General features: G+C 44.7%; 2 protein-coding genes across 7 annotated transcripts; one reads left to right on the forward strand and one right to left on the reverse strand.

Moving 5' to 3' along the window:
• The first annotated feature begins 1,262 nt into the window (after positions 1–1,262).
• LOC118363688 (B-cell CLL/lymphoma 9 protein-like) lies at positions 1,263–111,359 on the forward strand. 5 transcript variants are annotated; one of them, XM_035744816.2, is made up of 11 exons: positions 1,263–1,732; positions 79,290–79,480; positions 88,058–88,133; positions 93,346–93,728; positions 95,810–96,123; positions 99,175–99,285; positions 100,026–100,188; positions 104,292–104,385; positions 104,676–106,962; positions 107,241–107,489; positions 108,850–111,359. In XM_035744816.2, the coding sequence occupies exons 4-11, from the start codon at positions 93,418–93,420 to the stop codon at positions 109,977–109,979; spliced, it is 4,659 nt and encodes a 1,552-aa protein (XP_035600709.1). In that variant the 5' UTR covers positions 1,263–1,732; positions 79,290–79,480; positions 88,058–88,133; positions 93,346–93,417; the 3' UTR covers positions 109,980–111,359. The 5 variants fall into 5 exon arrangements, with proteins under 5 accessions (XP_035600709.1, XP_035600711.1, XP_035600712.1 ...); XM_035744814.2 differs by lacking the exon at positions 1,263–1,732 and adding an exon at positions 76,065–76,462; XM_035744815.2 differs by lacking the exon at positions 1,263–1,732 and adding an exon at positions 76,065–76,462 and having other exon boundaries at positions 88,061–88,133.
• Positions 111,360–114,088: 2,729 nt separating this feature from the next.
• Positions 114,089–122,576, reverse strand: LOC118363690 (gap junction alpha-5 protein-like). 2 transcript variants are annotated; one of them, XM_035744823.2, is made up of 4 exons: positions 122,231–122,576; positions 121,800–121,836; positions 119,489–119,630; positions 114,089–116,810 (listed from the first exon to the last, which is right to left on the reverse strand). In XM_035744823.2, the coding sequence occupies exon 4, from the start codon at positions 116,777–116,779 to the stop codon at positions 115,568–115,570; it is 1,212 nt and encodes a 403-aa protein (XP_035600716.1). In that variant the 5' UTR covers positions 116,780–116,810; positions 119,489–119,630; positions 121,800–121,836; positions 122,231–122,576; the 3' UTR covers positions 114,089–115,567. The 2 variants fall into 2 exon arrangements, with proteins under 2 accessions (XP_035600716.1, XP_035600714.1); XM_035744821.2 differs by lacking the exon at positions 119,489–119,630.
• Between the last annotated feature and the right edge of the window lie 12,675 nt (positions 122,577–135,251).

Below are 135,251 nucleotides of genomic sequence, written 5' to 3' on the forward strand. Positions count from 1 at the left end.
CACCCCAGTATCTCTACTTGCACATCGTCATCTGCTCATCTATCACTCCAGTGTTAATGCCTATTTATTGCCTTACCTGCCTACTCGTCTACATTTGCACACACTGTACATAGATTTTTCTGTTGTGTTATTGTACGTCTGTTTATGTGTAACTCTGTGTTGTTGTTTTTGTCGCACTGCTTTGCTTTATCTTGGCCAGGTCGCAGTCGTAAATGAGAACTTGTTCTCAATTGACCTACCTGGTTAAATAAAGGTGAAATAAAATTGCTATGAGTGCTATGAGGCAAAAGTCATTTAGACAGGTTACCTTGGAATTGTTGGGCACAGAGACTATGCTGGCTGCATGTGCTATGACTATGAGGCTGCATGTGCTATGACTATGAGGCTGCATGTGCAACATAGTCAAGGCCGGTGAGGTGATTTGAAAGCTGAGGGTTAACAGACTACATACCTGTATGATAAAGATACCATTGTGCAGGTTGTCAAAATCACTAAACATATAACCACAAAATAATGGGGTTTTAGTGATAAACACAAAGTGCCTCGGGATTGATTTGTTAACCTGTCTGACTGCCATCTATGTCTGTCAAGCATCAAAATCAAAACACCAAAATCCCACAGACCCACAAACTCACTTTATGGGTCAGTTTATATGGGTTGAAGCTGACTTTTACTTTTACCTCCTACATTTGGTGCTCATGGTTCATTGTTCCAAAACCAACACCTTCCTCCTGCTATCGTCTCCACTATGGCCCCCTGCCCCCCTCTTTCACACTGTGATCTCCAACCTCTGAGGCCAGGCATGAGGACAGATCCTGTCCTACCCAACCCCCCACCTTTCTCTCTTTCCCTCACTCTCCCTTGCCCTCTTTCTATGTAGGTGCCTCTCCTATTCTCCCTCAGTCTGAATCGTCAATGTTTTATCCTACCCGCCCCTCTCGATGTGATTTTTCACCTGTGAAAGCGGGAGCAGTATGGTGCCTGTGCAGTCCTCTGCTGTGTGTGTGTGTGTGTGTGTGTGTGTGTGTGTGTGTGTGTGTGTGTGTGTGTGTGTGTGTGTGTGTGTGTGTGTGTGTGTGTGTGTGTGTGTGTGTGTGTGTGTGTGTGTGTGTGTGTGTGTGTGTGTGTGAGCAGGTCAGAGACTGGAAGGCTTACACGCCGAACGAGAGAGAGGGAGAGGAGGGGCGACCTGAATAGTGGGGGATAAAGAGCGAGTGGCAGAGAGGACGGAGACAGAGGGAGAAAGGGGTGTTTGTAAGGGTAGATGTCTGTGAGTGTGTGTGTGTGTGGGGGGGGCTGTCTTGTTTGCAGCTTGTCAGCAATTGCTTGAGACAAGCTTCCCCTCCACCATGTGTGAAAGCTACTTGGCGTGAATACCCGGACTGTACCAAGTGGCGGCGAGTCATGAGGGGGGAGCTGCAAGAAAAACAGACCCACGCAGAGACAATAGGCCCCTGAAGTGTTCCCCCCGAGTTGCTTTGATGTTGTCCTAGTGTCTAGATGCTAGAGGGGACCAGGGCTTGTGAGGAAGAAGAAGTCTTTGTGTGCACTTTTTTTCACCGGCCAGGACAAAAGAGTGGGGAGTAAGAAGCCCAAAGAGAAGAAAAAACACAAAAACAAATGAAAACCAAAGCGCTCCTCTAGATGTTTTGTGTCCGCGGTAGTGGGGAAGCGAGGGAAGGAGAGAGCGAGTGAGGAGGAGAAGAGAGCTGCAGTAGCACAGGTTGATTGGGTGAGTAGTTTATGTGTGTGTTTCTTCAGCTTTGGTTGTTTTCTATTTCCATGGGGTTAGTTGTATTTTGGGGTTAGTGGGGGTGGAGGCTGGAGTTGGAAAGCCACTGGGTGAATTGCATGGTGTTGGTGTACCTCCCATTAAAAGTGTAAATCTGGATTTTTATTTACACCAGTGTTAATGTCGAGATTGTTTATATGCGGATAAATGCAATGCATTGAGCTGTGTGGTAAAAGCCTGCTTAAAAGGCAGTGTGTGTGTGAGATTGTCAGTGTGGTTTGGAATGTGGGATTGATTAGTCTGTAAATGGGATAACCCCCCTATGATAGTCTGACCCTCTGTGTGTGAGACAGAGAGAGTAACGGCGGTGAGGGAGGGTGTTAGGTGGGAGGGAGAACCGTCTGAGATCTCCCCAGTCCCATGTGTGAGACAGAGGTGAGACAATGAGACCGCCCTCTCCGTGTCAGCTTTGTCACTTGTGGTTGTGGCTGAACACAGTGTTGGGGGAGTGTGTGGGGGGCAGGGTGGACCTATCTGCCCCTGAGGGGTTTTGGGGGTGGGGGGCTATGTCTGTCGAACCAAGTGAGCATGTGGGTAGCGGGCAGATTTCACACAACCAGCGGTTAGAGAAGAAAAAAAAGCCTGCTGTGATTTGTGGTTCTCCATTCCTTCCTTTCTGTCTCTCTTCCCTTTCCATGTTATGATGCTTGTCCACAGCTGCAGTGTATCTTGAGAATTAGAACTCTCCAGCTTATATACAGAGTCTTTGTTAGGGCCTGGCAGTGAATGGCAGTTTGGGGAGTTAATCATTCTGAGATTGTCTGTCATATTCACTTGGTTAACACTCAACACACGATGCAAAGAGTGAACTGTGCACAACGCGTGGGATTCAGCTGGTATTAAAACGGATACGAAAGCATTAGAATTGTATACACAATTTCTTTGTGGAGTAAATATTGTTTGTTTGTTTGTTGCTATATTCCTTGACTATTCAACTCTAATTAATCTCAAAGAATGGTTCACTGTGACTTAAGTTCACCTAACTTTAGTTCACCCTAACTTTAGTTCACCAATGTGATTATATTATTTGATCATTTCCATGTCCCAATTCAGCGGTATATTTAACCTGAGAGATATTTGCTGTCGGTCTTTGATATGATCGTTTTGTCTTCATTACATTTACATTTAAGTCATTTAGCAGACGCTCTTATCCAGAGCGACTTACAGTCTGGTCCTGAGTTAAAGGAAGTCCTCTCTGTCACGTGGATATGATAGAATGAAGTGTGTTTGTTCCTTTATTTGGACCCCCCCTGTTAGCTTTTGCAGCAGCAGCATCTACTCTTCCTGGGGTCCACAATAAACACAAAACATGACAAGTAACAAAACTGATACACTGCTAGACAAGGAAATGCACACACATTTAAAATTCAACAATAATACAAACAATACAACAACAAAACATTTGACAAACAATACAACAACAAAATAATGTGTGCGTTAGAGTACGTCTGTATGTCTGTGTGTTTGTATCCCCTCACAGTCCCGCCATTCCATGAGGTGTTTTTAATCTGTGTTTTTATGGTAATTTTGCTGTTAGCTTGAGTTATTAGAGATGGAAGGGAGTTCCATGTGATCATGTCTCTGTATAAAACTGTGCGTTGTTGTTAATTTGTTTTGGAATTGGGGACTGTGAAGAGACCCCTGGGGATTTGAATGGATGTCTTAGCTGAATGTTATTTAATTATGCAGACAATCTGTCATTTTCTTCACAGTAATATTTCTCATACAAACTAGGAGAAACAGTTCATCTCTGGTCAACCCTACACATCGATGCGGCTGCAGTGGAGTGGGTAGAGAACTTCAAGTTCCTCGGTGTCCATATCACTAGGGACTTAAAATGGTCCACACACGCGTGCACAGTCGTGAAGAAGGCGCGACAGCACCTCTTCCCCCTCAGGAGGTTGAAAAGGTTTGACATGGGCCTTCAAATGCTCGAAAAGCTGCACCATTGAGAATATCTGGACTGGCTGCATCACTGCTTAGTATGGCAACAGCACCACCCTGGATCGCATGCCGCAACAGAGGAAGGTGCGGACAGTCCAGTAAATCACCGAGCTCCCTGCCATCCAGGACCTCTATATCAGGTGGTGTGAAAGGTAGGCCCTGAAAATCATTAAAGACTCCAGTCACCCAAGCCATAGACTGTTCTCTCCGTTTCCGCATGGCAAGCGGTACCGGCGCAACAACTCTGACACCAACAGGCACCTGAACAGCTTCTATCTCCAAGCCATAAGACTGCAAAATAGCTAACAAAATGGCCATACAGACTATCTGAGTTGACCCCGTTATTTTATTTTTGTACTGTCTCTATGCACACTCACAGGATTCTACACACTCATACACACTGACACTCCAACACACACACACACACACACACACACACACACACACACACACACACACACACACACACACACACACACACACACACACACACACACACACACACACACACACACACACACACACACACACACACACACTTGATTTTCTCACAAGCACAACATGCACACACATTCATACTGACTCTACACACATGCACACACACTCACATACAGTCATCATATACACTGCTGCTACTCTGTTTATCATATATCCTGATATGCCTAGTCACCTTACCCTATAAATATCTACCTCTATCACTCCAGTATCCCTGCACATTGTAAATATAGTATTGGAACTGATGCTGTATATTGCTTACTTACTTCTCGTGTTCTTCTTATTTTATTTTTTATTTTTTCTACCTTATGTTATTTTTAGTATATTGATTACTACATTAGTGGGTTTAGAGCTAGCAAGAAAGGCATTTCACTGTACTTGTGAACATTAAAACATAAAACTCGAGAGGGGAGGAGAGGAGACATTCACTCTGTTCTACATTAGTCCCGTCTTGGTCCTCAGACATCAGCTTCAAAGATGTGGTAGTTCAGGGATTTACATTCACACTGTGGAGTCAGTGTTACAAGAGGCAGAGTTCACTTCCAGTTGATTCAAGCAATGCATCAAAAAATGAGAAGAAATGTATCTTCCTGAGTTAACTGCCGTTTATACTGCACCTAACGCACCTAAATATAAGTAAATGAGCATTGAATGAATGAGCGTGGGCAATCATGAGTGTTTTATTTGTGTAAGCTTTACCTAATAATGCATCAAAGGGTACTTGGATTTGCTGATAGAGTATATTTGCACTTCTGTGACACAGACACATTTTATCTGTTCAAAATAAAATTATTTTATAAGCGTATTTCTCCTGACGTTTTTCAGACTCGGAAAAGCGAATAGGTTGTGAGCATTTTTGTTGTGCGAAAAAGGCAGACTACGTGAATGCAACGTAAGTCTGTTATGCAACAGGAAATAGCATTCAACTTAATTCTACTGCTGTATAATCGGTAAAACATCACATTGAGTAATTATGTAAAAGAAGAAAAGGCATCATGATTAAATGAGTTCTAGGGTTTTAAACGAGTAAATTCTATCATTGAAAGGGATAGTTCATTGGGGAGCGTGCAACAGAATAAATGGGTTTATTCTTCACAGTTGTCAAATATCTAATGCATAAATTATGCCTACATTACAGCAACAGTTAATAATCCACTGCAAACATAAAAAAGCATTTAGTTAGATGACAGTTTAGTTAATGCCAGGATGTGAGAAGGGACGCTCGTAATAGTTTCATTATGTCCTCGGGTCCTGTAGCAAATTTTTGGTCAGCAGAAATAACTTTAGAAAGAGAATGTGGACTGGGGACTTGCCTTGTGAGACACGGTGATTCTAGGAGGTTCATTTGGAGGTGTCCATCAGGCTGTGTATTCGGGGGGGGGGGTGACAGCACTCCAAAGACAGTTGAATTTTGAGACCAGAGCGAATCACATCAAAGTTATAATTGAGCATACTACACACCCTCTTTGGCATAATCACCCCACCTTTTTGTGTCCTGATTCTGGTTCATGTATTAAGCTATGGCTGGCTATTGGAGAAGACGGTAGTAAGAAAGAGTATGTGTAAGTCCTGCAGCACATCCTGACCTCAGGGACCCATCCCCCATCAACAGGCCCTGTAATCAACATGGATTTCTGCCCAAAGTGGTGACAAATTTACCGGTGCTATTGCTAAGCAATTTCAAGGAAAAACGAGCAGAGGATCCAATAATTGAAGGATCAATGGTCGTGGTTCAGGAGAGAGAGGAGCTCTGCTGGCTGGGCAGACAGCAACCAGACATTTGGCCTCAGCTCCCTACTCTGACAGGACCGGACTGAGGGGGGTGAGTGAGTGAGTGAGTGAGTGAGTGAGTGAGTGAGTGAGTGAGTGAGTGAGTGAGTGAGTGAGAGAGAGAGGGGGTTAGAAGTGTTTGATCCCCTGCTGATTTTGTACATTTGCCCACTGACAAAGAAATTATCAGTCTATAATTTTAATGGTGGGTTTATTTGAACAGGGAGAGACAGAATAACAGTGGAGTTGCAATGATCATGAGAAAGGTGAGGAATCAGCCCAGAACTACATGGGAGGATCTTGTCAATGATCTCAAGGAAGCTGAGACCATAGTCGCCAAGAAAACAATTGGTAACATACTACGCCGTGAAGGATTGAAATCCTTCAGCGCCCACAAGGTCCCCCTGCTCATGAAAGCACATATACATGCCCGTCTGAAGTTTGCAGATGAACTTCTGAATGATTCAGAGGACAACTGGGTGAAAGTGTTGTGGTCAGATAAGATGGAAATGGAGCTCTTTGGCATCAACTCAACTCCCGTGTTTGGAGGAGGAGGAATGCTGCCTATGACCCCAAGATCACCATCCCCACCGTCAAACATGGAGGTGGAAACTTCTTTGGGGTTTTTTTCTGCTAAGGGGACAGGACAACTTCACTGCATCAAAGGGACAATGGACGGGGCCATGTACCGTCAAATCTTGGGTGAGAACCTCCTTCCCTCAGCCAGGGCATTGAAAATGGGTCGTGGATGGGTATTCCAGCATGACAATGACCCAAAACATATGGCCAAGGCAACAAAGGAGTGGCTCAAGAAGAAGCACATTAAGGTCCTGGAGTGGCCTAGCTAGTCTCCAGACCTTAATCCCATAGAAAATCTGTGGAGGGAGCTGAAGGTTTGAGTTGCCAAACGTCAGCCTCGAAACCTTAATGACTTGGAGAAGATCTGCAAAGAGGAGTGGGACAAAATCCCTCCTGAGATGTGTGCAAACCTGGTGGCCAACTACAAGAAAAGTCTGACCTCTGTGATTGCCAACAATGGTTTTGCCACCAAGTACTAAGTCATGTTTTGCAGAGGGGTCAAATACTTATTTCGCTCATTTAAATGCAAATCAATTTGTAACATTTTTGACATGTGTTTTTCTGTTTTTTTTTTGTTATTCTGTCTCTCACTGTTCTTATAAACCTACCATTAAAGTTATAGACTGATCATTTCTTTGTCAGTGTGCAAACGTACAAAATCAGCAGGGGATCAAATACTTTCCCCCCTCACTGTATAGGTGGTAGATGAGTGTCTAGATCATTTTGCTCAGTTCACGCTGATGGTCAGATTGTTTCCCAGTCTCTCTCTGCTTGATGACTTCCCCATGTGTTCCAGCCAGTCAGTCTGAGATGGCTGCTGAGCTCATTTATATATTTTTATATATATATATATATATATATATATATATATATATATAAATATAAATGTCAGTTCGGGGGTTTGAACTTGCAACTTTCCGGTTACTAGTCCAATGGGCTACCTAACCACTCTAACCACTAGGCTACCCTGCCGCCCCAAGCTCCACAGAGTGCAGAGTCAGGGGCTGTCCAGACAGCCTAAGTCCTCTCTACAAAGACCAGAAGTCCCTGAAATTTACCTAAGCCCCTGTCACGGGGGGAAAACTTCCCTCAAGTACTGATACTGAGAAATGTCTAAGGAGGCTTGAACCAGAATTAAAACAATTGTAAAAGAAGGCTAAACCACGCTGCATGTTGACTGAGAATGTTTATGCTGGATTTTAAGGAAAGCTGAGGCTTTGTATCAATATCCAATGGCAATATCCACGAAATAATCAGCTTGCGCTGCTGTGTCTTCAGGGCGTTTTTCTTTATAAGCTATCTGGGTCTGTGTTGAGGACTGTGTCTACGCTATAGAGTCGCTACCTTCCTCAAGTGTCAAATCGACATTAAGTTGAGTAGGCCTATTTTCAGAGCTCTTCAGCGTGATATCACCGATGCTAGCTAAACAATAGCACACAACACTTGATTGAACTCCCCAGCTTCACTTCGTCTCTATCAAGCACGTTACAGCATACAAAGCATGTGCATGTTCAAGAGGCCCTTCACACCTGGGTGGGCTCTACAAAAGTACTCAGAGCAGATGGGCGAATATGCAGAGGAACACACGTTAGCGATTGCATTAGCATTAGCGCATAGCATTAGCAATACTGTTGTCTCAGTTAGGGATGTGGCGGTCACAAAATTTTGTCAGTCAGTAATTGTCAAGCAAATAACTGTTGCTCTCACGGTAGTTGACCGTTAATTAACATAAACACATTTAGCATATCCTGGCTTCTACACCTACAAGCCACTGATGCAGACCTCTAATAAATCCATGTAATATAGCCTACACCTTCACAATAAATCCGTTATTTATTTTAGACAGGTCTAAAGAAACATGATATGAAGAGATTTTAGACTATTTCAGAAGAACAGAAGAGCATACTCTGAGTTGTCCTTATGTTAGGCCCTGATCTGGCTATGCCATGTGGTTGTGGGCTACAGTAGTTCATTAAGCAGACAAGATTTGCTTAAAATTGTGCGGCTATTCTGCGTTGAGAGGTTAACAATGAAATAGGTATTCCTGTATGCTTAATTTAGAGTTATTAATGTAACTTTAGCTGTTCTACAAATGTTGGGCTATATATATATATATATAATAAATATATATATATATATGCTATATGTTTTGATTTGTAATACATTGTAAGACTGCATGATGTGACTCCAATGATGATTTGAGAAAAATCACTTGAAAGGCATGAACTCTGCTTTGTTTTTAGCGCAGGCTGTACACACCACATCAGTCACTCATTCACAAGTTGAGAAGCAGTTGATAATGCCTGGAATTTCACTGTGGCATCCCCTTTGTGTCGTCGTTTTGCACCTAAAAAAATCCATGTATTTTGCGGGCAGTGGCCTTCGGGTCTTTCTCACAGTCTACAAGTGAAGACAGACACATCCAGACGCAACTGTGAGCGTCCTCATCCAATTCAGAGGAGCATATTGAAAATATTGGAAGAACTGTCCACATTTACTTTTCGTCAGCCAACAATATGAGTAGGCCTAACGAACTTCAAAAGCACTAGGCTATGTCAATCTACTATCCCCCATAGGACAAAGGTAAACCTATTCTATTCTGTGCGAGAAATAAATATTCCATACATAGTCTGGGAAAGTTGTGGGATGCGATAGATCCCAAATGAATACAACCACTAGCATTAAAAACACTTTTTGTGGCTGACACAACAATGTGGCTGACACAACAGATCAGAACGTTTCGCAAATGTCATACTTGAGTAAAATGAAAGATACCTTAATAGAAAAGGACTCGAATAAAAGTGAAAGTCACCCAGTAAAATACTACTTGAGTAAGCCTAAAAGTATTTGGTTTTGAGTATACTTAAGTATCAAACGTAAATGTAAATGCTAAAATATACTTAAGTATGAAAAGTAAAAGTATAAGTATAAATTCCTCAAAATCCTTATATTAAGCAAGTCAGACGGACACATTTTCTAGTTTTTTATTTCTCCAACACTCAGACATCCGTTACAAACGAAGCATGTGTTTAGTGAGTCCGCCACATCAGATGCAGTAGGGATGACCAGGGATGCTCTCTTGAGATGTTGCACAAAATGAGCTCATGGACTCTCATGAAGTGTTTGATTCGATTTTCGAATACATTTGCATTGATGCCAGAGTGATTAGAGGGACAACAGAGTGCTGAGTACCAGGCAGTTAGCAAGTTTGGCAGGCTACTAACGACCACCAGCAGCATCAGAGCTTGGAGAAGCCTAATTACTGGCAACGGTCACATGGAATTCGACTGCCTTCATGACTCGTGGCGGGAATATGGTTATTACCTAGTCTCAGTTCTTGTTAGAGAGTCATTGATCTTGTGTTGCTTCTCCCTGTAGCTTGTTTGTTATTGTCAATGGTCTCTCATGGTTCTGCTCAATGCCAAGATGCCAGCAGATGAGGGAAATCTAATTTGGGAGAGAGTTCTCTCCGTGATGGAACACAGCTGTAGAAATCCTTGCTGAAGTCTCCTGCTTCGTACACATCAGGGTCGTGTTCATTGGGCACCAAACAGAAGAAACTAAAACAAAGAGGGACGACCTGGACTTGGTCCAGGAAGAAACAAGCATTTGCATTTTCTGTTACGTGGCCTAATGAACTCACCCCAGATGGGCGATGATCAAGGAAAGAGACATTGACCACCTCTGTGAGTATGTGCAGCACATTAGATCACAACTCTGGCTATGTATTGACCTTGGCTTTCCCATGTAACACTACAATAGGATAGCATACTAGATCTCTGCAGCTAACTGCTAGCTGCTAACTGCTATTCATTCCTTTACACTTGTGTGTATAAGGTAGTTGTTGTGAAATTGTTAGGTTAGATTACTTGTTAGATATTACTGCATGGTTGGAACTAGAAGCACAAGCAATTTCGCTACACTCTGCTAACAATGTGTATGTGACAAATAACATTTGATATGATTTGAATTTGAGCCGTGACAAGGAAGGACAGTAACAGGGTCGTCGTCTCTTAGACACATTTGTGCACTTCTAGGAATGGTGCCGTTGTTCAGTGGCTGGAATGTTTCACGGCTTTTCCAAGGCTGACCTGATATAGCTGGAACAAATGATGGCGCTACTCTGGCGGTTGGTCTGTAATGCTGATATATTTGCGTTGGCTGTTAGCACTCCATGATATCAGCACAGACCTGCACTTTAGCTTCAATTAATGGACTCAGCATGGGTGAGGAATCAGCATCCCCAGCGTATTAGAAAAACACACACACACACACACACACACACACACACACACACACACACACACACACACACACACACACACACACACACACACACACACACACACACACACACACACACACACACACACACACACACACACACACACACACACACACACACACTCTCTCTCTCTCATGGGCACACACATGCCTATACAAAGACTTATACAGTGAAAGGTGGTGCTGTTTCTTCCATTTCAGTGCCACTTCATTCCTAGAACCCCTCTGGTTCGCCACAGTCACATGGAAATAATACCTGCCCCTTTGCTTTGGGATCATTACTACTCTATTTTCATAATTTACTGTGTCTGTATGTTGGATCTGGTTCCCATTTCCCCAGGATTTATGCTGCTCTATTACATTCCTCTCTCTTTAATGCACTTGCACAGAGCCACGGGAGAATTTGATACGCTTCGCATTTGGGAAATCTGAGACAGAGAGAGTGAGACAGAGAGAGACAGAGAATGAGAGATATTGAAAGAGAGAGGGGGGAGATAGGAAAAAAGAGGGTCTGAAAATAAAAAAATAAAAAATAAATGTTTTATAATTTATTTCACCTTTATTTAACCAGGTAGGCAATTTGAGAACAAGTTCTCATTTACAAAAATAATGACAAAGGATAAAAATATTGAATTCCTGTGTGTAGGTCAGGTTCCTGGTTTAGTGCTTTTGTGGTGCCCTAGCCTCTTGATTGGGCAGAGGTTAAACCAGATCATTGGCTGCTGGTCTTCGGGCCATGGTGGTGGCAGTAGTGGTGGTGTGGGATAGCAGGCATCAGGGAGGAGGGTGAGTCATCAGGGAGCCCAGCGCTCACAATATACAAGCACCAAAAAGGACTGGAGAAAGGGAGGGAGGGAAGGAGGGGGAGAGAAGGGAGGGGGCTGTGATGAATTCAAAGCAGTCTTGCTTGACTTGTGGTGTTTATTGGTCCATGGAAGCTTCTGGAAGTATGCTAATGACTCTTATCCTGTGTGTGTGTGTGTGTGTGTGTGTGTGTGTGTGTGTGTGTGTGTGTGTGTGTGTGTGTGTGTGTGTGTGTGTGTGTGTGTGTGTGTGTGTGTGTGTGTGTGAGAGAGAGAGAGAGAGAGAGAGAGAGAGAGAGAGAGAGAGGCAATGAGCGACTTTCCCCAACATCTCACACTGTCTGTCTGTCTGTCTGTCACACACACACACACACACACACACACACACACACACACACACACACACACACACACACACACACACACACACACACACACACACACACACACACACACACACACACACACACACACACACACACACACACACACACACACAGAGAGGCATGTGGAAAAGGGGCCACTTTAATAATGGGAATTTATGGGAAATGATGTAAAATATATCACTAGCCACTTTAAACAATGCTACCTAATATAATGTTTACATACCCTACATTATTCATCTCATATGTATATGTATATACTGTACTCTATATCATCTACTGCATCTTTATGTAATACATGTATCACTAGCCACTTTAACTATGCCACTTTGTTTACATACTCATCTCATATGTATATACTGCACTCAATACCATCTACTGTATCTTGCCTATGCCGCTCTGTACCATCACTCACTCATATACAGTGCCTTGCGAAAGTATTCGGCCCCCTTGAACTTTGCAACCTTTTGCCACATTTCAAGCTTCAAACATAAAGATATAAAACTGTATTTTTTTGTGAAGAATCAACAACAAGTGGGACACAATCATGAAGTGGAACGACATTTATTGGATATTTCAAACTTTTTTAACAAATCAAAAACTGAAAAATTGGGCGTGCAAAATTATTCAGCCCCTTTACTTTCAGTGCAGCAAACTCTCTCCAGAAGTTCAGTGAGGATCTCTGAATGATCCAATGTTGACCTAAATGACTAATGATGATAAATACAATCCACCTGTGTGTAATCAAGTCTCCGTATAAATGCACCTGCACTGTGATAGTCTCAGAGGTCCGTTAAAAGCGCAGAGAGCATCATGAAGAACAAGGAACACACCAGGCAGGTCCGAGATACTGTTGTGAAGAAGTTTAAAGCCGGATTTGGATACAAAAAGATTTCCCAAGCTTTAAACATCCCAAGGAGCACTGTGCAAGCGATAATATTGAAATGGAAGGAGTATCAGACCACTGCAAATCTACCAAGACCTGGCCGTCCCTCTAAACTTTCAGCTCATACAAGGAGAAGACTGATCAGAGACGCAGCCAAGAGGCCCATGATCACTCTGGATGAACTGCAGAGATCTACAGCTGAGGTGGGAGACTCTGTCCATAGGACAACAATCAGTCATATATTGCACAAATCTGGCCTTTATGGAAGAGTGGCAAGAAGAAAGCCATTTCTTAAAGATATCCATAAAAAGTGTTGTTTAAAGTTTGCCACAAGCCACCTGGGAGACACACCAAACATGTGGAAGAAGGTGCTCTGGTCAGATGAAACCAAAATGGAACTTTTTGGCAACAATGCAAAACGTTATGTTTGGCGTAAAAGCAACACAGCTCATCACCCTGAACACACCATCCCCACTGTCAAACATGGTGGTGGCAGCATCATGGTTTGGGCCTGCTTTTCTTCAGCAGGGACAGGGAAGATGGTTAAAATTGATGGGAAGATGGATGGAGCCTAATACAGGACCATTCTGGAAGAAAACCTGATGGAGTCTGCAAAAGACCTGAGACTGGGACAGAGATTTGTCTTCCAACAAGACAATGATCCAAAACATAAAGCAAAATCTACAATGAAATGGTTCAAAAATAAACATATCCAGGTGTTAGAATGGCCAAGTCAAAGTCCAGACCTGAATCCAATTGAGAATCTGTGGAAAGAACTGAAAACTGCTGTTCACAAATGCTCTCCATCCAACCTCACTGAGCTCGAGCTGTTTTGCAAGGAGGAATGGGAAAAAATGTCAGTCTCTCGATGTGCAAAACTGATAGAGACATACCCCAAGCGACTTACAGCTGTAATCGCAGCAAAAGGTGGCGCTACAAAGTATTAACTTAAGGGGGCTGAATAATTTTGCACGCCCAATTTTTCCGTTTTTGATTTGTTAAAAAAGTTTAAATATCCAATAAATGTCATTCCACTTCATGATTGTGTCCCACTTGTTGTTGATTCATCACATCGCTTCTGTAGGTGCAACGCAACCTCAAAATAAATGGAGACATTTGCCATAACGGTAAAAAGAGTATAACGCAGAGAGAGGATCGGGATAATCAAACTGCTGAGATCCTTTCCAATCTGATATGATAACCAATGTTAGAGCCGATTCAGCTGATTAATGGTCCCGTTCATGTACAGAGCCCACTACATTGATTATTTTGGCAAGTGTGAACGACTGGGTTCGAAACCAGGGTCTCCTACGTGCCTCAAAACTGTGAGCCTGCTGAGCTAAACGCTATCAGAACCCTATAGCTGGGCCCTTTAAAACCCCTGACAATTGTCCATCTTTTCTCACAGATCTGCTAGGACACAGCTTAGTCACGGATAATAATGTAATAGTCTTTCGATTCACTAGATCGCCACGCCTTCCTCAAGGACAAAGGCTTTTCATTCAGACATAGAGAAGTTATATACACTCCTAAACCACACATCATCTACCATGGCAACAGGTGCATTTCTCAGTGTCACGGGTAGTGTGTGTGTCAACATCACAGGTAGAGTTCTTTTGTGCTGCTCAGGCACAGCAAAGGTCACATCGTAGTCTCTGTGAGGAGCCACTGGGGCCACACATTCTTACTTTGTACCTGTCGGATCAGTTAGCATTATTTTTTTACACCTCTCTCACACATTGTAGCCCCTTCACCCTGCTCTCAGCACTTATCTCAACCTCAAATACCAATACAATATAACCTTATACTGTACAGAGTGTACTACTATCAAGGCAGGACAATTAAAATCATAGAGATCTTGAATGACCTACCTTTTTATCCACACAGCCATTTTTCTCTGCTGCTGTGAATGATAAGCAATGTGGTATGTTTCATCCTATTCCTCTCTCAAGGCTCATACACTCATGCAAACCATACAGGCATGCACAACTCTCCAATATGGATTTACTGTAGAAGGGGGTGTATTGTGTGTCGTGACTATAGCTGTAAGGTTGAATGGAGCAGGTTGGCATTTATTGTCTTGAATCTTGACCTGGAGGCAGAACATTTTTTGTTTTCATGAATCTTTACGATATAGCCAAGTTTGACTCTGCAGCTGGCCTATCTAGCGGAAATCGCTCAGTTTTGCCTCCAGGGCAAGAATCATACAACAAATATCAACCTGCTTGGGTGGATGACAAGCTGATCTTGTGTCAGCGAGTGTCCCCATGTGCATGAGCATCGTGTGCACGATCATTTATTGTATTTGCAGTGGGAACGTCTTGTTGAAATGTGGTGTTTGTGTGTGTATATTGAGCATGTGCCGGGTGTCTGTCTGTTTGTGTATGCGTGCTGTGGTGCAGAGCAGTAATGCTTCTGCTCAGCGTAGCAGATCACACTAGCATCTGCGCAGCTGTGCCGGTGACGGCTCCTCCGAGAGCATGGGGAACGGGCGCAGCTGTGCATCTCTTTCTCTCGTTCTCTCTCCTGCTGTCTTTCTCTTTCTAAACTCTCTCTTTCTCTTCCAATCTCTCTATTTCTTTTTTTATTGTCTTCTCACTCTCTCCATCCCTCTATCTCTTTGCTATCATCCTTCCTCCCCTTTTCTCTTCCGTCTATCCTCTGTGTCTCTATTTTTCTCCCTCCCCTCTCTCGCTGTCTGCTATCTTTTCTTCTGTCTCTCTCTCTCTCCCTTCCTCTGCCCCTCCTCCCTTCGTTCTGGTAAATACAGCCTGTCTTTCGGTAACTCAATCATGGTTCCACCAAGGGCTTGTTGGACTGTATCCCCATGGTAGCCCTCATCAAAAAGCAGAGAGTGATATGTCAGATGTTCACCCATCAAACCCACATATTACTAGACCCATAGGTCAGCACAGGCTAGCTCTCACCACACCTCCATACAAGGGATTTTGGCTCTCGATTCAACTTCCTGTGTTTTACTTGGCCCATGGCCTCGTGGAACCCTGGCCTTTGGAGCTGCTCCTTAGTTAATATGTGAAATAAACTTGAACTATTCACTCGTTGGATAAGCTCCGTATTCCACCACTTTGTTGTACTTTGAGGAGGAGGTAGACTATGAAATGAGAAAGTTCAGATTCAGAACAAAGCAAATGGAGAATAACTACACTGATAATTCAATCTAGTCTAAAGAACAGGGCCAGTTTCCCCTACACAGATGATCTAATCTAATCAAATCAAATCAAATTTTATTTGTCACATACACATAGTTAGCAGATGTTAATGCGAGCGTAGCGAAATGCTTGTGCTTCTAGTTCCGACAATGCAGTGATAACCAACAAGTAATCTAACTAACAATTCCAAAACTACTGTCTTATACACAGTGTAAGGGGATAAAGAATATGTACATAAGGATATATGAATGAGTGATGGTACAGAGCAGCATACAGTAGATGGTATCGAGTACAGTATATACATATGAGATGAGTATGTAGACAAAGTAAACAAAGTGGCATAGTTAAAGTGGCTAGTGATACATGTATTACATAAGGATGCAGTCGATGATGTAGAGTACAGTATATACGTATGCATATGAGATGAATAATGTAGGGTAAGTAACATAAGGTAGAATTGTTTAAAGTGGCTAGTGATATATTTACATCATTTCCCATCAATTCCCATTATTAAAGTGGCTGGAGTTGGGTCAGTGTCAATGACAGTGTGTTGGCAGCAGCCACTCAATGTTAGTGGTGGCTGTTTAACAGTCTGATGGCCTTGAGATAGAAGCTGTTTTTCAGTCTCTCGGTCCCAGCTTTGATGCACCTGTACTGACCTCGCCTTCTGGATGATAGCGGGGTGAACAGGCAGTGGTTCGGGTGGTTGATGTCCTTGATGATCTTTATGGCCTTCCTGTAACATCGGGTGGTGTAGGTGTCCTGGAGGGCAGGTAGTTTGCCCCCGGTGATGCGTTGTGCAGACCTCACTACCCTCTGGAGAGCCTTACGGTTGAGGGCGGAGCAGTTGCTGTACCAGGCGGTGATACAGCCCGCCAGGATGCTCTCGATTGTGCATCTGTAGAAGTTTGTGAGTGCTTTTGGTGACAAGCCGAATTTCTTCAGCCTCCTGAGGTTGAAGAGGCGCTGCTGCGCCTTCTTCACGACGCTGTCAGTGTGAGTGGACCAATTCAGTTTGTCTGTGATGTGTATGCCGAGGAACTTAAAACTTGCTACCCTCTCCACTACTATTCCATCGATGTGGATAGGGGGGTGTTCCCTCTGCTGTTTCCTGAAGTCCACAATCATCTCCTTAGTTTTGTTGACGTTGAGTGTGAGGTTATTTTCCTGACACCACACTCCGAGGGCCCTCACCTCCTCCCTGTAGGCCGTCTCGTCGTTGTTGGTAATCAAGCCTACCACTGTTGTGTCGTCCACAAACTTGATGATTGAGTTGGAGCGTGCGTGGCCACGCAGTCGTGGGTGAACAGGGAGTACAGGAGAGGGCTCAGAACGCACCCTTGTGGGGCCCCCGTGTTGAGGATCAGCGGGGAGGAGATGTTGTTGCCTACCCTCACCACCTGGGGGCGGCCCGTCAGGAAGTCCAGTACCCAGTTGCACAGGGCGGGGTCGAGACCCAGGGTCTCGAGCTTGATGACGAGCTTGGAGGGTACTATGGTGTTGAATGCCGAGCTGTAGTCGATGAACAGCATTCTCACATAGGTATTCCTCTTGTCCAGATGGGTTAGGGCAGTGTGCAGTGTGGTTGAGATTGCATCGTCTGTGGACCTATTTGGGCGGTAAGCAAATTGGAGTGGGTCTAGGGTGTCAGGTAGGGTGGAGGTGATATGGTCCTTGACTAGTCTCTCAAAGCACTTCATGATGACGAAAGTGAGTGCTACGGGGCGGTAGTGGTTTAGATCAGTTACCTTAGCTTTCTTGGGAACAGGAACAATGGTGGCCCTCTTGATGATGTAAAACTAGTTCTTGACTAAAAAGCTATTTCAATGGAGATTCTACATGGAACATCATTTTTAATCCAGGACTAGTCTTAATCTAGTTCCAGAGTTAGGAGGCCATTTTACCTGATTTATTTACTATTTAAGAAGGTGATTGGCCCAATGAAAAGATTGTGTCAGTAGTTCAGACCCAGACTCTTCATGGTGGTGAGATGTTTTTTATTTATTTATTACGTTTTTTATTTCACCTTTATTTAACCGGGTAGGCCAGTTGAGAACAAGTTCTCATTTACAACTGTGACCTGGCCAAGATAAAGCAAAGCAGTGTGACAAAAACAACAGAGTTACATAAACAAACGTACAGTCAATAACACAATAGAAAAAAAATAGAAAAATCTATGTACAGTGTGTGCAAATGTAGAAGATTAGGGAGGTAGGCAATAAATAGGCCATGGAGGTGAAGTAATTACAATTCAGCATTAATAGTGGAGTGATAAATGTGCAGATGATGATGTGCAAGTAGAGATACTGGGGTGCAAAGGAGCAAGAGGGTAAGTAATAATATGGGGATGAGGTAGTTGGGTGTGCTATTTACAGATTGGCTGTGTACATGTACTTTGATAACTGATGCTTAAAGTTAGTGAGGGAGATATAAGACTCCAGCTTCAGTGATATTTGCAATTCGTTCCAGTCATTTGCAGCAGAGAACTGGAAGGAAAGGCGGCCAAAGGAAGTGTTGGCTTTGGGGATGAGCAGTGAAATATACTTGCTGGAGCGCGTGCTACAGGTGGGTGTTGCTATGATGACCAGTGAGCTGAGATAAGGCGGGGCTGTACCTAGCAAAGACTTATAGATGACCTGGAGCCAGTGGGTTTGGCGACGAATATGTAGAGTGAGGGCCAGCCAACGAGAGCATACAGGTCGCAGTGGTGGGTGGTATATTGGTCTTTGGTGACAAAACAGATGGCACTGTGATAGACTGCATCCAGTTTGCTGAGTAGAGTGTTGGAGGCTATTTTGTAAATGGCATCGCTGAAGTCAAGGATCTGTAGGATAGTCAGTTTTATGAGGGTATGTTTGACAGCATGAGTGAAGGAGGCTTTGTTGCAAAATATGAAGCCGATTCTAGATTTAATATTGGATTGGCGATGCTTAATGTGAGTCTGGAAGGAGACTTTACAGTCTAACCAGACACCTAGGTATTTGTAGTTGTCCACATATTCTAAGTCAGAACCGTCCAGAGTAGTGATGCTAGTCGGGCGGGAGTTCCATTGAAAAACCAGAGAGCTAATTTCGCTAGAAGCCAATATTGTGTTCAACCTGGTGTGATTACCCCCTCCAAAAAAAACCTCCCTGTAGCCCTTGCCATTGTCTGTAATATTTGCATAATTTCTATCAAGGTTTCATTCCTCTCCCAGCAGGTCACATACTCACAAACACACACACGCCACAAGCTAGCTAGCTAAATAACGTAAGACAAAACGTTTTTTGAAACCTTTTCAGCACCGGATGGCAGTACGATCAATAGTGTTTCCACTCTAGGTAAAAGACGCTCAGCGCTGCAGCAGTATTGGACTGTCAGCACAGGGCATCACAGAGGGCTGCTGGGTATGTGCCTCTCCTTTCCTCTCTCCCTCTGTCTTCCCCTCTTCTTCTCTCTCTCCCTATGTCTCCCTCTGCCCCCCTCTCCTTGTCGCCCTCTGCCCCCCTCTCCTTGTCTCCCTCTGCCCCCCTCTCCTTGTCTCCCTCTGCCCCCCTCTCCTTGTCTCCCTCTGTCCCTCTGCCCCCCTCTCCTTGTCTCCCTCTGCCCCCCTCTCCTTGTCTCCCTCTGCCCCCTCTCCTTGTCTCCCTCTGCCCCCCCTCCTTGTCTCCCTCCTGTCTCCCCTGCCCCCTCTCCTTGTCTCCCTCTGCCCCCCTCTCCTTGTCTCCCTCTGCCCCCCTCCCAGCAGCTCTGTTGGTTTTTTTCCTAGCTCAAACAGTAAGCAGCCACACCAGCCAGAGTAAATTATTTCTGTCTGTGTAGACAACCTTGACAATTTCTCAAAGTATTCAACAACAAAAAATGGTTCCTTGCACTGTAAAGTGTGGTTCCATGCAAATGTATGTGCTCTTGATTAAATGTATTGATGGTGATGATGATCAGCGTTAATTTACATTTTCTGTTGAGAAACATACAACAACCAAAAATCTGTTGTGTGCCCTAATGAATACAACCCTGGTGTGAATGGACACAAGCTCCCCTCAACATTGTTCTATTTGTGCCCCAATCAGTCGATGACGTTTGTGAAATAGATCATTAGTGGAGATAGTACTTGTCTGTAGGCTCTGACTGACACAGGAGTGCATGTATGCGCTAATCACGCTAACCGTGCTATGTTCCCTACAAGCCAAAGCTCCAATGTTGTTTTTAAAATGCAGCCCCATTCTGGCCTGAGGCTTTCCATGGGCTTAAACCTTGATGGTTTACTGGAACATTGAGTAAAGAGGACACTTGGCCCCTTTGTTAGCGGGTTAGCTGTTAGCTACGTTAGCTTTGTGTTTTTTTCTGCATCTAATTCATATCCAGACTCTTTGTCCTTTCTTAACAGCTATGTAAAATGTGTCAAAAGTTGCATCCAAAACACCCAGTAAATAACACTTGCACAGTAACAGATCTACTGCTAGGGTGTTAGCTATATGATGATGAGGCATTTGCAATGCGTCAAGCCTCAATCAATGCTTTCATCTTCGTGGAGATAAATGGCAGTGTGGACAAGGACGCGGACAGAGACAGGGTCTGGTGTCTATCGCCCAGACGGAGACCCTCTGTGTCGGAGGGTCCCCATGGTGATGGCCAGGGCCCATCCCAGATGGGGTCCATGTTACAGACACAAAAACCCCTCCTCCTCGTCCCCCTACTCGTCCCCATGCAGCGAGCAGACGTGCCACTGCTGCTCCACGGCTCTGGGCCTGTTTGTGTGGCCGCTGTGTGGTGGCAGCAGGCAGGCAGAGGGGACTCAACCCAGGACCTGAGTCAGCCTGCCACCCCCTCAGGATATAGGTCAGCTCTGGTGAAGTGGCCCACGGGGAGGGGAGGAGAGGTGAGAGAGTGTGACGTGACTGACTGGGAGTCTGCATGGGACTCAATTCAATTCAATTCAATTCAATTCAATTCAATTCAAGGGCTTTATTGGCATGGGAAACATGTGTTAACATTGCCAAAGCAAGTGAGGTGGACAACATACAAAGTGAATATACAAAGTGGACTCTCTCTCTCTCTCTCAATTCAATTTAAGGAGCTTTATTGGAATGGGAAACATATGTTTACATTGCCAAAGCAAGTGAAATAGATAATAAACAAAAGTGAAATAAACAATAAAAAATTAACAGTAAACATTACACTCACAAAAGTTCCAAAAGAATAAAGACATTTCAAATGTCATATTATGTCTACATACTGTACAGTGTTCTAATGATGTGCAAATAGTTAAAGTACAAAAGGGAAAATAAATCACTATAAATATAGGTTGTATTTACAATGGTGTTTGTTCTTCACTGGTTGCCCTTTTCTTGTACCAACAGGTCACAAATCTTGCTGCTGTGATCGCGCACTGGTATTTCACCCAATAGAGTTTATTAAAATTGGATTTGTTTTCAAATTCTTTGTGGGTCTGTGTAATCTGAGGGAAATGTGTGTCTCTGACATGTTCATACATTTGGCAGGAGGTTAGGAATTGCAGCTCAGTTTTCACCTTGTTTTGTGGGCTGTGTGCACATAGCCTGTCTTCTCTTGAGAGCCAGGTCTGCTTTCGGTGGCCTTTCTCAATAGCAAGGCTGTGCTCACTGAGTCTGTACATGGTCAAAGCTTTCCTTCATTTTGGGTCATTCACAGTGGTCAGGAATTCTCTCTGTTTAGGGCTAAATAGCATTCTAGTTTGCTCTGTTTTTTGTTAATTCTTTCTAACGTGTCAAGTAATTATCTATTTGTTTTCTCATGATTTGGTTGGGCCTAATTGTGCTGCTGTCCTGGGACTCTGTGGGGTTTGTTTGTGTTTGTGAACAGAGCCCCAGGACCAACTTGTTTAGGGGACTCTTCTCCAGGTTCATTTCTCTGTAGGTGAGGGCTTTGTTATGGAAGGTTTGGGAATCACTTCCTTTTAGGTGGTTGTAGAACTTAATGGCTCTTTTCTGGATTACGATAATTAGCGGGTATCGGCCTAATTCTGCTCTGCATGTGTTTTACATTACGTGGTTTACAATATTTTTTCTGAATTTTGCATGCAGTCTTAATTTGGTGTTTGCCCCATTTTGTGAAATTCTTGGTTGTGACCCCAGACCTCGCAACCATAAAGGGCAATGGGTTCTATAACTGTATTTTTAGCCAGATCCTAATTGGTATGTTGAATTTTATGTTCCTTTTGATGGCATAGAAGGCCCTTCTTGACTTGTCTCTCAGATCGTTCACAGATTTGTGGAAGTTACCTATGGCGCTGATGTTTTGGCCGAGGTATGTACAGTTTTTTGTGTGCTCTAGGGCAACGGTGTCAAGATGGAATTTGTATTCGTGGTCCTGGCAACTGGACCTTTTTTGCAACACCATTATTTTCGCTCCAGCAGGTATATTGCACTGGTCATCACCAAAGCCAAAACTTCCTTTGGCCACCTTTCCTTTCAGTTCTCCGCTGCAAATGACTGGAACAAATTGCAAAAATCGTATACCTCTCTAACTTTAAGCATCAGCTGTCTGAGCAGCTTACCCATCACTGTACCTATACACAGCCAATCTCTAAATAGCACACCCAACCACCTCATCCCCATATTATTACTTACCCTCTTGCTCTTTTGCACCCCAGTATCTCTACTTGCACATCAACATCTGCACATCTATCACTCCAGTATTAATGCTAAATTGTAATTATTTTCGCCTATTTATTGCCTACCTCCCTAGTCTTCTACATTTGCACACACTGTACATTTTTCTTGTCTTTTGTGTTATTGACTGTACGTTTGTTTATGTGTAACTCTGTGTTGTTGTTTTTGTCGCACTGCTTTGCATTATCTTGGCCAGGTCGCAGTTGTAAATGAGAACTTGTTCTCAACTGGTCTACCTGGTTAAATAAAGGTGAAATTCTAGAAGGGTGAGGCCAGGTGCTTGCTCTCTCTCTCTCTCTCTCTCTCTCTCTCTCTCTCTCTCTCTCTCTCTCTCTCTCTCTCTCTCTCTCTCTCTCTCTCTCTCAGGCCAAAATGTTCAGCAGCAGTGTGGTGTTGCTGGGTTGGTGGCGTGTGTTAATTTCTGAGTGTGTTTTTTTGTTGTGTGTGCGCTTATGTAAAGGTATGTCCATCAAGAAAAATATCTGCCTGTCAATGCCTGGGTTTAGATTATTATAGCAAACCTGGAGGTATGGATGACTGGAATATGCTTCAGCTTCCTGTCCATTCTCAACCCACTCACCCACCCACCCACCCACCCATCTCTCTCTCTCTCTCTCTCTCTCTCTCTCTCTCTCTCTCTCTCTCTCTCTCTCTCTCTCTCTCTCTCTCTCTCCTCATAAGCCCTGAGAGCCTAGTTAGTATTCTATCAACAGCGAGAGAGCAATGTCATTGTCTACATAGCCACTCTCCTCTTTACCTACTGAAAATGAGCACACAACAAAAAGAACTTTGTCTATCTCGAGATGCTTATCCCTGCAAATGGTTCTGAAATTGCAGGAGAAACAATAGGGGACAGAGAGATGAAGAGAGAGAGCAATAGCGCTAGACACTGTATGGATGGTGGAGTGTCATCGAAGAAATGCACAGAGACGGAGAGAGATCATCACATCAAATTAGTGGAGAGGGTAATTAAACATAATTATCTGAAGGCGAGAGCAATAAGAACCCAGGAAGTAGTGTACCCACCTGCCTATATTTAGAGTTGGCTACAGAGACAGAGAGGGAGGGGGAGACAGTCATTACTTAATCATGTTGCTGTGATTAGGTCGGGGCTGGATAAGTCCGTCCCTCTAGTTGTGTCTGTGCACCAGGAACACGATCGTAACACTAGGAAGAGCCCATGGTTATTTCTGACCATAATCAATGTGTATGTGTGCGCGTGTGTGTGCGCGCATGTGTGTTAGATGTGTGTATATCTGTGAAGATAATTATACATGTTTTTATAAGAACGCCTGTGTGTGAGAGTGTGTATTGTGTGTGTCTCTGTGTTGTATACGGGGCTGCTGCTGTGCATGAATATAAATTCACACCAGAGCCAGGAGGAATCTGAAGGAAGATGACACGTGAACCTGTCTCTTGCCGTTCCCGTGGCAACGCAGGGAGTGGAGGGGGTGGGGGTTTACTCAAAGGCTCTGGAATACGGATGACTCCAGAGAGAGAGAGAGAGAGAGAGAGAGAGAGAGAGAGAGAGAGAGAGAGAGAGAGAGAGAGAGAGAGAGAGAGAGAGAGAGAGAGAGAGAGAGAGGTGGGGAGAGAGAGTGGGAGAGGAGATATATAAAGATGATAGAAAGATGGGGGAGAGAGAGAGAGGATTTGATTGACCAGAGCTTTCTTTAATCTGACCCATAGTCTATCCCAGCCATGGTATGTAGGCATATTATTATACAAAAGTACCTTATGTACATGACATTATTTGTAGCTCATTTGTCATTTAAAAGCAGTATCTTGGGTAACAGTGCTTGGCTTTACCTACTACTCGGGTAACATGCTGTGTGTGATTCGAACAAGAACCTGGTGACTGTAAATAGAAAACTTTTCTTTTAGGTTTTTCTGAGAACCCTGACAAAAGTGGTAAGGACCACTCACAGAGAGAGAGAGAGAAGCTTAGATAGCCTCAATGCTTCCAGGGACATTATATAATCAAATGTGCTGAATAACAGGGAGGGGTTTCCCAGGTCCAGAGGTGGGGTCCAGTCTCACACTGTACGTGCGAGGAGGCCGGGACGGAGACACATGATTGGTGGTCTGGTGGTGGTGGTGTCCTCGAACGGTGATGGTAGATTAACCACTCGACGCTCGACAAGCTCCTTTGTCTCTCTCCCCAGCTGTGGAAGATTTGGGATGTGTTCACTAGGCATCAAATGGAAGAAAACTGACTGAAACAGGGTGGGACTTCTGTTCACCATTGAAAAATGTTTAAAATGTTTTGATTTGCATGCCCTTATGAACACAGAATATGCCTCAGTCGTTCCAAGAAACAGACAGGAAAATAGATTTATTTAGTTTACTTCAATCTCTGTCTGTCTGTCTGTCTGTCTGTCTGTCTGTCTGTCTGTCTGTCTGTCTGTCTGTCTGTCTGTCTGTCTGTTGACAGCGATCTCACACCTAGAATGACAGGGGTACACCCTACGGGAGGACTGTGTGTGACAGAGATGTTCACAGCTACTGAACACAGAGGGGGATGCTCTGTCAGTCAGGGGGGCACAGAGGTGGAACATGTTACAATTCAGATGTTAAAGCACACAACTGGACACTTTATACTGTCGGCCTACACAGTTGCAGACACGTTTGTTTCTAACAAATCAAATTGTATTTGTCACATGCGCAGAATACAACGAGAAATGCTTACTTACAAGCCCTAAACCAACAATGCAGTTTGTATATTTATTTTTACCCATTTATCTCCCCAATTGCGTGATATCCAATAGGTAGTTACAGTCTTGTCCCATCACTGCATCTCCCATACGGACTCGGGAGAGGCGAAGGTCCAGAGCCATGCGTCTTCCAAAAAACGACCCTGCCAAGCCACACTGCTTCTTGACACACCTCATGCTTAACACGGAAGCAAGCCACGCCAATGTGTCAGAGGAAACAACTAGTGACCGAAGTCAGCCTGCAAGCGCCTGGCCCACCAAAGGAGTCGCTGGAGCGCGATGGGACAAGGAAAACCCTCCCATAACCCGGACGATGCTGGACTAATTGTTGGCCACCTTATGGGTCTCCCAGACACGGGAGGGGATCTAGTTTGTTGGTGATGTGGACATCAAGGAACTTGAAGCTCTCGACCTGTTCCACTACAGCCTCGTTGATGTGAATGGGGGCGTGCTCGGCCCTCCTTTTTCTGTAGTCCACGATCATCTCCTTTGTCTTGCTCACATTGAGGGAGAGGTTGTTATCCTGGCACCACACTGCCAGGTATCTGACCTCCTCCCTATAGGCTGTCTCATCGTTGTCGGTGATCAGACCTACCACTGTTGCGTTGTCGGCAAACTCAATGATGGTGTTGGAGTCATTCTTGGCCACGCAGTCGTGGTTGAACAGGGAGTACAGACGGGGACTAAGCACGTACCACTGAGGGGCCCCCGTGTTGAGGATCAGTTTGGCAGATTTGTTGTTGCCTACTCTTACCACCTGGGGGCGGCCCACTAGGAAGTACAGGATCCAGTTGCAGAGGGAGGTGTTAAGTCTCAGGGTCCTTAGCTTAGTGATGAGCTTAAAGGGTACTATGGGGTTGAACGCTGAGCTGTAGTCAATGAACAGCATTATCATGTAGGTGTTAATTTTGTCCAGTTGGAAAAGGGCAGTGTGGAGTGCAATGGGGATTGCGTCATCTGTGGATCTGTTGGGGCAGTATGTGAATTGGAGTGGGTCTAGGGTTTCTGGGATGATGGTGTTGATGTGAACCATGACCAGCCTTTCAAAGCCCTTCATGTCAACAGACGTGAGTGACACGGGTTGGTAGTCATTTAGGCAGGTTACCTTGGAGTTCTTGGGTGGTCTGCTTGAAACATGTAGGTATTACAGACTCGGTCAGGGACAGGTTGAATAATGTCAGTGAAGACACTTGCCAGTTGGTCAGTGCATGCTCTGAGTCCACGTCCTGGTAATCCATCTGGCCCTGTAGCCTTGTGAATGTTGACCTGTCTTACTCACATCTGCTAAGGAGAGTGTGATCACACAGCTGGTGCTATCATGCATGCTTCAGGGTTGCTTGCCTCGAAGTGCACATAGAAGTAATTTTGCTTGTCTGGTAGGCTCGTGTCACTGGGCAGCTCGCGTGTGGGCTTCCTTTTGTAGTCCGTAATAGTTTGAAAGCCCTGCCACATCCGGTGAGCAGCAGAGCCGGTGTAGTATGTTTCAATCTTATTCCTATATTGATGCTTTGCCTGTTAGATGGTTCGTCAGAGGGCATAGCAGGATTTATTTTAAGCGTCTGGGTTAGAGTCCCGCTCCTTGAAAGCGGCAGCTCTACCCTTTAGCTCAGTGTGGATGTTCCCTGTAATCCATGGATTCTGGTTGGAGTATGTACGTATGGGTACGACGTCATCAATGCATTTATTGATGAAGCAGGTGACTGATGTGGTATACTCCTCAATGCCATCGGAAGAATCCCGGAACATATTCCAGTCTGTGCTAGCAAAACAGTCCTGTAGCTTAGCATCTGCGTCATCTGACCACTTCCGTATTGAGCGAGTCACTGGTACTACCTGCTTTAGTTTTTGCTTGTAAGCAGGAATCAGGAGGATAGAATTTTTAATTTTTTAAAATTTTTTATTTCACCTTTATTTAACCAGGTAGGCTAGTTGAGAAAGTTCTCATTTGCAACTGCGACCTGGCCAAGATAAAGCATAGCAGTGTGAACAGACAACACAGAGTTACACATGGTCAGATTTGCCAAATGGAGGGCAAGGGAGAGTTTTGTATGTGTCTCTGTGTGTGGAGTAAAGGCGGTCTAGAGTTGCACTCTGGTTGCACATGTGACATGCTGGTAGAAATGAGGTAAAACAAATGTAAGTTTTCCAGCATTAAAGTCCCCGACCACTAGGAGCAGGCCCCTCTGGATGAGCTTTTTCTTGTTTTTGTTTGTTTATGGCATTATCCATCTTGTTGAGTGCGGTCTTAGTGCCATTGGTTTGTAGTGGTAAATAGACTCCCTTGCCCTCCATTTGGCTATGAAAAATATAGATGAAAACTCTTGGTAAATCGTGTGGTCTACAGCTTACCATGAGGTACTCTACCTCAGGCGAGCAAAACCTTGAGACTTCTTTGATATTAGATTTTGCGCTCCAGATGTTATTGACAAATAGACACAGACCAACACCCCTCGTCTTACCGGAGGCAGCTGATCTGTCTTGCCGATGCACCAAAAACTCAGCCAACTCTATATTATCCATATAATTGTTCAGCCACGACTTGGTGAAACATAAGATATAGAAGCAGGTTGTGGTTGTGGGTATGCATGTGTGTCTGGGAGGAGAGGACAGGCCATATATTTAGGTCCAGGATACATATCTTCCTCTCTTACTCTCTCTCATGACACACACACACACACACTCTCGCTAACACACTAACATGCATCTAAAACACACACACACACGAAAGGTGAGCTGTCAAGGCTGTTTAATTTGAGAGTGGCCAGCACCCATAAACACACAGGGCTAAATCATTCAGACCAGTCAGTCCATGGGCAGGAAACTGGGCCTGTGGCACACAAACACCCAAACATGCAGTGTTGAATATTGCCTCATTTAAAAAAGGTTTAACACATTTTGATTGGTTTTCTGAGCTACACCAGGTGTGCAGAGTGTATCAACATGACAACATGTCTGTCTCTATGTCTGAGAGACTCTTTTTTGTCTGTTTCTGAATTGAATGTGTTATGTGGCTGGGTGTGGCATTGTTCACACTCTTTCCTGCATGCCTCCTAGTGTCTGACTCAGTAAATCTTATAGTGCATGTCCACTGGCCCTCTGTGTAGTCCCGGCAACACGAGGGGCCACCGGTTACTTGATCCCATGTGGCGGTAGTGTCCCCAGATCCTCCACAGAGCAGGAGCTCTGTTATCTGGGAGGCAGGGTGAGGGGGGTGAGAGAGGTGGAGAGAGTAGGAGAGAGAGTCTCCAGGGCCAGGAGCTGAGGGGTGTAGTTGGGGGAAAGAGGCCCCCGGGCAGCAGCTGCAAAGAGAGGCCCAGGGTCATGGGCAGGCTAGGGGGCTAGCTTTCTTGGCCCAGCACTGGTGGAGAAATGTGGGATATGCATACAGTGGGGAGAACAACTATTTGATACACTGCCGATTTTACAGGTTTTCCCACTTACAAAGCATGTAGAGGTCTGTCATTTCTTTCATAGGTACACTTCAACTGTGAGAGACAGAATCTAAAACAAAAATCCAGATAATCACATTGTATGATTTTTAAGTAATTAATTAGCATTTTATTGCATGACATAAATATTTGATACATCAGAAAAGCAGAACTTAATATTTGGTACAGAAACCTTTGTTTGTAATTACAGAGATCATACGTTTCCTGTAGTTCTTGACCAGGGTTGCACACACTGTGGCAGGGATTTTGGCCCACTCCTCCATACAGACCTTCTCCAGATCCTTCAGGTTTCGGGGCTGTCGCTGGGCAATACGGACTTTCAGCTCACTCCAAAGATGTTCTATTGGGTTCAGGTCTAGAGTCTGGCTAGGCCACTCCAGGACCTTGAGATGCTTCTTACGGAGACACTCCTTATTTGCCCTGGCTGTGTGTTTCGAGGCATTGTCATGCTGGAAGACCCAGCCACGACCCATCTTCAATGCTCTTACTGAGGGAAGGAGGTTGTTGGCCAAGATCTCGCGATACATGGCCCCATCCATCCTCCCCTCAATACGGTGCAGTCATCCTGTCCCCTTTGCAGAAAAGCATCCCCAAAGAATGATATTTCCACCTCCATGCTTCACGGGTGGGATGCTGTTCTTGGGGTTGTACTCATCCTACTACTTCCTCCAAACATGGCGAGTGGAGTTTAGACCAAAAAGCTCTATTTTTGTCTCATCAGACCACATGACCTTCTCCCATTCCTCCTCTGGATCATCCAGATGGTCATTGGCAAACTTCAGACGGGCCTGGACATGCGCTGGCTTGAGCAGGGGGACCTTGCGGGCGCTGCAGGATTTTAATCCATGACAGCGTAGTGTGTTACTAATGGTTTTCTTTGACACTGAGGTCCCAGCTCTCTTCAGGTCTTTGAACAGGTCCTGCCGTGTAGTTCTGGGCTGATTCTGTGACTGACCGTCATCTTGAACTTCTTCCATTTTCTAATAATTGCGCCAACAGTTGTTACCTTCTCTCCAAGCTGCTTGCCTATTGTCCTGGAGCCCATCCCAGCCTTGTGCAGGTCTACAATTGTATCCCTGATGTCCTTACACAGCTCTCTGATCTTGGTCATTATGGAGAGGTTGGAGTCTGTTTGATTGAGTGTGTGGACAGGTGTCTTTTATACAGGTAACGAATTCAAACAGGTGCAGTTAATACAGCTAATGAGTGGAGAACAAGAGGGCTTCTTAAAGAAAAACTAACAGGTCTGTGAGAGCCGGAATTCTAACTGGTTGGTAGGTGATCAAATACTTATGTCATGCAATAAAATGCAAATTATTACTTAAAAATCATACAATGTGATTTTCTGAATTTTTGTTTGAGATTCCGTCTCTCACAGTTGAAGTGTACCTATGATAAAAGTTACATCTGCCACGACAACCTCTACATGCTTTGTAAGTAGGAAAACCTGCAAAATCGGCAGTGTATCAAATACTTGTTTTCCCCACTGTATCACCTACACACTCCTCCAACAGAGGCCAGAGTGAAGCCCTAATTGAAGACTATAAACAAGCAGGAAAACGTACATCCGGAGACTGTCTATCTTGTCGTTGCCGATTTGAATTCCATGTTATTAAGACACATCATGCCCAACTTCCATCAACACGTCTCCTTTGCCACTTTGGGCGTTAAAGTCCAAGACCACTGTTACTCTACCCACAAGAAAACATATAAGGCCCTCCCTTGTCTGCCATTCGGCAAATCAGATCATGACTCCGTACTCTTGCTTCCTTTACAAGCAGAAGGTCAAAAAGGAAGTACCCGTGACTCGCTCTGTTGAGAAATGGTCATCAGAATCAGAGATTATGCTACAGGACTGCTTTGCTAGCACTGACTGGAATATGTTCAGAGACTCCGCCGATAACAATGACGAGCTAAACACCTCTGTCACTGGCTTCAAAAGGAAATGCATCGGGGACGTTGTCCCCACGGTGAAGGTTTGCTGCTTCCCCAATCAAAATCCCTGGATTAACACGGAGCTTGGTGCTAAACTGAAGGACAGGGCTACCAGACAGTCCTGAGGCTATGGCTGAGGACAGGAACAAGCACAAGAAGTCCTGCTATAACTTCCGCAGAGTCATTAAACCAGCAAAAGGACAATATATGAATAAGGTGGAATCATACTACACAGGCTCGGCGTCCCCAACATATGGCAGGGGCTACAGTCCATTATGGATGAAAAAGGAATACCCAGCCATGATGTGCTCAACGATGTCTGTTTTCTAGACAAACTCAATGCATTTTATGCATGCTTTAACAATAACGACACCGTACCGTGCATAAGGGTCCCCACTGACCAAGAAGACTGGGTGATCTCGCTCTCCGAGGCCGACGTGAGTAAGGTTTTTAATTAGGTCAACACTTTCAAGGCCCCGGGGCCGGATGGTATTCTGGGGAATTTTCTCAGAGCATGCGCAGATCAGCTGGCAGGTATATTTACTGTAATTTTCAACCTCTCGTTGTCCCAGTCTGTAATCCCCACGTCTTAAGATGACGACCATCATTCATGTTCCCAAGAAGGCTTCATGCCACAATTACTGTAGCACCCACATCTGTAATCATTGAAGCGCTCTGAAAGGCTGGTTATGGCACACATCAACGCCATCAACGCCATCATCCCAGACACCCTAGACCCACTCCAGTTTGCATACCGCCCCAACAGATCGATAGTCAATGCAATCTCAATTGCACTCCACACTGCCCTCACCAACTAAGATAAAATGAATAACTATGTGAAAATATGGTTAATTGACTACAACTCAGCGTTATACACCATTGTCTCCTCCAAGTTCGTCACCAAGCTTAGGACCTTGGGACTGAACATTTCCCTCTGCAAGCAATTGGATTCTGGACTTCCTGACAGGCTGAGCCCAGGTGGTGAGGATAGGCAACATCATCTCTGCCACACTGACCCTCAACACAGAGCCCCACAGGGGTGTGTGCTTAGTCCCCTCCTGTAGTCCCTGTTCACCCACGACTGCCCTCCATGCATGACTACAACACAATCATTGAATTTGCTTACGACATGACGTTGTTAGGCCTGATCACTGGCGATGAGGTCAGTGACTTGGCAGTGTGGTGCCGGGACAACAACCTCTCCCTCAACGTCAGTAGGACCAAGGAGCTGATCGTGGACTACAGGAAACGTAGGGGTGAGCACTCACCCATCCACATCGACGGGGCTGCAGTGGAGCGGGTCGAGATAAAGGCTGTGGCGGTCATTAAAATTTGTCAGCCGGTGATTGTAAAGCAAATACCTGCCGGTCTCACAGTAATTCATTGTTAATGAACATAAACACACATGTAACCCTTTCACCACAGGCTCAGATAAATCAATACAGTAAATATGGTGAAAAGGACACTCTCAGTATATAATAAACCTGGTACGACTTAACTCGCTAGGGAAAAACCAGAGAGACCAGGGCTCTTCCCGAAAGATAGAATGTTTGTGTAGAAAAATAATGATGAATGACACACTTACATACATACAATCTGCAATACACATGACACAATACAATTTTAAGACAGTTTAACCTAAACCCGGGTGCTAAGCTGAAAATGTTTGTTGGCGCCGTTGGAGCTCAAAAACACATTAGACTAACCACACAGTTATTCACGGTTTCGTAGAAGAAAAACATTAAACCAACAGTTCCAAGGCCGTTGCCTATTTCTAATCCAATTGGCAGAAGTGCCCTGCATGAATCCAAAAAACGATGTCCAGCGTCAACAAAGCTATCAAATTCCCTCAGACCAAGCCGTTCTCTTCAGCCCCCGACCCAACAAACCCAAGCTAGCTCCCGAAGTGTCTGGAACCCTCCAGCCAAGCAGCAAGCAAATCGAGACGACTCTCTCTCTAAAGTACTAAACTATAAATCTTATTTTGCTAAGGTGAGTAGAGTGCAGTTAAACATAATTCGGGGAATAAACTATTTCTAGTACTCAAAATGTTTTACCGTTTCACATCTCTCCTTTCTTTTCTCTTTCTCTCCTCAGCAATAATGGAAAAACCCGCGAAGCCCTCTTACTCTCTCTCTTCCCAGTAATAACAGAAAAAACCCACGAAGCCCTCTTACTCTCTCTCTTCCCAGTAATAACGGAAAAAACCTGCAAAGCCCTTTGCACACTACCCATAATCCATCTTGATTGGCCCAAACAAATACACACCTTTCACGTGAACAGAAACTGTCCCAAAATATTTAAGGTAACAGTACATAATAATTTAACCAGCATAGGCCCAACAGCAAAGGCTGTAGTAAACAGAGTTTATGAAAATAAAACAAATCTGATTAAATGTATACATGGTATACAAAATATACATCCACATATTAGTATTACTATTAAACCATAGTTCTAAATACATGTTTTAACAGGGTATTACACACATTTAGCATCTCCTGGCGTCCATAAATAACCTACACGTCACTGATACATTTGACAAAGTCTATTAAATCCATGTAATATAGATAAATCCATAACAGAATAGCATACTCTGAGTTGTCCTTATGTAAGGTTCTGATCTGACTATGATTGTGTCCCTTCATGATTGTGTCCCATAAAAAAATACATATTTAAGCAATGAGGCTGATGCAACAGATCAGAACGTGAGGCTATTTCTTCAAATTACAAGCGCAACAATGCGCACTTGGCAGTAGGCTATAAGCGTGAATGTTACATTAGCAGGAAAACACCATGATCAAAGTTGACCGCAAATGCGATCATGCATATAATGCTTTTATTAGAAAGGTGTATTTTTATAGTGAAAATGATCTTCCCCAAACTTGAAACTCACGCACTGCGCATATATGCCAGTTAGGCTCTATGCATGTGGTAAAGCAGATTAATGTGCTTCATTTTAAGAAGTTCTTTGGCCACTAAATACATATAGGCCTTTCGGCTAGGCTGCATGAGGTGTATGACTATGGTTTGAAAAAGTCGCAAAAAAAGACATGCGCTGTTTCTTGCCTTATGCTGGGCATCATTCACAAGTGATAATAAATCATTCGTAAGTGATAGTCAAATATTGTCACCCATCAGACTATGCTTGATTTAAACTTGTATGTACATATACTAAATAATATACAGTGCCTTGCGAAAGTATTCGGCCCCCTTGAACTTTGCGACCTTTTACCACATTTCAGGCTTCAAACATAAAGATATAAAACTGTATTTTTTTTGTGAAGAATCAACAACAAGTGGGACACAATCATGAAGTGGAACGACATTTATTGGATATTTCAAACTTTTTTAACAAATCAAAAACTGAAAAGTTGGGCGTGCAAAATTATTCAGCCCCCTTAAGTTAAAATACTTTGTAGCGCCACCTTTTGCTGCGATTACAGCTGTAAGTCGCTTGGGGTATGTCTCTATCAGTTTTGCACATCGAAAGACTGAAATGTTTTCCCATTCCTCCTTGCAAAACAGCTCGAGCTCAGTGAGGTTGGATGGAGAGCATTTGTGAACAGCAGTTTTCAGTTCTTTCCACAGATTCTCGATTGGATTCAGGTCTGGACTTTGACTTGGCCATTCTAACAACTGGATATGTTTATTTTCTAACCATTCCATTGTAGATTTTGCTTTATGTTTTGGATCATTGTCTTGTTGGAAGACAAATCTCCGTCCCAGTCTCAGGTCTTTTGCAGACTCCATCAGGTTTTCTTCCAGAATGGTCCTGTATTTGGCTCCATCCATCTTCCCATCAATTTTAACCATCTTCCCTGTCCCTGCTGAAGAAAAGCAGGCCCAAACCATGATGCTGCCACCACCATGTTTGACAGTGGGGATGGTGTGTTCAGGGTGATGAGCTGTGTTGCTTTTACGCCAAACATAACGTTTTGCATTGTTGCCAAAAAGTTCCATTTTGGTTTCATCTGACCAGAGCACCTTCTTCCACATGTTTGGTGTGTCTCCCAGGTGGCTTGTGGCAAACTTTAAACAACACTTTTTATGGATATCTTTAAGAAATGGCTTTCTTCTTGCCACTCTTCCATAAAGGCCAGATTTGTGCAATATATGACTGATTGTTGTCCTATGGACAGAGTCTCCCACCTCAGCTGTAGATCTCTGCAGTTCATCCAGAGTGATCATGGGCCTCTTGGCTGCATCTCTGATCAGTCTTCTCCTTGTATGAGCTGAAAGTTTAGAGGGACGGCCAGGTCTTGGTAGATTTGCAGTGGTCTGATACTCCTTCCATTTCAATATTATCGCTTGCACAGTGCTCCTTGGGATGTTTGAAGCTTGGGAAATCTTTTTGTATCCAAATCCGGCTTTAAAATTCTTCACAACAGTATCTCGGACCTGCCTGGTGTGTTCCTTGTTCTTTATGATGCTCTCTGCGCTTTTAACGGACCTCTGAGACTATCACAGTGCAGGTGCATTTATACGGAGACTTGATTACACACAGGTGGATTGTATTTATCATCATTAGTAATTTAGGTCAACATTGGATCATTCAGAGATCCTCACTGAACTTCTGGAGAGAGTTTGCTGCACTGAAAGTAAAAGGGGCTGAATAATTTTGCACGCCCAATTTTTCAGTTTTTGATTTGTTAAAAAAGTTTGAAATATCAACAAAAAATTTTTTTTAAATACAGTTTTATATCTTTATGTTTGAAGCCTGAAATGTGGCAAAAGGTCGCAAAGTTCAAGGGGGCCGAATACTTTCGCAAGGCACTGTATGTGTGATATTTGTTTTAATTTAGAATGAACCATTATCATGCACCTGTCTCGAAAATTGTGATTGGAGAACGCTTTTTCAATGGTTAATTTTAATGCCTGCTAGGTAGGCTATATATACAGTGCCTTGCGAAATAAAAAAAATGCAAAAAAATAAAAAAATGGAAAAGTGGTGCGTACATATGTATTCACCCCCTTTACTATGAAGCCCCGAAGTAAGATCTGGTGCAACCATTTACCTTCTGAAGTCACATAATTAGTTAAATAAAGTCCACCTATGTGCAGCAGCACACAAGCATAAGTGTCTCATGATCTGTCACATGATCTCAGTATATGTTCTGAAAGGCCCCAGTGTCTGAAACACCACTAAGCAAGCGGCACCGTGAAGACCAAGGAGCTCGCCAAACAGGTCAGGAACAAAGTTGTGAAGAAGCACAGAAAAAAAATATCAGAAACTTTGGACATCCCACAGAGCACCATTAAATCCATAACTAAAAAATGGAAAGAATATGACACCACAACAAACCTGCCAAGAGAGGGCCGCCCACCAAAACTCATGGACCAGGCAAGGAGGGCATTAATCAGAGAGGCAACAAAGAGACCAAAGATTACCCTGAAGGAGCTGCAAAGCTCCACAGCAGAGATTGGAGTATCTGTCCATAGGATTACTTTAAGCTGTACACTCCACAGAGCTGGGCTTCACGGAAGAGTGACCAGAAAAAAACATTGCTTAAAGAAAAAATAAGCAAACATGTTTGGTGTTTGCCAAAAGGCATATGGGAGACTCCTCAATCATATGGAAGAAGGTACTCTGGTCAGATGAGACTCAAATTTAGCTTTTTGGCCATCAAGGAAAACGCTATGTCTGGCGCAACACATCTCATCACCCCAAGAACACCATCCCCACAGTGAAGCATGGTGGTGGTAGCATCATGCTGTTGGGATGTTTTTCATCGGCAGGGACTGGGAAATTTGTCAGAATTTAAGGAATGATGGAAGACGCTAAATACAGGGAAATTCTTGAGGGAAACCTGTTTCAGTTTTCCAGAGATTTGAGACTGGGATGGAGGTTCACCTTCCAGCAGAACAATGACCCTAAGCATACTGCTAAAGCAACACTTGAGTGGTTTAAGGCGGAAAATGTACATGTCTTGGAATGGCCTAGTCAAAGCCCAGACCTCAATCCAATTGAGAATCTGTGGTATGACTTAAAGATGGCTGTACACCAGCGGAACACATCCAACTTGAAGGAGCTGAAGCAGTTTTGCCTTGAAGAATGGGCATAAATCCCAGTGGCTGGATATGCCAAGCTTATAGAGACATACCCCAAGAGATTTGCAGCTCTAATTGCTGCAAAAGGTGGCTCTATAAAGTATTGACTTTGGAGGGGGGCTGAGTAGTTATGCACGCTCAAGTTCAGTTTTTTTGTCTTATTTCTTGTTTGTTTCCCAATACAAAATATTTTGCATCTTCAGTGGTAGGCGTGTTGTGAAAATCAAATGATACAAACCCCACAAAAATCTATTTTAATTCTAGGATGTAAGGCAACAAAATAGGAAAAATGCCAAGGGGGGTGAATACTTTCGACAGCCACTGTACGTACTCCTGTTGGAAAGAGAAGAAATGTGATTAATATTAGGAAAGTTGCTAAATAAATATAGTAGGCCAAGAAAGCTGATGGGATCCACTTTTTAATAGAAGCCATCACTCTGTTCTCTCACGCAATTGCATACCCTATCGAAATGTTGCACAACATGAGCTCATGGGCACTCATGAAGTGTTTGATTCGATTTTTGATTCAAGTTATTAGAGGGACAATAGAGTACTGAGTACCAGGCAGTTAGCAAGTTTCGTAGGCTATTTCTATTTTTGAAAAAAGAAAAAAGAAAATGTAACCCATATTTAACTTGGAAAGTCAGTTAAGAACAAATTCTTATTTACAATGACAGCCTAACCCGGCCAAACCCGGACGACGCTGGGCCAATTGTGTGCCGCCCTATGGGACTCCCAATCACAGCCGAATGTGATACATCTGCTACTAATAACCATCAACAGCATCAGAGCTTGGAGAAGCCTAATTACCGTGACTAAACGGTCACGTGGAATTTGACCGCCGTCATGACTCGTGACCGCTGGTGTGGCGGTAATACATTCACCATAACAGCCCTAGTCGAGAGCTTCACGTTCCTCAGTGTCCAAATCCCTAATGACAGCGCCTCTTCCCCCTCAGGAAGTTAAAAAAGGTTTGGTATGGGCCCTACAAAAAGTTATATATCTACACCATTGAGAGCATCTTGACTGACTGCTTCACTGCTTAGCAACAGCACCGCCCTCGATAGCATGGCGCTGCAGAGGGTGGTGTGGACAGCCCAGTACATCACTAGGGCTGAGCTCCCTGCCACCCAGGACCTCTATATCAGGCGGTGTGAAAGGAAATCACAGAAAATCGTTAAAGACTCCAGCCACCCAAGCCATAGACTTTTCTCTCTGCTTTAGCACGGCAAGCGGTACTGATGCATCAAGTCTAAAGTCTGACACCAACAGGCTCCTGAACAGTTTGTATCCCAAAAACCATAAGACTGCTAAATAGCTAACAGAATAGCTGCACAGACTATCTGAGTTGACCCTTGTATTTATTATTTTATTTTCACACTCACAGGACTCTACACACTCACGCACACTGACACTCCAAAACACGCATAACATGCAGACACATTTATACTGACTCTATACACATGCACACACACTTTATCATACACTACAAAGTATATACAAAGGTATGTGGACACTACTTCAAATTAGTTGATTCAGCTATTTCAGCCACACCCGTTGCTGACAGGTGCATGAAATCGAGCACAAAGCCATGCAATCTCCATAGGAAAACAGTGAAAGAAGAATGGCCCGTACTGGAGAGCTCAGTGACTTTCAACGTGGCACCGTCATAGGATGCCACCTTTCCAACAAGTTTGTTCGTCACATTTCTTCCCTGCTAGACCTGCCCCGGTCAACTGTAAGTGTTGTTATTGTGAAGTGGAAACATCTAGGAGCAACAACGGCTCGGCCGTGAAGTTGTAGGTCCCACAAGCATCACAGAACGGGGCCAGTGAGTGTTGAAGCGTGTAGCGCGTAAAAATCATCTGTTCTCGGTTCCAACACTCACTACCAGTTCCAGACTGCCTCTGGAAGCAACGTCAGCACACAAACTGTTTGTCAGGATACGGTTTCCATGGTCGAGCAGCCGCACACAAGCCTAAGATCATCATGCGCAATGCCAAGTGTCGGTTGGAGTGGTGTACAGCTCACCGCCATTGGACTCTGTAGCAGTGGAAATGCGTTCTCTGGAGTGATGAGTCACGGTTCACCATCTGGCAGTCCAATGGACAAATCTGGGTTTGGCAGATGCCAAGAGAACGCTACCTGCCCCAATGCATAGTGCCAACTGTAAAGTTTGTTGGGGGACAAATGGTCTGGGCTGTTTTTCCTGGTTCGGGCTAAGCCCCTTAGTTCCAGTAAAGGAATATCCTAAAACTACAGCATACAATGACATTCTAGATGATTTTGTGCTTCCATCTTTGTGGCAACAGTTTGGGGAAGGCCCTTTCCTGTTTCAGCATGACAATGCCCCAGTGAACAGAGGTCCATACAGAAATGGTTGTCGAGATTGGTGTGGAAGAACTTAACTGGACTGCACAGAGCCCTGATCTCTACCCCATCGAATATCTTTGGAATGAAGTTGAAGACCGACTGCGAGCCAGGCCTAATCGCCCCAAAATCAGTGCCTGACCTGACTAACGCTCTTGTGGATGAATGGAAGAAAGTCCCCTCAGCAATGTTCCAACATAGTATTGGAAAGCCTTTCAAGAAAAGTGCAGGCTGTTATAACAGCAAAGGTGGAATGAGATGATTTTGGAATGAGATGTTCGACGAGCAGGTGTCCAAATACTTTTCGCCATTATTTGTGTATATCCTGATGCCTAGTCAGTCACCTTACCCCTATATATATATATATATACCTCTATCCCTCCAGTATCTTTGCACATTGTACATTTGGTATTGGAACTGACCCTGTTTATATCTTCTTACCATTCCTGTGTTCTTCTTATTTCTTTTTTTGTAATTTGATGTTGCGTTTTTGTTCTACCTTATGCTATTTTTTTGTGCTAAATTGATATTGAGTACTGTATTGGTTGGTTTTGGAGCTTTCAAGAAAGGCATTTCACTGTACTTGTGCACGTGACATTAAAACTTGAAACCATGCCAAACAGTAATGGCTGTGTATAATGTATACTATACTCACCCATGGTGTGATATAGATAGACCTACTCACCCCAATGTCTTAGAGCTCATAACAGAATGTCCATTGTGGCCATATGCCATTCTTTAAAAGTGCAATCTAGGATTTAAACAACCAAGCCTTACCCCACCACTTTTTTTGGCCAACAGCTGAGGGATGGGGCTGGAGAAATACAACCATTCTCAAATTCCTAGACGGGGCTATGGATGCAAGGACTGTCCATCCAGCCCCATCCCTCAGCTGTTTACCAAAAAAGGTGGGGTTGCCGCTTTGTTGTACTTTGAATCGCAGATGAACCCTTTAAGGAGCAGGGGAGGGCAGTTTTTTTTGTGTCCTCCTGCCTCGTTGTTGGTCTTTTCAGCGTTCACAGTCCCACAAATGGGATGCACCCAGGCCAGACAGCGAGGAATCCCAGGAATTTTATCTGGAGCCGAAAGTGTTTTAAAGGAACACTCAATAGATTTTGTTTTATGCTTTTGCAATTTATGCTTTTGCAATTTGCTTTCAATTGAGACTCATGACTGCAGTTTCTTTGCTTGCTGTCCCAAATGACGGCGTTTTGAGATTTGTTGTTGTGGTTTGCTGGTAGCTTACCATTGATGTTTTGTTGACAGTATGTATCCTAGTAGTCATGGATGACATCCTCATGTCAATTGTCATTTCATTGGCAAAGTATTGACTGTTGTATAAAGATTTGATTGACTGTGAATTCATATTTTACATGCTGCTTTGATGCACAGGGTCTTGGAGTCTCATAAGTTGTGCGAGTGGTTAAAGTGGTGTTAATTTGGTTGCTTTTGAGTATGGTACTGTGTAATGAATGAAGAGCTCTGTGTGTGTGTGTGTGTGTGTGTGTGTGTGTGTGTGTGTGTGTGTGTGTGTGGTTCTAAATCAGGTGGCTGTACAGGGCAGACATTCTTTATAAAAAACAAACAAATGGTCCACTGTATGTCTGTTCCAGGAAGAGCTTAATTTGTTTTCGACCAATGACTGTTTTTGATCCGCCACTTGGGCTGAGCTTCAATGCGAGGCGTTGCAGTGCAGCACACTAAACAACCGACAATGCACCTTTTAAAGGCATTTTCCCTAATGTTCGCGGAGATCACATTCATGGTAAACACTGCGCAGGTCGGCTGAAGCGTAAATGATCTATAATGATCCTTGAATTGAATCCTGGCTTTAGTTTGTCCAAAGGCAGTACCTGTGGAATCCGTTATTATATGGATGAAATAGCCACATGGTCTCAAAAACATAACATAACCGTTTGATTATTAATGCTCTTTCTAAAGAGGATTGTTTCTAAAACAGGAACAACTCAATGAGGCACGTCTTTGTGTTACTGTGGGAGTGTGTTGAGCTCTTATTGGTGTAAAATAAGGGTCTGGGAGCAGCTTGCCTGGAGCATGAAATCACAGCAGGCTGCTAGGCTTTCGATTACAGCTGGGAAACTGAGTAGGATGACAGAAATAGTGCACTGTCTGGAGAGACCTCTCAGTCAGAGTACAGAATCAGAACACACACCCACTCAGACACAGCTATCTCCCTTCCCATCTATCTCTCCCCTGTCTCTTTCTGTATTTCTGTTTCTGTATTATTATTATTATTATTATTATTATTATTATTATTATTATTATTATTATTATATATCTTAATATCAAATCTTTATATCTATTTTTTTAGGGGGTAGATCAGCTTTAATATTGCAGATAGACTGTTTCTTCCATCAATGTAATTGTCTGTATCATTTCCAGTCCCCCATATTTTCTGGGTAAATATATCAATTATATAAAATACAGTGGGGCAAAAAAGTATTTAGTCAGCCACCAATTGTGCAAGTTCTCCCACTTAAAAAGATGAGAGAGGCCTGTAATTTTCATCATAGGTACACTTCAACTGTGACCGACAAAATGAGAAAAGAAATCCAGAAAATCACATTGTAGGAATTTTAATGAATTTATTTGCAAATTATGGTGGAAAATAAGTATTTGGTCACCTACAAACAAGCAAGATGTCTGGCTCTCACAGACCTGTAACTTCTTCTTTAAGAGGCTCCTCTGTCCTCCACTCGTTACCTGTATTAATGGCACCTGTTTGAACTTGTTATCAGTATAAAAGACACCTGTCCACAACCTCAAACAGTCACACTCCAAACCCCACTATGGTCAAGACCAAAGAGCTGTCAAAGGACACCAGAAACAAAATTGTAGACCTGTACCAGGCTGGGAAGACTGAATCTGCAATAGGTAAGCAGCTTGGTTTGAAGAAATCAACTGTGGGAGCAATTATTAGGAAATGGAAGACATACAAGACCACTGATAATCTCCCTCGATCTGGGGCTCCACGCAAGATCTCACCCCGTGGGGTCAAACTGATCACAAGAACGGTGAGCAAAAATCCCAGAACCACACGGGGGGACCTAGTGAATGACCTACAGAGAGCTGGGACCAAAGTAACAAAGTCTACCATCAGTAACACACTACGCCGCCAGGGACTCAAATCCTGCAGTGCCAGACGTGTCGCCCTGCTTAAGCCAGTACATGTACAGGCCCGTCTGAGGTTTGCTAGAGAGCATTTGGATGATCCAGAAGAAGATTGGGAGAATGTCATATGGTCAGATGAAACCAAAATATAACTTTTTGGTAAAAACTCAACTCGTCGTGTTTGGAGGACAAAGAATGCTGAGTTGCATCCAAAGAACACCATACCTACTGTGAAGCATGGGGGTGGAAACATCATGCTTTGGGGCTGTTTTTATGCAAATGGACCAGGATGACTGATCCATGTAAAGGAAAGAATGAATGGGGCCATGTATCGTGAGATTTTGAGTGAAAACCTCCTTCCATCAGCAAGGGCATTGAAGATGAAACATGGCTGGGTCTTTCAGCATGACAATGATGCCAAACACACCGCCCGGGCAACGAAGGAGTGGCTTCGTAAGAAGCATTTCAAGGTCCTGGAGTGGCCTAGCCAGTCTCCAGATCTCAACCCCATAGAACATCTTTGGAGGGAGTTGAAAGTCCGTGTTTCCCAGCAACAGCCCCAAAACATCACTGCTCTAGAGGAGATCTGCATGGACGAATGGGCCAAAATACCAGCAACAGTGTGTGAAAACCTCGTGAAGGCTTACAGAAAACGTTTGACCTCTGTCATTGCCAACAAAGGGTATATAACAAAGTATTGAGATAAACTTTTGTTATTGACCAAATAGTTATTTTCCACCATAATTTGCAAATAAATTAATTAAAAATCCTACAATGTGATTTTCTGGATTTCTTTTCTCATTTTGTCTGTCATCGTTGAAGTGTACATATGATGAAAATTACAGGCCTCTCTCATCTTTTTAAGTGGGAGAATTTGCACAATTGGTGGCTGACTAAATACTTTTTTGCCCCACTGTATATAATTTTAAAAATATATAGTCCTTTATTATTTTCCCCTAACCCTACCATCCCTCCCCTAATTGGAGTAAACTAATGGACAACAACACTTAGGCTTCTACTTCCAGCTTATGCATACTGTAAACACTACCGGTCAAAAGTTTTAGAACACCTACTCAATCAAGGGTTTTTATTTATTTTGGCTATTTTCAACATCAAAACTATGAAATAACACATATGAAACCATGTAGTAAAAAATGTAGTAAACACACATGACATTATTTTTTGCGTATTTGACCTCTTCTTGCCACAATAGGGCTATCTTCTGTATAGCCCCTACCTTGTCACAACACAACTGATTGGCTCAAATGCATCAAGAAGGAAAGAAATTCCACAAATTAACTTTTAAGAAGGTAAACCTGTTAATTGAAATGCATTTCAGGCGACTACCTCATGAAGCTGGTTGAGAGAATGCCAGGAGTGTGCAAAGCTGTCATCAAGGCAAATGGTGGCTATTTGAAGAATCTCAAATATAAAATACAGAGGTGGGACCAAGTCATTGTTTTACAAGTCACATGTAAGTCTCAAGTCTTAGCAATCAAGTCCCAAGTCAAGTCTCAAGTCAAGACCGACAAGTGACAAGTCAAGTCTCAAGTCCTAAACTTTGAGTTTCGAGTCCTAAACAAGTCATAATGTGATCTTCACCAAATGTAACACAATTTCATATTTTTAACAAGAGGAAGAGTTAGTATATTAAATTCAAGCAAATCATGAATGCTTTTAAAAAATATATATATTTATTGCTTTCCAAATAAACTTTATATCTCCATGGAAATACATGGGTAGCCACGAGAAAGACACATCAATATGACAGCAAAAACAAAATATTGTAGTGCTCTCTGTCTCTCTCTCCATATATACTCTAGACACCTGAAACAATCCTGACATAAAGTTACGATCATTTTTTAAAGGTGCTTCAAAACAACTGTTACTGAACCTCAAGTAGGCCTGCAATTTGAACACTGGCCTGAATGTCTGAGAAAAAAATACAGATGGGAGATAAGACCTGAACATGGAGACTACGTGTGTGTGTGTGTGTGTGTGTGTGTGTGTGTGTGTGTGTGTGTGTGTGTGTGTGTGTGTGTGTGTGTGTGTGTGTGTGTGTGTGTGTGTGTGTGTGTGTGTGTGTGTGTGTGTGTGTGTGTGTGTGTGTGTGTGTGTGTAATGCCTAAACAGTTTCATTTTTTCTCTCTTATCTCAGGGCCCTATGATGCATTGCATTTGCAAAATACCAAATTCAAAGTCTGTCAGTCATTTGTGCACGATGAGGACGCAGTATGGATGAAGACACGCTCCACCGGAGCACTGGAGGCAGGCACTGCCAAGACCCTGATGGCCACTCGGGACAGTGAAGGAAGAGCCTTCCTGTTCATTGCCCAGAACAAGAGGGAATTCTGTCCTTCACAAATGTCATGGTAGTCACTTAGCTGTAGTGCTGGAGTGGTCACAACAGCTTTCTTCTGCCTCCTTACAGTATGCTGCAAACAGCCCTTCTTCTTGTCCAAGACTATGATCCTCTTGCTCTTCCTCATTAACAAGAGGCACAGCTTGCTCAGTCCCTGTAGCATCTTGCAGAATCGGTTCTGGCAAAACATGTAAAAGCATAGCAAAAAGGCCGGTATTAGAGTATTGGTGATGTAGTGGGTTACACTGAAAAAGTATTATTGTTGCAGTCAATTGGATTCAATTATGAGAAAAAGTTACATTAAACTCAATAATATTGACCTTTCAGTCCTCCTTGACCTCCTCCTTGACCAGCACATGGTGCTCCACCCACATCAGATAAAAAGACGGATCCAAGGCAGCTGCTTTGAGGTAGACTGGATCTGAAAAGGGGGCAGTGATTCCATCTTGTGTCCTGGCCATTGTCACATTGATGAAGATTCCAATAAAGGGTTTGTTCAGGGATGCCTGGAGACTTCTGACCAGGCCGCTCAGGAAATGGACTTGAGGCTGCCCCTGCTCCAGGTGGTGATTCAGGGACAGGACCGAGGGAACAACAGAACTGATTGTGACCATCTTCTCCCCCTGTGTCATATCTGTTGCTTCTCCAAATGGCTTCCGGATGTCCACCAACTCCTTCATCTTATTCAACTCCCGTACTGTGAACAACAACTCCTTTTGCACAGCCTTTTCTGGAACATGATTGAGCTTTAGATGGTCACATTGGATAACTGCCTTCATTTGTCTCAGTGTTGAGTTCCATCTTGTGTTGACAGTGGCAGGGATGCCTCTTTCCCCAAATTCAGCCTCAAACACCTCTTTGAATGTTGTGCTTGTATGCAGCAGTGAGCTGATTTTTGATAACTTTGAATGAGAAGGAGTTATCACTTTTGTTTCTTTCTAGCCATCTCCCACCACCAGCTGGAGAGTGTGGGCAAAACATTGCAAGCACTGTTTTTTTGCAATAGCAGCATCCACTGTTTGCTGGTCTCCCAGGGTTAGGTCATTCCAGAGCCCTGGGCCATCAAGGTGATCTTCGTCATGTACTTCATCTTCTTGTTCAATGGGGAAGCACACCGTGAATGCTTTTCTCATGTTGGCAGCATTGTCACTAATGATATAGTCCAATTTATCTTCAATGCTGTACTCATCACATATGGGCTCAAATTGCTCACAGATTCTTTCGGCCACGTGTGGGCTTTTGAAGCGGACACAGGCCAAGAGATTGGACTTGAGCTGTATCCTCTCTCCATCTTTCTCCGTACAGTGCACAGTGACACCAAGGAACCCCCTCATCTTTCGGCCGGACCAAATGTCCACTGTGACTGAAACATGGTCTGTGTTGCTCAACTGAGTTTTCAGTTTTGAACGTCTCTCTGTAGCGAGATTCTCTACTTTTGATGTCAATGGTCTGCGACACACTGGGCTGTACTTACTGGCAACCACTGACAGAAAGTGATGGAAACGCTTGTTTCCCACAAAAGACAGAGGCCAGTTGCAATCGATAACCAGGTTGGACAGTATTGCTTTGTAGAGAGCTTTCTGCTGTGGATGATTAATGCTGTACTGCCCTACACGGGTCTCCATGAACTGTGAGATTGGAGACTGTTGTGGTGCACTTCTGACACTTTTTGAACAAATCCAGATGAACAATCTGTAAGAGATAAGCATTTAAAAAATAATTGAGCGGCGGCAGTAGCCCCAATAGCGATCGACTATCGCAATCGGGTGAAGTAGGCTTGTACACAATCGCTCAACCTTACCACACACACACACACACACACACACACACACACACACACACACACACACACACACACACACACACACACACACACACACACACACACACACACACACACACACACACACACACACACACACACACACACACTCTCTCTCTCCGTGTGTGGTTAAGGAAGGCTAACATATCAATAGTTTTAGGAACAGCAGTAAAATCAGGCAGGATTTTGGCTACCCACTGCCTAGCCAGTTGTAGCTCAATCTTGGGTGCAATGATCACATTCCCGCACTGACTGACTGTGTGGAGGCTCATTGATTTAATGTTACGTTAGCCTACATGCTACACTAGCAAAGTTATATATATATATATAGCTGTTGGCTATATTAGCCACGACTTACCCTTCTTTGTGCAGCTTCAAATGTCAAACAAAGTTGGAAGTTGTTGCGTCTCCGTCTGTAATTTTCTTCCCACATGTTTTGCAAGTTGCAATCCGTTTTTTTGTTGACTAAAGCATAGTCTTTATATCTGAAAATAATCATTTGGGGTATCTTTCCAAGGGCTCCAACTGAATGCACCTGCTGACGTTCCTCTGCCCTGCCACACACAACTTTTTCTCCAATGGCACAATTTGATTGGGTTCTGTCCGATTCAAACTGTAATCCGTTAAATGAAGAGTTGATGCACTGCACATTTTTTATAATAGCATAATCTTTCATATTTGGGTTTGGGGAGGGTATCAAGTCAGTTCGAGTCAAATGGCCAAGTTAAGTCACGAGTCATTGGTGTTAAAGTCAAAGTCAAGTTGCAAGTCATATTTGCAAGTCATATTTGTGACTCAGAGGTGTGGACTCGAGTATATATATATGTAGATTTATTTAACACTTGTTTTGGTTATTACATGATTCCATATGTGTTAAACAGTTTTGATGTCTTCACTATTATTCTACAATGTAGAAAATAGTAAAAATAAAGAAAAACCCTTGAATGTATAGGTGTTCTAAAACTTTTGACCGGTAGTGTACATTTTACAGCATATTTTACAATGGTTGTCTTTTGTTTGTTTTTAGTCCCATCCTTCAGCTCCACTGTGTCTCTGTATTTGTGATGTGGTGAGGTTGCACCCAGGTGCAGAGAATGAACTACACAAGGAATCAATGATTTGGGATAAATGTAAATACTTTACTTGAAAAATTAAAACATAACGATAACAGTAATACTGGAAAAACAACCAACACTAGGGCTAGACCACTCACTCTCGGGAAGAACACACAGGGAACCGAAATCCAGCTACTGCAAAGGGAAACAGAAAACACACCTCTCTTAAAGGGAAATCATAATTAGTAATAGGACACACCTGAGTGTCATTAATGTATCTAGAAAGGTCTCTGCTGCCCTCTGGTGACAGGTGGAACCATGACAGTATTAACGGTCTCAAAAAAGACAGAGAGGGGAAGGCATAGAATCATAAATAAAATGGATTTTAAACATTTATGTACATATAAGTGTCATATCGGCTGAAATCTTAAATTCTTGTTAATCTAACTGCAGTGTCTGATTTAGAGTAGCTATTACAGCGAAAACATGCCAACATGCGATTGTTTGAGGACGGCGCTCTACATTAAAACATATCCACCGGCACAGGTTTCATACATTCACATATAACGATTAAATATTCACTTACTTTTTGAAAATCTTCCTCTGATTTGTCATCCAAAGGGTCCCAGCTATAACATGTAGTGTCAGTTTGTTCGATAAAATCCTTCTTTATATCCCAAAAAGTCTGTTTAATTGGTGCCATTGATTTGGGTAATCCACTCATTCAACTTGCAGAGAATGGAAAATCTACCCCTAAACATTGTTTCAACAAGTCAAAAATGTTTCTATTTACTCCTCAGATACATTAAATTGTAATCAAAGTATAATATTTATTTCGGAAAGAAGTATGTTCAATAGCAGGTGCGTAATGTCTTCATGGTGCGCAAACACGAATTTCCAAGACTATCCTCTACTACAACTGATATTTCTTATTAGTTTTTGAAGTTACAAGCCTGAAACCTTGAACATAGACTGCTGACACCCCGTGGAAGCCATAGGAATTGCATCCAGGGAGCTCATTTTCAATATGACCTTTCTCTTACATTTCTAAGAGGATGGTCTCTCAAAAAGAATAATTATGGTTGGTTTTTCTTTGAATTTTCTCCTACCATATCTATTGTGTTATATTCTCCTACATTATTTTAACATTTCTTATATGCATATCCTGGCTTCAGGGTTTGAGCTACAGGCAGTTTACTTTGGGCACGTCATTCAGACAGGAAGTGGAGAAAAAAGTGACCTAACCCTAAGAAGTTAACAGTCTCAAAAAAGACAGAGAGGGGAAGGCATAGAAATGGTGGGAGAGAAGGAGAAAGCGTGATGAAGACATACAAAAATAAAGAGGGATTGGAGGGAGGGACAAAAAGAAGAGAAAGATACTGTACACGTGGAGGGAAAGACAGGGAGAGAGAGACAGAGAGTGACACGTGATGGAAGAGTCAGAAAGAGAGAGGGAGAGTCTGTGTGTGTTTCAAATCAAATTGTATCAGTCACAAAGTGCCAAATACAACTGGTGTAGACCTTACAGTTAAATGCTTACTTACGAGCCCCTAACCAACAATGCAGTTTAAAAAAAATACAAATAAGATAGTATGTACATGTAGGTAGAGTTATTAAAGTGACTATGCATAGATGACAACAGAGAGTAGCAAGGAGTTTGTTTAGAAGCCTCTTGGACCTAGACTTGGCGCTCCGGTAGAGCTTGCAGTGGGGTAGCAGAGACAACAGTCTATGACTATGGTGGCTGGAGTCTTTGACAATATTTAGGGCCTTCCTCTGACACCGCCTGCTATAGAGGTCCTGGATGGCAGGAAGCTTGACCCCAGTGATGTACTGGGCCATTTGCACTACCCTCTGTTGTGCGTTGCGGTCGGAGGCTGAGCAGTTGCTATACCAGGCAGTGATGCTCTAGATTGTGCAGCTGTATAACCTTTTGAGGATCTGAGGACCCATGCCAAATCTTTTCAGTCTCCTGAGGGGGAATAGGTTTTGTCGTGCCCTCTTCACGACTGTCTTGGTGTTCTTGGACCATGTTAGTTTGTTGGTGATGTGGATACCAAGGAACTTGAAACTCCTAACCTGCTCCACTGCAGCCCCGTCATTGAGAATGGGGGCATGTTTGATCCTTTTCTTCCTGTAGTCCACAATCATCTCCTTTGTCTTGATCACGTTGAGGGAGAGGTTGTTATCCTGGCAACACACGGCCAGGTCTCTGACCTCCTCCCTATAGGCTGTCTCGTCATTGTCAAATTTAATGATGGTTTTGGAGTCGTGCCTGGCTGTGCAGTCATGAGTGAACAGGGAATACAGGAGGGGACTGAGAACGCACCCCTGAGGGGCCCCTGTGTTGAGGATCAGCGTGGGGGATGTGTTGTTACCTACCTTTACCACCTGGGGGTGGCCCGTCAGGAAGTCCAGGATCCAGTCCCAGGGTCCGTAGCTTATTGATGAGCTTTGAGGGCACTATGGTGTTGAACGCTGAGCTGTTGTCAATGAATAGCATTCTCACATAGGTCTACCTTTGTCCAGGTGGGAAAGAGAGAGATTGAGATTGCATCATCTGTGAATCTGTTGGGGCGGTATGCAAATTGGAGTGGGTCTAGGGTTTCTGGGATGATGGGATGATGGTGTTGATCTGAGCTATGACCAGCCTTTAAAAGCACTTCATGGCTACAGACGTGAGTGCTACGGGTCGGTAGTCATTTAGGCAGGCTACCTTGGTGTTCTTGGGCACAGGCACTATGGTGGTCTGCTTAAAACATGTTGGCATTACAGACTCGGACAGGGAGAGGTTGAAAATGTCAGTGAAGACACTTGCCAATTGGTCAGCACATGCTCGCAGTACACATTCTGGTAATCTGTCTGGCCCTGCGGCCTTGTGAATGTTGACTTATTTAAAGGTCTTACTCACATCGGCTGTGGAGAGCATGATCACAGTCTTCCGGATTAGCTGATGCTCTTATGCATGTTTCAGTGTTATTTGCCTCGAAGCGAGCATATAAGTAGTTTAGCTAGTCTGGTAGGCTTGTGTCACTGGGCAGCTCTCGGCTGTGCTTCCCTTTGTAGTCTGTAATTGTTTGCAAGCCCTGCTACACGGCAACGAATGTCAGAGCTGGTGTAGTACGATTTGATTTTAGTCATGTATTGAAGCTTTGCCTGTTTGATGGTTCGTCGGAGGGCATAATGGGATTTCTGATAATCTTCCGGGTTAGAGTCCCGCTCCTTGTAAGTGGCAGCTCAAGCTGCTAGCTCAATGTTGCCTGTAATCCATGGCTTCTGGTTGGGGTATGTATGTACGGTCACTGTGGGGACGACATCATCGATGCACTTGTTGATGAAATGAATGACTGATGTGGTGTACCCCTCAATGCCATTGAAGGAATCCCTGTGCTAGCAAAACAGTCCTGTAGCTAGGCATCTGCTTCATCTGACCACTTTTTTATTGATCTAGTCACTGGTGCTTCCTGCTTTAATTTTTGCTTGTAAGCAGGAATCAGGAGGATAGAATTATGGTCAGATTTGCCAAATGGAGGGCAAGGGAGAGCTTTGTATGCGTCTCTGTGTGTGGAGTATAGGTAGCCCAGAGTTATTCTACCTCTGGTTGCACATTTAACATGCTGATAGAAATTTGGTAAAACGGATAGGTTTCCCTTAGGTTTCCCTGCATTAAAGTTCCCGACTACTAGGAGTGCCGCCTCTGGGTGAGTGTTTTCTTGTTTGCTTAGGGTGGAATACAGCTCATTCAATGCTGTCTTAGTGCCAGCCTCTGACTGTGGTGGTATGTAAACAGCTACAAAGAATACAGATGAAAACTCTCTCGGGCAGTAGTGTGGTCTACAGGTTATCATGAGATTCTCTACCTCTGGCGAGCAATAGCTTGAGACTTCCTTAGATATCGTTCAACAGCTGTTATTTACAAAAATACATAGTCAGCCGCCCCTTGTCTTACCAGACGCCGCTGTTCTATCCTGCCGGTACATCGTATAACCAGCCAGATGTATGTTGATATTGTCGTCATTTCGCCACGACTCCGTGAAGCATAAGATGTTTCAGTTTTTAATGTCCCGTTGTCAGCTTAATCTTCCACGTAACTCGTCGATTTTATTCTCCAAAGATTAGATTGCACGTTTGCTAGCAGAATGGAGGGAAGTGAAGGTTTATTCTCAGAAGGCAGCCCGCTCTTCGGCCCCTCTTTCTCCACCTGCTCTTCACGCAGATCACAGGGATCTGTTCCCGAGGAAGCAGCATATCCTTCGCATCGGGCTCGTTGGAGTAGTGAAAGGAAAAAAAAATATGATGCCAAGTTTTTGAACTACCGGTAGTTTCTTTGAGAAGATATATAAAGCGATCTGTGCATTTGAACAACAGCATAAATACACCTATTTCACTTTTGCATGTCAGAAACCGAATGACCACTGTTGCACATGCTGACACTGTTTTGAACAGATCAGACTATTTAGAACGAGCAGCCAGCTCAGGAACAGACAAGTGCACCAGGGAGAACGCAACAAGCATAAAGATGCAATAAGTGAAAACACATTATACAACTGGGGATAGCTAGCTAACATAATGTCAGAAAGCATGATGAGCTAGCCAGTTAATCTTCATTTTGAAATAACGTATTTTTTCAGAATTAGTCAGATAGTAGCTTACAGCTAGTTAGCTGTTTATCAAAGGTATTTCACTGGTTAATATGACCCAAAAGATCTACCAAAATATGAATCAATGTTTCTCATAATTACCGTAGCTGGTTAATGAATTTGATCATGCTTTGTGATACACCCAGATTTATGCTGTTTTAGTCCACAAAACATGTTTCCCTGTCACCTAAAGTAGAGTGTGATGAACGACAGGGGGTGAAACAAGCCACAGTCATGCTTTTTCCCCCCTACCAGATCTGCCATGTGAAGGTTCTAGCTCGTGTATCCCTCTGTCCTTCGACTCTTGCTGGATGTAGATGTCCAGTTTATCAGGTCCCAGGCTCCCATGACTGTTATGACTATTTATTTACAATTATAATTTGCTATTTGCTTCTTCCTTTAGCGCCATCTGTACCTGATAGAGCAGATCTAGTTTCACGTGCGGAAGTAAGCCGCCTGGCGCGAGAGACATATTGGCAGCGAGTCTAGAGCAGACCCAGAAGTTCTGACTGAACACACATTTGAGCACCCCAGCACAGTCCATTTATTTTGTGCTGTTATAATTTATGCTAGCAGTTCCCCCTCATCGCAAATACCTGGTAAAAGGGATGTGAATCTGATGCTACTGCAGGCAGTCACTGAGGGGCAGAGTAGTAAGTAACTGAACAGCTTGTTTTGAACAACATATTTTTGAAAACGTACACATTTACTACACTTTTATGAGCATTTAAAACATAATCCATGAATTATCTAAAATATATTATTGTTTAAATACAACAGTTTTTTTGAAAATCACAAGTGTTTTTTTTACAAATTTACAAGTGGGGTGCCGCCCCTAACGGCCAAATGAGCGAGCCGCCGCTGTGTGTGTGTGTGTGTGTGCATGCGAGCAAGCATGCATCCCACTGTGCAAAAACTGGTTGAATCAACATTGTTTCCATGTATTTTTAACACAAAAATGTAATGTGATGACGTTGAATACATTTTTTTTCACACTTTTTGGTTTCACCCCTTTTGGTTGATTTCACGTTGAATTCATGTTAATTGACAGCTCAACCAAATGTATATCAATACTAGACGTTGTACTGTCGTCTGTGCCCAGTGGGATGTGTATGTTTTTGCGCGTGCGTGTGTGTGTGTGTGAGAGAGAGAGAGAGAGAGAGAGAGAGAGAGAGAGAGAGAGAGAGAGAGAGAGAGAGAGAGAGAGAGAGAGAGAGAGAGAGAGAAGAGAGAGAGAGAGAGAGAGAGAGAGAGAGAGAGAGAGAGAGAGAGATGTCACCGTGCTCTGGCTCTCTGAGTCTTCAGAGGAAGTGAGGTGGAAGCAGGTAATTAAGGGTAGACCAGGAACAGCGATGCATAGGGGCCTTCGGTCACTGCCATTTATTCATCTGATTACCACTCTCCCTCTTCAACCTCTCTCCTCTCACTCCTCTCCTCCTCATTTCCTCCACCCACACAATAACACTCCTGTCCTATTGCCATTTCCATACCAACATTGATTTAACTGAACTGGATCTTGATACCAACATAGTCGTTAGATGCAGAGAGACGATAGCTAGCTAACAGACATATGACCATGTGGACTATCAGCCTTGTTATTTTGTCATCACGCTGAATAATGTATCAACCTCAATGATTAGACAGGTGATAGTGCTGCTGGGAGTGTACATGCATGCATCATATGGTGATGTTTTTGTGTTGGGAGAAAATGGGGCACAATACATGGTATAGTGATGATGTAAAGGAAAGGCAGATTTGAAGTGTAGTATTTAGGCGACCTGTCTCTTGTTGTGGATGAGCTGACTGAAGAGACGCACACACATTAATGGGGTGACTGATGAGATGTGGCCACTCTTATCAAGCAAGTGTCAATCTGAGTGACAGAATCACAACACAGCAGAACACAGCAAAACACAGCACAGTACAACGCAGAATGGCACAGCACAGCGCTGCACAACACAACACAGGGGACAGCAGTGCAATGTATAAGTACATTTAGAAGGAGAGGCACTATTTACAGTTCTCTTGAGAATGGCATTTCACTTCAATTAACCACTGTTGGAATTTACTGGCTAGACTGATGGTATGTAAAAGAGGAGGCTCTTGGCAAGGCAGACGTATTTGGTGTGCTTCTTCTGGCCTGTTTACCATTTCACTTGGCTGGTAATTTCCAGGGGACTGTCTGGCTCAGTGTTCTCTCTCGGCACGGAGGGGAAAATCACATTTAGACTCGAAATCGGAGGGCCACAGATGCTACTACGCCATATAATAGCTTCCCCACCCGTTGTTTTCTTCTCTGTTTTCTCTCTTATTTCCTCTCTCTCTCTTCCTCTCTCACTACCTCTCTCTCCTCTGTGTATCTGTGTTCCTCTCTTTCTCTCTCTCTCTCTCTCTCTCTCTCTCTCTCTCTCTCTCTCTCTCTCTCTCTCTCTCTCTCTCTCTCTCTCTCTCTCTCTCTCTCTCTTTCTCTCTCTCTCTCTCTCTCTCTCTCTCTCTCTCTCTCTCTCTCTCTCTCTCTCTCTCTCTCTCTCTCTCTCTCTCTCTCTCTCTCTCTCTCTCTCTCTCTCTCTCTCTCTCTCTCCCTCTTTCTCTCTCTCAATTCACAGGGGTTATTGTCTCCCCTTATTGGCATGGGAATCATAGGTTTACATTGCCAAAGCAATTAAAATAGATAATTAACACGAAATGAAATAAATAATAAAAAATGAACCATAAACATTACACTCCAAAAGAATAAAGACATTTCAAATGTCATATTATGTCTATATACTGTACGATGTGAAAATAGTTAAAGTACAAAAAGGAAAATAAATCAACATAAATATGGGTTATATTTACAATGGTGTTTGTTCTTCACTGGATGCCCTTTTCATGGGGCAACAGGTTACAAATCTTGCTGCTGTGACTGCGCACTGTGATATTTCACCCAATAGATATGAGAGTTTATCAAAATTTGTCGATCTGTGTAATCTGAGGGAAATATATGCCTCTAATATGGTCATACGTTTGGCAGGAGGTTAGGAAGTGCAGCTCAGTTTCCACCTCATTTTGTGGGCTGTGTGCACATAGCCTGTCTTCTCTTGAGAGCCAGGTCTGCCTAAGGTGGTCTTTCTCAATAGCAAGGCTATGCTCACTGAGTCTGTACATAGTCAAAGCTTTCCTTAATTTTGGGTCAGTCACAGTGGTCAGGTATTCTGCCACTGTGTACTCTATGTTTCGGGAGAAATAGCATTTTAGTTTGCCCAGTTTTTTTGTACATTTTTTCCAATATGTAAAGTAATTATCTTTTTGTTTTCTCATGATTTGGTTGGGTTGGGTTTGTTTGTGAACAGAGCCCCAGGACCAGCTTGCTTAGGGGACTCTTCTCCAGTTTCATCTTTCTGTAGGTGATGGCTTTGTTATGGAAGGTTTGGGAATCGCTTCCTTTTTGGTGGTTGAAGGATTTCTGCTCCGCATGAATTATTTGGTGTTATACATTGTACACTGAAGATATTTTTGTAGAATTCTGCATCCAGGGTCTCAATTTGGTGTTTGTCCCATTTTGTGAATTCTTGGTTGGTGAGCAGACTCCAGACCTCACAACTCACACAATTATTATTATTATTATTATTACAACCATAAAGGGCAATGGGTTCTAAAACGGATTCAAGTATTTTTAGCCAGATCCTAATTAGTATGTCGAATTTTATGATCCTTTTGATGGCATAGAAGGCCCTTCTTTCACAGCTTTGTTACCTATGGCGCTGATGTTTAGGCCGAGGTATGTATCTTTCTTTGTGTGCTCTAGGACAACGGTGTATAGATGGAATTTGTATTTGTGGTCATGGCAACTGGACCTTTTTTGGAAGACCATTATTTTTGTCTGATATTTACTGTCAGGTTCCCAGGTCAGGCAGAATCTGTGCAGAAGATCTAGGTGCTGCTGTAGGCCCTCCTTGGTTTGGGACAGAAGCACAAGATCATCAGCAAACAGTAGACATTTGATTTCAGATTGTAGTAGGGTGAGGCCTGGTGCTGCAGACTGTTCTAGTACCTTCGCCAATTCATCTTTCTCTGTCTCTCTCGATCTCTCTCTTACTCCCACCACTGGGTTTGTAATAAATTGGGCTCCTGGATTTAGATAGAGACACTGCCTGCAGACTGCCTCTCGCTCCCATGTGGTCCGGCTCCCCCTTCTTTTCTCTGGTAGGAGGGAGAAAGAGGAGGGAGGATGGGGGGTTAGGTATAAAGCCTTGTGGCAGGACAATGACCTGGTCTGGGGCTCCTTTAAACTGGACTAAAGGGCAGCGCTGAAAGAGGGGCGCAGACCGGCGACTGATGTAAATATATGATCCTCTCTCGCTCCTCTTACCCCCCCTGGCCACTCAGCTCAGCTCTCCTCAGCTCTCATTACTCCCAAATTACCGCCACTGAGAGAGATGGAGAGTGGAAGGGAGGGAGATGGGGAGGGGACTAGGAGAAAAAGAGAAATGGATGAGGAGTGTGTGTGTGTGTGTGTGTGTGTGTGTGTGTGTGTGTGTGTGTGTGTGTGTGTGTGTGTGTGTGTGTGTGTGTGTGTGTGTGTGTGTGTGTGTGTGTGTGTGTGTGTGTGTGTGTGTGTGTGTGTGTGTGTGTGTGAGAGAGAGAGACTTGGTGAGTGAAGGAGAAATGTAAAAAAAAGTATAGAGAAAGAGAGAATGGGGTGACCAAGAAATGACTGCCATAAACAGTGAAAGAGAATGGGAAGGAAAATTAGTGTTGAATGAGAGAGTGAGAGATAGAGAGTGAAAAAAGACAGAAAGAGAGTGCAGGGAACAGAGAGAAAGAGAGAGATGGAGGAAAGAAAGACCGGTTAGTCCCCCTCCTCACCACGCAAAGAATGCAGGGAGGCTGGTGGAGGAATGTGAAATGGGTCTCAGGGGAGGGGGGGGCAGGGTCTGGATGTAAACAGTGCTGCACCCTGGATGTGTGTGTTTTCCCTCTGTGTATGTTTATCTGTGTGTGTGTGTGTGTGTGTGTGTGTGTGTGTGTGTGTGTGTGTGTGTGTGTGTGTGTGTGTGTGTGTGTGTGTGTGTGTGTGTGTGTGTGTGTGTGTGTGTGTGTGTATGTGTGTGTGTGTGTGTGCGTACATGTAAGTGTGCAAGCATGGGTGTGTCTCTGCATTCATGCATGCATGCGTATGCTAGAGTGTGTGAGTGTTTGTGTGTGTAGGTGGGGCGTTGTCAGCCACAGCGATCCCTCTCTAATGATAGCTTTAACTAGCTAACGGTCTATGCTCTCTACTACAGCTCTCTCCTGCATGCTTAGATTCAGATAGGTGTTTCAGTACACTGTAATGTCGGTCCTGTCAGGATGCCTCATGAAATTCAAGCCCCTCCCCAAGTTGACTCTTGTGTGTCATCAACACCATCTCATTCATTCATTATAGAGAAAGCATTTTGATTGAGGATTTGCCTCAGAATTAGATGTGAATGCAAGAATTTGGTGGGAATAATGAATTTAGTAGTATTTTTAAAGGATAATATATTTTGGGGGCAAAATGGGAATACTTGTCCATGAAAGTGCCATTTGATCCTTCAGCTCAGTCCAAGTTTGTACTTAAACAATCTTAAGAAATAAAGCAGACCTCGTATAATTATTTCAGCTCAGAGAGTGCCAAACCAAATATGACCAGCCTCATACCAGAATCAGTGTGAACAGGTAAAGATACTAATGCTGCCTTTCTGAAACAGCTCTCTCTTGAAAAATACATTGCACATCTCAATGAATACATGCACACATACAACACAACACACACACACACACACACACACACACACACACACACACACACACACACACACACACACACACACACACACACACACACACACACACACACACACACACACACACACACACACACACACACACACACACAGCGTAGATAACCCAATAGCCTTGACTGTGAGCCTGGAGTCAATGGCGATATGTGTAATTTGAGGCGAGGGAGAGAGAGCAGCCATACCTTTGGTTTCTCTCTCTGCCTCCTTGGCCTTCCTACCGATGGCAGTGGTTTATTTTTAGCCTGCTCTCACAGGGCTGCCATGTTATTTTGGGGGAAAGAGCAAAACAGTTACTGCAACAGTGTTGGCTCTCCTCCACATGGAGAAGTGCTGCTTTCCTAAAAAGATCTGGAATCAGATCGAGGGAAGGCTGTCGCTGTGGAACCGGAGGTGGCAATGGCCCAACACCAAGATAGAGGGTGACCTGGAAACAGTCAATCAGTTTGGGTCAATGAGGTTGGCTGGATTGGCTGACTTGCATGCAATTGGCCACTCTTGAAAGGGGAGGATGGGCCTATACCATTCCTGGTAGCTATTTTGTTCATTGAGGACCTGGAGTCATATTAAGGTATCTAGAGACTTAATGTCTGTCTGTGTCTGATGGGGTGTGATGGAAGCCTGTGCATCATCAGTTTGTGGCCACAGGAAGCTTGCAAGACTTGACCGCTGACGCCATCACCACACACACACACACACACACACACACACACACACACACACACACACACACACACACACACACACACACTCACATATGCACACATGCCTATGTTAGCCAGGTACACTGCACTGATAAAGCTCTCCCCGCAAAGGAAGGACAAATTAAACAACTTTGCCTGCTCACACCACCCTGCCGGCTGGTTGGCCCCATAAACAGGGTCAACACAGGACACTCTCACACCAATATACATTTACAAAGGTCAAATGACCTTTGACCTGCAGGAGCCTGGGTCCATTTCCTGTCTCCCCCGCCTTGACTCTGTTTTTAGGACATTCGCAGAGAAAGACATATCCAACCGCCTTCCCTCATTGTCACAACAGACACGGTGGGCACAAGATGAGGTGCCACCCTGCCAGCATGGCTGTAGTTGACAACGGCGCTGTGTTTGTTGTTGACATAACCGGGATGTTATAGGAGGACTCAGCTATTGGTGCCAGGGTAGATCAATAGCATTACAATTCAGGAAGTATATTGAAATTTAAGCAATTAATTTAAATATGATCTTTTAAAAGGATATCTTGCTGAATTGCTACAATTAAAACATGGAGTTGTTGCTTCCCCCGATTGCAGTGTCTACTCTCTGCCTGTCTCTGTGGTCAAGTGCGTGGTTGCTGCTGTTTGTTTTCGGGGTTTGAATGAGGAAGATGAAAGGGTCAAATCCTCCCGAGTCAATAGCTTGCCACATGGCCAAGGTTTTGGAGTAAGATAGTGATTTTTCAATCATGTTTCAAGAAGACAAAGGGGTCCACCCAGTGAAATCTCATTGATATTCACAGCCTCCTCATGGGAAGAGTTCTGGGCTGGATGTGGTTCAGAAAAAATGGTGTGAGTGATTCTCTGAGCCCCTGGTTCTCTGTTATAGGATACCCTTTTCATACTATTGAGCTGAGCTTAGCTTTAAGGTAGATTTACATTGGAGGGATGCAGGATGACTTTTGAGCAGTCTGACCACGCATCAGAGGGACATTATTTCCAATTCTCCAGGAGAATCTTGTAGCCCTACCTGCTATCACCTCAACCTTCGTGTATGCCGCAAATATAAGGCCATTAATCACACTGTTATAGATTGATTGATTTAATTTATTGGATAAGTAGAGGGACCTAGGCTGGTCCTAGGCTGGTTCTCCAGCTGAAGACAATAATATATACATAAAAAATGATGAAGGATAAAACACAATAATGCCTGAAGGCTTTTTTCCATTGTGGTCCTCTCAGATATGACAAGTGGGAAAGACTGACAGAAATACACTCGATGCAATTAAAAACAGAATCACCAGTTAAAAATCAACAGCGACGTGTATAAATCACCTGTCGGTCATGTTACGCCTCCACCATAGTTTCCCCTTGACAAAAGAGAATCTCAGAGCCAGCACTGTACGGTTCAGGGCGGCTCCCGTCCAAATCGCAGCAGGCTGATCTATACTGAGCCATACTCACTGCATAGCCATACCTCTGGCTATAGAACTGGGCTACAAACTAACACAGAGGATCATGTTGGACCCCTCTGGATATTTTAGTCCTTTATTTTTGTGTGTGTAGTCTTGCAAATAACAGAATGCCGTTTAAAAAAGCTAACATTCAGGCTCATCTGATGTGAAAGACCTCATTCCTTAACGTTACATGGTAAAGCTCCCCGATCGTATTGACATATTATTAAAGATAAACGTGTTACAGATCCATGGAGCAGAGCATTGGTCTGCTGGGCAGTTGGTCTGTTGGGTAGTTGGTCTGCTGGGCAGTTGGTCTGCTGGGTAGTTGGTCTGCTGGGCAGTTGGTCTGTTGGGTAGTTGGTCTGCTGGGCAGTTGGTCTGTTGGGTAGTTGGTCTGCTGGGCAGTTGGTCTGTTGGGTAGTTGGTCTGCTGGGCAGTTGGTCTGCTGGGTAGTTGGTCTGCTGGGCAGTTGGTCTGTTGGGTAGTTGGTCTGCTGGGCAGTTGGTCTGTTGGGTAGTTGGTCTGCTGGGCAGTTGGTCTGTTGGGTAGTTGGTCTGCTGGGCAGTTGGTCTGTTGGGTAGTTGGTCTGCTGGGCAGTTGGTCTGCTGGGCAGTTGCTCTGCTGGGCAGTTGGTCTGTTGGGCAGTTGGTCTGCTGGGCAGTTGGTCTGCTGGGCAGTTGCTCTGCTGGGCAGTTGGTCTGTTGGGCAGTTGGTCTGCTGGGCAGTTGGTCTGTTGGGTAGTTGGTCTGCTGGGCAGTTGGTCTGCTGGGCAGTTGCTCTGCTGGGCAGTTGGTCTGTTGGGCAGTTGGTCTGCTGGGCAGTTGGTCTGCTGGGTAGTTGGTCTGCTGGGCAGTTGGTCTGTTGGGTAGTTGGTCTGCTGGGCAGTTGGTCTGTTGGGTAGTTGGTCTGCTGGGCAGTTGGTCTGTTGGGTAGTTGGTCTGCTGGGCAGTTGGTCTGTTGGGTAGTTGGTCTGCTGGGCAGTTGGTCTGCTGGGCAGTTGCTCTGCTGGGCAGTTGGTCTGTTGGGCAGTTGGTCTGCTGGGCAGTTGGTCTGCTGGGCAGTTGGTCTGCTGGGCAGTTGGTCTGTTGGGCAGTTGGTCTGCTGGGCAGTTGGTCTGTTGGGTAGTTGGTCTGCTGGGCAGTTGGTCTGCTGGGCAGTTGCTCTGCTGGGCAGTTGGTCTGTTGGGCAGTTGCTCTGCTGGGCAGTTGGTCTGTTGGGTAGTTGGTCTGTTGGGTAGTTGGTCTGCTGGGCAGTTGCTCTGCTGGGCAGTTGGTCTTTTGGGTAGTTGGTATGTTGGGTAGTTGGTCTGCTGGGCAGTTGGTCTGCTGGGCAGTTGCTCTGCTGGGCAGTTGGTCTGTTGGGTAGTTGGTCTGTTGGGTAGTTGGTCTGCTGGGCAGTTGCTCTGCTGGGCAGTTGGTCTGTTGGGTAGTTGGTCTGTTGGGTAGTTGGTCTGTTGGGCAGTTGCTCTGCTGGGTAGTTGGTCTGTTGGGTAGTTGGTCTGCTGGGCAGTTGCTCTGCTGGGCAGTTGGTCTGTTGGGTAGTTGGTCTGTTGGGCAGTTGGTCTGCTGGGCAGTTGGTCTGTTGGGTAGTTGTTCTGCTGGGCAGTTGAAGCCCCCAGTCACTCTGATTTCCACTCGGCTGTGGATGTATAATACTAGTCAGACCCTAAGCTCTGGGCAAGGTTGGCTCAACTCAGTATGCATGCAGTTAAATAAGAAAAGGATACTAATGAACACATTTAGTATTATAAACAGTATAGAATAGTATATAGTATTGTATAGTATATTATGGCATAGCATAGATTTTCAAATGCAGGTCACAGATTGACATGTGTCCGCGATCTTTTAATACCTGTGTCTGATTGAGACCTGTGAATTTGTCATCTGTAACCCTTTTCATTCCTTCATTATCCTATTTATATACCCTTGTAACTTATAACTTAAAACAGTGTTATAAGAGAGCCTAAGAATAAACCTGGTAATCTTTTGAACCTTTTACTACAGTACATGACAGCTAAATTGAATTTTGACAGATTTCTATATCTGGCAAGTGGTTCAATCTTGTGATGATGAAGAGTAATTCACTCAAACGTCCACAGTGCTTGCTAGCCAACTGATTTACTTGATTTCCATTCAAACGAGTCTTAACCATGCGCATGACTACCAGTATTGTAAGAGAGGCTTGCTCAATGTCAACGATGTAAGTAATGAAAAAGTGGTCTACATGGGCATCCAGTTTATAAAGGAATTCATAAGGAATTTACAGTTGAAACCTTTGGTTACAAAATGGTACCTACGCACAGAGACACAGGTGCAGGCACAGAGAGACAGACACAAGCAAACGTTTGGTTCTTCTATCCTCGTGGGGACCTAAAATTCATTTCCATTCAAAATCTTTTTTTCCCCTAACCCTTACCCTAACCAAATCCCTGAACCTAACTCCTAACCCTAAACCTAATTGTAAGCCTAACCCTAAACCAAACCCCTAAGCTTAAAATAGCCTTTGTCCTCATGGGGATGTGGGAAATGTCCCCAATAGGGATAATTTTCCCTGTTTTACTATCATTGTGGGGATTTTAGGACCCCACAAGGATAGAAGAACCCCCCCTTCCACACACACATACAAAGAGGAGATACTTGTCTGAATTTATGACACCCTGATGCCCCCTATCTGTGTACATAGGTGGTCCTCTCACAGCCACACAGCAACCCTCAGTACCTAGAAGCTGCATGGAACTGCAATGATAGCATCTCTGTTGCATATTTAAGTGATTATGCTCAAGAAGTCGGTGTTTGGAGGATATATTGGCACAGGTGTTGTTAACTGTGCCAATATATCCTCCAAACACCGGCTTCGAGGGCATTATCACTTTTATACTACGGGTTACCAACATATTCAAATAATGATTTACATATTTTCATTAAAAACACTATTTTGATTAATTTATTCATAATAGTTCATCCTTCCACAATATATAGTCCTGACACAAATCTACGGTTGCTACCCAAGCAGGCTGATCATTCGTTCTATTGGTTCGGTTGCCATCGACCCGACCCAGCCGTTCAGTCTTTTTGTTCTGTATCTATGGACGCGATCCAGTCGTTTGTTCTAAATGTCCCATTGCCATACTGGCTGACAACATTCTTATCCCTTGCTTGCTAGTTAGCCAACTACGGCTAACTTACAGTCACGTCTAACAGTGCTGCCAGAAGAACAGCAAAGTAGCTGCATTTGCATTTATTTAAGCTGTTTTCTAGTGACATTTATTTGGATACACCCATAACAATGAGCTAATGAGGCACGATTTTGCCTGGCATAAAAAATGTGCTCTCTCATCAGGACACTTGTTCATAGGAGATAGCCAACAACACAGCTAACACAATCACTTCCAACTGAAGCTGGAAAGACTGCAAACATGCTGCACTTTGTTTCGTTTAACCTTTTTTCAATTGACATTTCTTTGTATATATCCATAAAAATTATGCCAGCTGATTCATGATTTCGACTGGCTGAGAAACGCTGCCTGCCTATCTCTCTGTCTCATCCCGACTCCCAACACCTTCATTACTATGGGACAGCTGGAGAATGAACTTGAATATTGAAACAATGTTGCAAATGTCGGAGACAGACAGCAAGGTTTATACAAATATCTGCTGTTGAAAACTAAATGTTAGTCTAAAATAAATGTGTGATAATGTCGAGATGCTTTTTATAGTGGAGATCAAGTTTATAAAGTGCCTGGCTGGGCTGATGAGACAGTGGATTGCGCAGTCAGATGGAACAGAGTAAATAGGCATTTTTAAATCATAGATTTAGCAGGTGGTAACTTCTGGAATAGACACTGGTTGGAATGCGGTTTTATCATTCCATCTATAGAAGAGGGCGGCAGGTAGCCTAACAGTTAAGAGTGTTGGGCCAGTAACCGAATCCCCAAGACGACTAGGTGAAAAATCTGTTGATGTGCCCTTGAGCAAGACACTTAAACCTAATTGCTCCTGTAAGTCTCTCTGGATAAGAGTGTCTGCTAAATGACTAAAATGTGAATGTAATAGAAAATCCTGAAACTGTTGGTTTCACTAATGGTCTACAGCAGTGAAGACTATGAAAGGCCTTGGAAGTTTCCCAAATGGCACCCTAATCCTTATGTTGTGCACTACTTTTGACCACAGCCCTATGGGTCCTGGTCAAAAGTACTGCACTACATAGGGACTAGAGTGTCATCTGGGACGCACACCTTGACTCACCAGTGTTCCTGCTTACTTTGCATTGTGGTGACAGCAAAGCAGCCAGAGCTAGAGACATTGTAAAACATGCCCATTGGAAAAAAGTGGTGAAAATGAATTAAGGCAAGAGTGCAGGCTCGGCAGAAGTACTTTGTTTTGTTATAAGGTTTGTTCAGAGTCAAAGGATTTATTTTCCTTCACAGGGCCAGATATAAGCATGGACAAAAAACATCACAAACAAACAAGCTGAGAGATAAAAATCGTCTTTAAAGGTTACTTATTGGGTAGGGAAAAAACTGTGCGTTACTCACAAATGAACAGGATTCACTTCAATAGGATATCAATATTTAATTAGTTAATTTGCCAGGTTGTTGTTCAACGTATGCACTCTAAACTGAGTGTATGATTTAATTTCTGTATGACAACAATTACATCCAATTTTTATTGCTGTTTTCAGCTCCCTGATTAGCGGTTATTGAATAAATTATGGGGCACTCAATAGAATGGTTTGCTATCAAATTCCTTGTTGATGACTAGCTCATTGATGTAATTTCACTCGAGAGGCGCATTCATTTAATTGGAGCTTGTTTAGATATCTACCTCCATTGTAGAGAGGAATGAAGAGGAGATGAGAGGGAAGGGGAGCGGGGAGGAGAGGAGAGGAGATGAGAGGGAAGGGGAGCGGGGAGGAGAGATAACTGGAAAGTGGTGATGAGTTGCAAAAGCAATAAAATCTGTACCTGGAAGACTGCTGTTGGATAAGCCTCCATGAATTTGAAATGCCTTTGTTGTCAAGAAATACAAATTATTGTTCACTCTCAAAATGTTGTGAATGGTTGTTTATGACCCACTCAGTGACCACTCACTGACTTTAAAAATCTACCGTTGTGCACCACAAGGTTACCTTCTTGACTTATAGTATAGTAGAACAACAAGTTAACGGTAGGGTCAGTGGTCACCAAATGCAAACATAATATTGTTGCCATAGTGATGGTCAAGTCATCCCTCACCACTATTGTTTTATGATAGGGTTACCATAAGAAACACACCACTTGAATCTTCCTGGTGATGTCCTGGATGGATACACAAGTGGGAGATCTGACATACATGTGCACACTAACAAAGGGTGTTACAGGGACTTTATCCCCTCCTACAGTAACAGTCAAATGTTTGGACACACTTACTCATTCCAGGTTTTTATTTGTACATTTTTCTACATTGTATAATAATAGTGAAGACATTAAAACTCTGAAATAACACATATGGAGTAACCAAAAAAGTGTTAAACAAATCTAAATATATTTTAGGTTCTTCAAAGTAGCCACCCTTTGCCTTGATGACAGCTCTGCATGCTCTTGGCATTCTGTCAACCAGCATCATGAGGTAGTCATCTGGAATTCATTTCAATTAAAAGGTGGGCCTTGTTAAAAGTTAATTTGTGGAATTTCTTTCCTTCTTAATGCGTTTGAGCCAATCAGTTGTGTTGTAACATGGTAGGGGTGGTATACAGAAGATAGCCCAATTTGGTAAAAGACCAAGTCCATACTAGGTCAAGAACAGCTCAAATAAGCAAAGAGAAAGTCGATGTGGAAAATTTCAAGAACTTTGAAAGTTTCTTCAAGTTCAGTCACAAAAACCATCAAGCGCTTCCTTTCCTGTGGTAGTCCTCATGAGAGCCAGTTTCATACTGGCTCTCGTGAGGACCACCACAGGAAAGGGAGACCCAGAGTTACCTCTGCTGCAGAGGACAAGTACAATAGAGTTACCAGCCTCAGAAATTGCAGCCCAAATAAATGCTTTATAGAGTTCAAGTAACAGACACATCTCAACATCAACTGCTCAGAGGAGACTGTGTGAATCAGGCCTTCATGGTCAAATTGCTGAAAATAAACCACTACTAAAGTACACCAACAAGAAGAAGAGACTTGCTTGGGCCAAGAAACACGAGCAATGGACATTCGATCAGTGGAAATCTGTCCTTGGTCTGATGAGTCCAAATGTGAGATTTTTGGTTCCAACTGCCGTGCTTTTGTGAGACACAAAGTAGATGAACGGATTAACTTTGCATGTGTGGTTCCCACCATGAAGCATGGAGGAGGTGTGATGGTGCTTTTCTGGTGACACTGTCATGATTTATTTAGGATTCAATGCACACTTAACCAGCATGGCTACCACAGCATTCTGCAGCGATACGCCATCCCGTCTGGTTTGGGCATAGTGGGACAATCATTTTGTTTTTCAACAGGACAATGACCCAACACACCTCCAGGCTGTGTAAGGGCTATTTGACCAAGAAGGAGAGTGATGGAGTGCAGGATCAGATGACCTGGCCTCCACAATCACCTGCCCTCAACCCAATTGAGATGGTTTGGGATGAGTCGGACCGCAGAGTGAAGGAAAAGCAGCCAACAAGTGCTCAGCATATATGGGAACTCCTTCAAGACTGTTGGAAAAGCATTCCAGGTGAATCTGGTTGAGAGAATGCCAAAAGTGTGCAAAGCTGTTATTAAGGCAAAGGGTGGCAACTTCGAAGAATCTAAAATATAAATCACTACATGATTCCATATGTGTTATTTAATAGTTTAGATGTATTCACTATTCACTATTATAGTATTCACTATGTATTCACTATTATAGATGTCTTCACTATTATACAATGTAGAAAATAGTACAAATAAAGAAAAACCCTTGAATGAGTAGGTGTGTCCAAATACTTTTGGCTGGTACTGTATATACAGTAGTTGAGCAGCTCTCATAAAAACATACCTCTTTATGGGCTCCACTAAAGCCCTTTGTTTCACTATATTGCACTGTTCTAAGCAGCCACATATGTTGGTCTCTTTATTAACCTATGGCAATGACATACATTCACTTAGAGAGTTAACTTAAACCTGGAACAAAAGACAGCAGGATAGAAATAAAGCCCATGCCTCATTGTGAACAGGGATTTGTTTTTGCTTTTCCGTGCTACCAGATGTCACCACTTTCTGAGGTGTTAAACATGAAAAACGTGTGTAACTGATGTTTTTACTCACTGTGTTCCGTAAACATTTAACTCTGTGGACACAACAGGGCCATGTTCATTAGGCATTAATTGGAAGAAAACCGACGGAAACAGGGAGGGACTATCTGGACTTGTTCTAATAAGAAATAATTGTTTTGTTTTCCGTTGCAAAACATTTGCCACGGTGTACCCTGTTGAACATGACCCTGTAACACTGGGGATGTCAGGCACCATATTATATATAAAAGTATGCAAACATTGACAACTGTCTCTGTTTTTGCCCATATAGTAAATGGTATATGTCTGAAACATGTCTGTCATGTACTCTCTGGGGGTAGAGGAACAGACATTTTATCAGCAGGGGACGATCTTTCATATCACTTCCAAAGAGTAAAAAGGATTGCCTTTTTTTTTCTCCCCCTTGTTATCTAAGAGCTCCAGCACAAGAATCAACTGAGTAAAACGGTAAAAGCAATTGCCATGGAACTTCTAAGGGAATTGTTTTCCCCCAGAACGGAGTATCCACTTAGATTGTTGTTGTTTTATCTCTCTCTCTTTTTCCCCTCTCTCTATCTCTCTCCGCTCTTTCTGGGATCCGGGAGTCTGTTGGGTGCGTAGTGGTGGTGCTGTGGGTTCATGCAAAGGATTAGATGGTAAACAAACGCTTTTAATCCCTCGAGTCTGCCAGCCCTCCCTCCGCTGCACGCTTAGTATGCAGCAGAACGAACAACAGACAAAAATCTAGTGCTTCCTCTCCTCCTTCTAACATTCACCGTCTTTGTCTCCATATTGAATCAAGAAACAGATATATGCCGATAGGTCTCTCTGATCATTCCCTGCTATTTCTAACCAATATAAAGAATTATATATTTATGTGTAAATAGAACAGAACAACAACAGCCTAGTTCCTATTCTATTGTGTTGATACAAATAATCCCTATTGCATTGTGTCACTCTTGCTCAGCTATTTGAAGGAAGAGTGTTTTAAGAGAGGCAAGTGATTGTGAAAAATTGCAAATGGTATCTCTGAGATGGCATTCTCTTTCTTTGGTTTTGTGAGTGTGTTGTATCCTACATCTGAGGGGATCCGACTAGTACGGTCAGAGGATACTATAGAGTACAGCCAATAGCATGTCCTCAATAAGGGACACAGGGAAACACAAACGTGACAAAAGATGTAAACTGCTATCCTGAAGCATGTACTAGGCTGTTAGTACAGCCTAGTACAGTCTCGTAACATAGTAAACGTAAAACCGGCACAATCAATTTAGTAATGTATGTTTCGTTTGGTATGGTAACATAGTAGAGGTCGACCAATTATGATTTTTCAACGTCGATACCGATACCGATTATTGGGGGACTAAAAAAGCCGATACCGATTAATCGGCCGATTTTTTTTATTTTTCAATTTCTTTTGTTGTTGTAATAATGACAATTACAACAACACTGAATGAACACTTATTTTAACTTAATATAATAGATCAATGAAAATCCATTTCGCCTCAAATAAATAATGAAACATGTTCAATTTGGTTTAAATAATGCAAAAACAAAGTGTTGGAGAAGTAAAAGTGCAATATGTGCCATGTAAAAAAGCTAACGTTTAAGTTCCTTGCTCAGAACATGAGAACATATGAAAGTTGGTGGTTCCTTTTAACATGAGACTTCAATATTCCAAGGTAAGAGGTTTTAGGTTGTAGTTAATATAGTATTTATAGGACTATTTCTCTCTATACCATTTGTATTTCATATACCTTTGACAATTGGATGTTCTTATAGGCACTATAGTATTGCCAGTGTAACAGTATAGCTTCCGTCCTCTCCTCGCCCCTACCTGGGCTAGAACCAGGAACACATCGTCAACAGCCAGACTCAAAGCAGCGTTAACCCATCAAAAGCCGCGGCCTTGCAGAGCAAGGGGAATAACTACTTCAAGTCTCAGAGTGACGTTTGAAACGCTATTAGCGCACACCCAGCTAACTAGCTAGCCATTTCACATCGGTTATACTAGCCATTAGGCTGATAGGCTTGAAGTCATAAACAGCGCTGTGCTTGTGAAGGGCTGCTGGCAAAACGCACGAAAGTGCTGTTTGAATGAATGCTTATGAGCCTTCTGGTGCCTACCATCACTCAGTCAGACTGCTCTATCAAATCATAGATATAATTATAACATAATAACACACAGAAATACGAGCCTTTGGTCATTAATATGTGGTCAAAACTTTTATTATTTCAGTGAAATACGGAACCGTTCTGTATTTTATCTAACGGGTGGCATCCCTAAGTCTAAATATTCTTGTTACATTGCACAACCTTCAATGTTATGTCATAATTAGTTCGCAATGAGCCAGGCTTCCCAAACTGTTGCATATACCCTGACTCTGCGTGCAATGAACGCAAGAGAAAGGACACAATTTCACCTGGTTAATATTGCCTGCTAAACTGGATTTCTTTGAGCTAAATATGCAGGTTAAAAAATATGTACTTCTGTGTATTGATTTTAAGAAAGGCATTGGTGTTTATGGTTAGGTACAGTCGTCCAACGATTGTGCTTTTTTCGCAAATGCGCTTTTGTTAAATCATCCCCCTGTGTTGCATCGATTATATGCAACGCAGGACATGCTAGATAAACTAGTAAAATCATCAACCATGTGTAGTTATAACTAGTGATTATGATTGATTGGTTGTTTTTATAAGATAAGTTTAATGCTAGCTAGCAACTTACCTTGGCTTCTACTGCATTCGCGTAACAGGCAGGCTCCTCGTGGAGTGCAACGAGCTGACAAAGTGAAAATCTGTCGTTCTGACCCTGAACAAGGCAGTTAAGGCAGTTAACAAGGCAGTTAAGTTCCTAGGCCGTCATTGAAAATAAGAATGTGTTCTTAACTGACTTGCCTAGTTAAATAAAGGTAATTATTCGGCCATTCAGATTAATCGGCCATCGACCTATATTACATAGGACAGAATCTTACTAAAGTCAAAAACAAAAGTGTGTGTGGGGGGGGTTGGTCAGGGTAGCTGGGTGTGCGTATAACGTGAACGTCTAGCAACCCAAAAGTTGCACGTTCAAATCTCATCACGGATAACTTAAGCATTTTAGCTAATTAGAAACTTTGCAACTCAACCCTGTCTTTCAAAGATAATTCATAAAAATCTAAATAACTTCACAGATCTTCATTGTAAAGGGTTTAAACACTGTTTCCCATGCTTGTTCAATGAACCATAAACAATTAACATGTACCTGTGGAACGGTTGTTAAGACACTAACAGCTTACAGACGGTAGGCAATTAAGGTCACAGTTCTGAAAACTTATGACACTAAAGCGGCATTTCTACTGATTGTGATAAACACCAAATGAAATATGCCTACGGTCCCTACACATCTGCGTGATGATACCTTAGGCATCCTGCAAGGAGACATGAGGACTGCAGATGTGGCCAGGGCAATAAATTGCACTGTGAGACTCCTAAGACAGCACTACAGGGAAACAGGACAGACAGCTGATCGTCCTCGCAGTGGCAGATCACGTGTAACAACACCTGCACAGGATCGGTACATCCGAACATCACACCTTCGGGACAGGTACAGGATGGCAACAACTGCCAGAGTTACACCAGGAACGCACTCTCCCTCCATCAGTGCTCAGACTGTCCGCAATAGGCTGAGAGAGGCTGGACTGAGGGCTTGTAGGCCTGTTGTAAGGCAGGTCCACACCAGACATCATCGGCAACAACGTTGCCTATGGGCACAAACTCTGGCAAAAAGTGCTCTTCACAGATGAGTCACGGTTTTGTCTCACCAGGGGTGATGGTCGGATTTGAGTTTATCGTTGAAGGAATGAACGTTACACCGGGGCCTGTACTCAGCAGGATTGATTTGAAGGTGGAGGGTCCGCCATTGTCTTCGGGGGTGTGTCACAGCATCATTGAACTGAGCTTGTTGTCATTGCAGGCAATCTCAACGTAATCTCAATGCTGTGCATTACAGGGAAGACATCCTCCTCCATCCAGCAGGGTAGCCTAGTGGTTAGAGTGTTGGACTAGTAACCGAAAGGTTGCGAGTTCGAGTCCCCGAGCTGACAAGGTACAAATCTGTCGTTCTGCCCCTGAACTGGCAGTTAACCCACTGTTCCTAGGCCGTCATTGAAAATAAGAATTTGTTCTTAACTGACTTGCCTAGTAAAATAAAGGTTAAAAAAAATTACAAAAATAAAATTAAAAAAAATCATGTGGTACCCTTCCTGATCATCATGACTTGACCCTCCAGCATGACAATGCCACCAGCCATACTGCTCTTTCTTTGTGTGATTTCCTGCAAGACAGGATGTCAGTGTTCTGCCATGGCCAACAAAGAGCCCAGATCTCAATCCCATTGAGCACATCTGGGACCTGTTGGATCGGAAGGTGAAATGTCCGGGAACTTGCAGGTGCCTTGGTGGAATAGTGGGGTAACATCTCACAGCAAGAACTGGAAAATCTGGTGCAGTCCATGAGGAGGAGATGCACTTAATGCAGCTGGTGGCCACACCAGATACTGACTGTTACTTTTGATTTTGACCCTTTGGTCAGGGACACATTATTCAATTTCTGTTAGTCACATGTCTATGGAACTTGTTCAGCTTATGTCTCAGTTGTTGAATCTTGTTATGTTCATACAAATATGCTAAGTTTGCTGAAAATAAACACAGTTGACAGTGAGAGGACATTTATTTTTTTTGCTGAGTTTACTTACTACTTTTTAGCTACTTTGCAGCTACTTAGCATGTCAGCTAACCTTTCCCCTTTAACCTAACTCGTAATCTTAACCCCTAACCCCTAGCCTAGCTAACGTTAGACACCTAGCTAACGTTAGCTAATTCAAATTGGAATTTGTATCATATCATACGTTTTCGCAAATTCATAATATATTGTAAGAATTGCCATTCGGAACATATTGTACAAATTTAAATTCGTAACAGGTAATACAAATTGTAATTGTAACATAAAATACGAAATGCAAGATGGACATCCACATATTAATACATACCATACGAAACTTAACATATTATACTAATTGGAGTGGCCAAGATTTACATTTACTTTGTTACGTCTACCCTGAGTCTAGGTTGGCTACTTCTAGCATCTTGAGATGCCAGGGGTTTATGTGATCCATCATATGAATCGGTTTAGGTCGATTGTTCATGTCTGCAGTCTACTACATTTGATAAAGACAGACACAGACAGTTAGACAGACAGATGACGGACATACTTTCACATTCACTTCTTGTCATTTAACACTTACCTAAACCTATGGGGGAGGGGCAAAGCAGTTGCCAGGTAGGCCCATATAAAATAAAACTGTTCAAAGAAGAACAAGTGGATAAGTGCAAGGGTGGGGGGAATCAAGGGTTGGGGTGGTGGAGTAACCAGGTGCAGTTTGAAGAGAACACACCTACACTTTTGATGTTCAAACCTTTGAGCACATCTAAAAAGACGTCAGGCTATAGGAAAGTGTCTGCTTTTTCATTTACTGTAGTCTCCTGTGCAGGCATGCGGTGCACAGCTCTTTCAACTACAATTGATCTGACAGTTCACATACAGTATGGCACATAGACTTTACCTATAATCTGATTACGAACTATTTTTCAATGTGAGGGTAGCAGAGAAAACAAGACATGAAGACAAGACAAAATATACTGTATTAATTAGTCCACAGGAGGTGGAAATTTGTATTCTGCTTTTATCCAACAACCCTGATATACACACACATACATAAACAGAACATACATAAACATACACACATTAGATTGGAGAGGCTGGAGCAGAGGGCTGCCGCTGTGCAGCGCCCAATGAGCAATTTGGGGGTTAAGTTACTTGCTCAAGGGAATATCGGCAGTAGGTGGAACCTGAGATATTAATACCAGCAACCCTCGTTAGGAGGAGCAATGCAGAAATCATAAGTAGGGCAAGATTTATAGGCTACTGCTCTTCTGCTTTTAAATGCAATTTTTTATTGAAATTAGCAAATAAGCTATGCCCTTGTCACCCTGATGGCATCGACATGTCACCTATTTGGACAATTATGATAGCTTATGAAGCTTATAGGTTATGCATATGGCTACACCTCCACCCTTGTATTAGGCTACTTTGCACTCAAACAAAGGTATGATTATATGGATAGAGGCAATTGCCTGCCCTACTGAACTATAGACTAATGAAAACATAGCTTGTGAAAATATGGAAAGATAGGCCAATTTACCAGTGGTGGAAAAAGTACCCAACTGTCATACTTGAGTAAAGAAACCTTAATAGAAAATGACTCAAGTAAAATTGAAAATCACCCAGAAAATGACTACTTAGGTAAAAGTTGGTTTTAAATATACTTAAGTATTAAAAGTGAATGTAATTGCTAAAATATACTTAAGTATCAAAAGTAATAGTATAAATCATTTCAAGTTCCATATAATAAAAAACGTATTTGGGATCGGTGTCCCGTCTACGGGACGGTTGAGCTTACATAGGCTAATGCGATTAGCATGAGTTTGTAAGTAACAAGAACCTTTCCCAGGACATAGACATATCTGATATTGGCAGAAAGCTTAAATTCTTGTTTAAACTAACTGCACTGTCCAATTTACAGTAGCTATTACAGTGAAAGAATACTGTGCTATTGTTTGAGGAGAGTGCACAATTTTGAACATAAAGTTATTAATATATAAATTAGGCACATTTGGGCAGACTTGATGTAACAGTTTGAATATAAATGCAATGGTTCATTGGATCAGTCTAAAACGTTGCACATACACTGCTGCCATCTAGTGGCCAAAATATAAATTGCACTAGGGCTGGAATAATACATTATGGCCTTTCTCTTGCATTTCAAAGATGATGGTACAAAAAAATGCATTTTTTTTCTTCGTATTATCTTTTACCAGATCTATTGTGTTATATTCTCATTCACATTTCCACAAACTTCAAAGTGTTTCCTTTCAAATGGTACCAAGAACATGCATATCCTTGCTTCAGGGCCTGAGCATATCTAGATTTGGGTATGTCATTTTAGGATGAAAATTTAAAAAAAGGGGTGGATCCTTAAGCAAACCAGCCGGCACCATTCTTTTTTTTGAAGGGGGGCACACTCCAACTCTCAGACATAATTTACAAATGAAGCATGTGTGTTTAGTGAGTCAGCCAGATCAGACACATACCAGGGATGTTCTTTTGATAAGTGTGTGTATAGAGTACCACAGTATGAGTCATACTACCTTTAAAACCTAGCGGTCAAACAAGGAAATGTTCTAATCATTCTAGTTTTTCCACCATTCATTTCTCCCATAGGGGATTTTAGAAACACTATTTTATACCTTTATTTTTTTGTAGGCAAGTCAGTTAAGAACAAATTCTTATTTTCAATGACAGCCTAGGAACAGTGGGTTTCACTGCCTTGTTCAGGAGTAGAATGACAGATTTTTTTTACTTTACCTTGTCAGCGGGGGGATTTGATCTTGCAACCTTTCTGTGGTACTCTATACACACACTTATCAAGAGAACATCCCTGGTATGCGTCTGATCTGGCAAACTGGCCCAACGCTCTAACCACTAGGCTACCTGCCGCCCCAGTAAGAGCTGTGCTTCGTGTAGGCGTGACATTTTGATAAACGTGTAAATCTCTCTAGGACAAGGTGACTTTTATCAATATATTTGCCCGTATTTACCCACCAAAAATGAAATGCTAATTAGCTGCTAATGTGGCTATCATAAAGAACTACAAATGCCATGATAATCTGAATGAGACTGTTGAATCGAGGTAAAGGTAAGAATCTCTGGGTTAACTATCTAATGTTAACTAAGTGTAGTAATGAATACATTGGCAACATTTCTTTAAATTGACAATTATGTGAACTGTCTTGTGCAAGTTTTAAATTGATACAAAACCTGTTAGCAAAGGTGTCAGCTAGATGTGACGTGCAGGGATTTGTAGTTTTGCATGATGTCTACTTTGATGATAATTACCATTTTTTAAATCTGAGAGTAAAGCATATTGAGCCGAGCATATTGATAAAAGTCACCTTGTCCGAGAGAGATTTACATGTTTGTCAAAACTTTATACTAGGGCAAACCTACACGAAACAGCCCTTATTTAAAGTTTTTCGAAAATCCCCTATGGGAAAAATGAATGGTGGAAAAACGATTGGAACCATTTCCCAGTTTGAACGCTAGGTTTTATGGGTATTATGACACCTCCACTGTGGGGCTCTATTGAACCATTTTCCTGTCCTTGCTAAGCATTCAAAATGTTAGAAGTACTTTTGGGTGTTAGGAAAAATGTATGGAGTAAAATGTACATCTTTAGGAATGAAGTGAAGTAAAAGTTGTCAAAAATATGAATAGTAAAGTATAGATACACCAAAAACGATGTAATAAGTGGTGTAAAAATGTTGTATAGTATTTTTACACCACTGCTATTTACTGTCCAGCCTAATAGGCCAAAATTAAAATTTCCCAAATGTATAGGATATTTTATGGTTATCCTAGTCTTGCAATTGGTTATTATCTTTACCCTGTCGTTCTTAGTAGGCTATAACGGATCGACTTCGCTCTCACTTCTCTGTGAGTTTTGTCTGTGTTCTAAACTGGCTGGGGTTTTTAGCTTGCTTGACAAGCACCCCTCCCCCAAACTTTGGCGAAACAGGAACAACTCCTTTGAGAGAGAGAAAAAAGCTTGCACAAGTTTGGAACGTCTTGGAGAAGCCCTTGTTATCGTTTGGAGTATAATAGCCAGCAGTTGAGATTTATTTGTGCAAAATCTGGAAGTATTCTACTGTTCTTGTTTGTCGTGGAAAATAACATTTTAACCTCGTCTTTCGCGTAGGCCTAACCTATTTTGAAAATGGTTTACTTTCCTCGAGGATAATTATTGGTGAAAGTCAATTTGTGTATGGAATAATTTGTCCTCACCGAAGAAAGATGGGACTCGTGGAGCTCTGTATACATATGTGATGTGTTCAATAATGAAGGATATTGTGTCAGACACAATGGGTAAGAGAGGGTTTCCCTTTGCATCTAACGTTACCTAACCTAGCTAGATAGCATTTTTATCCCATGCCTGTTTTTCAGCTGTAAACATACTTACTTGGCTTTACTCCGTTGGGAAGTCAGACCCGTATTCTCTGAAGTTAACGTTACACCTTTAAACGTCAGACTTCAATTTGCTATTTCAATATATCGCTTCAAAGTTGTCCCTAGTGCTAATTTTACCCTATGAATTTGTGTAGATGGGTATTTGTCCATTGCAACACACATGCTACTGCTTTCTATTTTTGCCATGTATTTTTTTGGGTTACTTACTTTACCGATTACGTGTTTATCGTTTTCCCACAAATACAACACATCCCGATTTTCGTAAAACTTAAATCAGTGCAATTATTCAGGTCTACACGCGGTGAAATCATTGTAAAGCAGAGCAGTAAGCAACAGAAGTATCCTGCAATGTTGATCGTGATTCGCCGACTTGGCCTGAAGCTTTTTGTCCCATTCTGTTATCCACCCCGAAGTTTTCTAGTGGAAGGCTCGGGCAGCCATGGTCGAATAAGCTACATCTATATTTACATTTCGTGCTACAGAAGTGTTACAATGTTACAGTGACTTGCCTAGTTAAATACAATTTTAAAAAATGTGTTCGAGCTGCTTGTTAACAGTGGTGGTTCTAGACCATTTCAACTGGGGGGGGGGGCAAGCTTGGGCCAGTTGTACTGTTAGAGGGGCCAGTTACATTAGACGTTATTGTTGTCATATCGTTTTCTATACTTGCATTGCAGGCATTAGCAGGCAAAAGACCATGTTCATAATCATTCAACAATTTATTTGCATTTTCTGTCTGATAACGGATGTAAAAAAAAAAAGAAAGAGAACTAATTATTGCTATGTAAAAATTATTTCATACTCTACATTCAGGGGGGCCACAAGGGGGTCCAAAATTGTTGTCACAGGGGCACTGCCCCCCCCCACCCCCTCCCCAGAACCGCTAGTGCTTGTTAAGACTAGCTGAAAGGAGATGTTTTGTAACTTTCTGACCAACACAAAAAGCTAGGAGAGGGTACAGTTATTTTTCCATTCATGGTACCCGACTCAATATGGAATGGGATGTTGCAACATATCCTGAAATGAATGTAGCCCAAACTTATTTGCGTATGTAAACATTGAATTGGAGGCACTGGAAAAAGTTGAATTATACATTTTTATAGTATTCCTAATAGGTGTTGTATCATTTAGTTGGAAACTTGCATCACCACCCTGTTGTAGTTTTATACATGGTATTTATGCTGTGTAACTAGCCCATTTGTTTCTTGCGCAAGGACTGTCTACTTGTTCTGCCCATAGAGAATACTGAGTCGTGTCCTGTGTCCACCTGGTTGTTGTTCCTGCTTGTATGGTAGGTTGATTAGTTAACCAAAATGTTGGCCTATTCACTCTGCTCACGACTGTCTGGGCATAATCAATATTTGCCCAAATGTTATTTTGGTGTTGTAGACTATTCATATAGAAGATGTGAATGATACCATGGCAAATGATACTGGTCAGGATAGCTGATGAAGCCGTATAACGCTAATTTGGAATGGAAAATGAAAAAATCTGCTGCAGTACAGTAGGTTAAAGCTAGAATCCTTAGTTGCCACATACATGTTTGGACTTATAAATTAATGATATATACCCATGGATTCTTGAAGAATATAACTTATAAATGCCGCATGAGCTTAGTTCAAGTGTCTTACCCCATCAGAACTCAAAATATATATATATATTTTTTTACTCCAATGTTTGTAAACAAACACTGTATAGCCTCAAAACATGGTCAAAACTATAATTTTTATATCATGGTCAGGGTTTCATTCATAGCTCTGTCTATGAATTTGAGAGTGGCCTGGAGAAAAGTAACCAATCTTAGCTTTTTACCAAAATAGAGGTGGGGTGGCTGCTTTGCTATTGTTTCAACTATGGATCTGAGCATTGAGATGATAATTAAGGCCTAAAAGGTGATGTATACCAGGCTAGGGTAATGTTATTTCCTAGATGTCCTCTTGGATCAAATGTTATTTTAATCCTAGCTGTCCTGTAGTGTTTCTGCTGTGGAGGCGCTTAAACCTGGGCATCCACAAGTGCTGTGGATATGTAGGTTGTCTGCTATCTATTCCCTTTGCACTGTGTGTAGAATCTGCCATGTGGCTCCATTGTTTTTGTATATGTGATGGTTGTATGCATTGGCTTGGTTTATGTGGGACGTATCATGTACACCTGATTACAAGCGCCACTTTTTCTATGTATCTTTTTCCTTGTGCATCTTAGTTGTTAAATGTATAATTGCAAAATTGCATGTCCCCTGTTGCAGCCAGAGAAAGAAGAAACACAATCGATCTAAAATCAAACAAATAAAAATCAAGTTCAATTTGGGCCAGACTGTGCCTACCCTACCCTCTTACTATTTTAATTCTTCTTCTCGAAGACATTGCCCTCAAGCCTCCAAAAAGCCAGACACGGCTTTACAACCAGGCGTTGAATGTAGCGATTGTAGCCTTTTTTTTTTAAAGCGGCTTGATAGGAATGAGATGAAAACATCTGTGGTCTGTTAATAATCATTTTCCTCAACCAAATGTTAAGTGTGTCCTTTGGAGATTGAGGCCTGTTTTAGGAGGATGTAATGTTACGGAACGTTCGTAGAGAGAATGTATTGCTCAGAACCAAAATGATTGTCTCTCAGATGGAATAGGGGATCGTGACAACTGGATTTGTTCTATTTCTATCTGCGATATTCTGAGCGTTTTTAAAGACTGCGAATTCACCCCTGATGGTTGTCTTTTTCTCTCTGCAGGTTTGTGAATGGTCACTGTGATCTTCTGCTGAGAGGGAGTGCTGGGATTTGAGGCTCTGCGACAGTTGTGACTCCGGGCCGACGCTAAGCCAGTCAGCTTGCTTTGTCTGCCGGACCAAGGTCAAAGGGAACCCTGGGATAGGCTCCTTGTGAGGAGTAGCCGGGGTCTCTGAGACCTGGGGTCATTTAAGGTAAGGAACATCACACGCAAACAAATGCGTGTGTATGTAGCCTCCATGTTACTTTGTCACTGTTGTGGTTTGGACTTTACAGGCAGGTGATATGACGTGTAAATGTTTTTGTCCTTGTTGGTGTCAGTTCTGTTCAAGCATAAGGAAGGTTAGGCACAACACGTATCACGGACTAGAATACGGTAAATCAAACAGTTTATTATTTTGTCTGTGACAATGTGTTCACCGATGTCGACTCTTTCCATGACACCTGCCGGCTTATGTTGCGCGATTGTCTATTTGATGGGATCTAAGAGGGGGGGGGGCATGTTCTTGTATCCATGGGTTCAGGCCCTGGGTAGAGGACAGTGCATCCTGTTTCTGGAACGGTATGCTGTGCAGCAGGGGTTATCTCAGACCCAGCCTGAGGCACACACAAAGTGTGACGCCAGCCTGGGCAGATCTAAGGGCGGACACATACACATGGCATGCGTATGTGCCCAGCACACCATCCTGTAATCGCAGCCTTTGACCTATACACCCACTAATGGCCTCCAATGTAGGAACACACAGGCTGACCGCCAGGAAATGGTGTGTGTGCACGTATGTACAGGAGACTGTGTGGTGTAGGCATGCGTTGTTTCCGTACAGGAGACTGTGTGGTGTAGGCATGCGTTGTTTCCGTACAGGAGACTGTGTGGTGTAGGCAGGCGTTGTTTCCATGGCTGGGTAGGAGTCTAGTTATGTCCTTTAATTGGGACCCATAGTATTTTTTTTCTTCATCCAGTCACATGGTCAGGACATACTGCTGCCTCTACATATAGGCTAATGCTTCATTTTAGATTGTTGGTGATTGTAAATTAGAGCGACACTGACATGCTCATCAAAACCGTACTGGGTAAAATGTTTCTGTTCACACTGTCCTTCCTAGCACAGTTCCAGCAACTTTGGCTTGGCTCAGGTGTGTGGATAGGGTATTGGAGGTTGTTTTGTTCTGGTTTATTGTGATTGGTGACATGCTGTTGATGGCGTTAGACTGTTGTGAGAGTCTGATGTGAGCAGTCTATGTTTTCGTAAGAGTAGGCCATGTTGGATCATGTTCATAGGGCACCCAACTGGAAATGTTTTCAAGCATTTATCAATTGGACAAACCCAGTTGGTCCAACCCAGTATCGGTCAGTTTTCTACTATTTAATGCCTAATGAACATGACCCTGGTGATGTGCAGTCTCTCCCTCTCACTCGTGTGCAGTGTGTGGGTGTTGCTGCCCTTTCCACCAGTGCCCAACTGACCTGATTGTGACCCAGCCACTCTCCCATAGTGCACTGGGCCATCTGTCATTGCCACAACTGCCACAGGCTATGGCTCTAATAAATGGGCCTCTTTTTAATCTGGCACGGTTAATTACTGTTCCTCAAAACCCCATTGGAGAAATGGAACGTTCTCTTTTTACTTCTCCCTCCGCTGCAAAATGTGCATTCTTATCACCCATCTCTCTCTGTCGTCTCTCTCGCTCTCTCTCCTCTGTGTAATCTGAAATTGTAGGGTTTCGCAGTGGCTCAGTTTGCCGGTACTGTCACAACTCTAAATGAACTGTCGCAACCAGCAGGACCCTCCATCATCGTTTAAATCTCTATTTTGGGAGTATTTTGGTTTCCCAGTAGATTATAACGGAGATGGACATATATTTTGTTTACATATTGATTTCACACGCATATATTCTGTTTACATATTGGTTTCACACGCATATTGCACTTTATTTTAGTGTTGTTTTTGTTATTTACACCCCTACTTTCTGTGATTGGCTAGTGGTACCCCCAGTGAGGGAATGGCTTTCTCTGATTGGCTAGTGGCTACTGACTATAGCTCAGTTCCTTGTAGTGGAATCTTTTCAATTCAGCCCATGGGCTCATGATGTGAATATGAAGGTTGCCAGGTCTACGGATACCTTATCCCTCCCTGAGTTGAAAAATGTAGGGTGTGCTGATTTGAAACGCTTTACTGGCGTGTGGGGGAGGGGTGCATTTGGCACCCTCCACTGAAACAGGAGAACTCTGGGATTTCTCTCCTCCATTCCCCCCTTTCTATCCCAAATAATCCCTTCTGCTAACAAGGCAGATTTTTCCTTTTCCCTTTCACTCTGTAATATGGCTGGTTAAGCACTGGCAAGACATTGTAACCTTATGCTATATGAGTGCACTGGTGAGGCTTTGCCAAGCGCAATGAGTTCTGGAGTGGCATTGTATTGCCAATGGTTTCTTCCCGATGCCAAGGCCAGGTTGTGTCACAGTACCAGCGTGCCAAGAAGAGCTGAGGCCTGCCAGGACATTAAATGGGCTGCAAAGGATTCTGCTCCTGTTCCTGCGTCTAGCTAAACACAGTTTGATATGGGGGGGCACAGGTTTTCACCAACCATAGATGAAATGGTCCTGGTGCTAGGGTGTTATGATAGGAACATATGCATTGCTCAGCGCAGTATTGTAAGCACAACCTCTCATCACCACTGTGAGTTCTCCTGCTCTTGTGTGTCTGGTGTGTCCATTCCAATGCGCGTCACTCATGTTACCAGCTGATGGTCTGACACCGTGTCGCCCATGCGTCGACCGTTTGGCTGCGTGTGTCTGTGCCACGACCGGCAGTGGAGAAAGCCTGGGCCAATGGAACAGCCTTTGTGGGAAATGAACAGGACTTTTTTTTTAGACTAAAGCTTGGCTTCTTTATGCGGTCTAGAGATGCTCTTTGACCTGTTTTTATATTTCCTGCCCTAAAATGACAGAGCTGAACTTCCTGCACTCTGAATACTGAAATGACAGAACTGAAATTTCTGAAATGACAACTGAAATTCCTGTTCTATTGGCTAATACTTACCAGTCAAGGCCAATCCAATCATTGCAGTTGAAGACACGGCTTCAATGATTTCGTTAAGTCATTGTTAGAACATTGAGAAAGAGCCTGGGTTGTGTCGATTTGGTGTGTCGCAAACTCTGTTCGGCTGCTCCCAAGTGGTGAATGTCGTACTTGCATTGAACCGCTTAGCCTAGAACTTACCTGTTCAAATAGTTTCTTCAATTTCCCCTATGACTGTGTGAATTCATGGCTGCATATGCCTATTGAGTGAACAGTGTGATATGAGAACTTGGGAATGAGATTCGTGCAGAACCATTGACCAGTTTAATTAAGTACCAATCGGGTGTTATTTGCTAATGACTGGTTGGTTGTTTAGCAACAAAACCGACGTTGGCACAACTTTGGGGCTAAAAAGACTGGGTTGGCATAGATCGTTGACGACATGTAAACTATATTCCGTCACCAATGTTTATTGAAAACGAATGCATTTGCACATGGAGCGCTTGTCTCACATACGTTGCTACAGTTGTTGGTTAGCTAGCTAGGGAATTTGAGCCATATTAGCATTGACATGAAAATCAGTCAACACCTCAACAAGACACGTGACGTGGTCATCTAACCCATCTACAACGCCTCTATCACACAGACAGTGTTTTTGCGCGAAATGGTACGAGGCATCATCCTTGCACGCATACATTTTGAGGCATACGTTCAGTTAAATCCAGTGTACGCGCCACACTGAACGTACTACAATTGCCTCTGCGTCGCAATGCTGCAAGGCAAAAGCAGCGTTCCATTGGAAATGAATGTATTTCTGGTGTACCAAAATTGCAGAGAGTCTGTAGGTGTGATCGAGGCGTCAGTCTGACGAAAAGTGCACAGACTCCGTGTGTCACCCGTTGAGCTATAAAAGAGAGGCGCATACAGATCTTATCCCTGCGTGATCACGAAATAATGGTGTATGTTCTCATATCGAAATTAATGACTGAGCACAGATGGCACCCCGACGCGTCCTACAAATAGAATATCAGAGTTCAGAGCGTGATATCAGACGCTTCATCCAATATCAGGTGTGACAGCTGTGAGCAACCAGCCACATCCCCCTAACCAGCCATTAGCCAACACAGCCACTTCTCTCCGTCCGTTCCTGCTGTGTATCTCCCAGTCAGTTTGAAAATGGTATTTAGCTGTGTTGGCAAGCTGGGGTGTGCAGACAGTGATGGGGATTTCTGTTGCATTTTGTTTTAATTATTGGAGTGGCTCAGAGCGCGAGCGAAGTGGACATGTTTAATTTCCCCTGTAAGAACAAACAGACCAGACCTGACGAGGATTCGCTGTCACGCAGCCTCTGAATGCCGCTGCCATAGACAGAGATGCAAACTCGCCGCTATAAGGCGATATTTACCGTTTTGATCTCAAAATTGGTAATCCACGCAAATCACGTGGAATTGTAAAACAATCGTGTGCCGGGGGGGTGGCGCAGAGTGTATCGCCCATTGCGCTATTAGAGAGGAGCGAACAGATCTTGTCCCTGTGTGATCACTACCTCTCTCTCTCTAAATTAATGACCGCACAGAATGCATCCCTACATGTCCTACAAATAGAATATCGGAGCTCAGAGCCTGATGTCAGAAATGTCATATCAGAACGCTTCATCCAATATCAGCTGTGACAGCTGTGAGCAGTCAGCCGCATCTCCTAACCAGCCATTAGCCGACTCAGCCGCTTGTCTCCGGCTGTTCTTTCTGCCCATCTCCATCAGTTTAAAATGTTTATTTAGCCGTGCTGGGGTGTGCAGACAGGGGTTGGGTTTCTGTTGTTACAATTGTTTAAATATTGGAACGGCTCACAGTGCGAGTGAAGTGGATCTGTGTCTTTTCATTTCGCATGTAAGAACAAGCAGGCCGTTTTTTATATAATTTTATAAACCATGTAGCGAGCCCCTTTAAACTACTCACGGGCTGCAAGTAAGTGAGAAGGGGTGTGTGGGAGGGAGAGTGTGTAGGCTGTGTGTAAAGTTGTCTGAGGAGTAGGTTAAAGATGGTTTCATATAGGCCAAGTGTGTGTGCCCCTTACTGCCGATATGAAAATGCAGATCATTGTGCATTTATATTCCTTACTACATTCCTCCTGCCCAATCGCAGATATGCCTTTGGATATGAGAAAATCAGCTATTTTCTGCAGTGGCCGTTTCTATTATGCAGTAAAATGTTTGAAGTTAAATTCAAGGGACAGGTTTTCATCCTGGGGGGGGATTCTCTGTATCGTGATACTTGCCGGGTAGTATGAAAATATATATTATAAAGACTGTATTTACTACCGGGGCGGCAGGTAGCCTAGTGGTTGGAGCATTGGGCCAGTAACCGAAAGGTTGCTAGATTAAATCCCTGAGCTGACAAGGTAAAAATCTGTCTTTCTGCCCCTGAACAAGGCAGTTATCCCACTGTTCCCCGGTAGGCCGTCATTGAAAAAAAATAATTTGTTCTTAAAACCTGTTGTGACTAGGGGGCAGTATTTTAATTTTTGGAAGAAGAAAAAAAAGTTCCCGTAATAAACGGGATATTTTGTCAGGACAAGATGCTAGAATATGCATATAATTGACTACTTAGGATAGAACACACTCTAAAGTTTCCAAAACTGTAAAAATATTGTCTTTGAGTATAACAGAACTGATGTTGCAGGCGAAAGCCTGAGAACTCCAATCCGGAAGTGCAAATGCTTGTCTAGCTTTGGCTGTGAAGCATATTTTGAAAATCTGAGATGACAGGGTGATTAACAAAAGGCTAAGCTGTGTATCAATATATTTTTGTGATTTTCATGAATAGGAATATTTTCTAGGAATATTTATGTCCGTTGCATCATGCTAATTAGTGTCAGGCGATGATTACGCTCAGGTATGCGGGATGGGGAGTCATTATAGGTATTAATTGACTTGTCTTGTTAAAGGTAAAATAAAATACTGTAAGTCGTTCTGGATAAGAGCATCTGCTAAATGACTCAAATGTAACGCATCTTAGTAAAATGTTTTTATTGTGACAACCCCACTCTTAAAATAGGAACATTTTCTTGCTGTTTACTCAGATTTTCTGTGCAAAGATTTTGGTCCCCCTTCTTTTTTTGTTGTTGACCCTCATCAGTTTGCGTCCCTGAAGGACAAGGGAGTAGGCAACAGCACAAACAGATCTGGGACCAGGGTAGTTCAGGCCTAAGTCGAGGTCAAAGCCATTTGGCGTGTAATACAGAGTAAAGCCAGGACTTCTCGTTAGTATTGTGGCAAGGAAACACATGGTTTTAACCTCTTTAGGAAAACAGCCCTAACGTTGTCATCCAAGCTACAGCACACAATATTGTATATGCTGCAGGCTTTTAAAGGACCAAAGAGTTTTGTCTGCTTCATGTAAAAAATAAATAATAATAATAATATTTTAAAAAATTGGTGATGGAAAAAATACCACAATACGGGTATTGTCACAGCCCCCAGAGGGTGTTGCACAGGGTTAGGTTAACCACTGGATTTGTTGGTAAAATGTTTGTTGTGGGTCTGCTTGTCTGTTGAGGGGTATTTGTAGGGTTTAGTTGGTAATAGGTTTAGTGGGCTTTGGTTTGTCAGTAGCTTAATCTGTTTAGTGAGCTGTGTTACTGTGTGTGAGTCTTTTGTCTTGTGTAGGGCTTGGACAGCAATCCGTTTACTGAGTTAGGTTTGAGTATCTCAGCTATGATACGTCTGTGTGTGTTGGGTCTGAGAGGGAGGCACATCTGCTGATCATGCTCCTCTCATTATGTATGAGCGATGCAGTGACAACCCCTCCTCTCTGCCCCTCTGCTCTGCCGCAGTCAAGCCGTAATGCAGCCCCTGTGACTGGGATGTCTGATAGCCCTCGGTACACTAGAAACACACACACACACACACACACACACACATGCTCATAAGCACACATGCTCATACACTCAACGTATGTACGTACACACACATTGGGGCTGTGAGTGGTGATGGATATGGTGGCGTCTTGTCACTGAGTGGTACATTAGCTCTCTGCGTTAATGTTTTCTCTTTCCCCATCTGCACATCACTGATATTATTCTAACGATACGGTCTCACCCTCTCGCTCATGAGATCAAATCCCAAAGCAGATTCACTCTTTCCACATACACCGGCACCCCCCTCCCCCCTGCCTTGGCCGTGCGCAGTAGATCACCTGCTTGGTGTCCACGGACCGAGCTGATTCAACATGTAGGATCTGTAATAGATGAACAGGTAATAAGGGCCGATATTCTGTGGGCGGCCACCAGTCGCTCACTGCCGACATTCCTGTTGGTCCGCCTTCCCTCTTGGAATGCTGCCTTTCTTCCTCCGATCCTCCCTGTAGGTTTCATAGCTTTCACCAATCCACTCGTGTCAGATCAGTGACGACTTCAAGGAAGGATGCATTTTCAAAGTATAAGAAACACAGCCGCCGCCTTCAATCTTCATTTTGATTTACATCAAATTATATTTCTTAACTGCACACTGGGAGATGATTGGCTATGGTTTGGGTATAGCGTTCTGTGATCGTCTGGCTGCTTTGTGGACCTTTTTGTTCATTCGGCGCTGTTGGTAGATTGTCTTAGAACTGTGATTGGCTGCAGATATGGTGACCTATTAACTGTGTGATGAGCTGACACCGACAGTGTTGGGGCCAATCAGAATGTCTAACCCAGAACCAGGGCCAGCAGACCTGGGTCAAATGCTTTCATGCTTGAGCTGAGCTTAAGTATGCCTGCCTGGTACACTGTTGTTTCATGTTAGTTTGTGTCCGGCTGCTACTCCTTGGCACCAGGCTGATGGCGGTGCAGGATTGCTTGTTAGGACACAGACGAGGCACATGCATGACTCAGACCCTCACACACGTTGTAGAGACGTACACAAACACTCTCGCACCTCTTCACAGATGTACTAAATGCAAACGCGAAGATGTGGCTCACACACACACACACACACGGTGTGCAGATTAGAGGAATTAAGTGAGTGTGCTGGCGCTAGGGCTGACCTGCTCCGGATGATCGTCTTTGGCAGTGCTGATGAGATTTTGGCCCTGGCCCCACAGCCACTGTAAGCAGATTAGCTCACCCACTGAAAGGTGAACGCTGAACTGCCACACAACTTTTATCCACACATACACACACTTGTCCACACCAGCGTGTGTGTGGGAGAGAGTGGGGATTACATCATCTGACATGGGCATCTCTCCATCATGTTCAGAACAGGGCTACGTCACATGACAACTTCGGTTCCACTTTGCTCTCTTCACTCTCCTCATGGCACAGTTTGATATGCATTTTTAGAGTTGATTTCAATAAATCTCTTTTGAAATTGCTGCTGTGAGCGGGTAGACCTAATAGGAAATGTAATTAACAAACCAATTAGAATGTCCGGTGGAGGTGTTCTGTTTGCACGTTATGTGGTAAAGATATGATGATGTCATGGTTTAAATGACATTTTTAATGGTCTTCCCTTTTTGGTTTTCCTTCATGCTATTCCTAAAATCTTGTATATTTGTACATGTGAATAGGCCTCATTCCTCCTATACTGAACTACTAGCTGTCTAAGTGCTGCTGTTGTGTACTGCTAAACCGAAGTTGCATTGTATCGCGTAAAGGGGAGCCGCTCAGTTGCTCAGTTGCTCTATCTGCTAAGCCTGTGTGTGCGTGCCAGCCATGTTGGACAGTGTGGTGTTGTGATTTGGTGAGTGATGTCTCTCTCTTTGTCTCCAGCAGCGTTGGGGATTTGACGAGCGCGGCCCATTGCAATGCAGACATGGCCACGGCTATATCGTGACAGAGGGACATGGTGAGTGCTACACACACACACACACACACACACACACACACACACACACACACACACACACACACACACACACACACACACAGACAAGCCGTTGGACTGCAGGGGGTTGAGAGGGAGGAGGGGGTGAGCATTAGCCTGGTGAAGCAAGAGCTGGGGGATGGAGGGAATGGAGAGGAGGGTGTGCAGCACAGGGTTGGATGAGAGGAGAGGTAGAGAGTAAGTGGTTGGTAGAGGGAGCACATCCAGTTTTCCTCCATCTTTGTCCCTGAGGCACAGACCCTAGAGGCAGTACAATGTGCCTTGCTCCCTGAAGTTAGCTCGGTCGGTCAGTGGCTCAGACGAACATTTGCCTAGGCCTCTCTCTGTGACAGTGGCTCAAAGGCACCTGCGGATTTCTGGGTATCTAGATTAGAACGCAAAATGGAGATCTCAGACTTCAGCCTCGTTCTTTCCAAGGCATGCGCTTGGACTTGGGGCATCCTCTATGAAAGCAATACAAGGACCTAGTTTTGAGGATGGTGAATTCAAAGCAAGATTTAGTTGCCTGTCCACCGAACAGCGGTTCCCTGGAATGAGTCCCTGACGTTAACAATAATCAATTTCCTCGAAGAAAATTGGCAACAAAGAACTGTATGTTCAGAAGTAAAAGTCTCCTTATTCTCCTTCATCCTTGAACCAAGTCTGAGTATATATATTTTTTGTACCCAGAGTATGTAATACTCGCTAGAATCTCCTGGCTAGCATTTTTTGGCGTGTGTTAGCAATGCTAGTGGAAGCGGACTATCAGTTAGCGGTGCATTATAGCATTGGCTGCTCTTAAAGTCCCAAATCACCATTATTATCAGTTTGGGCTTGGTGAAAAATGTTAAAATATGCTAATTTCGATCTAAAAAAAGGATGTTTTAGACTCTAGCTTTCATGTCTGACTCATTCTGAATGAAGTGTTTTCAGTCTCATCTTAGACCCAGCGGTTAATGACTGCGAGCTACCTTTTACATACATACATACATACATATGCATACACACACACTGAGCCTGGTCAGAGGAGAGTAGGAGTGTGCCATCCTCCCGAGGGAGTGTCAAGCTCCTTGCGCTCAAACTGTGGTTTTAAAGTTCACCGGGACTGGAGGTGACACCGATGACATTTGTCAAGACAGCAACCGTTAGCCAGTGAAACGGTTTGGTGTGATGTTAGTTTGGAAGAGGATCATAATGTATGTCACCCTACTTTAAAAGAAAAAAGATTTGCAGCCAACCAGTTAATGTTCCTGGCCTCTATTGAAATGTGAGCATTACAGATGTAAAATCAGCTGAAATCCAAGGTTTCCGCCTTGAGTAGACAGATCGGGAAGGAGGTTGGATGGGCCGACCGGCAGGCAGGCAGAAAACGCACTGACCGAGGCTTTGCAGAATGACTTTGCCCTGTCTGTGTGAAGAAGAACCCACCCAGGATTGTCTTGAATCTGAATCTGGCCCATTTTGTTCCATGTGTAGCATTCTTCTACTCTTCGGTCATACATTGTTATTGTGTGTGTACATTTGTACGCGTGTGTGTGTGTGTGTGTGTGTGTGTGTACTCATACCCATGTGATAAATGCACACAGGTTTGTGTCTGGTGGGACCGCCAGTCTTTAATCCTGAGATTTTGGCTAGGCTTCGTTTGCATGTGTGTGTGTGTGTGTGAGCCTTTGTCCCTGCAGGCAGCCAAGCACAGACCCAACACACAGAGAGAGAGATGGAGATGGAGAGGGGGAGGGGGAGAGAGAGGGAGGCTATATCCTCACTACAGGAGGGATGGAGGGAGGGGGAGAGTCACACTGATCAGTAGTGGCTTTGCTTCAAAATGGAATTTACATAGTATGGCTGGTAGACACAGTGGGCACAGAGAGGGTGGGTGTGTGTGTGTGTAGCCTACATGCATGTGTGCGTGTCTACTGTGTGGTCCGGAGAAATGGGTCCTTCAGAAAATGGAGATATGTGTTTGTGAAACATCTGAGTGTAATTCTGGATCCATATTTTCCATTCATGCGTGCCTATTGCGTAACCACCACCAGGTTACATGCACTCTCTGAGATTTGTTGGTTAGACTAATTCTATCCAGCACCCCCCTTATTCAGGATATTTCCGTAGTACGTAGTACGTCCAGGGGGAGACTTCACACAGTTGCATGATGTTTATCTGGTTTTCAGTAGGATAAAAAGACCTGCTTTGGTGTCTTCGCGGCGGGGTTCTGTGGAGCCCTCGTCAAGGTCAATTTGAGAGCGCTTGTCTCCTTGCTGGGAATATGGAAATGAGTGCTCTTTGAGAGAGGGGATGTTGCAACGCTTTGCACAGCCCTCCAGCAATGCAAAAAATAAATGTGAGTGGATGGTTTCGCTCTCTCGTTGACTCTCTCCCCGCTCGCTCTTCTTCATTGACTCTGTTTCTCCCCCTCTCTCGCTCACACAAACAGTTACACAGAGAATGCTGTTAGAGTAAACAACAAGCGGTTGCAGTTCATACAGGGCATTTAAGAAGACACATTAGCTATTAGCATGGAGCCCCTGTGGCACCACAGCAAAGCAGACTGCTGGAGAGGGTCTGTTCCGTCTTGTCTGTGTGAATGGCTCTCTGTTGTTGAGCTGGGCTGATGGTTTGTTTAAATTCTTCCAATTAGTTGCTGTGACCGCTAGACTGAGACGAACCGGCTAGTTATCGGTGGGAGATGATGCCGGTGGGTGAGAGCCTGTCCCTTTCCTCCTCGTCTCCCTCGCTTGCTCCTCCTCTCTCTCCTCGTTCTCCCGCTTTTCGTCTTTGTCTCTTTCTAACCTTCTTTCAGTTCCACTCCTTTTCTCCCTCCATATGACCCTCTCCCTTTCTCCCCTCCTTTCCTTCTCATACTCTCTCTCACCATCATCAAATAAAGTGCCTGTGATTTTGGCCTGTTTTCTGGTCCACTGCAGAGAGGGGCATTAGCCAAGGTACCTTGACCTGACCCGGCCTAGTAAAGGCTCCTGCTGCACCGATCTGTAGTCAGGGGTTGTTATGTCCTGCCCTGGCGCTGGGCCTGATAAACTGTATCGTCCCGTTATTTCGTCCATCTCAGATCTTACAGGCCAAGGGAGGGAGTAGAAAACGCTGGTGCATTCTCTCTCTGTGTGTGTGTGTGTGTGCGTGTGTGTGTGTGGGGTCGGTCAATGTTTGTTTGAATGAGGCTGGTTGGGGGGGCGTTGTGGTCCCTCTGCCTCTTTCCCAGTGTGTCTCCGTGTGTGTGTGGGGGTGGGTGCTTGTCTGTGGAGCGGCACGGTTCGTTCAAACACTCCCGAGTTGGGTTGGGAGTCGTTCAGATTCAGACACCAGTGGTGTTGCCATGGTGACCGTGTGGGTGCATGCTCGTTAGTGAAGTGTAATGTCTCGGTCTTTCTCTCCCCGGCGCAGAAGCTCAACTGACTCTAATGCCTCTGCCGGTGCTTACTGCACTCGAGTGGTGGAATGGAAACAGTTTTTTCTCTCTTAGACTATTCATGGCCTTATACAGACATGGGTCTCTGCCTTTTTGAATATCATGAACATACTGTGTTAGGAGAGGGCAGAAGCCTTGCCTAGGCATACTGGCCTGGGTAGTGTTCATTAGGCACAAAATGGATAAACGCTCCAGTGAAACGGAGCGGTACCATCTGAACTTGTCCAATAAGATATCTTATGTTTTCCGTTGCACTTTGTCAAACGGCGTTACCTAATGAACACAACTCTGTGATATAGCTCTTGTCATTTTGTAGCCGATGGACACACCAAGCCCACGTGTCTGCCAGTTAGAAATGTTTTGTGATGATGTGCTCTAATGAACAGAACCCTGTTTTTTGTTTTTCTCAGTCATCGATGGGAGAGGTAGAGCCGGTCAAGGCTTGCTGCTGGTGAGCTCACCCTTCTCTTTTACAACCTCCCAACCCGACTCCTCTCTTTCTGGGTTTTGATTACCACATTTTCCCCCCCATGAGTAATGTGTCCCGCTGCATACCCAGGAGGGCACGGATGTGTCAGATATAGCAGGACCCCCCCACACAACCTGACTCGCACACTCCGATACTGTGCCTGTTACGTCTGCGGAGATGTGCTCCCATTGCTGGGCCGTATTCATTAGTGCACACCATAGCTAAATGTAGCAAGACACGGAAAGTGTTTTTGCAATGAAAATAAGTGTTTCTTATTGGTTATCTTTATAACCTCAGGCTCCCCGTTTTTTTCAGTCCGTTTGCTTCCGTTTGATGTCTAGCGAAAAGCACCCTGGTTTCTTGAGTCCGATCCCATCCTCGTCACTAGATTTCACGTATGGTTTGCACGTCAAGCTAGGAGGGCTGTTGATCTAGTTTATTGAGTAGTGTATGTCACATTGGAACCTTTTTAGTCATCTCAGAAGCCAGAACCAAATATATTTGCCCTGGCAGGCAACTAGCTTTTTTTCTGGGGGGGGGGGTTGAGTCTTTGAACGAATTTGGGTTTTGATTGTGACTCTAGTGTTGAATTGTGTTTTGGTGGTTGTGGCCAAGCTGAAGTTTCAGCCGTAGTTTCATTTGGATGATTCTCTCACGGGTTTCAGTCTCCTACCCTTTAGCCAGAGGGGGCTTATGGAACCACTTGCATCATCGTGAGCTATCCTGAATATTTTATGCTATCTTGACAGTGCAGCTTTATGGAGGAGTTTTCTCAGAGGACAGGGAACTGTCTCGTGATAGTGATTCTGAGAAAAATGGCCCTGGGGATGAGGATGAGGAGGAGGAGGAGGAGGAGGAGGAGGAGGATGACACGCCAAACAAGGTTACACAGGAGGAATAGGCCTCTCTATGTCCGTCCGTACTAGCATACCACTTGGACTAAAGCCATGCATTAGGATTGAATACTTAGTAGAATGTTAGTGTGGCTATTCAACCAGAGCCTTTGTCTGTGTTTCTCAACCCCTGGTCTATGATACTGTTGTCCTGTCAGTTGGTGGACCGGTCAGCAGTATCCAATGCTATGGAGTGGTGCAAAGTCGAACCAAGTAAGCGGTCATGATTGGTTTAGTTGTCAATGTCACCCGCTTGTTTTGAGTGACGCGAACCATCTAAGGAGATGTTATAATGCCAGGGTTGCCTGATACAACGGGTGGCCTTCCAAAACATGCACACATTGTGAAGTTTCTTAACATTTTCTCCTGTTTTTCTTTTTTCCTTCCCTCCACCCCTGTCTTTACCAGTGTGCCCAAGGACTGTGAGAGCTCCTTGAGGAGACTCCAGGCACACAGCACCTCACACGTACTGACATCCAGATGATGCTGGAGGTGCAAGAGGAAAGAGCAGCAGGAAACTTCAGCCGGAAAGAGCGCGTCAAGAAGGAGTGGGACGAGGCAGGCCCAGACAGTGGCCGAGCCAATAGCCACGTTAACCCCTCCTCTAATAACCACAGCCCCGCCCCTAACTCCGCCCTTGCCGGCACAGGCCACAGGAACACCCGGGCCAAGGCCACACCCTCGGCCAGCCCGCACCAGCACTTGACTCCGTCCTCTGTCTCCCTGGGATCGCCGTCAATGCATTCCAGCAATCCCAAAGTGAGGAACTCCCCATCGGCTAACACGCAGAGGTGAGCTGGGTCCTTGTCTGCTATTATGTCTCTCTCTTGGCTCTTTAAAACAGGGGAGCAAATCAACTTTTAAGGACAAATGATCCTCAGCTCAAGGGGCGCTCCGCGGGCCGCAGGTTGTCCGTCCCCGCTTGACAACCTGTCAAGTCCACTGCATAATGAAATGAGTTTGAATGCCTTCCACATTGTCTCAAAAGCAATCAGGCTGCGTATCTCAGAAGATTGCTGGGCACCATCTCAACGTGGTTCTTGAGATGTTTAACACTTCTCCAGGCGTCATGAGATCGGACAGCCTCTGCAATAGAGACGACCTAGAACGAACCCTTTGTCCTTCTCTGATTAAGACCACCATGTTGTCTACCATGCCGCCTGACTCTCCGTTCTGTGTTGTATTTTATAGCGTGGTATTTATTGAATCCGGTCTAGAGATTGGATCTAAGTCCTCCGCTCCTAAACCTGCTAAGAGATCAGGCGAGCTCAGATCTGGCATCCTGTATGAGGTTACACGACGACCAGACTTGGTGAACTACTCTGGCCTATTAAAGCTTAACCTAGTGCAGCAGGTCCTGGCTATGTGTGAGCCCTGGAACAGTGACCTGAGTGTCTCCACCCCGCAGCTGCCTCTCTGCCAGCCCATCCCGGCCCGGCCTGTGCTGACTCAGGCCCTCTGGGGCTAGTATAAAAGCTGCAGCTGCACTGCCAAAGCCCTGCTGGGGCCCATCTCACAGTAGGCACGCCGGCCATACTGGCCTAACGTTTGGTTTCGGATCCATATTGGCTCCGGTTTTGGCTGCGAGGCCATTTTGGCTGGGTTTTTAGAAGAGTGCTAGGGCTTATGTTTCACTGCTAGCTGGGAAGGGAGAGCTGTAGAGGAGAGCTCCGTTTAAATGGAGGATTGACTGGGGCCTGGTAGTGGCCTGTTTGGAGCTTGTTGTTACTCCCATTGAGTGCTGTGACGCTGCAAGTGAACTATTTTTGATCTGTCCGTGGACTTTTAGCCCAGTGCAGTGGTCATGCTAAACGTCCTACCACCAGCAATGGATTCCGGCAGTGTTCTCGAGCTACGTTAGTGTGTGGTCAGACCAGAGACGGAAGAGGAAGTGATGGTTCAATGAAAGTCCATGAACTAAGTAGACCAGACCCAGCTGTTATTGCGTTGGTGTCTATAGAAGAGACTTCCAGTTAAGTAGACCGGAACTGACAAAACATTTTTCAATGCCTGAGTGAACTATCTTCATTTATCCACCATCTTTGGTCTGACTACCCCTCCCGTATCAGTTGTGCTTTCCTGTGTTAGGTTCAACTTCCCCTTTCTCCTCCGACTTCATCGTGTCGGCTACAGAGCAGCCCCCTTTCCCCTGCTTTATGCATGTGTAACTGGTCTCCATGGCAACGAGGCGAGTTGTGTTCCTGTCTCTAGGTTTCGGCCCAGCACAGGGAGAAATAAGGCTGTGTACTTAAAGTGCCTACTTTAACAAGGCACGATTATATATTAACACCCCCCTCCACCTCCCCTGCTGTTCCCAACTCTGTCAACAAAGAAAGGGTGAGGACTGGAGGTGGCCGTGTTTACCCTTTATTAGTCACTCACCTGTGTGCGTCATGCCTCCCTGGCCAGGAACTGGGCTGTGTTCATTAGGGCACGCAACAGAAAATGAAAATAAACGTTTGTTATTGGACAAGTCCATGGAGTCCCGCACTGTTTTAGTCCATTTTCTAACGTATTGGTGCCTAATGAACATGACCCAGCTGCTGTTTTAAGAGTGCTGCTTTCTCAGGGCGGGGAGCTGCCATGTGCCTCCCTCAGCCTCTGGGAACTAGTCTCAGCCGTAGTACTTGCCCGTCTGTTCTCGCTGCAACGTTTATGTAAGAGAATATTAACGACTCTTCTGTGATTTCTCATGTGATGTTGATAATGACAGCGGTTGGTGGTTTGATGTAAAGAATGGGTGTATTAGTTTCTACTGTTAAGCGCATGTGATAAGACTTGCTTTTGGCATATATTTTTTTTTTGGGGGGGGGAGCAGCAATGACATTGTTTGATGTCCCCCCACTAACCCTGGTTGTCTCCTCTCCATCAGCAGTCCCAAACAGAAGCAGGAGGCCATGGTGCGCTCTCCACCCGTCATGTCTCCCTCCAGCGCCGCCCAGATGGACTCAAAACTACCCAATCAGGGAAAGCCAGGGGGCGCGGGCAGCCAATCTCAGCCCTCGCCCTGTGACCCCAAAACTCTAGGCCCTAAGGGGCCCATAGGGAGCCTAGGACTAAAAAACGGACAAGGCCTGATTGCAGGCAACGGGGCCAAGGGAAAAATGAAGAGGGAAAGAAGCACTTCGGTGGAGTCGTTTGAGCAGCGTGACACGGGGACGTCCAACAGCGAGGGAGATCAGAAAGGTAAGGCCGAGCCCTCCCCTACAACTAGTGATGGTGCCATCGACAGGTTTAGTCTGTCAAGCCAGGGTAATGATCGACATCCTCTGGCACCTACAGTATCACTACATCATAATAGTCTCATGGGGCCCGATTCAGAGTTCCCGATATGCACATGCTGCTCTTACTGTCACGTAGGTCATTTTCTCCAGAATTTCAAGGCATTTTTTGTTTTTTCACCTTCAACATCACCTTGCTGTTGCACCTTCTTCTCATCGGTCCGCCGTGACATCAACTAGTCAGAGGGGTGAACTCGGTGTCAAAATACAAGGACTAGGTCTTGGATGTTGAAGTGCGATTTATTAACTCATGATATGGCGTTGTCTGAGTGGGCTTGTGTCAGTGGGAGTGTATTTATGGTCTGTCTGTGTGGGGTTTACTCTCTGTGATTTGTGACGGATGTAGAGTCGTGTCCTTATAAGATGGCTCCCAGGCTTATCTGGCATGTCACGATGGCCCCCAGGACCCCAGAGGGAATGGCATTATTCACACTATTCTTGGTAGCTGTCGCCCTAGTAAGAGGGAGCATGTGTGTATATAATATATATGTGTGTGTGTGTGGCTGTAGTGCTGCATTAAGACATCCCACAACCCTGTATATCTCCTGGCGGAAAAAACTCTGTGTGGGCTGGAGCCTTGGAAGAAACCATTTCACTGTGTTAGAGGGGGTGTCCAGTCATTTTCCCCTTAGTATTTCCATTTCACTGAGACCTCTGGTGGTTACAACTGAGATTGTTGTTACTGAGCGGGATCTGGTTCTACTTCTTTCATGATATGAAATCATATAAATGAACAGTATTTTTCTTCAGTATTGAGCCTACCACAACTAGATATTTTATAGATGAATTAAAATGACAGCCCTTAGTAAAATTTTAGTGTGGTAAAAGCATGTGAGAACAAATGTGTATGGGTGTAGTGTATATTAATAAAATACACTGTCCCAGAATACCCCTGCAGACACGTCAGTTTGATTCCTTAGTGCTAATGTAGGTTGTTAGGTAATTGTTGATTTTTATTGACATGCTTTAGGTATGTGCCACTGGCCATTTTGTTTGTGACATGTGCATCTGATGGAGAATGTGGAGCTTCTACTCCATGTCCATCTTCAGCTAACACACACACACACACACACACACACACACACACACACACACACACACACACACACACACAAACCTCCCCACCTCATAAAGTTTTCAGGCTCTATGCCTCGGGCCCTGCAGTGCACTACTCACAGCTGCTTGCCTGGAGGGGCCCACAGGTTTGGGTCTGGCGGTGGGGACAGAAGGTTTTGCAGTTCTGAAAGTGAGTCGTCTGGTGTGTCGACACTGCACACTCCTAGTGATGTTGCAAGACTGACTTTAAAGTATACATACAGTGGCGGACCGGGAGCATTTGTAGAGGTGCAGGTTAAGCCCAGTCCTGGACTAAAAGTATGTGAAATGGAGACTTATTGGAGAGCCTCCGTTAAGCATGTTGCTTTAACCCGGTAGGCCAGTTGAGAAGAAGTTCTCATTTACAACTGCGACCTGGCCAAGATAAAGCAAAGCAGTGCGACAAAAACAACAACACAGAATTACACGTGGGATAAACAAACGTACAGTCAATAACACAATAGAAAAATCTGTATACAGTGTGCAAATGAGGTAAGGAGGTAAGGCAATAAATAGACCATAGTGGCGAAGTAATTACAATTTAGTAATTAACACTGGAGTAATGGATGTGCTGATCAGGGTGTGCAAAAGAGCAGAAAAACAAATATGGGGATGAGGTAAGTAGTTGGTTGGATGGGCTATTTACAGATGGGCTGTGTACAGCTGCAGTGATCGGTAAGCTGCTTTGACAGCTGATGCTTAAAGTTAGTGAGGGAGATACAAGTCTCCAACTTCAGGAATTTTTGCAATTAGTTCCTGTCATTGGCAGCAGAGACCTGGCAGGAGAGGCGGTCAAAGGAGGTGTTGGCTTTGGGGATGACCAGTGAAATGTACCTGCTGGAGCGCATGCTACGTGTGGGTGTTGCTATGGTGACCAGTGAGCTGAGATAAGGTGGCACTTTACCAAGCAAAGATTTATAGATGACCTGGAGCCAGTGCGTTTGGCGACAAATATGAAGCGAGGGCCAGCCAATGAGAGCCTACAGGTCAGTGGTGGGTAGTCTATTGGCCTTTGGTGACAAAACGGATGGCACTGTGATAGACTGCATCCAATTTGCTGAGTAGGGTGTTGGAGGCTATTTTGTAAATTAATCCAGGGGTAGGCTTAATCTGGGTCAGGGAAACCAGCCTTTAAAAGTTTAAGATGCTATTATTAAATGAGGGTGTGACACCCTTAAATGTGTGACACATTTTGTGCGTGTTTGGTTGGGGTAAGAGGTACAGGGTCCTATTCGGTAGGCATGAATCAGAAGAAAACACTCAAAAGTTAAATGAGTTGTACGATCTGAATGCTCGTATTTGTTTTTCGTTGCACAACGTTTTGCCTCATGAACACGATCCAGGCCCACCCCTCAGTGTCCCGCTGGGCTCCCTGTGGTTGTTGTCTGTTTTTAAAAGACACCGGGCTAAATAATTTACATTCACCCCCCCCTATCTCGCTCTCGATGAGATCAATCTGGACCGCCCACTTTACCCCGCATGCCTCACTGGCAGCTCGTATCCCTCCACTCATTGGCCCACTGAGAGCATTGATCTGAACTAGTGAATAGGCAACACGTTATTTGGTCGTAAAGTGTTATTGCTGTTGCCTAGCCTGGCCCCAGGTCTGTTTGTGCTGTATCGCCAACTCATATCGTCATTGTCCAATGGATTTAGCAAGACCGCACAAACGGTTCTGGAACCAGGCTACGAATGCTGCGTCACATTATTGTAAACCCCGGAACACCAGCTTGGCCTAAATGTGTTGTTCAATTCACTTGTGCATGACAAAATCAGTAAGTTGTAATGAGTACAGCTTTATAAGTGTGCTTGCTTGACACTAGCCAGACTTAGCGCCTTCATCTCTTTCTCTCTGGTGTAGAGCTGGGCAGCCGAGCCAAGAGGCTGTGTGTAGCTGAGCGGCGGCAGCCCTACAGTGGAGCGGACTGGTGCTCTGGGGGCGAGAGTGACGAGGAAGACCCAGGGTTCTTTAGTAAGTACTGTAGCTACCTGGTCAACTGGTCCCAGATCTGTTCGTACAGTCTAATCAACTCCTATGGTCACTACCACAAACGGTCCCCTGGCAGCGTTTACACTGGCATCCCAATTCAGACCTCTTTTTCACTAAATGATCATTTGACCAATCGGATCAGCTCTGATAAAAATATGGGAGAAGATCTGATGTGATTGGTCAAAAGACCAATTAGTGGAAAAAATATCAGAATTGGGCTGCCTGTGTAAACTCAGCCAAACAAATCTGGGACTAGACCAGTGAACTGGGGTTGGGAAGGAACAGAAGCGTGATTTGCTGTGAGTGCTCCCCATGGTCCTCCTAAATAACGCTGAGAAGATTACACAGGCCTAATGGTCTGGGGCCGTATGTGTCAAGCGTCTTGGAGTGCTGATCTAGGAGCAGTTTTGCTATTTAGATCACAGTGAATAAGATTACATGGATAGGGTTGAACTGATCCTAGATCAGCAATCCTATTCTGAGATGCTTGATACTGTACATCTCATCTGAATAGTTCCAGGTTGTATTTATTGCAGTGAACTGATTATATCTGATCTCACAACGCCCCCGGAGAAGTGTTTTAGCGTCCCAGGAACCACATATAGCGATATTTTGAGATGCACAATGGAGACAACCTGAAACAACACCATTGGTTATGAACATCATGGTCTGGTCCATAGTGTTCTCTCATTCTCACCCCTACTCTCTGTTTCTCTCTCCAGACTGCAACTCGATAGAGATGAAGCCTCTGGACTCCAACAACGCGCTCAGCTCGGCCACGTCGACCCACAATGCCGTTGGAGGGCAGAGCATGGAGCTGGGCGGCAGCGGTCCCAAGCCCGGGTCAAAGGTCGTGTACGTCTTCACAACAGAGATGGCCAACAAGTAAGCTAGCTCTGGCTGTTTGTTTGTATGGTTGATTGGTCATTGTTTATGATCTGTACATTAAAGTGTACCACACCCCAAACTCTCTGGTTTTAACAATGGTCGGAAACTCCCCCAGGCCAATGCTTCTTTGACCAATCTGATGCTTTTAAGTCTGACAAAGGAGGGTGCAAGTTCACACTCCTGGAGAATGGTCGAGACGAGTGAATACATTCAAAATGAAGTGAAGACACTGGATGGAAACCTTATTGTGGGGTGTGTTGCCCCCTTCCCTCCCCACGCTTCAGAGAAATCTAGCCAGTTCCCTGTATCTGACCCGTACACTACCATCTCCTCCTCACACCCCCTTTACCCCCCACACACCCTTGTCTGCCCTGAGTAGCCTAGCCAGCCACCTTTTCAGTGTGTTCACTGACAGACTGACTGTGAGTAATGGCAGAGGGTCACCCAAACTCTGGCCTGTCCCCTAGTGGGGTGTTCTCATTTGATTGACAGGGGATGACAACAAGGTGTCTCTCTCTTCCCCCAAACCTTGTCTGCCCTGAGTGGCCCAGCCAACCCCCTGATCAGTGTATCGACCTCTGTATGCTCGGCTATGAAAAGCCCACTGACATTTACTCCTGAGGTGCTGTTGTACCCTCTATAACCACTGTGGTTATTATTTGACCCGGCTGGTCATCTATGAACGTTTGAACGTATCGAAGAACGATCTGGCCTTAATGTCCATGTACTCTTGTGTTCTCCACTTGGCATAGCCAGATGAGGATTGGCCACCCCTCAGAGCCTGGTTCCTCTAGGTTTCTTCCTAAATTCCTGCCTTTCTAGGGAGTTTTTCCTAGCCACTGTGCTTCTACATCTGCATTGCTTGCTCTTTGGGTTTTTAGGCTTGGTTTCTGTATAAGCACTTTGTGGCATCTGCTGATGTAAAAAAGGCTTTATAAATACATTTGATAGATTGGTGATAGATAACAAGAGGCAATTCCAGCCGTGCCCCTAACCATGGAGCTTTCAACTGTTTAGTTCACCTGTGTACTTCAGCTGGCTATTACTGGTTTATAGTTGCTTGAACTCCCTCCAAGAACACATTGACTGTATTTACACAGGCATCCCAATTCAGATGTCTTGCCCAATTATTGGCAAAAGTGCTGATCTGATTAGTCAGAAGTACAGTCGTGGCCAAAAGTTTTGAGAATGACACAAATATTAATTTTCAGTCTACTGCCTCAGTTTGTATGATGGCAATTTGCATATACTCCAGAATGTTATGAATTGCAATTAATTGCAAAGTCCCTCTTTGCCATGCAAATGAACTGAATCCCCCAAAAACATTTCCACGGCATTTCAGCCCTGCATTTTCAGTCACAAAAGGACCAGCTGACATCATGTCAGTGATTCTCTCGTTAACACAGGTGTGAGTGTTGACGAGGACAAGGCTGGAGATCACTCTGTCATGCTGATTGAGTTCGAATAACAGACTGGAAGCTTCAAAAGGAGGGTGGTGCTTGGAATCATTGTTCTTCCTCTGTCAATCATGGTTACCTGCAAGGAAACATGTGCCGTCATCATTGCCTTTCACAAAAAGGGCTTCACAAGCAAGGATATTGCTGCCAGTAAGATTGCAACTAAATCAACCATTTATCAGATCATCAAGAACTTCAAGGAGAGCTGTTCAATTGTTGTGAAGAAGGCTTCAGGGCGCATAAGTAAGTCCAGCAAGTGTCAGGACCGTCTCCTAAAGTTGATTCAGCTGCGGGATCGGGGCACCACCAGTACAGAGCTTGCTCAGGAATGGCAGCAGGCAGGTGTGAGTGCATCTGCACACACAGTGAGGCGAAGACTTTTGGAGGATGGCCTGGTGTCAAGAAGGGCAGCAAAGAAGCCACTTCTCTCCAGGAAAAACATCAGGGACAGACTGATATTCTGCAAAAGGTACAGGGATTGGACTGCTGAGGACTGGGGTAAAAAAAGCTTGTCTGGAGAAGACAAGGTGAGTGCTACCATCAGTCCTGTGTCATGCCAACAGGAAAGCATCCTGAGACCATTCATGTGTGGGGTTGCTTCTCAGCCAAGGGAGTGGGCTTACTCACAATTTTGCCTAAGAACACAGCCATGAATAAAGAATGGTACCAACACATCCTCCGAGAGCAACTTTTCCCAACCATCCAGGAACAGTTTGGTCACAAACAATGCCTTTTCCAGAATGATGGAGCACCATGCCATGAGGCAAAAGTGATAACTAAGTGGCTCGGGGAACAAAACATTGATATTTGGGGCCATGGCCAGGAAACTCCCCAGACGGGTGGACAAACAACAACCCACAAATTCGGACAAACTCCAAGCATTGATTATGCAAGAATGGGCTGCCACCAGGATGTGGCCCAGAAGTTAATTGACAGCATGTCAGGGCGGATTGCAGAGGTCTTGAAAAAGAAGGGTCAACACTGCAAATATTGACTCTTTGCATCAACTTCATGTAATTGTCAATAGAAGACTTTGACACTTATGAAATGCTTGTAATTATACTTCAGTATTCCATAGTAACATCTGACAAAAACATCTAAAGACACTGGAGCAGCAAATGTTGCTAAAATTTATATTTGTGTCATTCTCAACTTTTGGCCACGACTGTAGGGTTGCACATTTTGGGGAATATTCCGATGTGGAAACTTTCTGTGGGAATATCAGACAGGATGACATTGCCTCCCTCAATCAGTGCAAGGGGTACTGCTATAGGTTTCAGGAGTTTCAGGCTGCTTACCACTCCCAAATGACATCATCCAGGAGGATCCTCTTGATGGGGCTGTCCATATCGGCAGACTGTGATATGGCCATTTCTTGGAGAGACTCCTTCCCCTCCGGGAGACTGATAAACATGATGACAACACCAGCCCAACAGGTGTTGCTGAGCAGCTTCACTGTGGTGCTCTTATTCTTTTCACTTTGCTTGGTGAGGCAGATTGCTGCTATAACTTGAATGACCCTTCACATACCTAACCATTTCCTTGGCTCTCTTGTAGAGTGTATCCGTTGTTTTCAGTGCCACGATGTCCTTGAGGAGCAGATTCAATGCATGAGTAGCATAGCCAATGGGTGTGACGTGAGGGTAGGACTCCTCCACTTTAGACCAAGCAGCCTTCATGTTCGCGGCATTGTCTGTCACCAGTGCAAATACCTTCAGTGGTCCAAGGTCATTGATGACTGCCAGACTGGAATGTCTGTTGTCCCTTGTGTCTGTGCTCTTGTAGAACACTGGTTGAGGGGTGGAGATGTAGCTAATTATTTCTTGCCCACGAACATTCGACCACCCATCAGAGATGACTGCAATACAGTCTCCTTTCTATATGATTTGTTTGACCTTCACTTGAATTCTGTTGAACTCTGCATTCTACAAATGAGTAGATAAAGCATGTCTGGTTAGATGGGTCTATGCTAGGTGAGGAACATTCAGACATCTCTTCCAGTACACATTGCCTGTGTGCATCAGAGGTGAACCAGTTCCATGCACAGCTCGAGCAAGACATTCATCAGCATTTCTCTGACTACGTTCCTCCATTGAGTCAAAAAAACATCTGATCTGATTCCAGGAAGACCATGAGCTGTTGCTATCGATAGGTGTCCGATTCAGTAGTGGGACTTTTGTCAGGTTCTCAATATCTTGCACACTAGTGAGACGCTATTGAGGCCAGACTACTAAGCAGTTGTATTTAAAGGCCCGTGATGTCACCATGCAGTAAATGAGTTAATAGAACAATAGGAGTTACAGAGTTACAGTCCAACCCCCCCCCCACACACACACATTCTTGCTTGAGAAATGTTTCTTTGCTAAGAAGTTATATTTGTTTGTTTTTTGACCATTTTAATTGAACACGCTCACAGTAAGGTACCTAATTGTTACCCAGAAATGTAAAACACCCCGGTCTGCATTGGACCTTTTTTAATGTTTTCTGTGGCAATTGTGCTAAAAAAAATGGCTTCGGTGATCGGCTTCAATCATTAAATTATGAACCTGATTTTGAAATGGGACTTTTCTACCTGTTGCCCGTTTGAAACGCATGCGGGCGCACGCACGCACCTACTCATGAGTGTGCTCCTACTGTCTGCAGGGCGGCTGATGCGGTCTTCACAGGCCACTCGGACAACATCATTGCCTTCCACATGAACAACATCTCCAAGGGCAACAAGCCCCACCTACCTGTGGTAAAACAAACCCACTTCAAAACCTGTCATTTTGCCGTTAGCGGACCATTTGCATTGTGCCCCTTGTTGGTCTGGTAATATAATGTTATATAACAATGTGAAAACTTTAAGCATGGTTCAGACAATGTTATGATATTTGTCCAACTCAGCATAATTGTATTTTTAAAAAAAATGTTTTAAAGCTATGTTAATTATGCACCCTGGGATGCTTTTGATAAGTGTCTCTTAATGTGTCAGTGAGTGGGATCTTTTGGTAACCCAACCAACCCCTCTCTCACCCTGTCTTGTAGAATAATCAGATGGGACCCCCTCGGGGTGACTCCAAGCAGCTGGGCGGAGCCCCCCAGCAGCAGTCATCTCACCCTTCTGACCAGAACCACCAGCAGGCCTCCAAAGCACCTCCACCAGGCCAACAGCAGCCAGCAGAAGCCCAGCCTCAGGGGGCCAAGCCTGGGAGCTTCCCCCAGGACAGGGCCGCCTCTGGGGGCATGGACTCTAAGAGCGGAAGCCCCCAGGACGGCACCCCCCACGACCCTAACAGCAACCCTGGAGGGCCGCCCGGCCACCAGACACCCTCTGGGGCATCCCAACAGAGCTTCCCCTCTCTGGACCTTCCCAATGGTGCCGATGCCAAACTCACGGCCCAGCAGCAGCAGCTGGCACACGAGCTGATGTCCAGCATGGGGGACAACTCTGAGGGCCTGTCCCAGGAGCAGCTGGAGCACCGAGAACGCTCCCTGCAGACACTACGGGACATCCAACGCATGCTCTTCCCCGATGACAAGGAGTTATCCCTCAAAGACATGGTAGCCATGGGGCAGGGCAACACGGGCGGGCCCCCCGGCCCCAACCCCAGCATGATGGAGGGGGGGCCCAAGAAGCCAGGGGAGCAGGGCCCCCTCCAGGCCATGATGGCCCAGTCCCAGAACCTGGGGAAGCCTGGAGGCCCTGGGGGGCCCCGGCCCGATGGTCCTCCATTTGGGCCCGGAGGCCTCAGAGACATGCCCTTCTCCCCAGACGAGCTGGGGCCCCTGCCTCCTGGGCCGCCTATGAACTCTCACGGAGGGCCCGGCGGTGAGCACGGGGATCACACAGGGATGAACCCGGAGCAGATGGCATGGCTGAAACTGCAGCAGGAGTTCTACGAGGAGAAGAAAAGGAAGCAGGAGCAGATGCAGCACCGGGGGCCCATGGGCGACATGATGATGCACCAACAAGGCCCCCGTGGCCCCATGATGCGCGGGCCCCCGCCTCCCTACCAGATCAATTCGGCTGGGGAGATGTGGGGCCCCGAGCACTTCCCAGAGCAGATGAGCATGGGCCCCCGGGGCCCCATGCACCCCCACATGCAGAGGATGCCTGGCGGCTTCCCTCCTGGCATGATGAACCCTGGTATGGAGGGCGGCCCCAACCCCAGGGGGCCCCGGCCTGGAATGAATTGGCCCGACGACATGGGACCCAACATGGGCGACGGCAGGGGCTTCCCGCCCGGACAGGGGCAGTTTGTAGGGCCAGGGGGTCGGGTGGAGAGGTTCCCCAACCCACAGGCGGTGCAGGAGGCCATGTTCCAGCAGGGCATGGGGAGTGACAAGCAGGGCATGGGGTTGCCCCCGGGCATGATCATGGAGATGAACAGGATGATGGGGGGCAACGGCCCCCGGGGGCCAATGGATGGCAACGGCCCTAACGGAGGAGGCATGATGTTTCCCAGAATGCCTGGCGACGTTGGCCCCATGAGTCCATCCTCCAGGATGGAGTTTGTCAAGGGACTGGGCAGGGACATGGGCCCTGAGTTCAGCATGGGCCCCGGGAACATGAACATGGGGCCCAATCCCCAGATGATGCAGGCTAAAATGAGGGGGGAGCCTCCCATGAACTTGAGCCCTGAGGAGATGATGAAGATGAGAGGAGGCTCCATGCCAGAGAACATGGGCCCTCAGAAGATGATGCAGGGGCCTCCTTTCCCTGACCAGGGTCACCACCCAGGGGACTTCAACATGGGCTCCAACCGCCACTTCCCAGGCATGGGGTCTCACGGGCCTGGGAACCCTAGGTGCCCCAGAGGTGAACCCCCCTTCGGCCCTGACCAGCGAGGACCCAACCACGGCAACAACGGTCGCCTCAGCCATATGCCCCCCAACTCGGGCCCGCCTCCCAACCAGAGGAACATGGGGGGCCGCAAGGGTCCCCAGGACATCCAGGGTGGCCAGGCTAACTCACCCAACATCAACCCCCTCAAGTCCCCTACGCTGAGGCAGGTCCAGTCCCCCATGCTGGGCTCGCCCTCTGGGAACCTCAAGTCCCCCCAGACGCCCTCCCAGCTGGCCGGCATGCTCCAGGGTCCTACGGCGGCGGCAGTGGCTGCAGCCGCGGCAGCTGCCTCCATCAAATCTCCCCCCATGATGGGTTCGGCTGGAGCCTCTCCCGTCCACATGAAGTCGCCCTCGCTCCCGGCACCCTCCCCAGGGTGGACATCGTCCCCCAAGCCCCCCATGCAAAGCCCAGGCATCCCCCAGAACAACAAGCAGCCTCCGCTCAGCATGACCTCACCCAACATGATGGGCAATGTGGAGCAAGGTGAGTCCCAGATGTTTCTCCTCTGTTAACCTTCCACCAATTCAGTTCAGTAGATTGTGCTTTATGGACTGAATCTTGACTTGAGGTCTGTGCGCTTAACTCCGACTCAAGCAATATGTGAAAGTTTGAGTTTAATTAGGATTCAGCCCTATGTGTTCTCTGCATAAGAAGATACAGTGGATATTTATGTAACTAATCTCTCCTCTCTTTCTCTCTCTCTCCTCTTCCTCTCCCTCTTCTCTCTCCCCTTCTCGTCCTCCTCTCCCCCTCCCCTTTAGGTGGGAATGGTCCCCCCACAGCACCCCCTTCCAGTAGTGCTTCCAGTCTTCCGTCTGGCAGCCCCTACCCCCTGCCCCCTGAGCCCACGATATCTCAGAACCCCCTGTCCATTATGATGTCACGCATGTCCAAGTTCGCCATGCCCACTTCCACGCCCCTCTACCACGATGCCATCAAAACGGTGGCGAGCTCGGACGACGACTCGCCACCGGCCCGCTCGCCGAACCTGCCGCCCATGAACATGTCTGGTAAGAGCTCCAACAAGCTGTTATATTTTGCACACACACACACACACACACACACACACACACACACACACACACACACAGCTCTACCAGAGCGGTAGCTGTTTTAGACCAGGCCATTTTCCGTTAACCTGTTACTCCTCCCCCCTACTTTTTCGAACATTCTGTTAAAAATCTCGCAACATTTCAGCGCCCTGCTACTCATGCCAGGAATATAGTATAATATAATATATAATACTAATATAGTATATGCCAGGAATATATATGCATATGATTAGTATGTGTGGATAGAAAACACTCAGACATTTATAAAACTGGTTAAATCACGGCTGTGACTATAACAGAACGTGCGTTTCATCTAAAAGTGCAGGAAAATCTGATCACTGAAAATGGGAAAATATATCCATGCGCCACTTCAACCCATTGTTAAACGTGAACCACATTAAATGGGGCCGAGGTTGCAATACCTACAGCTTCCACACGATGTCAACAGTCTTGTCATTTGCCTACGACTTGTTTCTTGGTCAAACAGACACAAGGCAGCGCAGTTCTTCCGGTCTCCGACTGGATATTTTGGTTGAGATTTACCCGGACATTATTTCCAGACGTACAGCTATAGAAGATAAATCGCCTCGTGATCAATTTGATCGCTTATTAACGTTTACTAATACCTAATGTTGCATGACAAAAGTATGTTGAAGTGTTTTGTGAAAGTTTATCGTCGACTTTATTAATTTTAAAAAATGACATTACGTTATAAAACGCTATTTTTTTCGTTGATCACACAGTCTTCATAGATCGATATCTAGGCTGTATATGGACCGATTTAATTTAAAAAAAGACCCAATAGTAATGAATGTTTTATATTTTATTTGTGTGTTTTGTGCAGCGCCGACTATGCTAATTATTTTGTTTACGTCCCCTGCGGGTCTTTTGGGGTGTTACATGCTACCAGATAATAGCTTCTCATGCTTTCGCCGAAAAGCATTTTAAAAATCTGACTTGTTGCCTGGATTCACAACGAGTGTAGCTTTAATTCAGTACCCTGCATGTGTATTTTAGTGAACGTTTGAGTTTTAACGAGTGCTATTAGCATTTAGCGTAGCGCATTTGCATTTCCAGATGTCTAGATGGGACGCCTGCGTGTCAGGTAGGAGCAAGAGGTTAACGCATCACAAATACTTATACATATCTGTATCCAAATTTGCACCTTTGCAATTGCCTTTTACACACACCCCTGGAGCCTAGAACTTTCACTATACTGAGGCGTAAGCGTATGACAACCATTTTATGTTTTTCCTCTTTGTTTTATGGTTTGAATGTAGTGATCTCACCCTGCCTGCCTCTCTGCTGCCTCCTATAGGTATGGGAATGAACCACCACCCGGGCCACAACCGCATGATGGCTCCCACGTCACAAGGCCCCATGCCCGCTCTCAGCCCCATGGGCATGAACACCATGGGCTCCCAGCCCCTCTCCCATGGCATGCCTAACCAGATGCCCTCGCCCAACCCAATGGGGGGGCCCCACCAGGGGCCCATGGGGCCGGGTATGATGGGGCCCCACGGCATGATGATGCCCGGCGGGCAGGACCCAGGGATGGGCAACCCTCAGATGATACCTCAGGGCCGTATGGGCTTCCCCCACCGAGGCCAGGGATTCCCCCCCGGTCACTCTCCTCCTCAGCAGGTCCCTTTCCCTCACAACGGCCCCGGGCCCCAGGGTGGTTTCCCCCACGGCATGGGCTTCCAGGTGGAGGGGGGCCCAATGGGCCGAATGGGGAACATGGGCCCTGGCGGGGATCCGGGCGGCATGTGTAAACCCAACACTCCCGGAGGAGGCCAGGACTTCAACATGTTCAACAATGATAACGACCTCCACGAGGTCATGCGAACGGGAGCCACCGGAATGCCGGAGTTTGACCTCTCCCGGATTATCCCATCGGAAAAGCCCAGCCAGACTCTGTCCTACTTCCCCCGCGGTGGCGACGGCCCGGGGGGGAAACCTCACCCCTCCGGCCCCCAGGGATTCCCTCCCCAGATGCAGGGGATGATGGTGGAGGGGAACCCCAGGATCGGGATGCCCATGCAGGGGATGGGAGGTCCGCCGGGCCCAGGCCACATGGGGGGGCCCCAAGACATGCCAATGGGTAACCCTGGCCACAATCCCATGCGGCAGCTACACCCTGGCCACCCCGGCTTCATGCCCCAGGGCATGATGGGACCCCAGCATCGGATGCTGTCGCCGGGACAGCAGCCGGGCATGATGGGAGGACCTGGGCATGGGATGATGCAGGTTAAAGAAAGGGGGGGGCTCATGTACAATCACCCGGGCCCCGTGGGCTCGCCCAACATGATGATGTCACTCCACGGCATGGGTGGCCCCCAGCAGACTATGATGATGCCGCCTCAGATGAGGCCTCGCGGGATGGCAGGAGACATGGGCATGGGCTTCAACCCTGGTCCCGGAAACCCCGGGAACCTCATGTTCTGAGCTGCTACAGCTAAGTAGAAACTAAAGACCTGACTCGGAACCCGCAGGAGTCTAGAACCTGGAGTCTAGAACCTGCGCCAAAAAAAGGAATACACATGAGACTTGTGCTCTCTTAGGCGGTTGTTGTGTGGACTGGGGACACACACACACACACACACACACACACACACACACACACACACACACACACACACACACACACACACACACACACACACATATCCCGAGACACTTTTGGGCTGGTTTAGCAGTCTGTCGGGTGTGGTGGTGCAACTGCAGCGTGTTCCATGGAGGGGAGGGCGGATGTACACCATTTCAGAGGGGACTGATCTTTCTCTGTTTTGGAAAACGTAGAATGTACGGGACGAGTCTAGGCTCCAGTGTTCTACAGACGGATAGGAAGCCTCTTCATAAAAACTCCAGGGATGACCCGGGACCAGAGGTCCGTAGTTGTACTGTTATAAGAACAGCTAAACGACGAAATGTAAAGAACAATAAAGGATTAAAAACACAAGGAACTGAATGAAAAGACGAAAAGGTCACAGTTTTTTTTGTTGTTGTCTCGAGTTGCACCATTTTTGGCTGTATGTTTACATCTCATCTCATCACTACCCTCCAGAGATTCAATGCTATTTGTATTTGTGTACTGTATTTGTGTTGTTAAAGGGATTTTAATAGTGACTTCTAGTTTGTTTTCCCATCTTCTTTTGTAAAGGAGGGTGGGGGTATGGAGAGGGGGGGATAGCCAAATGTCGCTGCCACTCCCACTCTGAAATGCTGTTAACCATGTAGGGGGGGTCAAAGTATTTTAAAAACTGCATTTTCCTTTGTTACTCTGTATAATATGCCAAACGATGACCTCATACAGATAATAGTATTATTAAAAAAAGCACAAACATGATTTAACTGTAAAGATTTTTTTTCTTTTCCCCCCCCTGTTTTTATTGTCAAAACACACTCGGTAGGAGGGGTGATTCTGGGGCATACGCTGATGAGGCCTGGTTTAGAATTGGATATGGGGTTGGGGGGGGGTGATGATGTCTGTCACACCTCAAACCCCTCTTAGCCCTAACGGACAAGCAGACACAACAGAAAGCAAAGCCTCTGCTCTCACCTTTCCAGGCTAGGAGTACAGAGGGGAGAGTAAAAGAAGAGGAAGCCTTAACCATGTCTGGGTTACGTGGAGGGGTGGTGACCATGGAATTTTGCTGAATTAAAAAAAAAACAAATGACGATTTAAAAAAAGCAAAACCGAAAATGAGCTAGTAGGTTGTATTTGTGTCCCTGCCTCTCCTGTGTTAACACGTTGTCATGTGACTCCATTTAATTTGGTACAGGGCTGTGGTGTTGGAAGACTAATAAAATATATTGTTTGGTATACAGGTGGCCTGTGCTGTGTTGTATACTATTTTCCCCCTAGCGCACCAGAATTCCCATGACTCGAGGCAATCGCATCTTTTGGAGGAGTAATCTACGTATGATGAATGTTATTTTCCATCAAAACAATATGGAAGAATCCTTTGTGTCGGTTGCAATGGATCTCACACTGTATAGAGCAATGTGGCCACCTAGTGGAGAAACACTGGTCAGCGCTGCTTTACATCCCATTAGAGTTCCAGGGCCCAATGCCAAGACATATCCTTTTGTGGTACTCTACTCCAGTGGTTCTCTAACTTTTTGGGGTACTGTACCACCAAGTTCATTTTGTTCCCTGAAGTACCCCCTCATTTGTATTTCACCAGTAACCTATGGTCTTTTGAGTCTCTTCAAGTATTCCCTGTGGATAGGTAAAGTATCCCCCAGGGATACCTGGTTGAACTACCGCTCTACTTAACAGAGCCTTGTGCATTAAACCTTTTTTTGTTATTGAAGTTCGGAACTGGCAGCAATATCCGACAGACTGGTGTTGGCAAATTGTTTTACTCCTGTGTAATGTTGAAATAATTCTTGAAGTGTATCAGGTCAAAATGATAACCATACAATTGGGGCCCGTATTAGCATCTCAAAGTAGGAGTACTAAGCTAGGATCAGCCCCCCTCTTATTCATTATAACATAAAAGGCTGAATTGATCCTAGATCGGCACTGCTACTCAAATGCTATGTGAATTCAAGCACAGGTAGTGACTATTTCCGATGAATGCCCATACATACTCATTGTATGTTTTATTATGCTTATTTAACTAGGCAAGTCAGTTAAGAACAAATTCTTATTTTCAATTACGGCCTAGGAACAGTGGGTTAACTGCCTGTTCAGGGGCAGAACGACAGATTTGTACCTTGTCAGCTCGGGGATTTGAACTTGCAACCTTTCGATTACTCGTCCAACACTCTAACCACTAGACTAACCAAACCCCCCCCCCCAGGGAATTTTCTTTGGCTCCCGTCCAGGCCGTGAATAATTCCCTAGCCTATTATCAAAACTTTAACGCTGGGAATCATTTCTCAAGGTTGTCTGGCTCCGAATGTCCACCAAGACACTATAATTACCCAGCATTCCAGAGAGCAGCCTGGTCAAGAGGACTTTGTCCTCTGCTAATATTAGCGATAGTAAATTTTGTCCTGCAGCTGTGAAAGTCTGGCGTTCATGCCTCTTGTTTTATACACACAGATTAAATATGGCTATAAAGAGGGGTTATAGAAGATCAGGACAAATGGAAACTGATACTGAAACTCAACAAATGATTGACCCTGCTGCTCGATAAGAAGCCAAGAAAAAAAAAAAAATCCCAAATACCTCTGAAGTGTGTTCATAGGTTAGAAGATATCAGTCAAATACAGTGCGTGATACATATGGGGTGTATATATTGAGTTTGTGCTTGTTTTACATTTTGTCACAATTAGTACGAAGAGGATCAGTGGTCTTTACCGTACACAGTCAATATACAATATAGTGCAGGTAGAACAGTGAACGTTGTCATCAGTGTGTAAAATAGAATCGCTCTACTTAAAATATTAGTAGATAAGACATAGCTTGCAAATTCCTATCATGTGTCACGGGTAAATGTGTTTTTAATGGCAGACAATATCTACTTTTACATATAAAATAAACATGAAAACATTTGGAACACTAAAGATACATATTTTCATTGCTTTTTGCTAAAGTGCGAAGTTTACAAAAATGTGATTGCAATGACACCACCCCAATACAATCATTCACGTTAAACAAAGATGCATTGAAAATGAGCTAGACGTTTTTTTTTGTGAATTAGCAGTTAGATTCAGTTAAACATTTCAAAACATAAATCTGAGATGTTGTAAAACACTACACACACAGATTCGGTAAACCAGTGCAAAACGTTTTCAGTTTTCGACCACATACTTTGCCAGGTAAAAAAGATAGGTCCTATTTTTTATATTTATCATCCCTTCTGTTTGATAATTCTGAAAGGGAATCACTTTCCAAAAATTAAGAGAATTCCTCTCCGGCTTACTTTTCACAGTCTCTTAACTCATGAGCTGACAGTGATAAATTAAAGCGGTCTTTCCTTGACAATAGACATACACTTGTTTGGCAAGATCACGTTCAAGGTCTCCGCCCGGTTTTCCGATAACGATGTATCATACGTCTGTCAAAACACCACGCAGAGAGAACCGTCGCAAAGTACATCGTTGGAGCATTGTGTAGATCATGATACGCTCGAAAGAAAGGGAGCGCTGCTCTCGGATCAGCTTTCTCCGTTCAAATATTTCCTTAACATTATAATTATTTCACAATACCGAAAACGGACCAGCTCCTGGAGAGATATTCCCACCTACTGCTGCAAATATTGAGGCAGTTTATTATGAATAATGCTTACCCAATGAAAATGCACTAAATCACCGATTTGACACATCATTGCCTATGTGTGAATATGTTGAGACAAATACTGACAGTAGCCTACAAGTAGCAAAATCAGGGGTGCAACTTTCACTGGCGATGGGGGGGACATATCCCCACCCCTACATTCTGCAATTGCATTTTTTTGTCCCCCCCACCCATGTCATTGGAATATGATACAAAATTATGCAAGGGTGTGCTTTAGGACCATGCGGACACCTCCAAGCGGTTGGGTAGGCTGTGTGGAGTGTTTATCCGATAGGATTAAAAATATATATTTATTATGCCCCCGTTTCTAAAACCAAAGTTGGCCCAGGAGCAAAAATTTAACTAAATGATTTGAACATTTTATAACATATTATTGATATAGGCCTACAGCCTACTCTTTATATTTTAATGCAGTCATCTTGACTGCATTTTTCATTTGAAGCATGTTTTTCTACGTCTCTACGTCGCTTGTTTGTATCAATTGCAAACACATTGGCATCTTTGTATTTGTAGTCAACTTTGTTCTGAAGTTATCGATGTCACAGAGACACTATCACACTGTGATTCAAAGTTTAGCAGATATCTCTGTGTATAAAGGGCGAAAAAGCATCTGACACACTTAGCTGTTCTAGAAGTTGTTCGATTACGAGCGTTTTCAATTGCGAAGTTAGTAACAATGGGTTTTGGGAAGTGGTTTTGGGAGGTGATTACAACATCAGGATTCCCATGGTGTGTCTGCATGTTTGTATTGTATGCCAATGAAAGTGTCTGCATGCCTCTGTAAATGTATTGTATGTGTATGTGTGCGTGCGTGAGAGAGAGAGAGCAAGCCTACACGTGTAGAGCATTTGTCTAAGCGTGCGTTTGTGGGTCACTGACAGGCAGCCGTCCTTCACATATCTCTCTCTCTCTGAGCGACAGACTGGCTGTCATCTGTCCCACTTAGCTGTCCCCAGCAGCCAGTCAGTGTCACAGAGCTGATAGTGTGGCAGTGACCCACTCATTCTCAGGTTTGGCACAAGGCCCCCCTGTCTCTCAGGGAGAGACTCAGAGACAGCAGTCAATGTCTCTGTCACAAATGGCACCTTATTCTCCTATATAGTGCACTACTTTTGACCAAAGCTATATGTGCCCTGGTTAAAAGTAAAGGGGGATACCTAGTCAGCTGAATGCATTCAACTGAAATGTGTCTTCCACCTTTAACCCAACCCCTCTGAATCAGAGAGGTGCGAGGGGCTGCCATAATCAACATCCATGTCTTCAGGGAACAGTACCTTGCTCAGGGACAGAATGACAGATTTTTACCTTGTCAACTCGGGGATACCATCTTTCGGTTACTGGCCCAACACTTTAACCACTAGGCTACCTGCCGCTATATAGGCAATAGGGTGCCATTTAGGACACATCCAGACAGATGTCCTTTGACAGTCACATTAGGGGATTAGTCCTGAGGGCTAAATATGAAGGCACTAACCCCTCTACAGCTGTGTTGTGCCCGTGGATCCATGTCTCAAAACCATGACTGAGACCCATACTAATGATATCTAAGTGCCAATTTGTATGTCAATTGCTCCTCAAGCATCCCTATTTCAGGACTTCTGATTAGCTCGAGTATTCTGTTTCATGACTTGTGATACTTTGTAACTTTGTTGACTTGTGCCATGCAGTGCTCAAATTAGTCCACCACAACAGACGAGCCATAGTCATCCCATTCTTCTGTGTGTGTGTGTGTGAGTGTGTGTTTGAAACGATCCAGGAACAGTGTGTGTGTTGGGAATTGGGGCTACACAGCCAAGTCATCGGGTCGCACGCGGCTACTGGAGCCGCTGGTCTTGCTCAGACGCCTCTTGTCTTTCAGGTAGCCATTTTGGTAGCCGTTTTGGAGCAGCGAAGGGGGCGGGATGCAGGCGTTGGGCGTGTCGGCGTGCCCCTCATAGGTCATGTGCAGGAAGTCTTCCTTCCCCAGGTCATCGTGGACAACACGGTGGCGCTCAGTGGCCATGTTGACTGAGTTCTGCTGGTGGGCCAGCCGGTTGTTGAAGGGAGGGCAGCTAGGATGGGGGTGGGATTGGGTGTGCATGGGGTGTGTGTGAGGGGAAGAGCTCACACACTGGCTGAAGTCTGGGGGCGGGGTGCATGGCATGGACGGACGGGGTGGGCTGTCCGGTTCAGCGGCTATGACCGTAGCACTTGAGGGCGTGCGTCCTTGTAGCAGTTGATGTTGCTGTTGTTGTTGCTGTTGTCGTTTACTCCTCAGAAACCTCTGACATTGCTTAAAGGCCAGGTGGTAGAGCTCCACGGCGCTGAGAAACAGCGACACGCCCGACACGGCCAGCATGAACACGATGAACACATTCTTCTCCGTGGGCCGTGAGACGTAACAGTTAACCGGGTGGGGACAGGGCCGACTGTGGCACACGTACAGAGCGTTGAGGAAGACCCCGTAGAGGATGTACTGCACCACGATGAAGACCACCTCCATTAGCGTCCGGATCAGGATGCTCAACACGTAAGTCTGCAGCAGCGCCCCGCGCAGACGCACCCTCCCTATGCCGCTGCCCTCCTTCCCGCACTCTCCCCCCTTGTCTTCCCCGTGCTCCAGATAATGCTTCTCCTCTCCTCCTTCCCCTCCTTCCTCCCCGTCACCTCCCCCCTGGTCCTCCTGCTCCTTGCGCCGGCGTTTCTCCTCCATACGCACCGTGTGCATGGCGTGGCCCATGTAGATGAGCGACGGTGTGGACACAAAGACAATCTGCAGCACCCAGTAGCGGATGTGGGCGATGGGGAAGGCCGTGTCGTAACAAACGTTCTCGCAACCAGGCTGCTCCGTGTCGCAGGTGAAGTCCTCCTGCTCGTCGCCCCACGACGACTCGGCGGCCGTGCCCAAGACGAGAATACGGAAGATGAAGAGGATGGTGAGCCACACCTTGCCCACAGATGTCGAGTGTTCCTGCACCTCTTCCAAGAAGTTTCCCAGTAGACTCCAGTCGGCCATCACCCGTCACACACCACACCTCTGGAACGGCCTGGGAGAGAGTAGAGCAGTCAGGGAACAGTCAGTCATCAATCTATAATTACCATCTAGCCTGGTCCCAGATCTGTTTGCGTTGTCTTTCCAACTCCGATGGTCACTGGTATGCCATTGACGATAGGAGTTGGAAAGACATTACAAACAAATCTGGGACCACGCTAACTATGATCTACTGCACTTATAGATCAATGAATTACATTTCTGCATTGAATGAAGGTGCTGTTGTTGTTCTGTGGGATATTTTATTTGTGTTTCTTTTTTTAGGACTTTCTATTATTCTGTTTCATGGCTTGTCACACTTTGTGACTTAATTCACTTGTGCTTTTATTTGACTGGTTTCCAAGTATCTCTTCATTACACCAAAGTATTCTGTGCTGTGCTGAGCTGCTCTGTGCCGCTCAGTACCTTACTGTACTGTACTGAGCAATGCTGTGCTATACTATACTGAGCAATGTTGTGCTGTATAGTATTGAGTGATGCTGTGCTTTACAATTCTATCCTGTTTTGTACCAGGCGATGTGTTTGGGGCTGTGGAGTGGGTATATTATTAGACTTTCCTCCCTGTGTGACCACAGTGGGCTCAGTAGACTGGCCTGATTTGGGCCAAGTATGTTCCCACAGCCCTGCCTGCCTGGCCCAGCAATCTGGGAAATCGGATGTCAGTTTTAAGGAAGTCTAAAGTCAACAAAAACACAGAAATAAACATGTCACAGGGCTTCTCTTTGCATTACTTAGCCTGGGAAAGTGAGACATACTGATTGACATTTCCTTTGGTCAGAGATAGGTGGTGCATATTTCTTGACACATTGATAACAAACAAAATCAATAAGGAAGTGGTGACTGGTAAGATGTCAATTATTAAAAAAATAATAATAATTAAAGAGCTGAGTACTAATAAATCAATGCACTTTGTTTCTGTTGATGGAAATTCATCCGTTTCAGAACTGAGTCAAGAAATTTCCAAAGGACCCAATCCCTCTAAAGCATTTTCCAGTAACAGACGTCATATGGTCATATGACAATATACAGTAAATAACGATATTATTTCTAGTATAGGAAAGTCTTCTTCTTCTTCTTGATAGATATCTTGGTAGATCATTTATGAACACCTGAGCTATACCATTTCATCACCCCCATGAACTCTACTGTCAGCTCTTCTCTCTGCGCATATACTGTATATCTGCACTCGAACTAGCAGCGTTACCTGTCACGATACACAAGCCTTGGCCCTTGCAGAGCAAAGGAAAAAGCTACTTCTATGTTGAACACTACTAGCACACACAGCTCACTAGCTGGCGATTCCACATCGGCTCCATGAGCACAGACAGTGCTGTATTGTAGTGTGTACTCCAGACTCCCCCCACTCACACGCAAACAAAGGATAAACTAACTAGTGTCTATTGAACAACGTTTCATAATACTTCATTTCATTACAGTAGGCACACAGTGAAAACCTTTATTCAACTAAATAGCATATGTAAAAAGACAGCTATACAAACTTGATGTTTGACAAATTATCCAGTACGATAATTACCGTTGTACAGGCTAAGTGGTTCAAGTTAAGGTGGCGTTCACTGCTAAGAGGCCGTGTTCAGTCTTACCAGCAGAGACAATAAACCCTCCTTGGACTAAAATCCATCTGGCACTGAAGGTTGTATTATTTTTCAGACTATCAGTCTTTCTATCTAGACGAGACGGTGTATTACTGTAACTTTCTCGCATTTCCTGAAGGGCATGACCAATGGAAAGTATGGAGCTGCAGGATCTGTGCTCTTTAAACTCAAGTGAGGGTGTTGATTAGACTGTGTGCGTGTTCGCATGTGTGTGTATGGGGGCAGGTAGCCTAGTGGTTAGAGCGTTGGGCCAGTAACCGAAAGGTTGCTAGATCGAATCCCGAGCTGACACAGGTTAAAATCTGTCGTTCTGCCTCTGAACAAGGCAGTTACCCCACTAGGCTGTCATTGAAAGTATGAATTTGTTGTTAAATGACTTAAATAAAGGTTTAAAAAATTAAGTGTGCCTGAGGGAGGGTGGACCAATAGGGGTTCCCTTCTTTATCTACAGCAGACCAGTAGTTTGTGTGGCAGGATGTTTTAAGTTCTAGTGGCCACATGACAGTGACCTCAGGCAAATTATGGGAACTATGGCTGAGTGGAAAGTAGTTTATTTAAGACATAATATAAATAATACTGTCCCATATTGGTGTATAGAAACAGTTATTCAAACATGGCAAAATAACCTGGAATTTATTTCTCGGGGAAGAATAGGTTTTTACTGCTGATGCAGTAAATCAGTTTGAGAACAGTCATTGAGACTGACTCACTTCCCATAGAAACTCACCTCCCTTTACATTTCTGTCTGAGGGGTCTTGGTCGCCATCCTGTCTCCCCGTAGGCAGTTGAGGAAGCAATGTCAAACAATATGATTTCCTACTGCCAAGGCACTTAAAAGGAAATCGCCCATACTCAAGAAAACAAGTTTCAAAAAAGCCAATCTCTGCACTATGAGAAAAAACACCAACTCTTCAATCGTTTTTTCTCACACCAAGCAGTCCTGCTGTGTGTTTACATTTAAACAAAAAAACAATTATCCCAGACCAGATTATTATGGTTTTCGTGCTTGTTGGCACTTTGCAGGCTCCGTCTTACTTAGATCAGCACCAGGACAATGTACCTGACTGGGGTCTTGGCAGCTGGGGGTACTTTAGGGAGGAAGAAGGTGCTCCCTCTGCCCTTCCGCCCTCCTCCTTCTGTTGTTTACCTCGGAAAGGAGAACAATGATGCTCACTTTACGGTGCTTGGTACTTGTCTGGAGTCTATAGAAATAGGAAAACTAGAATGGACAAAGCCCCTCAGACCACGGCAATGTCACGCTCATGGCTGGGAATGTTCCTTATGGTCATTGTATTTCTGTGCTGGTGACACTGAGGGTAGCTGTTGAATGGAGAGGGAAGGGGAAAAAACCCTGAAAATACCCTGGGACACCTGATAGGAGAGGACAGGGTGGTTCTTTCTGTTCTGTGGTATAAGGAAAGCACAGCACACAATCCTTTATTCTGCTTTTTTGTCATATGTCTGTGTTAACCAAATAATGGTGTCATGGCATACATATAGTATGGTCCCTCTAGGTCAGTCACAGCAACATGATGATTTTGACTCACGCTTTCCTAGCAGACTTGACTCTTAGCCCCTTGACTAATTTGAAATAGGGGAGACAGTCCACTGGGTCCTTCGCCTTTCCACCCTGCTCATAAATAAGTTATTATTAACATAATCAATCCTCATACAGACCACAAATGAACAATTTTCCCATCAGGGATAGTTCACATTTGAAAGTAGAAAATAAGATAAAACTTCAAAAAGGGTGAACCATCTCTCCAGCAGGGTTTACTCAAGTCTGGTACCTGAACGATAGCTTTCTGTAGAGGCACTGTAGTGGTAGAGTAAACCAGCCATGACTTCATTATGTTATATCTTGGTAGACACACACACACCATTTACTCCCAGTTATTGAGACCTGGGAGCTACAGACTAAAGGGTTTGGACATTTGGAAATTTGGATCATCTTTAGCCTATCCTAATAGTCTATCAGCAATTCCACACTTCACTTTTAGAAGTCTGACCAATGAGGGTATTGGACTCCTCCCGAATCGTTCAGTCCCTTTTACTTACTTACTTTTAAGAGACTACTTAAGACCATTTCCTTTCCAATTTCAAAGAGCATAGTCCTATATCTTTAAACAATTTGTAGAATTAGCTTTGACTGAATAACTGCCATTCATCATTGAAAGCTTCGTTATTAGCAAGCGACTTGTTTAAGTGTCTAAGGTCAACTGCTTCTACAAAAGGTTAACGAGAAAGGTATATATAGTGTGTGTAAAGGTGTCAGCACCATCTAACTGTGGATGTCTCAGAGTTTGTCTGACATCATGTCCTTTCCTTTAAGCTCCAACACCATTCTTTCATGTCACTCAAAGCCCATTGAATACTTTTGGCCACATTTTGCCCCAAGGTCACAGGACAATGTAATATTAAGAGATTACATCAGGATAAGGGTCCACCCATTACTAATAGCAATAGTCCAAGCTCTGAGAAAGTATGACTTCCCTATTTTGACTTTCTCCTGCTCTCTATATTGTTTGGCTTGCTGCTCTTTTCCTTCCTATGTCATGTTTGTTTTATTTTCGGCATGATCACCAGCAGCACAAACAAAAAAGTCTGAAAGACAAGGAGGGTTTTGTCTTTGGGGACAATGCCAGAGTAGTTGACGAAAAACTGCTTTTATGTGTTGGCTGCAATCCCTTGGTCTAAAAGAGTCAACTTTAGATCTCAAATTCATCTGACAGGTCGGACAATATTTCAGTACTAACATAACAATGCTTACTCCTTCAACATCACAGCAGATGCTACATATCTACATCCATGCATGCACGACCAGTGGTGTAAATTACTTAAGTAAAAATACTTGAAAGTACTACTTAAGTCGTTTTTTTTGGTATCTGTACTTTACTACTTATATTATGGACAACTTTTACTTTTACTTCACTGCATTCCTAAAAAAATTATGTATTTTTTTCTGTGACACTCAAAAGCACTCATTATTTTGAATGCTTAACATCCCTGGTCATCCCTTCTTCCTCTGATCTAGTGAACTCACTAAACACAAATGCCTAAATTGTAAATGTGTCTGGTTTGCTTAATATAAGGAATAACAAATATTTTGTACTTTTACTTTTGATAGTTAAGTATATTTTAGCAAGTACATTTACTTTTGATACTTAAGTATATTTAAAACCTGAATACTTTTACTCAAGTAGTATTTTACTGGGTGACTTTTACTTGAGTAATTTTCTATTAAAAGGTATCTTTACTTTTACTCAAGAATGAAAATTGGATACTTTTTACACCACTGGGACAGACAGACAGACAGACAGACAGACAGACAGACAGACAGACAGACAGACAGACAGACAGAGTTACTCTACCTGAGATGCAGCTGCTTAGACCCGGCTGGTGCCTTTTCTGTTAAAAATGAGAATGCAGAAAGGTTTTCTCAGTGTTCAGGTGACAGGCAAGAAAAGTGAAGGACTCTCAATATTAGGGGTAAGGAATATTGTAGTAGAACAGTCGTAATCTCCGTTTCTGTATTAAGGCAAAAAACTGTCCCTGAGAGGGTGAAATCCAGAGGTCTTGGTCTCTCTTTCTAGGCTTTTCTGTCTCTGTTTAGACAGAAAACTGCTCGTCTTGTCTTGACACAGAAGGTTGTGTCTCTCAAGGTAAAGCATCAACATTAGTCTCTTTCAGTGTCCTGGCTAAAGATGACTGGGTTTGTCCCCCAATGTCGAGTCTCTCGTCTAGAGTCCAGACAGAAAGCTGTTTATCTCTCTCCACTGGGGCAGAAAATTGAGTCTCTCACCAGTTGGCTTGATGTGTTGAGGGATCAAATCCACTATCTGTCAATTGATCCGAATAAAACAAACTCTTTCAACTTGAAAGAAAACATAAACGTTTTCGTCAACTATAATGACTATTTCCCTATCTTTCCCCTTTTTTCATTCCTTGGCAGAGATCAGGGTAGAGGGACTGGTGATACAGACTTTGAGGACGGACGGAGTAGATGAGGGCACAGACCTAAGGCTGATGAGCAGGAGCAGCTGTTTGTAATGTAGGAGACTACCAGATGGACCACGGACAGAAATGAAGCCTTAAGCATGGGGGCAGTGGAAGAAATACCAGGCATCACTTGTGGCCTGTCCTCCTACCCTACCCAGTACCCTGCAGCCCTCCCACAGCCTCCTCCCTTCCTCCTCCTCCTCCTCCTCCTCCTCCTCCTCCTCCTCCTCCTCTGCCTTCCTCTCTCTCTCAGCCCACAATGCCCTCGTTTTGTCTGCCTGGTTCTCATTTCTAGAGAGAGGAATATCTCAGGTCAGGAGGGGAAGTCAGATTGTATTAGAACACAATGGCAATTCTACATTGGCCACTAACTCCCATTTTGTCTATGCTCCCTCTAAATCATACATGTAGACCCACACACACGCATACAGGAGTGCATGACTCACACACACGCACTCAAGAAACACACACACACACACACACACACACACACACACACACACACACACACACACACACACACACACACACACACACACACACACACACACACACACACACACGCACGCACGCACGCACTCAAGAACACACACACACACACGCACGCACGCACGCACGCACGCACGCACGCACTCAAGAACACACACACACACACACACACACACACACACACACACACATAAGCAAACGCACAGACTGGGAGAAAGAGAGGGGCACATGCAATCTATTTTCAAGTAACCAAATTACAACTTGATTTTCCATGACTTCCTGATTTTACAGATTGCTTTTAAAGGCATGTTTGCAAAACCATTACAGCCTTATGGCTTTAAGCAAGTACACTATTAGAAAAAAGGTTTCCAAAGGCTTATTCGGGAGTCCCCATAAGATAACCCTTTTTGGTTCCAGGTACAACCCTTTTGGGTTCCATGTAAAAACCCTTTCCACAGAGGGTTCTACATGGAACCAAAAAGGCTTATCTTATGGGGATCTTATCTTATCCCCCCTTGTAATACTGTACTTACACCAGTTAAACCATTGACGCCCGTGGTCTCCCCTCCATTAAAAGGGATAATTGCCTGTCCCACAGGAGAATCCTTTGGAGATCCCTTTTTGGTTACAGGAAGAACCCTTTTGGGTTCCAGGGTGAACCCTGTTCTTACCTGGAACCAAAAAGGTTGGACTCAAAATTGTCATGTCAGTCATTGTAGACCAAACAGCATGGCCAGAGGAGCTCAATCGTAACCAACACAGAGAGTGTTTGTCTCCTGTTGTTGCTAGGTCTTTTATTTACCCCTTCTTCTCCAACCACAAATAAAAAAGAACAGCTTTGTAATGTTCAGACTTGTGACAAAACATCTGTCCGAGAGGGCACACATTTAGCCAGTTTTCTTGGTATCATGAGTATTCCTGTTCGGTGATTGTCTAGTCTGGAGTGTCATGACGTTGCCCTACACTATTCCCTCTCCCTCTGCACCATCCCCCTCTCTCTGTCTCTCCTACACCCAGGTTGGTGCGACCTCAGGTCGTAAATTCCTGGAGGAGAATCCAGCCTCATAGCCAGACAGTATAGAGAGAGTGAGTTTTCATAGAGAGAACAAAGGAATGTCTCCCACCTCACAGAACTTGAGGTCCGAACAATATTCATGTTCTGAAGAATGTGTAAAAGATTGGTGAAGTAACGAGCTACGAACTGGTCCGTTCGGTACAATTTTGTGAAACTCATGAGAGACAATACCGCCACATTAAAATAATCCTGTTTATACAACAGTCTCAGTTATGAGGCTTACATCTAATTGTTGTACAAAATGAATGAGTAAAGATGAAACTATTTGTGAAATGATGTGATGCTATGTAATGATGTTAATGTGAGAGAATTGTATTTATCTTTAAAGTTTCACTTATTCATTGGCATGTGCCTCAGGGGCACAGACAGGACCCGGTGTCATGAGACAGCTCTTTTCTATGTTCCGAATAAAACCCCCACCTGGGTTTTCTATCACCAGACCGAGCTTACCTCAATTACGAGGGGGGCTACGGGTTGAGACGAGACCAGTACCTCTATCACAGAGGGAAATAAGGCTTGAGTAGATTGTTGAATCTTTTAACCATCCATTAACCATGAATATTTTAACCATGGTTCAACTCAGACTATTGATACCGACAGAATAAGAACAAGTCTTTGATATTAATTACTAGTCTGCAGCTAGGAGCAGCTCTCAATTTACGACTTTTGGAATGAGACTATTGTGAGGTAAAGTATAATTCATTAATCAGAAGACTAAGTGATCAGATATTAAAATATCTGAAGGTATATTAGGAAAATTATAACTTTGTAATCTGAATATTTTCCTTGGTGTCCCGACTTCCTGGTTAATTACATTTACATGATTAAGGCAGTTTAATCACACAATAATAATTACAGAGAATGTCGTGGCAGAATCAGAATTATTTAGGTAACATTTATTAAAATGTTTTATTTTATTTCATGCTTATGTGAGATATGTCATTAGAATGTCTATTTTTGGATAATACTGTTGCCCGGTTGTAAACATATCTTTTAAACCATGTTAAAGGATGATTGAGGGGGAACCAATTATCTCTTGGTTCCACAATGTCTGTGTGCCAGTCACTGTGTCTCAGTGAGCTTGTCCAGAATGGGAGTGTCTAAAATGACAATTGATATATATCCTAATGTCTTGGTACTATGTTGTACCAAGAACGAGAAGTAGAATGTCACGGTTTTCATATGGTGAAGGAGAGTCGGACCAAACTGCAGCGTGTCGATTGCGATCCATGTTTATTTAAACAAACGTAAACACGACTAAACACGAACACTACAAAACAATAAACGAAACGAAAACCGAAAACAGCCTATACATGTGTCAACTAACATCGAACAAGGACATCAAGACACTCAGGACAATCACCCACAATAAAACCAAAGAATATGGCTGCCTAAATATGGTTCCCAATCAGAGACAACGATAAACACCTGCCTCTGATTGAGAACCACTTCAGACAGCCATAGACTTTCCTAGAACACCCCACTAAGCTACACACCACATACAAAAACCCATGTCACACCCTGGCCTGACCAAATACATGAAGAAAAACACAAAATACTTCGACCAGGGCATGACAAAGCCCCCCCTAAGGTGCGGACTCCCGAACGCACCTCAAATCAATAGGGAGGGTCCGGGTGGGCGTCTGTCCATGGTGGCGGCTCCGGCGCGGGACGTGGACCCCACTCAGTTAATGTCTTAGTCCCCTCTCCTTGCGTCCCTGGATAGTCCAACCTCGCCGCCAACCATGGCCTAGTAGTCCTCACCCAGAACCCCACTAGACTGAGGAGCAGATCGGGACTGAGGTGAAGCTCGGGAGTGAAAGGAAGCTCGGGAGTGAAAGGAAGCTCGGGAGTGAAAGGAAGCTCGGGAGTGAAAAGAAGCTCGGGAGTGAAAAGAAGCTCGGGAGTGAAAAGAAGCTCAGGCACGTTGATGGATCTACCAGATCCTGGCTGACTGGCGGATCCTGGCCGACTGACAGATCCTGGCTGACTGGCAGTTCTGGCAGATCCCGGCTGACTGGCAGATCTGGAAGAGTCTGGCTGACTGGCAGCTCTGGAAGAGCCTGGTTGACTGGCAGATCTGGAAGAGCCTGGTTGACTGACAGTTCTGGCAGATCCCGGCTGACTGGCAGATCTGGAAGAGCCTGGTTGACTGGCAGATCTGGAAGAGCCTGGTTGACTGGGAGATCTGGAAGAGCCTGGCAGATCTGGAAGAGCCTGGTTGACTGGGAGATCTGGAAGAGTCTGGCAGATCTGGAAGAGCCTGGTTGACTGGCAGATCTGGAAGAGCCTGGTTGACTGGCAGATCTGGAAGAATCTGGCTGACTGGCAGATCTGGAAGAGCCTGGTTGACTGGCAGATCTGGAAGATTCTGGCTGACTGGCAGATCTGGAAGAATCTGGCTGACTGGCAGATCTGGAAGAGCCTGGTTGACTGGCAGTTCTGGCAGATCCTTGCAGACTGGCAGCTCCTTGCAGACTGGCAGCTCCTTGCAGACTGGCAGCTCCTTGCAGACTGGCAGCTCTGGCTGCTTCATGCAGACTGACAGCTCTGACTGCTCCATGCAGGCTGGCAGCTCTGACTGCTCCATGCAGACTGACAGCTCTGGCTGCTTCATGCAGACTGACAGCTCCTTGCAGACTGACAGCTCTGACTGCTCCATGCAGTCTGACTCCGGTAGCGCAGGAGAGGAGAAAGGCTCCGACAGCGCTGGAGAGGCGGGAGACACCGACAGCGCAGGAGACTCCGGCAGCAGCGCTGGACAGGCGGGAGACTCCGGCAGCAGCGCCAGACAGGCGGGAGACTCCGGCAGCACTGGAGAGGCAGGAGCCCCTGTAAGGATGAGCTGGAGAGACAGCCTGGTGCGGGGGGCTGCCACCGGAGGGCTGGTGCGTGGAGGTGGTGACGGATAGACCGGGCCGTGCAGGCGCACTGGAGCTCTTGAGCACCGAGCCTGCCCAACCCTACCCGGTTGAATGGTCCCGGTCGCCCTGCCAGTGCGGCGAGGTGGAATAGCCCGCACTGGGCTATGCAGGCAAACCGGGGACACCGTGCGCAAGGCTGGTGCCCTGTAAGCCGGCCCAAGGAGACGCACTGGAGACTAGATGCATAGAGCCGGCTTCATGGCACTTGGCTCGATGCCCACTCTAGCCCGGCCGATACGCAGAGCTGGAATGTACCGCACCGGGCTGTGCACCCGCACTGGGGACACCGTGCGCTCCACAGCATAACACGGTGCCTGCCCGGTCTCTCCAGCCCCCCGGTAACCACAGGAAGTTGTGTCAGGTCTCCTACCTGGCGTAGCCATACTCCCTGTGAGCCCCCCCCCAAAAAAATATTTGGGGCTGACTCTCGTGCTTCCATCCGCTCTGCCGTGCTAGTTCCTCACAATGCCGCCTCTCTGCTTTTGCTGCCTCCAGCTCGGCCTTGGGGTGGCAATATTCTCCTGGCTGAGCACAGGGTCCTTTACCGTCCAGTTCATCCTCCCATGTCCATTTCTCCAGGTAGTGCAGCCTCTCCCACTGCAGCTGCTGCTGCTCCTGCTGCCTCTGTTGCCTCTCCTGTGGCTCCTGCCTGTTGACACGCTGCTTGGTCCGTTTGTGGTGGGTGATTCTGTCACGGTTTTCATATGTTGAAGGAGAGTCGGACCAAACTGCAGCGTGTCGATTGCGATCCATGTTTATTTAAACAAACATAAACACGACTAAACACGAACACTACAAAACAATAAACGAAACAAAACGAAAACCGAAAACAGCCTATACATGTGTCAACTAACATCGAACAAGGCCATCAAGACACTCAGGACAATCACCCACAATACAACCAAAGAATATGGCTGCCTAAATATGGTTCCCAATCAGAGACAACGATAAACACCTGCCTCTGATTGAGAACCACTTCAGACAGCCATAGACTTTCCTAGAACACCCCACTAAGCTACAACCCCACTAAGCTACACACCACATACAAAAACCCATGTCACACCCTGGCCTGACCAAATACATGAAGAAAAACACAAAATACTTCGACCAGGGCGTGACATCGAACCTCGTTTTAGGAGAGCAATGCTGTCTGGCTATGGAATACTCCTCTCTCAAGTAAAGTCTTCCTTTGTAATGTTCCTAAGATCTGTTATTCGTCATGTGAGTTGAGATGGGTGTGTCTTGGCTATAAATGATACTAAGAACTGTTTTGTAAGGACTCTCAGAGAATTCATTTAATAGACACTGAATTGGTCTGAGAGTCACAGAGTTGTGATGGAGCTCATATAATTAAAGATGGACTTTACGATAACTCTGACTTGTGTGTGGTTTGCTCTCATGATTTGGTAAATACAGGAAATTTCCACTACAAGAGTTATTTGATAAATCTTCAGATTTAATGATGCCAAAGACACAACAGGAGCTAGGTCCTGGCACCAGTGTCTACACAAATCTGGGGGAAGTTACGTTAATTTAGACTTCCAATAACAAAATTGTTGTTTTCGTGCTTAAATGTTGAAAATTATGTTAAAGGGGGAAGTACATTCCAAAATCAAAGTTGTGTCAGATGTTTTCAGACATTTCAAAGTGGTCTTATGTTGAGACAAGTATCTGTCTGTAATGAATACGATGGGAGACAGAGTGCTGGTTTCAAGCGCAGGGCGCAGCTTGTATTTATTCAAAAAGGACCACAGGAGGAGGCAGGTTGCTGGGTCCAGGGACAGGCAGAAGATCATACACAGGGAGTCCAAAAAGGTAACTGTACAGGCAGGGAAAAGGCTAGCGACGTAATCCAGGAGATCAGGCAAGAGGTTGACGACAGGAAATCTGTTAGGCAAAAGCACAGGCAGGTAATAGGCAAAAAGGTATCGTTAGTGAGGATGGCCAAAAACTGTGATACATAGGAGGACTAATACAGAACTAAACAGAGCTCCGACTAGACCGTATAACAAAACAAACAATACCTCACAATAATGGGCTGCAAAGAAATGAACTAAATAGTGTGTGTAAATGACATACAGGTGTGTGAACAGGTGGTCAGAATTCAGGTGATTGGGATCTGGAGAGTGAGCTGCGTTCAGGAGATCTGTGTGTTTGAGAGTGTGAGTTGGAAGCAGACGTCCCAGGCCATCTGTGGAATGGAAAAGGTAAGCGCCATATAATTTCCAGATTTTAGTATGTGATTATCATTTTCCATTTATTTGGAATTTGAGGCATATACATGTACCTGTATCTACACATTCGATGGCATAGGACATGGATTCATCTCTACATTAGAACACATTTAAAGTCTGAAAACATCTAAGTTAGATTTTTGGAGGGAACTGCCCCTTTAATCTGAATGAATAGGCCTGTATCAGGAAGCTGTTCACAGTTTCTCAATCTTTACTCTTTACGGTTTCTCAATCTTTTCATGTCCTAGTTCGGTTGGCCACTCAACCGGCTTTGGGTTGGACCAATCACAGCTCTGTTAAGGAGCATGAGACAATGGAATGACCCAGTTGAATCTAATGGGAAACATCTAGGTTCCTCCTTCTGATGAAGTCGGTTGGCGGCCAAAACTTTATGTGATACGCATTAGGTGAGAATCATTAGGTTTAGGTGATGATCCTTCGCTCTCTCTCTTCCACTGTCTCTCTCTCTCTCCTCCACTGTTTCTCTCCCTCTTCCACAGTTTCTCTCTCGTCCACTGTTTCTCTCTTCCATTGTCTCTCCCTCTTCCATTGTCTCTCCCTCTTCCACTGTTTCTCTCTCTTCCACTGTTTCTCTCTCTTCCACTGTTTCTCTCTTCCATTCTCTCCCTCTTCCATTGTCTCTCCCTCTTCCATTGTTTCTCTCTCTTCCATTGTCTCTCCCTCTTCCACTCTCTCTCTCTCCTCCACTGTTTCTATCCCTCTTCCACTGTCTCTCTCTCCTCCACTGTTTCTCTCCCTCTTCCACTGTCTCTCTCTCCTCCACTGTCTCTCTCTCCTCCACTGTCTCTCTCCCTCTTCCCCTTCAACTTCCGGCGCCGACAGAGATGGCCGCCTCGCTTCGCGTTCCTAGGAAACTATGCAGTTTTTTGTTTTTTTACGTGTTATTTCTTACATTTCTTACATTAGTACCCCAGGTCATCTTAGGTTTCATTACATACAGTCGAGAAGAACCACTGAATATAAGATCAGCGTCAACTCACCATCAGTACGACCAAGAATATGTTTTCCGCGACGCGGATCCTGTGTTCTGCCTTACAAACAGGACAACGGAATGGATCGCATGCAGCGACCCAAGAAAACGACTCCGAAAAAGAGGGAAACGAGGCGGTCTTCTGGTCAGACTCCGAAAAAGGGCACATCGCGCACCACTACCTAGCATTCTTCTTGCCAATGTCCAGTCTCTTGACAACAAGGTTGACGAAATCCGAGCAAGGGTGGCATTCCAGAGGGACATCAGAGACTGCAACGTCCTATGCTTCACCGAAACATGGCTCACTGGGAAGACGCTATCCGATGCGGTGCAGCCAACGGGTTTCTCCACGCATCGCGCCGACAGAAACAAACATCTTTCTGGTAAGAAGAGTGGCGGGGGCGTATGCCTCATGACTAACGAGACATGGTGTGATGAAGGAAACATACAGGAACTCAAATCCTTCTGTTCACCTGATTTAGAATTCCTCACAATCAAATGTAGACCGCATTATCTTCCAAGAGAATTCTCTTCGATTATAATCACAGCCGTATATACCCCCAAAGCAGACACATCGATGGCTCTGAACGAACTTTATTTAACTCTTTGCAAACTGGAAACCATTTATCCGGAGGCTGCATTCATTGTAGCTGGGGATTTTAACAAAGCTAATCTGAAAACAAGACTCCCTAAATTTTATCAGCATATCGATTGCGCAACCAGGGGTGGTAAAACCTTGGATCATTGTTACTCTAACTTCCGCAACGCATATAAGGCCCTGCCCCGCCCCCCTTTCGGAAAAGCTGACCACGACTCCATTTTGCTGATCCCTGCCTACAGGCAGAAACTAAAACAAGAGGCTCCCACGCTGAGGTCTGTCCAACGCTGGTCAGACCAAGCTGACTCCACACTCCAAGACTGCTTCCATCATGTGGACTGGGACATGTTTCATATTGCGTCAGATAAAAATATTGACGAATACGCTGATTCGGTGTGCGAGTTCATTAGAACGTGCGTCGAAGATGTCGTTCCCATAGCAACGATAAAAACATTCCCTAACCAGAAACCGTGGATTGATGGCAGCATTCGCGTGAAACTGAAAGCGCGAACCACTGCTTTTAATCAGGGCAAGGTGTCTGGTAACATGTCCGAATATAAACAATGCAGCTATTCCCTCCGCAAGGCTATTAAACAAGCTAAGCGTCAGTACAGAGACAAAGTGGAATCTCAATTCAATGGCTCAGACACAAGAGGCATGTGGCAGGGTCTACAGTCAATCACGGACTACAAGAAGAAATCCAGCCCAGTCACGGACCAGGATGTCTTGCTCCCAGGCAGACTAAATAACTTTTTTGCCCGCTTTGAGGACAATACAGTGCCACTGACACGGCCTGCAACGAAAACATGCGGACTCTCCTTCACTGCAGCCGAGGTGAGTAAGACATTGTGTTAACCCTCGCAAGGCTGCAGGCCCAGACGGCATCCCCAGCCGCGCCCTCAGAGCATGCGCAGACCAGCTGGCCGGTGTGTTTACGGACATATTCAATCATTCCCTATACCAGTCTGCTGTTCCCACATGCTTCAAGAGGGCCACCATTGTTCCTGTTCCCAAGAAAGCTAAGGTAACTGAGCTAAACGACGACCGCCCGATAGCACTCACTTCCGTCATCATGAAGTGCTTTGAGAGACTAGTCAAGGACCATATCACCTCCACCCTACCTGACACCCTAGACCCACTCCAATTTGCTTACCGCCCAAATAGGTCCACAGACGATGCAATCTCAACCACACTGCACACTGCCCTAACCCACCTGGACAAGAGGAATACCTATGTGAGAATGCTGTTCATCGACTACAGCTCGGCATTCAACACCATAGTACCCTCCAAGCTCGTCATCAAGCCCTGGGTCTCGACCCCGCCCTGTGCAACTGGGTACTGGACTTCCTGACGGGCCGCCCCCAGGTGGTGAGGGTAGGCAACAACATCTCCTCCCCGCTGATCCTCAACACGGGGGCCCCACAAGGGTGCGTTCTGAGCCCTCTCCTGTACTCCCTGTTCACCCACGACTGCGTGGCCACGCACGCTCCAACTCAATCATCAAGTTTGCGGACGACACAACAGTGGTAGGCTTGATTACCAACAACGACGAGACGGCCTACAGGGAGGAGGTGAGGGCCCTCGGAGTGTGGTGTCAGGAAAATAACCTCACACTCAACGTCAACAAAACTAAGGAGATGATTGTGGACTTCAGGAAACAGCAGAGGGAACACCCCCTATCCACATCGATGGAACAGTAGTGGAGAGGGTAGCAAGTTTTAAGTTCCTCGGCATACACATCACAGACAAACTGAATTTGTCCACTCACACTGACAGCGTCGTGAAGAAGGCGCAGCAGCGCCTCTTCAACCTCAGGAGGCTGAAGAAATTCGGCTTGTCACCAAAAGCACTCACAAACTTCTACTGATGCACAATCGAGAGCATCCTGGCGGGCTGTATCACCGACTGGTACGGCAACTGCTCCGCCCTCAACCGTAAGGCTCTCCAGAGGGTAGTGAGGTCTGCACAACGCATCACCGGGGGCAAACTACCTGCCCTCCAGGACACCTACACCACCCGATGTTACAGGATGGCCATAAAGATCATCAAGGACATCAACCACCGAACCACTGCCTGTTCACCCCGCTATCATCCAGAAGGCGAGGTCAGTACAGGTGCATCAAAGCTGGGACTGAGAGACTGAAAAACAGCTTCTATCTCAAGGCCATCAGACTGTTAAACAGCCACCACTAACATTGAGTGGCTGCTGCCAACACACTGTCATTGACACTGACCCAACTCCAGCCACTTTAATAATGGGAATTGATGGGAAATGATGTAAATATATCACTAGCCACTTTAAACAATGCTACCTTATATAATGTTACTTACCCTACATTATTCATCTCATATGCATACGTATATACTGTACTCTACATTATCGACTGCATCCTTATGTAATACATGTATCACTAGCCACTTTAACTTTGCCACTTTGTTTACTTTGTCTACATACTCATCTAATATGTATATACTGTACTCGATACCATCTACTGTATGCTGCTCTGTACCATCACTCATTCATATATCCTTATGTACATATTATTTATCCCCTTACACTGTGTATAAGACAGTAGTTTTGGAATTGTTAGTTAGATTACTTGTTGGTTATCACTGCATTGTCGGAACTAGAAGCACAAGCATTTCGCTACACTCGCATTAACATCTGCTAACCATGTGTATGTGACAAATACAATTGGATTTGATTTGATTTGTCTCTCTCTCCTCCACTGTTTCCCCCTCTCTCTCTCTTCCACTGTTTCTCTCTCTTCCACTGTTTCCCCCTCTTCCACTGTTTCTCTCTCTTCCACTGTCTCTCTCTCTTCCACTGTTTCTCTCTCTTCCACTGTTTCTCTCTCTTCCACTGTTTCTCTCTCTTCCACTGTTTCTCTCTCTTCCACTGTCTCTCTCTCTCTCTCTCTCTCTTCCACTGTTTCTCTCTCTTCCACTGTCTCTCTCTCTCTCTTCCACTGTTTCTCTCTCTTCCACTGTTTCTCTCTCTTCCACTGTTTCTCTCTCTTCCACTGTCTCTCTCTCTCTCTCTCTCTTCCACTGTTTCTCTCTCTTCCACTGTTTCTCTCTCTTCCACTGTCTCTCTCTCTCTTCCACTGTTACTCTCTCTCCCACTGTTTCCCTCCCTCCCTCCCTCCCTCTAGGGTGATGGGGTTTGTAACTTTAAGTGGAAAGTGTGACCAGGCCTCTAGCGCTTGACATCAGCACCTCTCTGACTCCTGACACCTCTCATATTGCCTCTCTATATTGCTGGTCATGAGAACACAGATAAAATGCCTTCCCTTTATTTAGCCCTCTCTCACTCCACCCAGCATAGGTGAGAGCAATGCCAGGGCAACCGCCTGCCTTAAATGAGCCTGTCAGGGTGAGCCTTGCTTATGTCTTGATAAAAGGGGAAAGGGGAGAGAGAGGACACCCTAATATGGTGAGGATGGGTACACTGACTAGATTCAGCAACCTAATGTAATACTCAAGTACACTTTTCATCTAGGGGTGGGTCCAGACCTGGGTTCAAATAGTATTTGTTTCCACCCCAGTACATTAGCTGCACTTGACTGAGCTTGCCTAGTGCAATGGAACCAATAAAGTGTGCCAAAAGTGCAAACCCCACACACCTGGCACCTCCAAGCTCAATCAAACAATCAAAGTACCTGAAATGGGACAGATCTGGATGGGATTATTTATATGATGAAAATGAGTTAATATGTAGGTATACACAATAGATGAAGCCAAAATATTATTATTATTTATTTATTTTCACCTTTATTTAACCAGGTAGGCTAGTTGAGAACAAGTTCTCCTTTACAATTGCGTCCTGGCCAAGATAAAGCAAGGCAGTGCGACTGAAACAACACAGAGTTACACATGGAATAAACAAGCATACAGTCAATAACACAATAGAAAAAAAGAAAGTCTATATACAGTGTGTGCAAATGGCATGAGGAGGTAAGGCAATAAATAGGCCATAGTAGAAAAGTGATTACAATTTAGCAGATTAACATTGGAGTGATAGATGAGCAGATGATGGTGCGTAAGTAGTGATACTAGTGTGCAAAAGAGCATCAAAGTAAATAAAAACAATATGGGGATGAGGTAGGTAGATTGGGTGGGCTATTTACAGATGGACTATGTACAGCTGCAGCGATCGGTTAGCTGCTTAGATAGCTGATGTTTAAAGTTAATGAGGGAAATGTAAGTCTCCAGCTTCAGCGATTTTTGCAATTCATTCCAGTCACTGGCAGCAGAGAACTGGAAGGAAAGGCGGCCAAAGAGGTGTTGGCTTTGGGGATGACCAGTGAGATATACCTGCTGCAGCGCATGCTATGGGTGGGTGTTGTTACCGTGACCAGTGAGCTGAGATAAGGCGGAGCTTTACCTAACATAGACTTATAGATGACCTGGAGCCAGTGGGTCTGGCGACGAATATGTAACGAGGGCCAGCCGACTAGAGCATACAGGTCGCAGTGGTGGGTGGTATAAGGCGCTTTGGTAACAAAACGGA

The sequence above is a fragment of the Oncorhynchus keta genome, chromosome 30 (assembly GCF_023373465.1).
Source record: "Oncorhynchus keta strain PuntledgeMale-10-30-2019 chromosome 30, Oket_V2, whole genome shotgun sequence".
NCBI classification, from domain to species: Eukaryota; Metazoa; Chordata; class Actinopteri; order Salmoniformes; family Salmonidae; genus Oncorhynchus; species Oncorhynchus keta.

Excerpts from the sequence above, each read along its gene's own strand:
- LOC118363688 (XM_035744816.2), top strand. The coding sequence starts at position 93,418 with ATGATGCTGGAGGTGCAAGAGGAAAGAGCAGCAGGAAACTTCAGCCGG. Across the intron at positions 104,386-104,675 it reads ACAAGCCCCACCTACCTGTG|AATAATCAGATGGGACCCCC; the intron begins GTAAAACAAACC and ends CCTGTCTTGTAG. Across the intron at positions 107,490-108,849 it reads GCCGCCCATGAACATGTCTG|GTATGGGAATGAACCACCAC; the intron begins GTAAGAGCTCCA and ends TGCCTCCTATAG.
- LOC118363690 (XM_035744821.2), bottom strand. The coding sequence starts at position 116,779 with ATGGCCGACTGGAGTCTACTGGGAAACTTCTTGGAAGAGGTGCAGGAA.